A 129,643-nucleotide genomic window follows, 5' to 3' on the forward strand; every position below is an offset into this window, starting at 1 on the left:
CTCTGATTCACCCAGCGTGAAAAAGCACAACCGTGTAAAATCAGAGCTGAAGTGGGGGGAGGACCCCATCGGCAGTGTGCCTTTTTCAGTGCCGCGACCTGAAGGAGAGCCATTGTTCCCAACACCCACAGGAGGGTCTGGCCATTATTCAAACTGAAGCAGGGAAAGGTATGTGCAACAACACATATAGAGGAAAGTAAACGTTCCATAGAAAACAATAGAGGATTTTTTCCATGTGAGCCTCCCTCGCAATCTGGCTTGCCTTCAGGTTGGTGTCCTTGTAATGATCTTGTAACAAAACCACCCTCTTCTGCAACATGCCTCAGTTAACCAGTCACTATGACTATATGGGTGACTGGATAGGATTTCAGGGAATGTGTAAACAACATAACAGGGACACCAAAAACAACAAACTGATTTCAACAAATCGGTTTCTATATAAAAAAACAACTTAAATCGTCAGGAAACTTGATTTTTGACTTTGCTCACACCGCCAGCTAGCTGTGTATTCTTTCACCCAGTACAGATCCCAGAGGTCATCTCCATACCCACCAAGATCTTTCCATGTTTACACCCTGTCACCCACTGTTTACTATATAGACTAGATTCCACTCCCCACACTGACAATATGGAAATAGTGACGAGCAATGTTGTCTGATGTGTCATGTGTGGGTTACTCTAGCTGACATGTACAAGAGGACAAGCCTGTCTATTCCTGACAAGAGACAGCAAAACTTTTCTCTAATCTGTTCAGGCCAGAGCCAAACATAGCAGAGACAAGGGAGATGTTGATGTTTCCTGTCTCTCTGAGAAAGGGAACGAGTTGGAAGGTATGAGTAGTGTCCCTGTGCTCCAGAGATAACATACTAACCCTACCCCAGGGACGCAGGTCAGGAAGAGGAAACATGGAGGATGGGCAGAAACTGAAAACTGACCTCCATGGAGAGTTTATACGTCCTGTTCCCTATTTCCTGTACCAAGTTAGGGACTTGAATATTGGTCATAGTTTGAAGTTGTTAAATAGTATTGACATGTATGAACCTCCATACTTTGGGCATCCATCATGGTACCATTCATATAAGATACTCTTGTCTGCTAAGTTCTATTCTCTGGGAGGGAGGGGAAAGGAGGTCAACAGTGATACAGAAGACTCCTCTGTGCCAGTGTTTGTGTTCCTCACTCAGGGGAACACTGAATATTGTATCCAGTTTCTGGTTTCTGGGTGAGATTTGCCAGTAGGCTGTGCAGGATATGCTTGTCTGCAGTCAAGATCAGATTTTCTTCCGCCCTGTGTTAGCCATTCATATGTTTTCATACAACATGTTTTGAGTCAAATGTTTAGCTAAACAATCTGTTTGTAATATTCTCATTGTAGTGGTGTTGACACATCACAAGATTGCCGCAGGTATCAATAGCATAGCAATGCTGCCTCACCACACACTATGGCCCATGATTGCTTTGGCACTCAGGGATAGTTATGGAAGCTGGAGCTCATAGCCAAAGCACTGTTAATAATTCCATGAAATGCAAATGCATGGTTTTACAGTGATCATATCAAGTTTATTGTGGGCCTGTTCCCATAGCCATGCAAATTAAACGTGCCAACTCTTAATGGCGCTACATTTACTTTGCATGGTACACTTGGCCTCAGTCACATCTAATCTGTATCTGTGCCTAACTTTAATTTATGGTTTGTTTACAAGTGACACTTTCTCATTAATTGTACCTTTCAATAAAATATAGTGAGTGAGCTCAAGGTCCTTACCATGTCTCCATGGGTGTCCTTGCAGCAGTGAGGTTCTTTCCGATATATGGACAGCAGCACCACGATCACCACAAAGAACACCAGACCTGAAACTAGTAAAGGAGAGGAGAAGAGAAAACTCATCACCCGCTGTTAACAATGCATCAAAATGACAATGGACATGCACTTGTACAAAAGGTACATTATGTAATGCCTCAGTCTAATTAATGTAAAGTAATATTTACTATAGTGTTCAGAACACTGTAATATGCTGTTGCTAGGGGACAGAGCTTTTCCTGCTCAGGTCACAGGTAATTAAGTTGAAACGCTGTGTGGACATACTGTGTAGACTATTTAATGGAACGCTGTTCACAATATGTTTCTCAATCTGTGGACAGGGATAATTGGCAATCATAATGTTAGTCGCAGTCGATTTTCCACACTTAAAATTAATTTACTGTCAAAAATAAATGTGAAGTCAACCATGTAATTCATCTTCGGATACAAAACAAATCCAAGAGGAACACAGATAGGTTCTCGAAATAGAAAGCTTCATATCTAACGTGGTCGGCAAATAGGCTGCCATCTACAGTGATAGCAGCTGGCAAACAGTGTATTCAACATATTCCTTATCACACCACCACAGCAGTGATTTGATGAAGGTAAAGGATCCATCACTGGTGTGAACAACCTGCTGAGGCAACAGACTCCCCATCCAGATCTATAGCATAGGTCAGTGGTCCACATAGGCTACACTGTTGCAGTTTTCTACAACTTTACAATAGTTGTGTTTTGTCCAAAGAAAACGAATGAACACATACAACTGCTATTAATGTAACAGGCAAAAGTGACATGACAATACGCCTGTTTATCATAACAGATGGGTTAATTACAAAAACATGCCTAAGATTAGATCTGATTCTGATCTATGCTCAAATGCCACCATCAGTTTCATGGAAAATGTGACATTTTGAGAGATTAAAATGTTACTTACATGCTGCCACAATGACCGTGAGTTGATCCGATGTTAACTGAGAGGGGGTGGTTGGAGTTGCAGCGGTGGACATCTCTGGCGAATAGACTATCTACACCCAATTGAATCATGAAGTCAGAGGGTAAAATGGGACTGTTTTCATCAAAGGGCCCGAGATCATAGATTCGGATTATTTTCCTTATCCCTTGTACTATTCCAATGCAAGAGAGACGAGCTCCAAACAAGAGTCGGATCAGGAAAACTCACGTCGGTAAACATGCCACAGTATTTGAGTCCTAGGGCGCACTGTCGCGCTCCCAAATTCCGTGACGTTGCGGGGCACCCGACAACAAACATTCCTTGTACGATGTTGATAGACACGCGCGCGCAGTCACCAAGGAGGCAACTTGGCTGACACTGGTTATTAAGTAGCCACTGAACTCATAGCGGCACACCTTTTTTCATCATGTTGAGACAATGAAATAAAGGTTTTTCTGTTACATTTTCTTGACAGATCATAGGCTAAATCCAACTTTACTCGATCAATCATTCAGAAATGCACTAGTTTGTATTCTTAATGATAGACTAGATAGGCTTAACCATCAACCAGACTATATAACACACTAATGCAAATTGTTTATTTATTTGATTAAATGTAACTTATTGACTACATTTACAACATCCCGCTTTATAATATCGTAAAGTGTACAAAGTAAGAAGCCTAAATAGTTATCTTGGTTGGGAATCCCAATATTAGGGTCCAAATCAGCCAGGAGGACATCACATTCCAGCGTTGTAGTCACAGTTTACCTTGGAGATGCCTGTGATGGGATAGTGTGCAATGAGAGGGAACAGCCTGTTGGTGGAGTCCAAAACTGCATCTCTGCTACATGTACAGTTCCTTCGGGAAGTATTCAGACCCCTTTGACTTTCCACATTTTGTTACGTTACAGCATTATTCTAAAATGTATTCAATATTTTTTCCCCCTCATCAATCTACACACAATACCCCAAAATGACAAAGCAAAAACAGGTTATTAGACATTTTTGCTAATTTATAAAAAAAATTAAAAAACGAAATATTACATTCACGTTCCTCCTCTCTGGCTGCCTATCATTTTGTTTAATACTTTGTTTAATATTTAAAAATAAAAAAATTTACCCCTTTTTCATGGTATCCAATTGGTAGTTGGGCAACTCCCATATGGACTTGGGAGAGGCAAAGGTTGAGAAACATGACCCAACCAAGTCGCACTGCTTCTTGAAACAATGCCCACTTAACCCGGAAGCCAGCCACACCAATGTGTAGGAAGAAACACTGTACACCTGGCGACCATGTCAGCGTGCATGCGCCCGGCCCTCCACGCTAGAGCGTGATGGGACAAAGACATCCCTGCCGACCAAGCCCTCCCCTAACCCGGTCGCTGCTACAGAGCCTGGACTCGAACCAGGATCTCTAGTGCCACAGCTAACAACTGTGATGCAGTGCCTTAGACCACTGTGCCACTCGGGAGGCCCAGGCTCCCCATCATTATCACACATTTTGCACCATCATTATGCACATCAGCACTCATTGGACTCCATTGCCTTGTTGATTGCCCCTCCTATCTGTTTGTTCCTCGGTTAAATCCCTGTGTCAGCATTGATGTCTTTATTTCCCCCCTGTCCAGACGCTGTTCCTGTTCTGTTTCATGTCTGTTGTTTATTAAATGTTCACCCCCTGTACCTGCTTCTCGTCTCCTGGGTTGATCCTCACAGAATGCTGACACCAATATCAGGGAGTTCTTGTTTTTGTTGGCAACGTCTGGTCCGGGTGCCGTCGCCGATGCAACCGGTGGTGCCTCAGCTGGCTTTTCGGGTTTCCACGCCTTAGCTGGCTCGAGAGGTTCTCTTGCCTTGGCTTGGCAGGCGCCCATCCCACGTCATGCCTCAGCCGGGTCATCGGGCTCCCACGCCTAAGCCGGTCCATCGGGCTCACCCAGGTGGGACCCCGGGTGGCGCCCCTGGGGGTGTAAGGTCACTCCTGCTCCCACTTCTCCTCTCTGGAGCTAGAGGGCGCCAGGCTGCCCATCGTTACACACACCTGTCACCATCATGTGCATCAGCGCTCATTGGACTCACCTGGACTCCATTACCTTGTTGATTGCCCCTCCTATATCTGTTTGTTCCTCGTCAGATCCCTGTGTCAGCATTGATGTCGTTATTTTTCCCCTGTCCGGACGCTGTTCCATGTCCATTGTTTATTCGTCAATCCTCACATAAGTATTCAGACCCTTTACTCAGTTCTTTGTTGAAGCACCTTTGGCAGCGATTACAGCATCAAGTATTCTTGGGTATGACGCTACAAGCTTGGCACACCTGTATTTGGGGAATTTCTCCTATTCTTCTCTGCAGATCCTCTCAAGCTCTGTCAGGTTGGATGGGGAGTGTTGCTGCACAGCTATTTTCAGGTCTCTCCAGAGATGTTCAATCAGGTTCAAGTCCGGGCTCTGGCTGGGCCACTCAAAGACATTGAGAGACTTGTCCCGAAGCCACTCCTGTGTTGTCTTGGCTGTGTGCTTAGGATTGTTGTCCCGTTGGAAGGTGAACCTTTGCCCACAGTCTGAGGTCCTGAGCTCTCTGGAGTAGGTTTTCATCAAGGATCTCTCTGTACTTTGCTCTGTTCATCTTTGCCTCAAACCTGTCTAGTCCCCCAGTCCATGCCGCTGAAAAACATCCCCACAGCATAATGATGCCACCACCATGCTTCACCGTAGGGATGGTGCCAGGCTTCTTCCAGATGTGACGCTTGGCATTTAGGCCAAAGAGTTCAATCTTGGTTTCATCAGATCATGGAATCTTGTTTCTCATGGTCTGACAGGCTTTAGGTGCCTTTTGGCAAACTCCAAGGGGGCTGTCATGTGCCTTTTACTGAGGAGTGGCTTCCGTCTGGCCACTCTACCATAAAGGCCTGATTGGTGGAGTGCTGCAGAGATGGTTGTCCTTCTGGAAGGTTCTCCCATCTCCACAGAGGAACTCTAGAGCTCTGTCAGAGTGACCAGCGGTTTCTTGGTCACTCCCCTGACCAAGGCCCTTCACCCCCGATTGCTCAGTTTGGGCGGCCAGCTCTAGGAAGAGTCTTAGTGGTTCCAAACTTCTTCCATTTAAGAATGATGGAGGCCACTGTGTTTTTGGGGACCTTCAATGCTGCATCATTTTTTGGTACCCTTCCCCAGAGCTGTGCCTTGACAAAATCCTGTCTCTGAGGTCTACGGACAATTCCTTCGACCTCATGTCTTGGTTTTTGCTCTGACATGCACTGTCAACTATGGGACCTTTATATAGACAGGTGAGTGCCTTTCCAAATCATGTCCAATCAATTACATTTACCACAAGTGGACTCCAATCAAGTTGTAGAAACATCTCAAGGATGATCAATGGAAACAGGATGCACTGAGCTCAATTTCGAGTCTCATAGCAAAGTCTCATACTTACGTAAATAAGATATTTTTTAAATATTTTTTTTATACATTTGCAAAAATGTCTAAACCTGTTTTCGCTTCGTCATTATGGGGTATTGTGTGTAGTTTGCTGAGGAACATGTTTATTTAATCAATTTTAGAATAAGGCTGAAATGTAACAAAATGTGGAAAAAGTCAAGGTTTCTGAATACTTTCCGAAGGCACTGTAGCTAAAGATATGGCACTGAGCTGCTACAAGCTATAGCAAAATTATAGAATCTGATTATCATTATAATTTTAAAAGGATCCATAATTATCATACTAGCTCATAATCAAATACACCATAAGCGGATTGACAAAACGTTTGTAGAAAGGGCCGCACTTTTCATCCTTATATGTAATTAGGAACACGCAAATAGCATTTTGTATTAACATTTAAATACATTCAATGCAATGTTATTACTAATGATGATAGGCTTTAATTGTATTTGTTCTTTTTCACACAGGGTCTCCGATTATATTCATCATATAAATGACACATGTTCTATAGAACTATATAGCTGTAAACCTATAACATTCTTGAAAAAAAAAAGATTTTAAACCATAATCAAACGTATTGTATAAGACTTAAACTCAGAATTAAACCAAAACTGTGCAATCAGTAGCCTGCCTACAACTTCTAACCTGAGGAAATGCAAATCTATGACGTTACGTGCGCGTTGCTCAGATTTGCTTCTCTCCTCCCCTAGCAAACCCTCATGTAAACTAGAATTGGAAAAATGGTGGCCAGCGTCAGAGTGCAGAAGCTCCTCCGACGATACAAACTAGCGATTGCCGCCGCGTTAACGATTCTTCTGATTCAAGGGCTAGTAGTATGGAGTCTGAGAAGTCTCGAAGAGGGCGAGGCGGAGGTAAGAAAGCTTAATTTGACTTTGTTTAGCTGGTTAAAATAATGTTTGGTCTCTGTAAAGCGGGTAGCGGTAGTTAGCAAGCTAGCGTACAGTACTCTGCTAACGTAAACGTTAGCTAGCTTTTTCTAGTACTCTGTAGCTATCTACAGTAAAGATGCTGTAGTTAACCAATGCTAGTTCATAGTAAGCTTATTCCGCTTATTATAGCTAGAATTGCACATTTAAACCAATTCGCTAGATAAACCACACCAGACTAGTGAACCACTTCTTTGGCCAACCTGTCTCCAGAATTCAGGTTAGACGTTTCCTGAGTGTAGTCATAAGAACTTGTGTATGAGGTCATTGTGTTGTAAACTGTAATCTGCCAACCAGCTAGCAAGCAAATATTTAAAAAACCGGTCGCATTGTTTAGGCTCTCATTTCATTCTGTTGTGACTTGGCATGTCCTTGGATGAATGTTGATTGGTTCTGCGACTGTCACTTCAATTAGTATTGTGTGACTGTGTCTTGTAGTGATGAAGAGAACGGAAATACATGGCGAAGTTGATTATCGGGCTTGCCAACTGGGTTAATAGATTCGGTGATTATTCAAAGTAGGTGTCAAGACTAGCCAGTATAATGTAAATTTATGACATGCAAGGAGGAGTTGGAGCGAGCGTATGGAATGTGCGGTCAGGCTTCGCTTCATCTTTACTTATCATCCTTGGACCAAGTTATGAGTTGGCTCGTGGGTCCATTGCATACCATAGTCATCTTAGTCATTTACTCTCATAGTTTGATTCACAACTTATTGGTCTTGATATAAGCATAGTAATTGACTTGTACTTTTTCCAAGTATAAAACTACACCTGAACTATTTTTAGGTAAACAACACATTTAGCCAATTTGGTCTATATTTTCTAAAGCACATTGAAGTAGAGCATCTGAACCGACCTGTAGCATACGTATCCTTGGGAATCTTGTCTCTCCAATCTCACATGCACACCTGGAACACTACCCTATAGGCAGTGGCCTGGAACCTCCCATTTCTTCTTCAAATAAAGTCATTGTGAGCTGTCAACAGATTTAGCCCCGGGGGCTTGCATTTAGTTATCATTTAAGGTATTGATACAGATTCTGCTTCAGGAATGTGTGCTGAAAGAGTCTAATGTCCCGCTCTGCCTTTCATGATGTGACTTGTGTTACGTGTGTGCGTAACCCTCCAGACTGATCAAATCAAATGTTATTGGTCACATAAACATATTCAGCAGATGTTATTGCGGGTGTGCTGAAATGCTTGTGTTCCTAGCTCCAACAGTGTAGTAGTATCTAACAATATACACATCTAAAAGTAAAATAATGGAATTAAGAAATAAATAAATATTAGGACGAGCAATGTCGGAATGGCATTGACACAGTATAAACAGGAAATGTGACATGACATGAGATCCCTCTGAGAGCAGGATGTTCCCATTGTGACCTCTAGTAGATTGCTTTAAATCATGTTACTCTCCATGTTCATTCCATGAGGATGCATCCTGCTCTTGCTATCACTTCAGTCCTGAGTCAGCCAGCCTAAACAAAGGCACATGTATACGCCCCCACCGCCCAATGGTTTAACATCATATTGAACCTTATACCTACTGCTGACATACTTTTTTGTTAGGTAAATCATGTGATAAATGAGGTAATTGGGAGGCAGGAGGAGGCATTTTTACAGTTCCCATGTGGCTCAGTTGGTAGAGCATGGCGCTTGAAACGTGGGGGAACAGTATGAAAAATGTATGCACCCACTACTGTAAGTCCCCCTGGATAAGAGTGTTTGCTAAATGACTGAAATGGGAAAACAATTATTTAACACAATGGCAGTGGCCCTCCCTTTTTTGAGTGAGTGGGTATAGAGTTGGGGCCTATGTAGGGCTGAGTGATTGGACTGAATCCCTCTCTGCTCAGTGGCCTTGATGTAACTCACATCTGCTCTAATCAGAAGCTGGCTGTTTGCTCTGCATGTTTGAACACAACCACATGCATCCTATTATAGCCCCAACAGAAAAGGACTTGAGAAGAAGTGAAGAAAACCACACAATCAGTTCAGTCGTCCCCAGTCAGTGACTTCATAAAGAGCTGCTGGGGCGTGCTGGTCCGCTCTCCTCACATGGTGATGGCAGTGATATGGCTTCAACTAATTAGAACGAAAAAAAGAAAAGAAAACCCGCCTTTGGGTCGAAGTATTTCTGACGTGAGGGCGTTAATTAAAAAGTATGAAAAATAGGGAAAAGTTTAATTGAAATCGCTGTGGCTTTCTTCAATATGATAACACAACATTTCCCAGATAAGTCCACTTACAATTTGGTAGCAGTTTTGAACCAGTGAATCACCAGTAGAGTAACAGTCTTTTAAAATAACTCTCTTTTTTTTTGGCCCAATGTGATGGTTTTCATTAGACTCCATGACGCAAAACACATTCAATGGATCTGGGCTGTAATATCATTGTTGACAAATGCTTTAAAAAAAACTGGAACACCATTTGTGGTCCACTGAGTGATCAGTAGCTGTGTTGTTTGGATTGGCTGCTGACTGGCACTGGTCTAGCTCCCTGTGCTGTCAGTCCCAGGCCATAGCCTCTGTTCCCACAGTCTGCTCTGGTCTGTGTCTGTGCCAGCAGCGTGTGGCGAGGGCCCTGGGCCATGCCGTCTGACAGGGACAGGAAACGCACGGCCCACTCCCTGTTTTTCTATCCCCTCTCCGGGTGCATATTTTGGGGGCCTTTCTGTACAATTCCAATAAGCTGTGATCTTTTCCTGCCAGAAGTGAAAATATGATTCTTTCGACGCATCCATTTGTGGAGGCCCCATTTTTTTTGCATTCCAATAAGAGTCTGGTGAGCAGTCGTCTCCCCCCCCTGTTTATCTCCACTAACCACCAGAAACACCCTTAAAGCAAGAAGAGTCATGATGTTTTTTTGTGTTGTGATTTGCTAGAGTTGCTCCGAATGAATGTCCCTGCCCACCCCCCAAAACACACACACACATCTCCACATACATACATCCCCTCCTCCCCAGGTAGCCCTGGTCTTAGTGATGGTGGAGGGCCATTGCTGTGCACTGTACAGTTGAAGTGGCAGGGGCTCAGGGCTGGGTGCCGAAGTGGGCAACGCTGAGCGCTCCTGGGGCTGCAGGGGTGGCTGCTGATAAGGCCACTTGGCCCCTGGCCGACAGTGATCTTATTGGGCAGCTCAGAGCGTGGCAGCTCCCCTGCCTGCCTGTCGTTGCCCATTTACAAGTCTCACCAATTACACATCAGAGAACTTCTTTGTCTGACACACACACACACACACACACTCCCCTTAGTGGTCTGATAAGGACTCTCATTGTAGATGTGAGCATATGTCCAATTTCATGTGGTGTGACAATGTGTACAGTCCATGCATGTGCTCTGTACTGTGCCCATGGTCTGACTGAGTGTTTTTTGAGATCACTGCGGTTATTACCCATCTGTATGTTGTGCATTTTCTGAACTCTGTCTTTCCCTGATTACTTCAACAAAAGGCAGAGGCTAAAAATAACCCAGAGCAGAAACAACACGCACTCTAAACACATCTCGCCTCTGGTGCTCCTGCTCTGATCTCGACTTGTTGTTTTGTTCGTTCTTAGATGGTGAATCATCTCCTCATTTCACAAACACTATTCCTAATAATTTGATTGGTCCCAGTATGTTGTGTAGTGTTGTGTAGTATCGACAGGAAAGAAGGAGTATGAGAATCTTCTCTGTGATAACTCTTCCCCCCCCCCCCCCCCCCCAGAGGAAAACGCGGCGGTCCAAGCTACCTGACCACAACAGCCAGGACCCCAAAAGGGAGGCAGTGGCCTGGGAGAGACAGAACGCATTGTCTGGGAGGAGCGGGGCCCGATGGAACAGCAGGCTGGAGAGGACGGGGGCCACGGCTGCCAGCGCCCTCCAGAGGGGCACCAAGCGCCGGGGGAAGCACACCATCAGGGTGAAGATGCCCCTGGGCCAGGGTGTAGCAGTTGATGGCGTTCCCCCCCATGACCCCTCCAGCAGCCGTAACTTCACTGATACCCGGGGCGGAGGGGAGGGGGCGGCCAGACTACCCCCTCCAGCCATGCCAGGGGAACCGGGCAGCGTGGAGGGGGCGCCCCAAGCCCCCAGCAGCGACTTTGTGCCCAAGTGTGACATCATGGGCAAGGACGCCCTGTCGGCCCTGCACCGCGCAGGCTCGCGGCAGTGCCGGCAGGAGATCGCCAACATTGTGTGCCAGCATCAGGCCGAGCAGCTCATGCCAAGGGCACTGCCTCAGTTCTGCCCGCTGCACGGTGAGACACACCCCTACCTAGCCACCATTCCTCTAGAGATCAGAGACTAACAGCACATCTAAACAGACCACACACTGCAGACTCTTAATGATCTATGGGATATTTTTTTCTCCCTGGTACATTTTTTTATTTGCGTCTTGAAGTGCCCCCCAAGACTAAATTTGTGCATGAATATTTCATTTGCAGTTCCATTTCTTGTTTTAATGTAAAAAGATGTCCTCAAACCCCCCCATCCACCTATAACGCAGGGGTTTGAGGACTATATATTTTCCATTATTGGACAGTTAATCAGTCCCATGTGTATCATCCAAAGAATCTTTATCCAGAGACTCATTCCCATGATCCTCTCTCTCATCCTGTGTTGTGGCTGTATCCAGGCTATATCACAACCGGCCATGATTGGGTGTCCCATAGGGTGGCGCACAATTGGCTCAGCGTTGTCCGGGTTTGGCCGGTGGAGGCAGTCATTGTAAATAATAATTTGTTCTTAACTGACCTAGTTAAATAAAGGTTACATTTAAAAAATGGTGTCCTCCTGCCAGGTTTTTCCAGCCCGGTCCAGACAGCTGATGAGCTGGACAATGACCTGTCCAAGGTGGAGAACCCGGTCAGGGTGGCCTTCGTCCTGGTGGTCCACGGCCGGGCCATCAGGCAGCTCAAACGCCTCATCAAAGCCATATACCACCGAGACCACTTCTACTACATCCACGTGGACAAGGTAACTGCTGGCAGACGTACACACTACTGTGATGGCTTCAAGAAGGATTTCATCTTGAATAACAACATCCAATAAAAAACGTTCACAGAAAAGCATTACTTAGTTTGAACTTCTCTAGATGCACCATAAAGTCTCTTATGGCTGGAAATGGTATTTTGTCATTGGGATGATCTGGTTTGGCTGGCTCAGTTGAGGGTTGAATTCAAGCAACTTTCACACAAAGGAGATACAGAGGAGGTAAGATTAAGCTTATGTTTTATCGTACTCCGCACGTTCCTTGTTAGCTTATGAGGACGCCATGATATGTGGAATTGCTTCTCTGGTTCTCATATGCTGGCAGGGGCTCTAACCTGGAGGTTGTCGCTGACTCGTGCATGCTTGATAAGGTCACTGTTTTTCGTGTGTAGTAGAGTCTAAAATAACCCTCAAGTAAGGAAGTGTTTGGAGGATTTGACAGGATAGATGGGTTTGTCTGGTTACTGTGGGAGCTTTAAGAGGTGGCTGTCTACACAGCTGCAGAGCCATAGAGCAACAGTTTAACACTGCAGTAGGGAAGGGAAAGCACTGATAAATGAGGAGTCAATGGGCTCCCACTGTCGACTACGCTAGACGCTAAAGGCCCACCACCTTATCGCTCCTCTCACTGGGACGGGTAGGCAGGCGCCTTGAGGGATGGGACAGGATGGAAAGCAGGTCAGGCTGTTCTAGAGTCCTTCCACCAGGCAGCCCTCCTCTCGCTCTCTGTCTCTCTCGCTCTGCCTCTCTGTCTCTGTACCAGCAGAGCAGGCCACTCTCTCCCTGTATTAGCCTGGAGCTGGGCCCTGTCACAGTACTTTCTACCTGCTCCTCTTCTCAATGGCAGGCAGTTAACCCACTGTTCCTAGGCTGTCATTGAAAATAAGAATTTGTTCTTAACTGACTTGCCTGGTTAAATAAAGGTAAAATAAATTTAAAAATGCAAGAATCTGATCTCAGGCCTGTTTGTCACCAACCCTGCTGCAGTCGTCCCCCCCCCAATCCATTGTTCCCCCTGAGTGATTAATCCTCTTCTTTACAGTTTGGAAGTAGCCTCTAAGCTGAGTTCTTCTTATTCTTTCTTCATGTCCTGATGCCAGAAGAACCTACAGCTATTTCATACCAGGAGATTTCTATGCACGTGCATGTTTTTGATTTAATGAGTATGTTTACATGTACACTAATATTTCAATATGAAACTGATTATGGCAGTAGGCAGATTCTTACCTTAAGGTGTTTACATGTACACTAATATTTCAATATGAAACTGATTATGGCAGTAGGCAGATTGTTACCTTAAGGTGTTTACTTGTCCTAATAATTTGAAAGATTGATCAGAAAACCAGGTGTTCTAATCGGCGTATGCTTACTTTGATTTTGACCTTATGCCAATAAGTAAGGTGTTTACGTGACTAATGCATAATCGGCCAACTGCCATAATCAATTTAATATCAGATTATTACTGTGCATGTAAACGTTCTGTCTCCTAACCCCCCCCCAGCGTTCCGACTACCTGCATCGGGAGGTGCAGCAGATCGCCCAGCAGTACCCCAATGTGCGTGCCACGCCCTGGCGCATGGTGACCATCTGGGGCGGTGCCAGCCTGCTGAAGGCCTACCTGCGCAGCATGCAGGACCTGCTCTCCATGCTGGACTGGAATTGGGACTTCTTCATCAACCTCAGTGCCACTGACTTCCCCACCAGGTCAGTGACCACAACACCACTGTCATATGATGGGCTTTGAAACTATTGTTTAATGTTTATGATGGTTAATTGATATATGTGTGATGAAGACTGTATTCCTCCTACCACACAACTCAGTCTGTTTAGAAGAAACATGCTATGGATTTGTAGTTTTTAATCTGTGCTGGAGCTTTTTGGTTTCACGTCACTCTGCGATTTAAAAAAAATAATAAATTATTCCGTTGACCTGCAGTGACTGACTCTTATACTCTTATAGGAGAGCCACGGTTCCTTCTAGATGAAAGCCTATGCTGTCATGGACTGTTTTGGTCACTGATGCACAGAGACAGACTGCTAAATCGCCTCTTTCTTGTCAATCAGTTCTGGGTGGATTTCTGAGGCCCTTCTGAGCTGCTTCCAGAGCAGTGACCAATCCTCCTGAACCATCCCAGGGTTTAAAGGGGGGAATAAATGCACACAGAGGAGCCGCCACTGCCTCCCAAATCCTGCCGGCAGTGGCTAATTCCACCCATGGAAAGTCATCGTCCCCCCTTCTCTGCTCCTCGCGCCACGCTCCAGTCAGTGTTTTATTCCCAACCTAATCCTCTCTTCTTTCCTTCACTCCTTTCTGTCTTCTCCCCGGCCTATTGCCTTCCGGCAGGACCAACGATGAACTGGTGGCTTTTCTGTCACAGCACAGAGACCAGAACTTCCTCAAGTCACATGGGCGGGAGAACGCGAGGTAGGGAGGTTAGTTAGGAAACCTCTGACTCACAGCCTCGTCAGTCTGTCTGACACACTTGGCTCTCATTGTTAGTGTCTGACACGGCTCACATCGGATGAGATTTTCCTCCACTGCTCTTCTCATCGAGCTTAGCTTCACTCAGGATGATGTAATGGTTAAGCTTTCATATTGGAGGACAGGACTAAGATGTTGGAAGGGGAAAGGAATGATTATTTTGTAAAGCTTCTGTTTGATGTTTACTTCCCATATAGTCAAGGACAGCTCTCTGACAAACTATTTAAGATCAGTTATTATTGCGGAAGTTAGGAAAGAAGGCAACAGGTTGTCAATGAACTTGCCTTGTAAAATAGTGGTTAGATAAATGAATAACTCTTAATCACTGTCCTTCCCTTTTGGCAGCTATTTTAGATTTAGTCTTTTGACTAAAATAGCTTTAACTATTACTAAAATGACCAATTTGAGTAATTTCATTCTTCCTAATTTTAGTTATCAGTTTAAAACTCTAGACTGAAGTGGCCACCTGGTAGATGTGTGTGTGGGAGAGCCAGGCTGATCAGCTTAATCAGAATGCGCAACTGAAAGACCAATGAGAAGATTGTATTATATTATGTAAAGGCATGCATATTTATGATTGGACAAAACAGATAAGAAGGCAAAATAGGTTGTTAATGAATATCTTCTGTCATAGTTGTTGAAACAAACACTGCCTATGACCTCCAGGTTCATAAAGAAGCAGGGTCTGGACCGGCTGTTCCATGAGTGTGACAACCACATGTGGCGGCTGGGTGAGCGGACCATCCCAGAGGGCCTGGAGGTGTCTGGGGGCTCTGACTGGTTCTCCCTAACCAGGCGCTTCGTAGAGTATGTCATCAACTCCCAGGATGAGCTGGTGGTGGGCCTGAAACAGTTCTACACCTACGCCCTGCTCCCCGCTGAGGTAATGGACAGGGAAAATGACGATGGTGAATATGACACTGTGACTGCTTAAGTCACAGCCTCTCTGGGCAGTAGAGGTGCTAGACTGAAGAGGGGGTCACAGAGAGTTTAGCTGCCAGTTAAAGTGGGTTGGTTGAGGTCATATCTTAATATTGAATGTTGTACACTAGAGTCAAAAGTATTGATTTTATGTTTTGAAACATGTCTGGATTGTCTTCATTGTTCAGGAATCCCTGTGGAGATGATGAAATGTTGCAATTCTATTTCCAGTAATGTCACATCCCGGTGTTTGAAATAGGAATATAATCCCTCTTTGTTCCAGTCCTTCTTCCACACAGTACTGGGGAACAGTCACATGTGTGACTCTCTGGTGGACAACAACCTGCGTGTTACCAACTGGAACAGGAAGCTGGGCTGTAAGTGCCAGTACAAACACATAGTGGACTGGTGCGGCTGCTCTCCCAACGACTTCAAACCACAGGACCTCGTCAGGATACAGGTCAGCCAGCCAGCAGAGGGCACTGTTGTACCTATCATGAGACTTCAAATTGAGTGTCCTTAACTGCTGCACTCCTCCTCAGTCAACAAGTGTAATATTTAACCTTGATTCTCATGTGTTCATTCCCAAACAGCAACTGACCCGGCCCACGTTCTTTGCCCGAAAGTTTGAGTCCACGGTGAACCAAGAGGCCATAGACATCCTGGACACCCACCTGTATGGACACTACGCCCCAGGGACAGTGGCCATCAAGGCCTATTGGGAGAGCCTGTTTGAGCGGGCGGACGGGGTTGGCTCCCTCAGTGACGTGGCCCTCACAGCCTACTCTTCCTTCTTCCGCCTGGGCCTCAAGAGCCTGGATAGCAGCCAGACCAGCCTGGAGACCTGCAGGTGAGGCCCTGCCCTGAATACTACAATTCTTCCAAATGGTAGATTCAGAGTGGAAGATTTCACTATTACTTCGACTAGTTGAGACTCAATAGATTGATTTCTTCAAAAGAAGGGACAACTTAAGTCTGGGTTTAATTATTGATGTACACACTAAAAAGATATCTCAATTTATTTGACCATCTCATATTGTCTATTCAAATATCTCTTTCTCCTTTTGTGCAGGTATGAGCCAATAGGCTACCCGGTGTCGGTGCACCTCTATTTCTACGACGAGCGTTTCCAGGGCTACTTGGTCCGTCAGGAGGTGCAGAAGGTGGGGTCTAGGGTCAGGGAAACGGTGGAGGTGTGGGCCGTGCCTCAGGCCACCATGCAGCTGGAGAACAACCTCAGGGAGTTTGAGAGGCTCAAGAACCTGGAGGTGGGTGGGACCTGAGATACATATGTCTATCTATCTGTATTTATATGGGTATTGTGTACAGTCAAGGCTGTTGCAGTTTAGATAATGGTGTATGACAAGGGCTGAGATTACGGGTGAACAAGTTTGTGGAGCTAGTTTGATGATGAAATACCAGTACATACTGTAGACTAGATGTTGGTTACAAAGGAGCAGGTTAGAATACCAATAGGACAACAAGGATACAAGACTGCCCTACCACATTGATGTGAAATGTCTGTGCTTATGTTTCCCCCTCAGGTGGGCACAGAGTGGGACCCCAAGGAGAGAATCTTCCGGAACTTCGGCGGTGTGATCGGGCCGCTGGACGAGCCGGTGGCGGTACAGAAGTGGGTTCGGGGGCCCAACCTCACTGCCACCATTGTGTGGATCGACCCCGCCCAGACGGTGGCGGCGTCTTATGACATCAGTGTGGATGTGGACGCAGAGTACACACAGTACAAGCCCCCACTGCAGCGGCCGCTCCGCCCCGGGGCCTGGACAGTCAGGGTGCTGAGGCTGTGGGAGCGCGTGGCCGAGGCTCGCTTCCTCGTCATGCCCCTGGCCTTCAAAGGACGAGAACCACTACGCCAAGGTGAGCCTGGTGGTTTGAGGGTCTGGTAGTTCATTACTTTTTTACCAGAAAGTGAAGTGGTTCCTAGGGGAGTGTAGTTCAGGGTAGTTTGCCTCTTTGGTGTTCTGTTTGATTCAGTGTGGCCATCCAGCCTCTGTATTCAAGTCACTGGAAGAATCTCAGTATGTATCAGATGAGGATGTTGCAAACTGATCCCTAACAGTCCTCTCTCCTTCCCTTTCCTCCTCTCTCTGCCACCCTACCTGATCCAGAGGAGGACAGCTGGCTGCACGCGGGGCCACCAGGCAACCTGTACCTGGAGCAGGGCTTCCAGCAGCTGAGATCTGTTCTGAAGCTGCCCCCACAGGAGCCCGCCCTGCAAGAGGCCCAGCAGAGGGCCCACCTGGTGGGCAAACCCCTGGAAGCCTGGGTGGACCGCACCGTGGGGGCCTTCTGGGTGACCGGGGACCTGTGCTCCACCCTGCCTTCCCCGGGCCCCTGCCCTTCCCTGGGCCCCTGTACCAAGTCCACCTGGAGCTCCCTCGCCCCAGACCCTAAGTCAGAACTTGGCCCTGTCAAAGGTGATGGCCGGATCAGGTAGCCCCCCGACAGGAGGCATGCTGGACTACAGTAGAGGGAGAGGGGAGGATGTGTGAGCCCCGAGAAGAGGGGAGGATGTGTGAGCCCCGAGAAGAGGGGAGGATGTGTGAGCCCCGAGAAGAGGGGAGGATGTGTGAGCCCCGAGAAGAGGGGAGGATGTGTGAGCCCCGAGAAGAGGGGAGGATGTGTGAGCCCCGAGAAGAGGGGAGGATGTGTGAGCCCCGAGAAGAGGGGAGGATGTGTGAGCCCCGAGAAGAGGGGAGGATGTGTGAGCCCCGAGAAGAGGGGAGGATGTGTGAGCCCCGAGAAGAGGGGAGGATGTGTGAGCCCCGAGAAGAGGGGAGGATGTGTGAGCCCCGAGAAGAGGGGAGGATGTGTGAGCCCCGAGAAGAGGGGAGAGGGTTCTGGTCTCTAAGGCTAACTCATAAGGCACATAAATAGACACGGCTTCTCTCTACATAAGCTGAGGAGTGGCTATGCTCCCAGTTTAGAGGCTACATGCCCTTTTCAGAGGAGATGCGTGCTGGAAATTTGCACATGAAGACTGCAAGACAAAGTTTTTTTTGTGTTTGAACGTCATTTCTCGTTACATGGACAATTTCTGTTATCTGTCTGCATATGTCTTCATTCAGGATCTGGCTGGGTAGAACTTTGGAAAGAGGAGAACCCCACCCGCATATGTTTGAACTCTGTTCAATGCACAGTTTTCTTCTGCTTTAAGGAATTTAAAGCAGTGGCCAACATTTTGACAGTGGCTAAATGCTGTGTTGTATTGTTGTCAAAGGGCAGTGGGTCCTCTGGACTAGTATCTTCATGCTTATTTTCAAGCATTATTATCAGAACAGCAGCAGCAGATTGGGGAATTGCACTTTACTGTAAGACTAAGGTTACACAGGACAGGGTCGATCAGTAGTTGGAGAATGACAACGAGGAGGATTAGGAGCTTAAAAGGTCAAGGTGGAGGTCGTCACAATGGTGACGTGGCATCCTCTTCACTTACTTACATGTATTTTGTATAAAAATGCTGCTAGAACTTTGCGGCGTCACTATCACATATCTGACCCAGCTAGCTCACGTGGAGGAGGAAGAATAATAATGTTCTGAGTTACCAGCTGGGAGACAAGTTCAAGTTGGGAGAGAGTCCTCTTCTCTCATTAGTTCTGTTTACTGTGACATTATCATGTTTTAAATTTTTGTTTGTTTCTTGAACATTGAGATGTGAAATGTCTTTGTTGTCCATGATCACTGCAAAGCAAAGCCACCGGGGGTTTTGTGTGTCAGAGGAAGTGCCTAACTGATGTGGGTAATATTCTAGGCTACGGTGGCCTGGCTCTCCAGTGTGGCATCATCATTTTCACAGTGGACTACATCGCTTCTCAATGGGTCTAGTCACAGTTATGCTATATAGGCCTAGTAGTTCATTACTAGACAGTCATGCAAATACAATATAATGCAGAAACCTCGTTGGCCCAACTCTAAGTACATGGCTCTGGGCTAGCTGCCTCGTCTGTATCAGTGAATATGCAGTGCAGTACTGTCCATGCTCTGTATGCCAACAAAGTGAAGAGTCTTCTGTCATCTACCTACCACTTTAATGTTACTGGTTGTCCATAAGCATTTCTACAACAATGAAACTCCTGTCCAAAGAGGGGTCAACATGACTATTTCATGGTCTGGTTAAGAAATCAAAGCTGCCTTTACTTTGTTAATATGAACTGTTTATAATGGGAGAATAGCTTCAAGACGTGCACTTATTTCCTTTTTAGAAAATTCTGAAACCCTACCCCTTTTTTGTTTTTAATTGTAATGTTTTAAAACTAAACTTGTTTTTTCAGTTTCTTCTGAGTTTACAAGTGACCTTGTTTCCCTTGCACACTTGCTTCAGTGAAGCTTCCATTTAACAGAAAGAATTGCAGAGCACCGTTTAGTGTAAAGGGAATAGGTTATTCATATTTTAGTCTTTGAGAAATATATATTTGTCCATCCATTCAATATCAACTCCTCTGTCAAACTATTGAGAACCACTTGTATTATTATTTTTTGTCACTTCCGTGCCTCTGGTAAAACATGGCAACAGGTTGACTGGTGGCACAATAAAAAAATATCTGATCTTGTCCAGTCTTGCTTTTTTGGGGTATTTCGTTTTTGACTAGTTTATTGAATTAAAATAGCTGAATGAAATGTATTTTGCTAGTGAGTAATATCAGTGCTTTATGGGATTATTTTAACAGGTTCCCATTGCTCTCAGAGGCTGGATAGTATCAATAATCATTAAGGGGTCGTATGTGTTCACGTGTGAAATTAGTTATTGATATACAATATTTCGGCCACAATTACTAGTTTAAAAGCAGTTTTAGGATAGGACTCAATATGCCTCATCCATCCCTCAAAAGTATATAGCTAATTCGCAGTAATCCCAAAGAGAAGCCACGTGATGATTTGCGTTTGAAGAAAGGCGCTCACCATGGTGCTGAACACTGCACGTCCTCCACTTCAACGCACACAGTTGACATGGTTTCATAAATACTATAGTACATCTCCGTGTCCGCTTCCAGTAGGAGCGCTTTGCTTTAAATTTTTATTCGACTCTGCGGAAATGATCCCCCTAGGTGGCTATAGTTCTTGCAAGGAGCATCAGTATCAAACCTGCAAGTGCAAGGGATTTAGACAAGGAGGGGGCGGTGAGTGTAGAGAAGAGCGACAGCAAACGAGAGAGAGCGGGGAAGGGAGATAAAGTTATTGCAGCGACGTGTCTAAAAGCTCTGCTTATTAAAAAAATAAAGCTTCTCAACTCGTGCCTTGACAAAAGGATTCTATAGGAACAAAAAAAGAAGATGGATATCATTATGGAGAATACCTCTGAAATGGAATGTGTTGACCAGGGCGAGGCGCTTCACTCGGACAGTGCCTATGGGTCATCTGCGGTGGACACGGATACAGAGGACTGCCTGACTCCCCTCGAGATCACTTTCCCCTATAACGAGGACCTAATGCACAAGGTGATTAGGCTACTTTTTCACAACTTCACTTAACTTAGGCTAACTTAAAATCACCAAAGAGGCTGAACTCGCATAAGATATGCTAAATTTGCCAATTCTACTGGGGAAGCCTATCTCTATATACAGAATCTACCTTTTAAATTGTACTCTTTTATAAATATATATTTTAATATTTAAGTGTGTCTCTAATAGTATACAAGTAAACTTTTCTGTCTGCGTGAACAATGCCTTCATTATGTGACATGGGAGGTCCTACAACAGTCAGCATTCTAGTTGAGTGTATATTTCAGTTGTATGTGTAATATAGAGGTAATAATATCAAAGTTGGACTATGTAGGTAAGCAATTTGGAATGGTTGCGCATTGCAGGGACATCTCAGTGTGGGTTGACTGCTTGTGGAGAACCCATTCCCTTTGCCAGCTTCCATTCATCTCTCTCACCTGAATCAGCACCTGCCAGGTTTCAGGGGCCCTGGACAGCCAGGCTGACAGCTGTACATGTCCAATGGCAATGGGATTAAAAAAAAGATAGAACTTTGTCCTCCAGGTTGCATCATGAAAATGTAACCTGACTATCACTTTCTAACGTGGAATGTATGGTTGAACTGCTCCCCCTTTGTTTTTGTGAGCCACAGCAACACGCATACACCAGCAAGTGCCTACTCATAGGATGTATACTTTGACATAATTGACTGCATTTTTATTTGTACTTCATGTGAGGACACTTGGAAATTGAAGGGATATGTATCATGGTTGGGGTCAATTCCATTTAAATTCCAGTCAATTCAGGAAGTACACATAAATACAAATTCCAATTCTCTTCAATGCTTTTCAACGAGAAAAATGTGGTATTAGAATTGGAATATGGTTTACTTTCTGAATGGACTGGAATTAAAATGAAATTGACCCCAACCCTGATATGTATGCTTCCTGTATGTTCTCTGTTCCTTCCTATGTGTAATCGCATAGCCTTGATAGAACATCTTCCTGTTAAAGACCAAGGTTGCTTTTTAGGACATTAGCACTGATGCCAACGTTAAGTTATTCTAGAGAAATTTGCATCTTTAATGACTTTTTTTTACCTCAGGAAATATGTGGGTGTGTGGTGGAAGTAGATGGGCGGAAATGTCATGAAAGAAAGATGAGACTTGGGGCATGTTATTCGTTTACAGTTGGAGACCAAATTCACTTTAATGCCACATCATTTTTTTCACAATACACCCACTTATACTCATCAACATTGTTGGGGTAAATTGCTTTAGTAAGCAGCATCTAATATTAACTTCATACTTTTTCATATCACTTTATTTTTAGGGCAAGTATTTAAATTCATAGAAAGTATATATTATTTATCCATAGGCATCAAGTGTTATGCTAATAATTTGATCATTCTATAACAACTCCATTCCCCAAAGCAGCTAGATAAATCCAGCCCGCACGCCAACTGACTGAGAATACTCCAGTGTAGGAACAGAAAGTGCTTATGTTGAATGTTTCCATTTACCCTCTGTGTTACTTTTACAAACGATGCAGCGTAATGACTCAGTGGGGGTATGAGGACATCCCCAGAGGTAGATTCTCATTAACTGAAGGAAAACAACAACCTTTTGCTATATTAGAAAGAGAGAGATGTGCAGGGAGATGAGTGTTTCCTCTAGGTTGACAGAATCACATACCCTTCTAGTTTGTTTTTGACTTAGTTAATTGTGAGACATCTGTGGGGGGGTTATTCGTCTGGGTACCAGTCTGTTTATCTATCATTCCACTCCTTGCCACTCCTATCAGTTAAATAAAGGTTACATAAAAAATAAAGTTTTGCCAGAGACTGGCCTGTCACCAATCTCTACCTTCAATATGCAGCTGGAATTACGGCTGAGTTGCTCATTGGTTGTTGGAAGAAACGGAGTACACAGACAGGTACCCGGGTTAGGGGGTCATGCCTGATTAACTAAAACAACTCAGGGGGGAGTTGGTACTCTCTTACTACGAGAGCTTGTGTGTTGCTATGGTAAAAACATTGCTCCCCTGCCCCCTGTGGTATGCTACACCCCCACTTCCTCTACATTTTCCCAAACTCTCCCCACCCCCTGTTGCCCCCCCACATACAGACATTAAAGTTGGATGAGAATGACAAGAAATAGTAATGTAGTTATAGGTTGACAGTGGCTTCTGGTTGCTCAGGCCTTCACACAGGGTACACCCACGGTGTGTGTTTGTGCTTCGTGCGTCATCAGACGAAGCCGCAAGTCTGCGTCAGACTGTTGTTGGTGTTGTGACCGTGTATCCATGAATCCTATCCTTTCCTAAGCATCCACCCCACAATTAACCTTTGATAAAATATAAATAAAACTTGAAAATAATACAAAGAAATGTTATGGCACGTTATTCCAAAGCTTTCTATAAGTGAATTTTAAAGTCGCTTCAAAAGGTCTATTGGATGATTTGAGATTTTAAATCGATCTGATATTTTCAATCCCAGATTTGAAAAGGTCAACACTAATGTCAGCACGTATATCTAGTCCAGTCTCCAGACAGTATTCTGTAGGAAGAGAAAGAGTTCATCTGGGTGAAGACTAGAAATAATCTATTTTAGCTAAATCTACCATATCTGGTGAGACAGTAATGAAGAAATGAACATTTTCTTTGAGGCCTAAAAAATGAGAAAGTTGAGAAAGGGATGTGAGTGATTAGAGTGTTGGGGAGCTGAGTGGGCTGTGAGGCAGTGGGACCGCCTGCTGGGAGGTGATAAATGTCAACAAAAGAGGCGAAGAGCGTCTGCTGACTGCTGCCACGGAGCCCCAGGCTAGCCACACAACGCCAGCCACCAACCTGATAACCATAGCAACAGGGCCTTATTGATGCCCACGTGCAACGCTCCCCTCTCAAATCAACAGCAGATCCCCGTTGGGATGACGCATGACCCACAGCAATGGGAAATCATTCCTATCGTATAAGAGGACCCTCTCTCTCTCCATGTGTGTGTGTGCAGAGGTGCCTGGAGAAGTGGGTATACTCTAATTTTGCCAAACATTTCCCAAACGGCCTGGCCGGCGAAGGAAAGGCACCCTGTGTGAAAAATTCTATGAGAAACAGTGACATACACTCTGACTGACATAAAATGATCAATCCCATATTGATCTTTCACAGTCAGGTACCCAATCTGTACTGTGCAAGTAGGCTAATAGTAGGCCTACTATTGAAAGATAAATGAGGATGTCAACCGAGTAAGACATTTAGATTTGTTTGTGTAGATACCCTTTAATTCAAGTGTGCAGGCACCTAGCACTGTTGTTTGGTTAGTGGTGTTTCTGTAGCACATATAGCACACGATGGAGATCGCAAAACAAATGGCAATAATTGATGGAAATAATCATGATATCATTCTGATATCACTTTATGTTACGAGGCACGTCTTACCTTGCTTCAAAGTAGCCTATATAGCCAAAATCCCACCATAGAAACCTGGAGGTAATTCTGTTCTAAAGACTTCCTCTTATGCGTACTCCTGTTCTATTGGTTTTCTTTAAGCTTTCTTTCATTGTCTAGCAGCCAAAGGTATTATCCTAGTCATATTAGCAACCCATGATAGTTGTTACATCTTTAGATCTCCCCTCTTTCTAAATATAGGCCTACCGCTGTGTGCACATTGCTGCGCCTAAAATGTAAAGAAATAATAGTTGATCAACATTTTAAGCAAAACATTCAGATCTGTTCCATCAGACTTATTTATTGATACAGCATATACCTCCACTACACTACTTTGATATGCATCATGGGGATTAAGAAGGGAGTATACACAAGGCCCACTAAAAAATAAGTGGGTATACACCGTATACCTGCGTATACTCTCTACTACACCACTGTGTGTGTGTGTGTGTGTATAGCCTGCTGATGCGTGTTTGTCTGTGCTGTGTGTCATTGTGCAAGAGGTTTTTCAGTTGAGTGGGCAAGGAGAGATCTCTTAATGCTCCCTTTGGGGCACAAAGAGCATCGTCTTGAATCCAAGTAGCCATGGCTGACATGATGCTCAGGCTGCAGCTGCCTTATATCCCTGGTACATTCAGACTCATCCACTGCCATTTCCCTCCTCCCGCCAGGTATTTACCCAACTGACCTTAATAGCATCACATTATATTACACACATTATATGGCATCAGGCAAGAGCATGTTCCGCACTGTAAGCAACAGATGCACATATACAGTAGGGTACGCTACACCCACTCATGGTACAGGCCTATAGATGAGCAGTGTGCTGTGCTGTTCTGTACTGTGCTAAAAAAAAGGCGCTATCTAGAAAGTAAAATGGTTTTTCGGCTGTCCCCATAGGAGAACCATTTGAAGAACCCTTTTTGGTTCCAGGTAGAACCCTTTTGGGTTCCACATAGGACCCTTTCCATGGAGGGTTCTACAAAAAATAGTTCCAAAATGGTTCTTCGTGGAACCAAAAAGGGTTATGCTATGGGGGCAGCCTGAGAACCCTTTTTATAAGAGTGCACTATGCTGTTCTGTGTAGTGCTGTGCTGTGTAGTGCTGTGCTGTGGCTAACCTGCTCTCTGTTCTTCCTGCTATCAACAGACCATCATGGTGGGAGACAGCGGCGTGGGGAAGACCTCTCTGCTGGTCCAGTATGACCAAGGCAAGTTCATACCCGGCTCCTTCTCTGCCACTGTGGGCATCGGCTTCACGGTGAGTCACTGCGTTATTGTCTGCCATGAAACATAGGGGACAAGTGACCACGAAGGACCACATCACTTTGTTACTGGGATTGATGGGACAACAAATGTCTTCCCTTCCAGGGTCCCTAAATGCTGTTGTCTGAGGTGCCAATCATCTTCCTCTTTCTGCAATCATAATGATCTTTAGCACACAGTTGGGTGTTGCTAGAAAGCGGGTGTATGATTACAGTTAATGTTGCACCAGTTGGTCTGTTCCCTGATGGATAGCTGTGTTTCACAGATGTATCACCCACTGTTGTGAATGTGAACTGGAGTGATTGATTGTCTGCATATACAGTCTACATTATCACTGTGGTGATGTATGGTGAGCTTCCATTCACAGAGAAAATTAAAGAAAGAAAGAAAGAAAGAAAGAAAGAAAGAAAGAAAGAAAGAAAGAAAGAAAGAAAGAAAGAAAGAAAGAGACTGTAAAAGATATAAAACTCAGGGTGATGCTATTTTCAGAAATAGACCTGACTGTTTTGTGCTGTGACAGACAGTGATGACGAAGGCTTTGTTTGTCTGAAGGCATATAAGCCACACAAAAGTAATGCAGAAAACGGACACACAAAGCTGCTTACCTTGGAGATACGAAAAATGCTTTGTCATACAGTAAGAGGTTGTGACGAAAATGCAGTGGGAATAAAAAGGTTTGGTTGCACTTGCAGAAACCTTTATTGTACTAGGTGGATAGAACATTAACCAAGGTTCTCCAGTCTTTCTGTCTGCCTGTTTGTCTGTCTGTCTGTCTGAGCCCACAACTGTCTGTAATGTGAAGTGATGGAGCTAGAGAGAGAGACACCCACAAACATCTCTTTTTCTCGTCTCTCTCTTTTGAACACTGGGGGGAGACAAACTCTTAGTCCAAGATTTAGCTGGTATCCATCCACATGATCATACATGGCTTGGCAATTAGGAGAACATTTTTGACATTATGTCATGTCAATTAAGTGAAATCAAATGAGATTCTCATATGAACACGGTCTGTTTATAGTGTATTTTCTCAAGGCTACAAACATCCTTTGAAAAGTAGACATTGGTGAGGAAAGCCCACCTACCTGACATGTTGTGGATTCAATTGTAGGAATTTTTCAGAATTCTGAAATCACTGGAATAGCATTAATTTAAGATTGAAACCGAAAAGTGTATTTTTCAGTAGCAACATGTTGACAGACGTTTTTTGTCGTTCGCTGAACTCCTCCTCTTTCATGATCAACGAGTTCAGTACCACCTGTGACTAATAACTCGTGCCATCACTGCCTGTTGCGTCCGTGGCTCGTTTGAAGACCTAGTTGTTTTCATTTATGAAAATGACAAAAAACGGCCTCATTTCATAGGCCTAAATAACATTATCTTCATTGGACAAATGACAATAGCAACGTCGTTTAATCTGCCAACGCGTAAAGAATGATGCGGATCCGTTCCAACGTTCTGCATAAATGAGAAATGTTTCCGCATATCGATCATATTTTCTTCACGAATGTAGCCGCGTCCTCAAGAGAATCCCCCTTTAAGTTTTAAACAAGACTCTATGATTGGCATTAGTTGATTCAGCGTCAATAAATTGTTCTTAGAAAGCGCTGGGTGGTTTTGGACAACGCTAAATGACTGCCGATGGACTCATTGCTCGTGTTAACTGGTTTTGAGTCACTGGCATCTCGGGAGGAACGTCGCGCTGACAGATCTCCGTGATACTGTGGTCATAGTCATTGCGATGTCCACAAAGAAGGCATCGTTGAAGGAGAAAGAGACTAAAAACGGAACATCAAAATATGTGTTGGAGAGATGCGCCTCGGTTTGCGAGTATTTTGATATTGCCTTCAAGGTCTGTATTAGGCTATTCTTATTATTGGGATATATATTATTAGGCTATGTTATGTGCTTAACAATATTATGCTTATGATCATGTTATGGCGCTGCCTGCTGGTATTAATATTGACTGTAGCCTAATTGCGATGCTTCACTGGTGGTACAGGTGTCCATCTCTCAAACAAATTAAGGAAAATCTATTAAAATACAGTAGCCTGTCTACTCTGCACACCAGTACACTCTTATTAAAAAGGCTGTCCTCATAGAAGAACCCCTTTTGTTCCAGGTGAAACCGTTTTTTGTTCCATGTAGAACCCTCTGTGGAAAAGGTTCTAAACTCAGCAAAAAAAGAAACGTCTCTCACTGTCAACTGCATTTATTTTCAGCAAACTTAACATGTGTAAATATTTGTTTGAATATAAGAATAAACAACTGAGACATAAACTGAACAAGTTCCACTGACCTGTGACTAACAGAAATGGAATTATGTGTCCCTGAACAAAGTGGGGGTCAAAATCAAAAGTAACAGAAAAAAAGTGACATTGCAATTTATTGCCCTGGCCACATCTGCAGTCCTCATGCCTCCTTGCAGCATGCCTAAGGCACGTTCACGCAGATGAGCAGGGACCCTGAGCATCTTTCTTTTGGTGTTTTTCAGAGTCAGTAGGAAGGCCTCTTTAGTGTCCTAAGTTTTCATAACTGTGACCTTAATTGCTCGCCGTCTGTAAGCTGTTAGTGTCTTAACGACCGTTCCACAGGTGCATGGTCATTAATTGAACAAGCATGGGAAACAGTGTTTAAACCCTTTACAACGAAGATCTGCGAAGTTATTTGGATTTTTACTAATTATTTTTGAAAGACAGGGTCCTGAAAAAGGAACTTTTCATTTTTTGCTGAGTTTACATGGAACCCAAAACGGGTATACCTGGAACCAACAAGGTTTCTTCATAGGATTCTCCAATCAGGACAGCCAAAGAACCCTTTTAGGTTCTAGATAGCACCTTTTTTTTAAGAGGGTAGCCCTTGCTTTTGTGAAGTTTCCCCTTTAATGTAGCACAATATACCACTATGGAATAAGAACAGCTGTTATCATTGTGGCAAGCTTCTATTCTGTTTACATTACTCTTAATTACCACACCAGTATCAATTATGTGCCTTAACACACACCAGTGCCCCCCTATTTCACCCCTCCCTTATGGATAATGTCAGTGGTGGAAAAAGTACTCAACAGTCATACTTGAGTAAAAGTAAAGATACCTTAATAGAAAATGACTCAAGTAAAAGTGAAAGTCACTCGGTAAAATACTTCTGAAGTAAAAGTCTAAAAGTATTTGGTTTTAAATATACTTAAGTACATTTGAGCAATTCCATTTACTTTTGATTCTTAAGTATCAAAAGTAAAAGTATAAACCAGAGGGAGGACACAATTAAATGTTTTTAGTTTTTATTGACGGATAGCCAGGGGCGCACTCCAACACTCAGATATAATTTACAAATGAAGCATTTGTGTTTAGTGAGTCCTACAGATCAGAGGCAGTTTGGATGACCAGTGATGTTCTCTTGATAAGTGTGTGAATTGGACCATTTACCTATCAAAATGTAACGAGTACTTTTGGGTGTCGGAAAATGTATCGAGTAAAAAGTACATTATTTTCTTTAGGAATGTAGTGAAGTAAAAATTGGCAAAAATATAAATAGTAAAGTACAGATACCCAAAAAACTACTTGAGTACTTTACACAACTGGATAATGTATCCAATGTGACACAGGTTAATTTGATATGAATCACTCTATTCAGTCCTCCCATTCTTAGTGATATCTAAATATTGTCTCAAGGAAGAATGTAGCACTTGGTAATACAGGTTAACTGCATACCACGTAATAGTACATTTCTCTGCAAATCTTAGGGGGAAAAGTCCATGTTATTGTATTTAAAATGTAATTACAGTAAAGGTGCATATTGTTACATTGTACTTTTAATCATGAGCGTTTGGGGATTGATCAGAATCAGGAGTGGTTAATAGACCAAGCAGAAGTACAACAGGTCATTCACATAGTCAAGTAGTTTCACATCAGTCCCATGATGGTTTGTGCAAATATGATCTCTCATACATATCCACTCAGCTGTTTTACTGCAGAACACTACTCATGTTTAAATTAATAAGGGTAAGTCCCACACATCAACCACATCATTTAGTCTACAACCTTATAAAGATGAACTCAACGGATGGATAAAATATCCAAACTAAACCAGGCGCCCAATAAATAACCAGGAAGTGCAGATGAGGCTAAAACAACAAGAACATTTTGCAGTAGGATCATGAGTCAGTGCTTTGACACTTAACACTAGTCATCATGATGTCGTGAAATTCTAGTTCTATAATTTTCACTTCTCATGGATGCACAGCATCATGAAATAATCAACAGATGACTTTCAGAAAGTAATTTGCATATGAACCAGTTGAACTCTACGATCCATCTCTTAACACCAAACATTGTTCAGTGAAAGCTTGTTTGGAGTTATTACCATTCTTCTGGTCATGTGAGGGTTGATGTCAGTGTGTTGGGCCCAGGTATGACCCCTAATCCCTCTCTCTGACCTCTGGCTGTGACGCCTCTCTAGGTGATGCTGCTGGGAGACTCTGCAGTGGGGAAGACGTGTGTGCTGGTGCGCTTTAAAGACGGGGCCTTTTTGGGAGGCAACTTCATAGCCACCGTGGGAATAGACTTTAGGGTGAGAGAGATGTCAGTAGAGTGGGGTCAACTCAGGATGGAAGGTTCTTTGTGTCTATACATTCATCATGTAGACATTGTCTGCTGTTTTTCTGTTCTTTCTCATTTCTAAATGGTCTATTTACAAGATAAACGCTAGAATGTTGAAGAATCCATACATCAAATATTTTCCCATCCTATTTAAGTTAAATCTGTAAATCCAATAACCACTTTAAAGTGTTTTCATGCAGTGATGGCTCAAAATGTACTAACCCTTTCACAAATCAGTCAAGTCCATAGAGCACTTCTGCTACTGTGCCACATATGGCTCCAGAATCATTGTTTTCAGCCTGGAGGAGCTGTACTTTATGTTACCCCCACAAACGATGCTCTGTCACAAGCAGCTCTCATGTGGAGGACAGATTTCCATAGCTACCAACCAGCTGCTGGAGAGACAGAGAGAAAAAGATAGAGAAAATGAGTTAGAGATGGGGAAAAAGAGAGAATATGGACAGAAAGAAAGACTCTTGCACCAGTGGATTTGGTCCCGCTCCCCCTCCAAAGAAAACAATCTAATGGCTGGTAAAAAGGCGGTTTTGGAGGAAATGATGTTGCATTAAGGCAGAGTACTGTATTACCACTCAGTGTTGATGGTGTAGACATTAGGACTGCCTGGGATGGGAGTACAACATGGATAGGGATGTGTGGAGCTTTTATGTAGACAAATGGAGATAATTTTATCCATGCTTGTGCAACAGGTAATAACTATTCATGAGATTCATAAATAAGTGCATTATAACCATGAGTTGTGTGTAGTGACCACCCACGGCTACTTGCATTGCATCTGTATTGAACAGAAGATCATAAAGCGAGATGATTTTGAGACTGATACATGATCAGTCAATATGTTCCTTGCTGAGCCTCCAGCTATACCAGTCAATACTCTGTGTGGATGGGAAGACTGCTCTGACTAGCTCTAACGTGGCAGGGCTATTTTGGCCCTGCTTCCTTGTAGCAGTTACTCAGCATGCAGGCTTGTCAATCTGCGTAATAATTGGAGGGAAAAATGGAAACCCATGGCAACTAATTCAGGGGTTGGACCATGTCCGTTCGGCCAAGGTGGAAGTCTCAATGGGTGGTGACTCCCATTGAGAGGGCCCATTTTAGAAGATTGGACTCACTTCAGAGAGAGTGTGTGTCTGTCACAGTGTGCTCACAGGAAAGGCAGGGGCTTGACAGTACCCGGGCACTGATAGTGGAGTAATGAGGTTAGCTTAGAGGAAGTGATTTGTAGCATTCACTTCCTTCATTTCAACATTGTTGCTTGTGTCATGTTTTCACTTAGTGACTTTCCTCCTGTTTTCCCCTGAAATACAAACAGGAAGTTTAAAAGGCCAGGTTGAGGTTAACTGGTTCAGTTACCTGCATAATAATGACACCTACACAGCCGACTGACCTTACAACAAGCTGTTATTGGTTGACCTTTAGAATGTGTATCATTGGGTTTGTTCGTGAGTGTATGTGTGGGTGGGTGGGTGGGTGTATGTACGTATTTGGGACTTAGTTTAGAAGGGACACATCATTTCACATGACTTAGGCATCTTATTCCTTCTCAATCTTCCATATTCTTTCTATACTCCCTCGAAGAGCATTTTTCACAATATATGTTTTTCACTTGGAAGCATCTTATTCCTCCTCAATCTTCCATATTCCTTCTATATTGTCTTGAAGAGCACCTTTCACAAGATATGTTTTTCACTAATCCATATCCGTAGCTAATATTCTTTTTTTCACTCATGACTATTTTAGAATCCTGCCTATACAGGAAATCACATGGCGTCCCTGACAGCCACAGGAAATTAGCGGGGGAGTGAGTTGTTATTTTGCCAGTCTTCTTTCTCACTATCGCGCAATTAAGTCTAATTCCAGGACCTCTGTAGTGTGGGTGTAGCAATTGGCTTTCTTTGCCTGCCTCTGAAGCTTCTCTTAGTTTTCATGTTGTCTGCATGAGTCTATATAGCAGTGGCGATTTTAGCATGTAAATCTTGGTACCCCCCCCTCCAAAAAAAGTGGGATGCATGCCATCAAAGCCATAACACAACACTAAACACTACATGAATTGCACTATAACGGTGACAAACGGTGCCCACAAACTGTTAGGGCCTACATCTTACCACTGCTACACCTGGCTTTCAGCGGAGCCTTGTCTGGCAGCGAAACAGTTTATTCAGCCTCATTTACTGCCTTTTAAAAAGACATGGCTGACTTGCTTAAACAAATGTGGTTTCTACTGACAAATGAGATGTACAAACTATGGCATAAGGGGCAATCCGTAATTCCGATTAAGATGTTAATGAGCAAGTGATGACAGACGTAGTCAATATAACTATTTGTTCAGTTCTTTTGAAATGTACAGCGACAGAATTCAGAACATGGGCCATTCTTACAGTGTTCTCCCTGTACACGTCAGAACCGTAGGATTTAAAAAAGGGGGGCATATAAACAGACAATGAAAGCTTTTACAACATTCGATGATTACAGTTCTCTAAAACAGGTTATAGGCTATATGTGCACCACCAAGTTAGAACAGTAGGCGAAATTAAGAGGTGAAAGTAGACCAAATTATTAGGGTGAGGCACATTGAACACCATTTGGGTGAAAGCTGTACAAAACAGTAGCCAAACAAGCACACACCGGGCCATGAATGATGTGTTTACAATACCACGTTGGTGAAAATACACCAAATGATTATGGTGAGGCACATGGGTTACTAACAGGTTACTACACATAAAACACTTAGTATTACTTTCTTAGCTACAGTCTGCCAAAATAACATGCAAAACAGGCAAGCCCCCCCCAAAAACAGAAATATATATATATATATATATATATATATATATATATATATATATATGTTTTGCAAAAAAGGTGGGGCTCACAGGCCCACCTGCACTGAATGACGCCACCGCTATACAGAATGCTGTGCCATTTCCGGTCTGTTTGTTCTTTAGAATATTCTTGCTTTCTGAAGCTTCTTAATATTTAAATACTTGTGATTGTTTTGTTTGAGTCTCTATTATGCAAAAATATCCCCATAGACAGTCCTGTGGTTAACTGTTTCCTCTCCTCAGAATAAAGTTGTGACGGTGGACAACGCTAAGGTCAAACTCCAGGTGAGAGAGCAGGGACCTCTACACCCAACATTGATACCACTATTCCTGTGATCTTATCCCTACCAGTCTAATTCATTAAACCACAGTATCATAATATTACACAGTGGGCAGTGGCGTATGTGGTCAACACGCAAGTGTCCCTATGTAGCTTATCTATTGCAAATACGTTATCATATCCTGTTTTATTGACAATGCTGGCTGAGAGGTGCCAAACATTTAAATTCCTTCGGTGGGTTTTGTCTGAGCAGCACACCACCCTGCATTGCAATGCTGGCTTGCCTCTGAAGCTAAGCAGGGTTGGTCCCTGAATGGGAGACCAGATGCTGCTGGAAGTGGTGTTGGAGGGCCAGTAGGAGGCACTCTTTCCTCTGGTCTAAAACAAAAAGATTCCAGGGCAGTGATTGGGGACATTTCCCTGTGTAGGGTGCTGTCTTTTGGATGGGATATAAAACGGGTGTCATCCGATTCTCTGTGGTCACTAAAGATCACATGCCACTTATCGTAAGATTAGGGGTATTAACCTCAGTGTCCTGGCTAAATTCCCAATCTGGCCGTCATACCATCATGGCTACCTAATCATCCCCATCTTCCAATTGGCTCATTCATCCCCCTCCTCTTCCATGTAACTATTCCCCAGGTAATTTCTGTAAATGAGAATGTGTTCTCAATCAACTTACCTGGTAAAATAAATAAGCCACTTGACTATTCTAATGTATTACACTGTAAAATATATTGATAATTAATTTCACGTATTTCCCATTATGACTTGCATGCTCATTGCTTCCTGTGGTTGGGATATTGTCCCGTTTTCCAGATTTATTACATTGTTATAATTCATTTGTTTCACCTCTTTCTCCCAGATCTGGGATACTGCAGGACAGGAGAGATTCCGCAGTGTCACGCACGCCTACTACAGAGACGCACAGGGTAATCTCTGCTCTATTAAAACACTTCCTGGTTGTGTGTGTTGTAGAATGCTAAGAACATGTGGCTGTGTGAGACTCTGCCTTTCTCTCCTCAGCCCTCCTCCTGCTCTATGACATCACCAGCAAGTCATCCTTTGACAACATCAGGGTGAGAAACCTATCATGTCACTCTTCCTTCTTATCTCCTCATGTCTTCTCATAAGCCCCCTTTTAGAGGAAGAACCCAGAATTAATTTGACATGCCAAGTAATATATGACCTCCACATTACATTACTGAAGTGACCTCCACAATGACATTTCATGACATTTCCAAGAAGCCATTTTTTAAGTTTTTCGAAGGTTTGGGGATAAGAGGAAGTGCAGCTCAGAATGGCAGAATGGAGAATTGTTACCAAAGCAGCAGAGCAGAGAAATGTATTACGTTTTTGTAGAGAGGGTCTCCTTTAGCACTGACATTTTTACTGACTAATCTCCGTTTTAAATTTCTCTCTCCCCCCCCTCCCATATAGGCCTGGCTGACTGAAATTCACGAGTATGCTCAGAAGGATGTGGTCATCATGTTGCTCGGCAACAAGGTGTGAGCTATACATCCTTTTGGTTTTGTAGAGTGTACCAAGAGAAGTCATCATACCAAAAGTAACAATAAGATCACAACACACACAGAAACATATTTGTCTCTGCTATTGACTTTGTAGCCTAATTACACATGTACGCACACAGAGTCTCAGCCTCTGAGTTTATATTGAAGCTGAATTAGAACGTTACTAGTGAATACATGTGTTGTGATGATTTCAAATAGAACTGGTGGCATCTCCAGTTCAACAGCACCCATAGATCATGTGCCCCCTCTGGCGGTGCTACTACAGAGACACTGGGTCATTGCTGTCACGTTCCCCCAGACATACAGTGCCTTGCGAAAGTATTCGCCCCCCTTGAACTTTGCGACCTTTTGCCACATTTCAGGCTTCAAACATAAATATATAAAACTGTATTTTTTGTGAATAATCAACAACAAGTGGGACACAATCATGAAGTGGAACGACATTTATTGGATATTTCAAACTTTTTTAACAAATCAAAAACTGAAAAATTGGGCGTGCAAAATTATTCAGCCCCTTTACTTTCAGTGCAGCAAACTCTCTCCAGAAGTTCAGTGAGGATCTCTGAATGATCCAATGTTGACCTAAATGACTAATGATGATAAATACAATCCACCTGTGTGTAATCAAGTCTCCGTATAAATGCACCTGCACTGTGATAGTCTCAGAGGTCCGTTAAAAGCGCAGAGAGCATCATGATGAACAAGGAACACACCAGGCAGGTCCGAGATACTGTTGTGAAGAAGTTTAAAGCCGGATTTGGATACAAAAAGATTTCCCAAGCTTTAAACATCCCAAGGAGCACTGTGCAAGCGATAATATTGAAATGGAAGAAGTATCAGACCACTGCAAATCTACCAAGACCTGGCCGTCCCTCTAAACTTTCAGCTCATACAAGGAGAAGACTGATCAGAGATGCAGCCAAGAGGCCCATGATCACTCTGGATGAACTGCAGAGATCTACAGCTGAGGTGGGAGACTCTGTCCATAGGACAACAATCAGTCATATATTGCACAAATCTGGCCTTTATGGAAGAGTGGCAAGAAGAAAGCCATTTCTTAAAGATTTCCATAAAAAGTGTCGTTTAAAGTTTGCCACAAGCCACCTGGGAGACACACCAAACATGTGGAAGAAGGTGCTCTGTTCAGATGAAGCCAAAATTGAACTTTTTGGCAACAATGCAAAACGTTATGTTTGGCGTAAAAGCAACACAGCTCATCACCCTGAACACACCATCCCCACTGTCAAACATGGTGGTGGCAGCATCATGGTTTGGGCCTACTTTTCTTCAGCAGGGACAGGGAAGATGGTTAAAATTGATGGGAAGATGGATGGAGCCAAATACAGGACCATTCTGGAAGAAAACCTGATGGAGTCTGCAAAAGACCTGAGACTGGGACGGAGATTTGTCTTCCAAAACATAAAGCAAAATCTACAATGGAATGGTTCAAAAATAAACATATCCAGGTGTTAGAATGGCCAAGTCAAAGTCCAGACCTGAATCCAATCGAGAATCTGTGGAAAGAACTGAAAACTGCTGTTCACAAATGCTCTCCATCCAACCTCACTGAGCTCGAGCTGTTTTGCAAGGAGGAATGGGAAAAAAATCCAGTCTCTCGATGTGCAAAACTGATAGAGACATACCCCAAGCGACTTACAGCTGTAATCACAGCAAAAGGTGGCGCTACAAAGGATTAACTTAAGGGGGCTGAATAATTTTGCACGCCCAATTTTTCAGTTTTTGATTTGTTTAAAAAGTTTGAAATATCCAATAAATGTCGTTCCACTTCATGATTGTGTCCCACTTGTTGTTGATTCTTCACAAAAAAATACAGTTTTATATCTTTATGTTTGAAGCCTGAAATGTGGCAAAAGGTCGCAAAGTTCAAGGGGGCCGAATACTTTCGCAAGGCACTGTAATTTATTCCCAGAGCTGGGGAGAGCAACAAGACAGGGAACATTTCTCTCTCTGAGCAATGTTTGTCCTGTGGTCAGAGACTCAGAGGCAGCCTGGAGACTGCCCTGGGAACTGCTGTGGCTTGTGTGGGCTGATGTAGTGGTGCCTCTCTGGATCTAATGGACTAAGTGTGTCCATGACTCTCCTCTGCTCTGTCCAAACAGACGGACATGGCCGGAGAGAGGGTCATCAAGCGTGAGGAGGGAGAGAAGCTGGCCAAGGTAAGAGACAAGGCCCACTTAAGGGTTTGCTCCACTCTCCTACCGCAAAACACCAAGTAGCCTCTTCAAAAGCAACTGTACAGCACTGTGAAATGAAAACAGGCTTGAAATGTTGATTTTACATACTGTACTTGTGAACTGATGTTCCCTCAAGTGATTGAGAGATGTATCACTGAGTGTTTGGTAGTGAGTTCATTCATACGATGAATGTGGTGTACTTGAGTAGTGCCATTAAAAGCCCTGGATGCTTTTCAGGAATATGGAGTCCCTTTCATGGAGACCAGTGCCAAGACTGGAGTCAACGTAGAGCTGGCCTTCCTGGCTGTAGCAAAGTAAGTCACGACTCATGTTATTTCTAAATGAAAGTTGCACTGTAAGTGAAAGGGCAAAGACCTATTGCCCAATTATGTTCCTCATCTCTCCTTCTCTTTCCCTTATGTTTTCAATTTCTCTGCTCTGCACTGCTCCATCTCACTCTCTCGCTCTCTCTCTCTCTCGCGCGCTCTCGCTCGCTCTGCCAGGGAGTTGAAGCACAGAGCTGCCCAGCAGCCCAACGAGCCCAAGTTCCAGATCCATGAATACATTGCGTCTGAGAAGCAGAAGTCTGGCTGCTGTGGTGGCTACATGTAGCTGAACCTCTCACCAACTGTTACACCACACCAGGCCACAGTGGGAGAGGAGCGAGAGAGATACAAACATCTACGGAGGGAGGGAGGGAAATAAAGAGAGAGACATAGCAGTAGAGAGACAGTCCCCCTAAAATAACATCATCCGATAGCGAGTAGTCAAAAAGAGCAGAGCAACCACATTATGAAAAAGAGGGCACCTGGTCTGCTCACCACCTACTTGGAAAGCCTATAGCAACTAGACAACCCTCATTCTACCCCGATCAGGAGAAAAACCATGTCAGTGTTTTCAGTTGGATAGAAATCCTTTAGCAGTGTATTTAAAATGTGAATTTATATTTGAAACATGCTCAGATCATTGAGTTCATGTGTATCACATGCTGCAGCCTGTCAGCCTTACTCATTATTGTCATAAGGAAGGATTGGAAATCCAAATGGAATTTCTTGCCCCAATATCGCCATATTTACAAAGAAATTAAGAAATGATCTGATCACTTTAAGTAAAGATGTTAGCTGGAATAAAATAAAGATTTTTTTGGGGGCTCACGGCTTCATATGTTTCACCACATTCTATTCAGGACTAAATGCCATTATACATGTTGTACGAGGAGTACCCTCTACTACTGCGGTGTCATACACAGCGTGTCCCAGATGCGGCCTCTTCCAGTTAAAATATGTCTAATGACAGTCATTTTGTAATTATACTCCAAATTAAAATTATTTTCTGAAATGTTGTGGTCAAATGTTAATTGAGGTGGTGGTCAGAAGTTCCAGCATGAGTTTTTTGATTTGCTTTTAAACGTGCCATCCACCAATGAGAGAGCTCCCTCAGACACTGTTGTTGTGGAGCCTCTATCAGTCATCATTAATGGATGTTATTGTTGTGTCTCTACTGTACATGGGTTGTTCATGGGTTGCATTGTGTAAAATGTTCCTTTGTATTTGGTTCATTATGAATGTTTGCTTATTGAATTTGCTTGATGTCACAATTATTGTCACTCTCTGTGGAGGTGTCACATTGATCACAAAGTGCCATGGAAAAGTGCTTTGTTATCGTACAGTATATAAAAACTATTTTTTGTAATGAAGATGGTGGTGTTTTAGCAGTGTGTGTTTGTTCTTTGAGTCTCTGGGGAGGGGGAAATAGGTCAGGGTTTCCCCACTGGTGGTTTTATTTGACCCCCCCCCCCCCCCCCCCCCAAGTTTTCTGAGCAAAAAAAAATATATATATACAGTACAAGTCAAATGTTTGAAAAAGTAAATGACTGACAGTGTCACCAGCAAAGCACCCCCACACCATCACACCTCCTCCATGCTTCATGGTGGGAACCATACATGCGGAGATCATCTGTTCACCTAATCTGCGTCTCACAGAGATACAGTGGTTGGAAACAAAAATCGCAAATTTGGACTCATCAGACCAAAGGACAGATTTCCACCGGTCTAATGTCCATTGCTCATGTTTCTTGGCCCAAGCAAGTCTCTTCTTCTTATTGGTGTCCTTTAGTAGGGGTTTCTTTGCAGCAATTTGACCATGAAGGCCTGTTTCACGCAGTCTCTGAACAGTTTATGTTGAGATGTGTCTGTTACTTGAACTCTATGAAGCATTTATTTGGGCTGCAATTTATGAGGCTGGTAACTCTGAACTTATACTCTGCAGCAGAGGTAACTGAGTCTTCCTTTCCTGTGGTGGTCCTCATGAGAGCCAGTTTCCTTACAGCGCTTGATCGGTTTAGCGACTGCACTTGAAGAAACTTTCAAAGTTCTTGAAATTTTCTGCATTGACTGACCTTTATGTTTTAAATAATGATGCACTGTCATTTCTCCATGCTTATTTTAGCTGTTCTTGCCATAATATAACCTTGGTCTTTTAACAAATAGGGCTATCTTCTGTATACCACTCCTACCTTGTCACAATGCAACTGATTGGCTCAAATGCATTAAGAGGTAAAGAAATTCAACAAATTAACTTTTAATAAGGCACACCTGTTAATTGAAATGCATTCCAGGAGATACCTCATGAAGGTGGTTGAGATTCTTCCGTTGGCATTTAGGAGTACACCACATCAGTCCCTGGCTTCATCAATAAGTGCATCGATGACGTCGTCCCCACAGTGACTGTACGTACATACCCCAACCAGAAGTAATTGATTACAGGCAACATCCGCACTGAACTAAAGGGTAGAGCTGCCACTTTGAAGGAGTGGGACTCTAACCCAGACACTTATAAGAAACTCTGGTATGCCCTCCGATGAACCATCAAACAGGCAAAGCGTCAATACAGGACTAAGATTGAATCATACTACACTGGCTCCTATGCTCGTCGGATGTGGCAGGGCTTGCAAATTATTACAGACTACAAAGGGAAGCACAGCCGCGAGCTGCCCAGTGACACAAGCCTACCAGATGAGCTAAATTATTTCTATGCTCGCTTCGAGGCTAGCAACACTGAAGCATGCATGAGAGCATCAGCTGTTCCGGACTACTGTGTGATCACGCTCTCCGTAGCTAATGTGAGTAAGACCTTTAAACCGTTCAACATTCACAAGGCCACAGGGCCAGACGGATTACCGGAACGTGTACTCCGAGCATTTGCTGACCAACTGGCAAGTGTTTTCACTGGCATTTTCAACCTGTCCCTGACTGCATTTGTAATACCAACATGTTTGAAGCAGACCACCATAGTGCAGGTGCTCAAGAACACTAAGGTAACTTGCCTAAATGACTACCGACCCGTTGCACTCACATCTGTAGCCATGAAGTGCTTTGAAAGGCTGGTTATGGCTTACATCAACAGCATTATCCCAGAAACCCTAGACCCACTCCAATTTGCATACCGCCCCAAAGGATCCACAGATGATTCAATCTCTATTGCACTCCACACTGCCCTTTCCCACCTGGACAAAAGGAACACCTATATGAGAATGCTGTTCATTGACTACAGCCCAGTGTTCAACACCATAGTACCCTCAAAGCTCATCACTAAGCTAAGGAGCCTGGGACTAAACACCTCCCTCTGCAACTGGATCCTGGACTTCCTGACTGGCTGCCCCCCAGGTGGTAAGGGTAGATAACAACACATCCGATACTCTGATCCTCAACATGGGGACCCCTCAGGTGTGCATGCTCAGTCCCCTCCTGTACTCCCTGTTCATCCTTGACTGCATGGCCAGGCACGACTCCAACACCATCAACAGTGGTAGGCCTGATCATTGACAATGATGAGACAGCCTATAGGGAGGAGGTCAGAGACCTGTCCGTGTGGTGCCAGGACAACAACCTCTCCCTCACAGTGATCAAGACAAAGGAGATGATTGTGGACTAAAGGAAAAGGAGGACCAAGCATGCTCCATTCTCATCGACGGGGCTGTAGTGGAGCAGGTTGAGAGCTTCAAGTTCCTTGGTGTCCACATCACCAACAAACTATCTTTTAACAGTTTCTATCCCCAAACCATAAGACTCATGAACAGCTAATCAAATGCCCCTACTCTCTGTTTCTGATTCATTCATAGTCACTTTAACTCTACCTACATGTACATATGACTTCAATTAACTTGACTAACCTGTGCCCCCGCATATTGACTCTGTACCGGTACCCCCTGTATATAGCCTCACTACTGTTATTTTACTGCTGCTCTTTAATTATTTATTTTTATTTTTTATTTGTTACTCATCTATTTTTTGCTTAACACTTGTTTTTCTTAAAACTGCATTGTTGGTTAAGTAAGTAAGCATTTCATAAACTTTTGACTGGTACTGTATATATTTTTTTGGGGGGTAGAATTTTCATTGTTGGACATAAAAGACTAAAAATACCAGGAAACCAGCTTCAAGTGATTTTAATTGAAGAAATCTGTAATTAAGTATTCCCACGCATAATAGAGACACATGATCGTATACAAATGAAAGTAAGGTTTGAAAGTACTATGTTTTAGTCAAACATTGTGTATGTTTGGGCTTTTTGCAGTCTACAAATTATTTGTAATCATGTGCCAGCCCCCAAACAAACCGCTCCAGAAGAAATCGGCCAGCGGCTGAATCTAGTTGATGATCCCTGCTGTAGGTGGATGGGATGTGATGTACTGAAGTTGCCTCCCGCCAGGTGACAGCATTGCTTTTCAATTAATAATAGGGCGTTACGCTATTTACCACTGCTGGCTCAGTTTGACTTGTTAAAGAGCCACTGAACACGCTGATTGGCAGGTGTGTTTTTCTGTAGAAAAACAAGATTTCAGTCTTGGGGTGTTTCCTGACCGATTCCGCGTTTGGTTAATGATGTTTGTCCGCCATCAGAAACCGATTTCACTTCCTCAAAATCCCCATAATGAATCTAATATTACTCAAGAAATCTGTAATTCATTTTGACGTTTTGCCTAGGATGTTTTAGTTGCGTGATTTGACATCTAACTGAAGTGTGTGGTTCAATATTTCTCAAGTGAAGAAATGCAACACACGTTGTCTTATGTAAACAAAGTCGGAGCTGCTGGGCAGGTCTGTCTCACTGTCTCTGCTATTGGATAGAGAGCAATCACTGCAGCTGTTCACCCCATGTTAGTAGGCAAATGAAACTCGTCAAATCAAAACCCAACCTTCATTACCAGTTGTGACGCACGGATGTTCCACACTCAGTTTTAGACAAGACTGACTTTATGACCAAAATGATACTATTTACACTTTTTAGTCAATTTTGATACACTGTTTCTGATTCATATCAATGCCACATAGGCCGTTTTCAAATGGATTCGTTTATTTTTAAAGGCAGTCGCTCCGTAATATCATCACTCGTTATTTGTTTCACACAAATAGCTCCAAACACACACAAAGTCACAAAGGGACTGGATGGATTGTGTTGTGAAATACATCCTACTGAATCATTAAAAAAATAAAAAAATAAGCCAGTAATACATCCACTTATTGAGACAGACGGTACATGTTCATTTCAAACCACCACATATAGAGATGAATGTGAGATTATGGGAATCCTCACAGCCTTGTAATATGAAAAGGGTTATTTACCGGTACTGAACGAAAGAGGTTCAGTTTGAGCTGAGTTGCAGGGCTATATCAACCTGGATGGTGGAGTCTGTAGTGGAGATGGTGGTGCCAGGCAGAACACCCATTACTCATTGTACCTGGCTCAGCATTGTACCTGGAATCTAGCTCTCCCTCCCCATCCAGTCTATCAATCCCATAGACCATAAACCTCCATGGAACTCGTCCTCTTCCACACAGTTGTACAGCTGTACCAACGATTAAATCAAACACAAACAAGAATCATTAATTCCTCAGAAACATCACATAGCACCTGACCATCAGCCTTTCTGTATACATAGTTTGAGATGATAGGCCTATGAGTGAGTCATCAATACATTATAGTGAGTCATCAATATATTATATTAAGGACCTTACCATGCATTGATAAGTGTACCTGGTAAATGTAAGTAGAAGTAACAACTCTGCTGTGGTTTTGGGTCAGTGAGGTCCTTGCCGTTTAATAGAGCATTTCTCAAGGAGGGTCTAGGTCCCTTCCTTCCACATAAAGGTTTGCATTTCTTCAGAATTGCAAGGTGGTGAGGTAGGCCTTTTCAGAAGAGGTTCTGTCTGTCAGTGAGTGTGTGTTCTCAAAGAGATAGACATACATAGAGAGGGGGAGGGAGAGAGAAGGAGCACATGTGGCAAATGCAGATGTCTTCTCCTGAGCATAATATTTGTAATCTATAAATAGGGGAGGGTGGCTCATAATAATGTCTGGAACTGAGCGAATAGAATGGCATCAAACACCTGGAAACCATATGTTTGATGTTGTTGATACCGTACCACCAACCTCCTGTGATACAGTACCATATGTTTGATGTTGTTGATACCGTACCACCAACCTCCTGTGATACAGTACCATATGTTTGATGTTGTTGATACCGTACCACCAACCTCCTGTGATACAGTGCCATATGTTTGATGTTGTTGATACCGTACCACCAACCCCTGTGATACAGTACCATATGTTTGATGTTGTTGATACCGTACCACCAACCTCCTGTGATACAGTACCATATGTTTGATGTTGTTGATACCGTACCACCAACCTCCTGTGATACAGTACCATATGTTTGATGTTGTTGATACCGTACCACCAACCTCCTGTGATACAGTACAGTACCATATGTTTGATGTTGTTGATACCGTACCACCAACCTCCTGTGATACAGTACCATGTGTTTGATGTTGTTGATACCGTACCACCAACCTCCTGTGATACAGTACCATATGTTTGATGTTGTTGATACCGTACCACCAACCTCCTGTGATACAGTACCATATGTTTGATGTTGTTGACACCGTACCACCAACCTCCTGTGATACAGTACCATATGTTTGATGTTGTTGATACCGTACCACCAACCTCCTGTGATACAGTACCATATGTTTGATGTTGTTGATACCGTACCACCAACCTCCTGTGATACAGTACCATGTGTTTGATGTTGTTGATACCGTACCACCAACCTCCTGTGATACAGTACCATATGTTTGATGTTGTTGATACCGTACCACCAACCTCCTGTGATACAGTACCATGTGTTTGATGTTGTTGACACCGTACCACCAACCTCCTGTGATACAGTACCATATGTTTGATGTTGTTGACACCGTACCACCAACCTCCTGTGATACAGTACCATATGTTTGATGTTGTTGATACCGTACCACCAACCTCCTGTGATACAGTGCCATATGTTTGATGTTGTTGACACCGTACCACCAACCTCCTGTGATACAGTACCATATGTTTGATGTTGTTGATACCGTACCACCAACCTCCTGTGATACAGTGCCATATGTTTGATGTTGTTGATGCCGTACCACCAACCTCCTGTGATACAGTACCATATGTTTGATGTTGTTGATACCGTACCACCAACCTCCTGTGATACAGTACCATATGTTTGATGTTGTTGATACCGTACCACCAACCTCCTGTGATACAGTACCATATGTTTGATGTTGTTGATACCGTACCACCAACCCCTGTGATACAGTGCCATATGTTTGATGTTGTTGATACCGTACCACCAACCTCCTGTGATACAGTACCATATGTTTGATGTTGTTGATACCGTACCACCAACCCCTGTGATACAGTGCCATATGTTTGATGTTTTTGATACCGTACCACCAACCTCCTGTGATACAGTACCATATGTTTGATGTTGTTGATACCGTACCACCAACCTCCTGTGATACAGTATCATATGTTTGATGTTGTTGATACCGTACCACCAACCTCCTGTGATACAGTACCATATGTTTGATGTTGTTGATACCGTACCACCAACCTCCTGTGATACAGTACCATATGTTTGATGTTGTTGATACCGTACCACCAACCTCCTGTGATACAGTACCATATGTTTGATGTTGTTGATACCGTACCACCAACCTCCTGTGATACAGTACCATATGTTTGATGTTGTTGATACCGTACCACCAACCTCCTGTGATACAGTACCATATGTTTGATGTTGTTGATACCGTACCACCAACCTCCTGTGATACAGTACCATATGTTTGATGTTGTTGATACCGTACCACCAACCTCCTGTGATACAGTACCATATGTTTGATGTTGTTGATACCGTACCACCAACGCCTGTGATACAGTACCATATGTTTGATGTTGTTGATACCGTACCACCAACCTCCTGTGATACAGTACCATATGTTTGAAGTTGTTGATACCGTACCACCAACCTCCTGTGATACAGTACCATATGTTTGCAGAAGGACCACATGCATTTGTCACAACATGGCAGCAACAGCAGCAGCAGCAATACTTTTTGCTCATGCACTTGTCGATCATTAGGGCCAATAGCATGCATGCACCATTACTTTATGCGCCTCCCTCCTCCTGGAGTAGTTGAGTAGTGATTGGTGTTACTATCTGTCTTCTCCACCTACGTCACTGACCTTTATAAAGTAGTCTGCTGAGTTTAATTCAGTGTCAGATTAGAGAATAGAGTTTTGGAGAAAAGTCAACGCATACATATAGTTAGTAGAACTTCAGGTTTGGGCGACACATCTCGGGTTGGCATACATCCCCTGTATGCACAAAGTTTAGGAGTTGCTTTTGAAAGTGAGTTGCGACTGCGGGTGACATCCAGTCACCACGGACGGCGCCTTATAAACAGACCGGTTGGATGCCAGACGCTCTTCCTTGAGAACGGTAGAGATATTCCGGTTGACGGGTACCACTCGTGCTCAGCATCCCAAACTGAGTTTTCTTGGCAACTTCCAGCTAGTGAACGATCATTCTCACAAACAACGGGTTGAATTGGTGAAATAAATAGCAGAAACTATGCCCAGCAAAAGCGAAGATAATCGGCCAAGACTCTGCCTGCTGGAGAAAGGGGACAATGGTTATGGGTTCCATCTCCACGGTGAGAAGGGTAAGACCGGGCAGTTCATACGGCTTGTGGAGCCCGACAGTCCGTCTGAAACTTCTGGGATTCGCGCGGGGGACCGACTGGTGTTCGTGAACGGGGAGAACGTGGAGAGTGAGAGCCATCAACAGGTTGTGTCCCGGATAAGAGCCACCGTGGGCCAGCTCGAGCTCATTGTTGTCGACCAGGACACTGAGCAACTGTTGAAAAAACACAAGATGAAGTGTCTCAAAGAATATGTCACGGAGCGCATTCCTTTACCCAGCGACGACGAGTCAGAAAGCGAAGACGTTAAGGAGAACGGGACACCATGCGGGACACCGAGAGAATCCACACCCATCCCGGAAAATAACGGAGAGCTCCATGGCCACGTAGAGCTCCATAGCCATGTTGAGAAAAAGCTGAGCATCAACTCTGAGAAGGTGAGTGTGCAAAACCTGAATAATCAATGGAATTCTTATTTTGGGTCATTGATGTAGCCTGGTGGTCACAGTAAGCTACATTCTGCAAATATACACCCGAGATTCAGTTACAGTTTGCGTAATAGTACCACTGACACTGTCCTAGGGATTTCAATTAAACGAATGAGATGTTTTTTGTAATTCATCCATTTATTCACCAGCAATGTAATTAGATTATTTTAACTTTTCAGTCTCCTTTTGTATAAGTGCACTGTGAGAATAACAAATGATATGGTCAGCTGCAAAGCCCAATATTCCCACTCTCTTCATTGTAGCAGTTTTGGCAGAGATAGCAGGTTGTAGGCGAGTCAGTTGGCTGCACATTTGTTGTGGGTGGTGGTGAGAGGTATTGGGAGGGGGGTTTAAGAGAGGTAGGACAAACAGCCTGTTTCAGCCTCGAGTTCAAGTTAATTTGACAGTGAAGCTACTGCACACCACACACATTTGTGGGAAAGGGCAACAACATTTTTTGTGTTGTTGTTCTGAGGTTTGAAAAAGAACTGACACTTGACATTGGGGTTGAAGAGAAAGAATTTGAGGTTTACTGAAGCAGATATCTTTGAACACACCATATCCAACATATTTCTGGCCTCTTCATGTTTTCATGACTCACAATGTAATGCACCCACAGTGGAACACAAGAAACAAATCAAAATACACATATTAGTCCTTGATTATGACCTCCCGCTGTCTATGAAAACAAATGAAGAGTTTCATTCCAAAATGCTATATATCCATGTTCAGAAATGTTGGTAAAGTAGCTTTTATTGTTTAAATAACTTATGAAAGAGATTGTTGTGTTTTTTCACTATCTCATAGTCATGAGGTTGTTCATTGACAGACATGTATTTTTAAGAAATCTATAACTTAATGGTTTCATTTCAGTCACTCAGAGAAATAAGTAGTACTGCTAGGTTTTACACAGTCACATTTAACAAATAACATTTTAGTTTATTAAAGAACTGAACAAATTATACATTGGTGACATCAATATTTAATTGAGTTATTTTTATTATGTGAGATCTGTATGTAAAACATTTAGAATTAACATTGTATTCATCTTGTCCAGAGCAACATACAGTTCGTGCAGCCACATACAGCGCCTTCAGAAATGATTCACACCCCTTGACTTATTACACATTTGGTTGTTTTACAGCCTGAATTTAAAATGGTTTTAGTTTAGATTTGTTGTCACTGGCTTATACACTTTACCCCATAATGTCAAAGTGGAATTATGTTTTGAGACATTTTTTTACAAATGAATAAAAAATGTAAAGCTGACATTTCTTGAGTCAGTAATTATTCTACACCTTTGTTATGGCAAGTAGTTACTCTACAATACTAACCTAACTGAGTCAAAAGAAGAAACCCTGTACAGAATAACAATTTTCCAAAACATACATCCGGTTTGCAACAAGGCACTAAAGTAATACTGCAAAAAATATGACAAAGCAACTTTTTGTCCTGAATACAAACTATTATGTTTGGAGAAAATCCAATACAACACATTACTGTGTACCACTTTCCATATTTTCAAGCATAGTTGTGGCTGCATCATGTTATGGGTATGCTTGTAATCGTTAAGGACTGGGTAGTTTTTCAGGAAAAAAAAGAAAGGGAATGGAGATAAGCACAGGCAAAATCCTGGAGGAAATGTAGTTCAGTCTGCTTTCCACCAGACACTTGGAGTTTAATTCACATTTCAGCAGGACGATAACCTTATATATAGCACAAGGTCAAATCTACACTGGAATTGTTTACCAAGAAGACAGTGAATATTCCTGAGTGGCTTAAATCCTGAGTTACTTAAATCTGCTTGAAAATCTATGGCAGGACCTGACAATGGTTGTTTAGCAATGATCACCAATCATTGATCTTGAAGAATTTTGAAAATAATGGGCCAATGTTGCACAATCCAGGTGTGGAAAGCTATTAGAGAATTACCCAGAAAGAATGACAGCTGTAATCACTGCCAAAGGTGATTCTAAAATGTATTGACTCAGTGGTTTGAATACTTATCTGATGAAGATATATTCTTGTATTCTTTTTCATATTTTCTTTGTACAAATGTTAGGATTTTTCTTCCACTTTGACATTAGAGTATTTTGTGCAGATCATTGACACAAAACAAAAACAACTCAATCAATTTTAATACCATTTTGTAACACAACAAAATGTGGAAAAAGGTCAAGGGGTGTGAATTCTTTCAGAAGGCACTATATCACAGTCAAATACACAGTTTACAAACATTCCAACTAAACAATGGATATATAGTCGTGGCCAAAGGTTTTGAGAATTACACAAATATTATTTTTTTAAGTCTGCTGCCTCAGTTTGGATGATGGAAATTTGCATATACTCCAGAATGTTATGAAGAGTGATCAGATGAATTGCAATTAATTGCGAAGTCCCTCATTGCCATGCAAATGAACTGAATCCCCTAAAAACATTTCCACTGCATTTCAGCCCTGCCACAAAAGGACCAGCTGACATCATGTCAGTGATTCTCTCGTTAACACAGGTGTGAGTGTTGACGAGGACAAGAATGGAGATCACTCTGTCATGCTGATTGAGTTCAAATAACAGACTGGAAGCTTCAAAAGGAGGGTGGTGCTTGGAATCATTGTTCTTCCTCTGTCAAACATGGTTACCTGCAAGGAAACACGTGCCGTCATCATTGCTTTGCACAAAAAGGGCTTCACAGGCAAGGATATTGCTACCAGTGAGATTGCACCTAAATCAACCATTTATCGGATCATCAAGAACTTCAAGGAGAGCGGTTCAATTGTTGTGAAGAAGGCTTCACGGTGCCCAAGAAAGTCCAGCAAGCGCCAGGACCGTCTCCTAAAGTTGATTCAGCTGTGGGTTCGGTGCACCACCAGTACAGAGTTTGCTCAGGAATGGCAGCAGGCAGGTGTGAGTGCATCTGCACGCACAGTGAAGACTTTTGGAGGATGGCCTGGTGTCAAGAAGGGCAGCAAAGAAGTCACTTCTCTCCAGGAAAAACATCAGGGACAGACTGATATTCTGCAAAAGGTACAGGGATTGGACTGCTGAGGACTGGGGTAAGGTCATTTTCTCTGATGAATCCCCTTTCCGATTGGTTGGGGCATTCGGAAAAAAGCTTGTCCGGAGAAGACAAGGTGAGCGCTACCATCAGTCCTGTGTCATGCCAACAGTAAAGCATCCTGAGACCATTCATGTGTGGGGTTGCTTCTCAGCCAAGGGAGTGGACTCACTCACAATTTTGCCTATGAACACAGCCATGAATATAGAATGGTACCAACACATCCTCCGAGAGCAACTTCTACCAACCATCCAGGAACAGTTTGGTGACGAACAATTCCTTTTCCAGCATGATGGAGCACCTTGCCATAAGGCAAAAGTGATAACTAAGTGGCTCGGGGACAAAACATCGATATTTTGGGTCCATGGCCAGGAAACTCCCCAGACCTTAATCCCATTGAGAACTTGTGGTCAATCCTCAAGAGGCGGGTGGACAAACAAAAACCCACAAATTCTGAAAAACTCCAAGCATTGATTATGCAAGAATGGGCTGCCATCGGTCAGGATGTGGCCCAGAAGTTAATTGACAGCATGCCAGGGCGGATTGCAGAGGTCTGGAAAAAGAGGAGTCAAAACTGCAAATACTGACTCTTTGCATCAACTTCATGTAATTGTCAATAAAAGCCTTTGACACTTATGAAATGCTTGTAATTATACTTCAGTATTCCATAGTAACATCTGACAAAACTATCTAAAGCAGCAAGATATCTGGAAATTAATATTTATGTAATTCTCAAAACTTTTGTCCATGACTGTATAGCGTTTTCTAAATAACACATTTCAATATTATATATATATATTTTAAAATCTGAGAACAGTAATATTTTACACATACATTAAGGTACCAATAAGCAATCATTTCTAGCGAACCCCCCCCCCAAAAAAAACAATATTGTGGATAAATCAACTCTTCAAATGCTCCTCACATTGTTCAGTAGTCGTTTCTCACTTTATTTATTATTTAAAGGGACGACATTTAGTCTTCACGTCCTCTTAATACCTTCTAGCTAACAGCATGCACATGACGTGGGTTCATTCAAACATTGAAGAAAAGAGGGGCACTCCAGAACATCTGTACCCCCCGCCGTGTCCCGGATGTTTACCCCTGGGGCTCTCCCAGCCCCACTCTGGTTCCTCTATTGCTGTGACGTAATAACCCAGACTTCTTCACTGACACTGCACTGTCTGTTTGGGTCTTTGTGTTCCAATGTGGCTCCGAGTGAATCTCACTGCTGAGTGATTTGCTACCATAACAGTCTAAACAACAGTCTCACTACCATACCCTGCAGTGCCCAGCCATGACCAGCCCACTCATGTGTTGGACAGGATGCAGCCAGCCAGACACATGTGCAGCATCTTATGGGCTGCTCGAGGGGCTCCTATACATCCTGCATATCCTGTGTAAACTATGTGTACTGGATACAGTTGACATGTTTGTGACTTAAACTCCTCCACCATTACACTTCCAATAAAGCAGTAACCCACTCTGCTCTCATTACATTAATCAATATTAAGAGCAGGATTTCTAACACGGTTTAATCTCTGAACTTGCAGGGAAGATAATGGGGGGTCATCTAAGAAACCTTATGAGAACCCTGTTTCCCTCACCCTTAACTTCCATGTTTCGTCCCAATATCCGAAAACACAGCACCTATAGGCCCTGCTGTGACTCTGAGTCTGCAGGGTAGTTACATGCTGCTTCAGCCTCATCTCTTATCAGTGCTGTGTGTTAACACTACAAGGCAGAGGCCTAGTCAAGGGCCCGGTGACAGACATGACTGTGGAAGGTAGAGGACTTGTGGCACAGAAATACTGTTGTGCAATGTTGAACAATCTATCAGATCCCCTCAACAGATGAACATGTTACAGTACATCAGACCACAATATCACATTAGTTAACTCTATAGACTAGAGCAATTGAAGCTCATGGAAAAAATGTACTGTGTATTAATGTACATGTAAATGTATTACTGTAAATACTGCTTTAATGTTTGAAGGTTGAGAAGATCATAAATGGTAAGCCTATATATTGGAACACTGGCAGTGACACAACTCAGGCTTAGACGATATTACTATGTTTCAGGAATTTTCTGCTTGCATCCTGTCCGGCATTCCTCTACCCTGGCCCATGCAGTCAGTGTGACGTTACACACACACACACACACACACACACACACACACACGGCCTGGGTGGTGAATACACAGCATGTTGGTTTAGCAGTCTCACTGACGTCTTTAGCAACTGCATGTCCCTGTCTTTGAAGAAAAACAAAAGAGGGGACCAAGAGGAACGCCCTCTCTGGAAACCAAGGAGGAGTTGCCTTGGTTACACTGATGTGGTGTGTGCTATCCATGTTGAGTGTTGGTCTGTGTGTGTGAGAGGAAAAGTGAGAAACGGGTGTGAAGCAATGGAGAGGAGGAAAGTAGAGATGGAACATTTTGAATGCAATCAGGAATTGCAGTCTTCTCTCTTGTTAGAAACCAAGGACAGAGATAATTTTTCCAGCACTCCTGAGTTTGATTGTCTATTCCTTCTCTGATAGCCATTTACGTGGCCACTGCACACACAACAAGCCATTGGATTCAAAGGGCTTTCTCTGTTTTCCCTGCAGTAAAATGTAACCCCCATTGTAAAATGCAGTGGAGTGGGGAGGGATGCAGTAAACCAGCACACAAGTCACAACAGGTTATATTTTGGCTGCCCTTATTACACTGTTAATAGATTTAGGTGCGTCTTGTCATACTGGCTGGATCCTATGGGATCTGTCATTAAAGCCACTCTAAACATCTGATAAAATATGAAAATAAGGGTGTGATGCATGCCTTGAGTTGAGCCTCTAAGTGTATTTTCTATCCACAGTATCTATCTTATCTTATCTGTTGTGTTGTTATTGTTTTGTGTGCGTGAGGCGCCTAATTCCCTCCATTTGCTTTTGAGGAAATCCCACATCAACCGAGAGGCTTTGGTCTATTGAGATTCCACTGGGAGACCGAGGAGGATGCCAGCCAGCCAGTCAGCTTGGTGCTTCTGGAGTCCTCATGAATGACTGCCTGGTTACATAAGCCTGTTTTTAAAGGCAAATTACAGGAGAGAAAGAGTCCTCCTTGTGTCAGATGAAATCAACTGTGACTAGTAGGCTGAGAGTTGTGCTGTTCAGGGAGGGGCTGTTGTGTGTGTTCCATGCCTTGGAGGAAGTCTGTAGAGAATAGTAGCATAGAGACTTTGCCTGGAGAACAGCAACATGCAGACAGGCCTGTTGTCACGTCCTGACCTTAGTTCCTTTTTTATGTCTCTGTTTTTAGTTTGGTCAGGGCAGGAGTTGGGGTGGGCATCCTATGTTTTGTAGTCTAGGTTTTGTATTTCTATGTGTTTGGCCTTGTATGATTCCCAATCAGAGGCAGCTGGCAATTGTTGTCTCTCATTGAGAACCATACTTAGGCAGCCTGTTTTCCCACTATGGGTGTGGGTAGTTGTTTTCTGTCTTTGTGTGTCTGCACCAGACAGAACTGTTTCGTTTGTTCCACTTTGTTGTTTTTTTGTTCTAGTGTTCAGTTTCTTTATTAAATCTACCATGAACATGGCTTCCAGTTGAAGCTCGCATCCGCTACAAGACCATGGTGCTTGCCTACGGAGCTGTGAGGGGAACGGCACCTCAGTACCTCCAGGCTCTGATCAGGCCCTACACCCAAACAAGGGCACTGCGTTCATCCACCTCTGGCCTGCTCGCCTCCCTACCACTGAGGAAGTACAGTTCCCGCGCAGCCCAGTCAAAACTGTTCGCTGCTCTGGCCCCCCAATGGTGGAACAAACTCCCTCACGACGCCAGGACAGCGGAGTCAATCACCACCTTCCGGAGACACCTGAAACCCCACCTCTTTCAGGAATACCTAGGATAGGATAAAGTAATCCTTCTCACCCCCTCCCCCCTTAAAAGATTTAGATGCACTATTGTAAAGTGGCTGTTCCACTGGATGTCTTAAGGTGAACGCACCAATTTGTAAGTCGCTCTGGATAAGAGCGTCTGCTAAATGACTTAAATGTAAATGTAATGTAAATGTAAACACGTACGACGCTGCACCTTGGTCCTCTTCACCTTCTTCCACCTACGACAACCGTTAGAGAACTACCCACCAAAAAAGGACCAAGCAGCGAGGTCACCAGGAGCAGCGTGGAATGGACGCATGGACATGGGAGGACATTCTGGATGGGAAGGGTTCCTACACATGGGAGGAGATCCTGGATCGCCTCCCATGGGAACAGGTGGAGGCAGCCAGGAGAGCGGAGGCAGCAGGTAAAGGGAGCCAGCGCTTTGAGGGAACACGGCTGGCAAGGAAGCCCGAGAGGCAGCCCCAAAAAATGTATTGGGGGGGACAGACGGGGAGTGTGGTAGGAGACCTGAGTCACGTAGAAGACCTGAGCCAACTCCCTGTGCTTACCGTGGCGGGAGGTGGACCGGGCAGGCACCGTGTTGCGCCGTTATGCCGTGAGGCGCATGGTGTCCCCAGTGCGCAGGCATAGCCCGGTGCGCTTACATCGCAGCTCCTCGTAGAGTGGGCATCGAGCCAGGAGCAATGATGCCGGCTCAGTGCATCTGGTCTCCAATGCGTCTCCTCGGCCTGGGTTATATGGCACCAGCCCTATGCACAGTGTCCCAGGTTCACCAGCACAGCCCAGTGCGGTCTGTTCCACCCCGCCGCACTTGCCGGACTACGGGGAGTATCCAGCCAGGACAGGTTGTGCAGGCTCTGTGCTCGAGACCTCCAGTGCACCTCTACGGTTCGGTCCATCCGGTGCCTCCTCCACGCACCAGGCCTCCTGTGGCAGCCCCACGCACCAGGCTGTCTCACCGTCTCCTCCCTTCAGGTGCTTCCTCCTGTCTAGCACTTCCAGAGTCTCCCCCCTGTCCGGAGCTGCCAGAGTCTCCCCCCTGTCCGGAGCTGCCAGAGTGTCCCCCCTGTCCGGAGCTGCCAGAGTGTCCCCCCTGTCCGGAGCTGCCAGAGTGTCCCCCCTGTCCGGAGCTGCCAGAGTGTCCCCCCTGTCCGGAGCTGCCAGAGTGTCCCCCCTGTCCGGAGCTGCCAGAGTGTCCCCCCTGTCCGGAGCTGCCAGAGTGTCCCCCCTGTCCGGAGCTGCCAGAGTCTCCCCCCTGTCCGGAACTGCCAGAGTCTCCCCCCTGTCCGGAGCTGCCAGAGCCTCCCGTCAAATCAAAATCAAATTTATTTATGTAGCCCTTTGTACATCAGCTGATATCTCAAAGTGCTGTACAGAAACCCAGCCTAAAACCCCAAACAGCAAGCAATGCAGGTGTAGAAGCACGGTGGCTAGGAAAAACTCCCTAGAAAGGCCAAAACCTAGGAAGAAACCTAGAGAGGAACCAGACTTTGTGGGGTGGCCAGTCCTCTTCTGGCTGTGCCGGGTGGAGATTATAACAGAACATGGCCAAGATGTTCAAATGTTCATAAATGACCAGCATGGTCCAATAATAATAATCACAGGCAGAACAGTTGAAACGGGAGCAGCAGCACGGCCAGGTGGACTGGGGACAGCAAGGAGTCATCATGCTAGGTAGTCCTGAGGCATGGTCCTAGGGCTCAGGTCCTCCGAGAGAGAGAAAGAAAGAGAGAAAGAGAGAATTAGAGAGAGCATACTTAAATTCACACAGGACACCGGATAAGACAGGAGAAGTACTCTAGATATAACAAACTGACCCTAGCCCCCGACACAAACTACTGCAGCATAAATACTGGAGGCTGAGACAGGAGGGGTCAGGAGACACTGTGGCCCCATCCGATAATACCCCCGGACAGGGACAAACAGGAAGGATATAACCCCACCCACTTTGCCAAAGCACAGCCCCCACACCACTAGAGGGATATCTTCAACCACCAACTTACCATCCTGAGACAAGGCTGAGTATAGCCCACAAAGATCTCCGCCACGGCACAACCCAAGGGGGGGGCGCCAACCCAGACAGGAAGATCACATCAGTGACTCAACCCACTGAAGTGACGCATCCCTCTTAGGGACGGCATGGAAGAGCACCAGTAAGCCAGTGACTCAGCCCCTCTAATAGGGTTAGAGTCAGAGAATCCCAGTGGAAAGAGGGGAATCGGCTAGGCAGAGACCGCACGGGCGGTTCGTTGCTCCAGAGCCTTTCCGTTCATCTCCACACTCCTGGGCCAGACTACACTCAATCATATGACCCACTGAAGAGATGAGTCTTCAGTAAAGACTTAAAGGTTGAGACCGAGTTTGCGTCTCTCACATGGGTAGGCAGACCATTCCATAAAAATGGAGCTCTATAGGAGAAAGCCCTGCCTCCAGCTGTTTGCTTAGAAATTCTAGGGACAATTAGGAGGCCTGCGTCTTGTGACCGTAGCGTACGTTGAGGTATGTACGGCAGGACCAAATCAGAGAGATAGGTAGGAGCAAGCCCATGTAATGCTTTGTAGGTTAGCAGTAAAACCTTGAAATCAGCCCTTGCCTTGACAGGAAGCCATTTTTTTGGTTCTAGTCAGGATTCTAGCAGCCGTATTTAGCACTAACTAAAGTTTATTTAGTGCTTCTGTCAGTCAGGAGCTGCCAGAGCCTCCCGTCAGCCAGGAGCTACCAGAGCCGCCCGTCAGTCAGGAGCTTTCAGAGCCACCCGTCAGTCAGGAGCTGCCAGAGCCTCCCGTCAGTCAGGAGCTTTCAGAGCCACCCGTCAGTCAGGAGCTACCAGAGCCGCCCGTCAGTCAGGAGCTTTCAGAGCCACCCGTCAGTCAGGAGCTACCAGAGCCTCCCGTCAGCCAGGAGCTACCAGAGCCGCCCGTCAGTCAGGAGCTTTCAGAGCCACCCGTCAGTCAGGAGCTACCAGAGCCGCCCGTCAGTCAGGAGCTTTCAGAGCCGCCCGTCAGTCAGGAGCTACCAGAGCCTCCCGTCAGTCAGGAGCTACCAGAGCCGCCCGTCAGTCAGGAGCTTTCAGAGCCACCCGCCAGCCAGGAGCTACCAGAGCCTCCCGTCAGCCAGGAGCTACCAGAGCCGCCCGTCAGTCAGGAGCTTTCAGAGCCACCCGTCAGCCAGGAGCTACCAGAGCCTCCCGTCAGTCAGGAGCTACCAGAGCCTCCCGTCAGCCAGGAGCTACCAGAGCCGCCCGTCAGTCAGGAGCTTTCAGAGCCACCCGTCAGTCAGGAGCTGCCAGAGCCGCCCGTCAGTCCTGCGCTGCCAGAGCCGCCCGTCAGTCCTGCGCTGCCAGAGTCCCCCTTTAGTCCTGCGCTGCCAGAGTCCCCCTTTAGTCCTGCGCTGCCAGAGTCCCCCTTCAATAGTCTCCCGTCTATTCGGGGCACGCTGGAAGGGTCCCCAGTCCGGGGTCGGCGGCGAGGGTCGCCGCTCCAAAGGCACCACCGAAGTGGGCCCAGACTAAGGTGGAGTGGGGTCCACGTCCCGCGCCAGAGCCGCCACCGTGGACAGATGCCCAGGCCCTCCCCTATGGGTTTAGGTTTTGCGGCCGGAGTCCGCACCTTTGGGGGGGGGGGGTACTGTCACGTCCCGACCTTAGTTCCTTTTTTATATCTTGTAGTCTTATGTTTTGTAGTCTAGGTTTTGTATTTCTATGTGTTTGGCCTGGTATGGTTCCCAATCAGAGGCAGCTGGCAATCGTTGTCTCTGATTGAGAACCATACTTAGGCAGCCTGTTTTCCCACTATGGGTGTGGGTAGTTGTTTTCTGTCTTTGTGTGTCTGCACCAGACAGAACTGTTTTGTTTGTTCCGCTTTGTTATTTTTTTGTTCTAGTGTTCAGTTTCTTTATTAAATCTACCATGAACACGTACCACGCTGCACCTTGGTCCTCTTCACCTTCTTCCACCTATGACAACCGTTACACCTGTAGGCATATGCCAGTTGTCTGTCTGTCTGTTTCCACCAGGTTTCTACCAGATACTAAGCCTGTAATCTACTCATTCATATAAAAGATGCTTATTAAAGGATGGATCATGGATCAACCACTGACACACCCACTGCCTCTAGGCTTTTTGGCCCTTGTGGTGTGCCATAGTGGGGAGAGGCTTTTGTTATAGCAAAACATGGTTCCTCAGGCATAGGAATATCCCACGTTAGTGACTGTTTAGGAGGATTCTCTCTATATTGTTTTATCTCCCACAGAATGGAGTGCGTGGGTTGACAATGGCTTTAATTCAATGGTTTCATCTGGTGACCGAGGAGCGAGCAACTCGTAAAAGATATTTGAAACCAGGGCTTTTCTTTAAGCATTCCTGGTGGATTATTTAGTGGGTTTGACCTATAGTGGGTAATATTTTATTTACTGGGTTATAGTTATGTATTCCAGACCAAGTCTCTGGGTGTACCTCACCATGTTCAAGTTACGACACAAAGCCTGACATTATTTATGTTAGCTTTACCAACTATTCAACCAGACGCTGATGCCATACAATCAACAATGGCTGTTCAATAACATTGTCCTATTCCATTTAAAGAAAATATGTCAACTCTTTATGAACTTCTCTTATGACGGTAGGCCGTCATTGTAAAATAAGAATTTGTTCTCAACTGACTTGCCTGATTTGCTTAGGCTACTGTAGCCTAGTGGTTAGAGCATTGGACTAGTAACCAAAAGGTTGCAAGATCGTTCTGCCCCTGAACAAGGCAGTTAACCCACTGTTCCTAGGCTGCCATTGAAAATAAGAATTTGTTCTTAACTGACTTGCCTAGGTAAAATAAAAATACATATTTTAGGAAACGGGCAGCCACACCTTAGTTTGTGACTCGCTCTTTCAATCTCATTAGCGTAGCTTGCTTCTGTGGGAATCTTTTCCTGGGGCCTTGGCCAACACATAGACTCCAGAAAGCTTAGACTGGTTTCCTGTCATTGTTGTTGTTGGAGGTAGAGAGAGTCAGGCAGACCCCCTCCCCCTCATCCCTCTCATCCCCCTCACCACTCTCATCCTCATCCCCCTCCCCTCTCATCCCCCTCACCACTCTCATCCTCATCCCTCTCACCACTCTCATCCTCATCCCTCTCATCCCCCTCTTCTGCTCTTTCCACAATGAGTTGCCTCTACAGGTCACAATGAAAACTCCTAGTCTTTATTACTGTAATTTCTCAACAATTACTACAGTCTACAGCCCTCAAACTCAACTCTGGACCTTGAGCATGTTCCACTGATTTTTTTTCAATAGTTCTAATCAGGGACTGATTGAGACCTGGGACACCAGGTGTGTGCAAATGATGATCAGGTAGAACAGAAAAGCAGCAGGTTCCGGACCTCATAGGGTAAGAGTTGAGTACCCCTGGTCTACAGTATACACACAGTAAAGTGTTGTTCATGCTAGTGGATAACATGCTAACTAACGTGGTCTGTTTAAGTCAAAGTCAAACCTCTTACTGTAGTTGATGGCATTCCTTGTAACTTTGGTCAAATCTGGTAGACTAGAGCAGTGTTTCCCAACTCCAGGCCTCCATTATCTCTAACAGTACACTTTTTTATTGTAGCCCAGACAAGCACACTTGATTCAACTTGTCAACTAATCATCAAGCTTTCAATGAGCTAAATCAGGTGAGTTTGTCTGGTGCTACAACAAAAATGTGTGCTGTTGGGGGTACTGGAGGACTACAGTATATTGAGGGCCCGATTACCCCATTGTTTTTGATGTGTGGTCGTGTGTAGTGCATCTGTCTTCATGTGTATTTGCTCAATCACGTGTGTGTGTTTGTGTGTGTGTGTGTGTGAGAGAGAATGTTTGGGAGTCACCCTTTCCTTCCCTCCTCTTTGTTGAGCAGTGTGTTCCAGAGGAAACGGTCAACATGACAAGAGAGACAGGGTGGAGGTCTATAAACACAGGTCACAGGATTCATTGTGTTTCAATAGACTGATCCATTTATTTGTATACTGTGCAGTGTGTGTGTGTGTGTGTGTGTGTGTGTGTGTGTGTGTGTGTGAGAGTAGGTTGTGCCAACTTGTGTGTGGTGTCAACTTGTGTAAATGTGTGTGTATTTGTTTGTAGAGGGTAAGAGTTCAGGAGCTTGTGAGTGTATTATGTAACTAACTCTGTCTTACACACCCCCTCTAGGCTCTACGGTCAGTCCCGTACATCTGCTTCTCTAATAAGGGTTTAGTTGTATTATACAGACTGTGATTTTGGCCTTAGATCTACTGCACACAATAGTAGCCTTTAATTGTAGGCATCACATGGACAGAGAGGTGTATTGGAAGTCCCTCACTGTAGGTCACTGGGCTTCCTGCTCTGCTCAGTGTGTTCTGTCTCCAGTCTTGTCTGGGGCCCAGGGTGGAGCTCTGGCCATACATTCACACCCACCATGGCCCTCTTCCTGAGACCCAGTGGCTTTGTCTGAGGAGTGGTTTGTGTGCGTGCGTGCGTGTGTGTGCGCGTGCGCGCGTGTGTGTGTGTGTGTGTGTGGATGGTAGAGGGTTTGTAGTGAAGTGAACGAGTGACTCTGGCCCAAAACAGCAGCATCACCGTCTCTCCTACAGTTAGGGCCACGACACAGGGCCAGGTCAGGGTGGGGTGGAAGTGGACCTCACAAGGGGAGCCCCCTGGGATGCAAGAGGAGAGAATGCTACAACATTCCATTTCTCATTCCATACCCCTCAGGGTTCATAACCCCTCCTTGACAATGAGAGAAATGGCCACACCCTCCGTCACCCGCGCCCAGCGATGACACCACAGAGTAGGACCAGGACAGACTATACAACACATACAGGCATAGTGTTTATACTGTGTGTGTTCTGTCTGAAAGGGATTCTATGGAGGTATGAAAGGCCAGGGGTATAATATATTCTACCATGGTGGGTGTATGATGTTGGTTTCTGCAGTGTTGGTGAGCTTGGTTATGTTATCAAAGCTGACTACAGTCTGACAGCAAAGTGTGAGCAAATGTTTGTCACATGTTGACCATCCATAGCCTGAATGACGCCACACAGGATGTCACAACGTTCTCTTTCACTTATTCATCCCTCTCATCCTTTCCTAGCCCTTTCTCTCTCCCCTCTGAGCTAGCAGTATGATCTAATCTTCATCATTGTCTCTGCCAATCTGTGCAGTGACAGGTTCTCTGGGGCTGGGCTCAGTTGGATGTGGGAGACATTTTGTGTGCCTGCAACTCGTTGGGTGGAGGTCAGAGACAGGAAGCATGGCCTCACAGATAAACCATGTTGACTCCTCAGGCCTGGTACCTGATAGGGTAGGACTAACACACTGATACTAACACACTGATACTAACACACTGATAGAGAGCCATAGGGATGGAGGAGGGACAGCTGCTTTGGAAATGTGTGTCCTGAGAAGAGACAGAACTAGAGATTTGACTGAAAAGGATGTCTGGGGATGCTGGGCACTTCAGTACCTAATCAGGCCACACCCACCCATTAGTGTTAAATACTAAAGTAATACTGTAAAGTATTTTTACTTAAGTACTTTACACCACTGGATATTAGGGTGCATTGTTCACCCCTTCCACACTGACTGAAAAACCAGGTTTACAACAGTGAGTTTGTCAGTCAGAAACATATTAACTCTCGCCCCTATAGGGGTTTGAAAGGGTCACTAAACTAAGCTCTTGTCAAAATTACACATGACAATCACGAGGCTAAGGATTTGTCCTATTCCACTGAGTAACCATGGAGCTTTTGACTTTGTCATCTCTGAGGTTATTCTTTCACCTGATCAAGGGGTGTTGCTCAGCTTTCTACCACTTATTAAAAGCCCAGGAGTTAGAGGCCCTGTTTAAAAGTTGCTGTGGTAGCAGGCGGTAGCAGTGGGCTGACTGCATGACAGATCTATTGTATATAGAGGACTGCTGAGTGCGTGCGGAATGCCTGGGTTGATGATTTGCGGGGCGCGTGGCAGAGGAGGGTGCCTAGACTTGGGACATTATCGATGGCACAAAATGCAGCCATGTGCAGCATGGAAAACTCTGCGAGAGCCAATGCCTTTCAGGCAGAGCAAGACACATTCTCTGTCCATTACAGCTGCAGTAGAATATCTCTTGTATGGCGTTATCATGAATTATAAAGTGGGTGGTTCAATGCATCGGACCGTATACCAAGGGTATGACAAAAAATTGCAATAATTACGTTGGTAACCAGTTTTATAATAGCAATAAGGCACCTCAGGTTTTTGTGATATATTGCCTACATGCCACGACTAATGGCTGTATCCAGGCACTCCACGTTGCGTCGTGCTTAAGAACAGCCCTTAGCCATGGTATATTGGCCATATACCACACCCCTTCGGGCCTTACTGCTTAAGAATAACATGATTTAACATGAGTCTTTTTCCTGGATGTTGCCCTGTAGTTGAGTCACTCAGAGACCCTGGCATTCTGCAGTAATAATGACACACGTTACCCGGCTACAATATGATGATGTCCTGGTGAATACACAGTAGTTACACTTCAGTCCTCCACTGGCTTCACATGGGGAAAATATGAACCAGGCATCTGGCAGAGTGGCAGCCGCTGGCATGGTGTATGAAGCTGTTTTCAAGCTGGTGAGGTGGTGACTTTGACAGCTGCCTTAGTGTTCCATTAGAAAGGCCCTCTGTGTTAAATATGGTCAGGGGAAGAGAATGAGAGGATGGACAATGCAAATTGCCTGAGATCATTAACCTTTGAGATATTTTACTGGAGCTCATCATGGTGTTTTACAGCTCTCCACATCAGATCAGGTTTTTATGGGATGACATCTCTGCTGTCAATCATTGACTCAGGTGCTGAAGAGACAGTGAAGCGCTCTTGACAGGGGTTTAGGTAAATAGTAAATATGGGTTAATATCAGGTAAGTATGAACTGAAAACAGCTACAAAAGAGTGAAATAAGTGTTATTATTTTTTGACAGGTGTGATTTTGGTTGGTTTGTGCCTCCCAGGTATAAACAAGGTCAGTCAGTTTTAGTGACCGTTCTTTGTCAGGAGTATGTTTGAGGTGTTGCAGCTGTGTGGTGCCAGTTAAACAGAAGCTGTGGTGATACTGTACCTTATCTGGCACATACTGCTTCCTGAGGGGGTCGTGTGTTATGGTGAACTGGGTTATATCATGCTCTGTGTGGGGGCTGTCAAATCTTTCAGAAGAGATAGATTAAGAAAGAAGCATCTCCAGCAGCTGCAGATAGTTGAGTATATCAGGCTTAATGATGCGGGTTAACAGTTGTGTGTAGATAAACTGTACTCTTAGAAAAAAGGGTTCCAAAAGGGTTCTTCAGTTGTCCCCATAGGATAACCCTTTTGGGTTCCATGTAGAACCCCCTGTGGAAAGGGTTCTATGTGGAACCCAAAATGGTTCTACCTGGAACTAAAAGGGTATACCTTGTACCAAAAAGAGTTATACAATGGTTCTCCAATGGGGACAGCCGAAGAACCCTTTTAGGTTATAGATAGCACCTTTTTACAGGTTTGCTTGTTGGCGTGTGTGTTGGTTTGTTAGCATGTTCAGGCTGGTTAGTTAGTGTGTGCAGTAGGCCTACAGTGGTTTTCTGGCCCTCAGTAGAGTCATGTCTTTATTGTAAATCTAACAGTGACTCAATAATCCATGCCTTCTGAAAATGCTTTAAATCTGGAAGTTATGGGCGGAGTTCATAAGTATTACCATGTAAATCTACTTTTAATCCATCTGTCTCCATATTTCAAGACATGGCGTATGGGGGTGTAGTGAGATATTCAATGGGTTGGACAATTCTCTTCTTGAAAAAACGTATATACTTAAAAACTGGAAATCAACCAATCCTCCATCGTTAAAACAATGGAAAGGTCAATTGCTTTATTATCTAAATGTTGACGGTGCGTGGGCGACGAAGAGAAACAGGATGGTGCAGTTTGAGGCCATGAGAGGGATGCAGATGCTGGAGAGGGGAGTGTGAGCAGGTGGGTCTGGGTAGGTGTGATGTCGTTGATGTTTGTGTATGTTTCGTATTGTTAAAACATTTATATAATAGGCATACACATTTTTTTGAGTGTAGGCAAACAGAGAGAAGAAGTGTGTCTGTCTCGGCTTGAGGTTAGATGCAATTGAAAGCCCGGTACGTAGCAGGAAGGAGGAAATGGGCTGAACCAGAGGATGCTAAGTCTCATTCTCTCCAATGACCTACCTGCTCCAAAGGTCCCCTTCCTAGACTTGGACTGGATGACGATGACATGATGGCTGTTCTATTTTTGCATCAGGCCATAGTAAAACATCTGGCACAATTGGCAGTCAGGGAAAGCCTGGTTTTGAATTATGACTCAAATGCTTTTAGTCAGTTTCAAGTAAGACCCCAAGGTTTGTTAATGTGTTCGTTCGTACTGAAAGTGTTCCACTTGTTCATATGAAACTAGGGCTTCTGGTTGAGCCCACGTGTCCACAGTCGTAGGCCATAGATGATGGTGATCACAATATATTTTTTTCCCTAAAAAGAAGATAGAGATGGTTCTTGGTAAGGTACTGCTTCTCCGCCCTCCTGTCACCTCCATATAGAGGGTGTTAGTGAGTCCCTCCATGAGAATGACAGAGGACATTTCCCATTATGGCGTCTGTTAGCGCACTGGCAGCGCCATTGACGCCATCTCCATTTTGAAGTAGTCAGTTTTCTTCTTCTACTACTTCAATGAGTTGGTAAACAAACTGAAAGGGTGCATACTGCCACCTGGAGTGTGTTGTCTGAACAGGTATAAAGTCAAGGTTGGTGATTTACTGTCACCTGCAGTTATGGAATGTTTGCTCAGGTGATGACCTTGATGGAATTATGTGATCCTTCCTTAACTTCAAAATGGTGAAAGTCCTCAATGGCGCTGCCCTTGCGAAAAGGGACTTTCCGGGCACTAGAGTCCTCTATCATTCTCTCTGGTGACAGCCAATGATCTGTCAGAACAGCTCCGAACACTGACTTACTGTAAGTCACAGCTTTAGAAAGGGATGAGCCTCTCTAAATCCTCGTAGCTGTAAAACAGTGTGGTCACATTTGCTGGATGGTTTCGGTAACCAGCATGTAGAAATACCCATTAGACACCGTCGCTAATTTACACTGGAAGCGTAGTCAAACCAACTCATTATTGTCAGTCAAGGGGTGGGCAGGATGGAAAATGGCTGTTTGTTCTTTCTACGTCTTCTGTGTGGTAGATGTGAGTGCTGTAACCAGTGGGACTGCAGGTGTAGGGGTGTGTATCTGTATTGTGTATTTATTTATCTTGCATGTGAGGAAGTTGACTACAGAGGGAAGAGTAGGCTTCAGGAAGAAGTAGCAGTTCCTGTGCGGCGTACTTCCCCTCACGATGGAAAAGGTTGTCATCTTCATCTCACTGCATGTCAAATCTATGCCTAAGCATTTAAAATAGTCCACAAAGCACAATACTTTTCCTTGCTTTGAAAATGCTTACTAGTATGGTTATTTCTGATGATTCAGGATATGCAAAACCTTGTCATTTATTCACATAAATGTTAATACTAACTGTGTTGTAACTGTTGTCTCAGTTTCTCTCCCTGTATTAACTGTTATTCATGAGGTGTTGCTTCTCAGTTGACCGGAGATATGTGGGACCACAGACCCCAGACATTATGACTGTTAGAAACCTCCTCATATAGAAGTCAACACAAGGTGATGTAGGTGTGGGGGATAGAGATGAGAGCGTGGATATTCCTTAGAGGTCATTGAACTCAATGTGATTGGAGCACAAAGTGCCCATATGTGAGGTCTCTGGGAGCTTTAAAGGAACATGATGTTTAAGGTTTAGGCTTAGAAACAACTATTCAGGAGTTGTAGCACACAGTGTTCCTATTTACAGTATATAATTACCACAGGAATTTTTCATTTCTTAAAACAAGATAAAGCTTAATATGATGTAATGAATTGAATTGAATGTTAACTATGTAATAGTTGGTCACCGTAATCTTCCCCCACCTGAGTGGTTACCATGACCAAACCCTTCCCTTTTAGAATTTGGAACCAGTAACTGCCTTTCCCGAGTTGGACTTACTTTCCAGCGTTCCTCTCCCACATTCTCCAAATATTATGCCTTGATAGAGAGAACTAGGTTCTGGGAACCATTCAAAACAAAATAAAGAGTGAAAAGATTAGACAAATATTTCTGTCCTGAGACTGAACTCAGGTCACGGCTAAGCTTATCTAAAACAAATATTGGTTTCATGTGGGAGACTTTTATAATACAGAGGCAGACAGACAGTCACCCTATTTTTTCCAAAAGCACACCATGGCATTTTCTATGGGTATTCCCTATATTCTGCCAAAGCTGGGTTGTGTTTTCTCCCGTTTAGTGCCCAATGAATGTGACGCAGGTTATTGCGCAGGGGGGGTGACTGTAAAACTGTCTGTTTGGGCTGTTGTTCTTATGGTATCTTCCATCCATTACTCCCTTCCTGCAGTGGAGAGGTTGAATGTGCACGCACACACACACACACACACACACACACACACACACACACACACACACAGGACATGCAGTAGGAGTGAAGCACGGTTTCCTCCCCAGGAGAAGGCCCTGGTTTGTGTGTGTGCAGCAGATTCCACAGATTCCGTGCCCTCCCGGAGATTCTTCCCTGCTCCCGACACAAACTGTCTTCTGTTATCTCAGCCACCCTGCCATGGTCCCTTTCTGTTGGTTGGCAGGGACGCTCAACGTTGGCCAGTTGACCTCATCCTTCCTGGCTGTGTTCCGCTGTGAATGTCTGTTATTAAAGCTGCAATATGTAATTTTGCATAGAAATGATAGTTATAGATCTGTCATTCTCATTGAAAGCAAGTCTAAGAGGCAGTAGATTCTGTTCTATGTGCGCTATTTCTATGCTTCCTGTTCTTACATTTTATTTTTGGGTCTTTTACTTTCAGTTTTGTACACCAGCTTCAAATAGTTCAAATACTATATTTTTGGTTATGGAAAATATATTTCACAGCGGTTTCGATGGTACAATGATTTTCTACACTATACTTGCTTGTTTTGTTATATTAACTGACATTAAGGACTAGCTATTTGAATTTTAGCAACCAGGAAATGACGGAGCAATTTCTGCAAAGTCCACCTTAAGAGGAATAGGACTCCAATTGGACTGAAACAGATCTGTCCTTGTCAGACACTGGGCTTAGTGCTCCTGTAAAATGTGTGTAAGACTTGTGCAGTGGACAGTCAATGGGATCTACATACCAGAAGGACATCCTCAAGCCATGCTGTATTTTTCTTATCTACCATGACTTCCATGACCAAGGGGTTTCTAGCCTTCAGTTTGTAGGACGCAGGTGCACCCTCAGTCTCTCTTCTTCATTTTGAAGGGAAAATCCTTTGTGGCGTACAGTTTGCAGTTTGCATTTAATTATGTAGCAAAACAGAGATTTCACACCAAAAACAGGAAGCAGAGAAACCACTGTAACCAGCTTTTTCAGTTTAACCAGGACTTTGGCCTTCGGGTAGAGAGGGACCACACCAAGAATTACTCAGTTCAATTAATGTGCTTTTCCTGCATACTTTCCAAATTTATATTATTTCCTCTACTTTCCCTCTAAATATGCTTGTTTGATCCTTATTAAAGTATTTATGATTTATTATCTTAATTTATTGTATAAATATGTTGTGACAGTTGATTTTGATTTACTCAGTTTGGAATGTATATTTTATATGGAGGTCTGGAATGAAAACATGGAGGAGAATCAGACCAGATTAACATGTACGATGGTTGTCAGTTTCATCAGATGCATCAGGTACTCAACTTAAGTCTGATTGGCAGGATCAGTGTTTGGCACACTCCTGTTGCTCCCTATCCTCCCAGCCATGTTCAACTCTGTTCCTCCGACTAGAACCTCCTACAGAGACATGTAATGAATTCAGGGGGCAGTTGAGCCTCATTGAAGCTCTGGCCAGCCCCAGCGTTATTGATGTTGTCTCAGAGAGGATCAGTATTTGTCTTTGACAGCGAGAATGGTCTACTGAACAGTCTAGTCTCTTCATGATAGACTCGTTCGCTCTCAAGCTGTTGCCTCTTGACATGGCTGAGGGACCGTATGTGTTGTGGGGGAGGGGCTTTGCCTGGGCCATTCCTGAAAGCAGGAAGCAGGTGGAGTCTTCAGGAAGCCTGTCTTTTCCTGGACCTCTACTCCACAGAAGGAGAGGCTGCGGCTCGTTGGAAGGGGGAAGGCTTTGTGTGCCATTCCTTAAACAAAAGGCTTCTTCCGTTCTGAGTCTCAGTGACGACAGCACTCCACCCAGCAGCCTGTCCCCTTTTTTTACTCACTGGTTGGACTGGCTAATACAGCACTCTACTCCTCCTTAAGACTGCAATCAACTTACATAAGACAAAGGCTATTGGTCATTCATGACTGCTCCGCTTTGATGTAGTGTGTGTGTGTGTGTGTGTGTGTGTGATTGGCTGATGGATTCTAGAATCTCTATTATACAGTTGAATTCGGAAGTTTACATACACTTAGGTTGGAGTCATTAAAACTTGTTTTTCAAACACTCCACAAATGTCTGGTTAACACACTATAGTTTTGGCAAGTCAGTTAGGACATCTACTTTGTGCGGGACACAAGTCATTTTTCCAACAACTGTTTACAGACAGATTATATCTCTTATAATTCACTGTATCACAATTCCAGTGGGTCAGAAGTTTACATACACTAAGTTGACTGTGCTTTTAAATAGCTTGGAAAATAACTGAAAATGATGCCATGGCATTAGAAGCTTCTGATAGGTTAATTGACATAATTTGAGTCAATTCGAGGTGTACCTGTAGATGTATTTCAAAGATTACCTTCAAACTCAGTGCCTCTTTGCTTGACATCATGGGAAAATCTAAAGAAATCTGCCAAGACCTCAGAAAATTGTAGACCTCCACAAGTCTGGTTCATCCTTGGGAGCAATTTCCAAATGCCTGAAGGTACCACGTTCATCTGTACAAACAATAGGACGCAAGTATAAACACCATGGGACTACGGAGCCGTCATACCGCTCAGGAAGGAGACACGTTCTGTCTCCTAGAGATGAAAGTACTTTGGTGCGAAAAGTGCAAATCAATCCCAGAATAACAGCAAAGGACCTTGTGTAGATGCTGGAGGAAACAGGTACAAAATTATCTATATCCACAGTAAAACAAGTCCTATATTGGCATAACCTGAAAGGCAGCTCAGCAAGGAAGAAGCCACTGCTCTAAAACCGCCATAATAAAGCCAGACTACAGTTTGCCACTGCACATGGGGACAAAGATCATACTTTTTGGAGAAATGTCCTCTGGTCTGATGAAACAAAAAGAGTACTGTTTGGCCATAATGACCATCGTTATGTTTGGAGGTTAAAAGGGGGAGGCTTGCAAGCCGAAGAACACCATCCCAACCATGAAGCACGGGGGTGGCAGCATCATGTTGTGGGGGTACTTTGCTAAAGGAGAACCTGGTGCACTTCACAAAATAGATGGCATCATGAGGAGGTAAAATTATGTGGACATTGAAGCAACATCTCAAGTCATCAGTCAGGAAGTTAAAGCTTGGTCGCAAATGGGTCTCCCAAATGGACAATGACCCCAAACATACTTCCAAAGTTGTGGCAAAATGACTTAGGGACAACAAAGTCAAAGTATTGGAGTGGCCATCACAAAGCCCTGACCTCACACCTATAGAAAATTTGTGGGCAGAACTGAAAAAGCGTGTGCAAGCAAGAAGCCCTACAAACCTGACTCAGTTACACCAGCTCTGTCAGGAGGAATGGGCCAAAATTCACCCAATTTATTGTGGGAAGAAAGTTAAACAATTTAAAGGCAATGCTACCAAATACTAATTGAGTGTATGTACACTTCTGACCCACTCGGAATGTGATGAAATAAATAAAAGCTGAAATAAATCATTCTCTCTACTATTATTCTGACATTTCACATTCTTAAAATAAAGTGGTGGTCCTAACTGACATAAGACAGGGAATGTTTACTCTGAATAAATGTCAGGAATTGTGAAAAACTGAGTTTAAATGTAGTTGGCTAAGGTGTATGTAAAACTTCCGACTTCAACTGTCGGTGTCAAAAGTCAAAAGTGTATTTGGAAAAAGTGATTTGATCAATAATTATATTGGCCAATAGGGGGAGTATGGGGTTGTTGGGTCAGAGAGACATTGATTATGATTGTGCCATTTGTTTGGCTCCTGTTCTATATCGGTGCTGTATTTAACTCTGCACCTACATTTGAACATTCCCTGAGGCTTTGTAAAACTCTGTAAACAGTCCCCGTACTAAAAAAAGACATTACTTATGTTCTCCTACCGACGGATGGGAGTAGCTGGACTTGGTCGAGTTTTTTCCTGGATGACAATACAGTGCTATGTCTTCCTGTCATCTCAGAGAGGCATGAGGACAGGGGTCACCTCCCAGCCTGCTATTGTCCTGCCCTGGGCTCACTGGGCTGACTGGGCTCACACAACACAGGGGCCTGGCCCTCAGGAACTGGCCCTTCCTCAGGCCGGGGTAGTGGCTCCATGCCTCCTGGCTCCTGCCCTGCCCCTCCCAGTCCTCCCTACACCAACACAGCTCCAGTCACATGCTCTGTACACCCTCCTATTCTGACCGGACTCCTTTCCTTACTCTGGTGTAATTTTAGTCTGATTTGATCATCAATGTCAGAGTCATGGTCTTAAATGTAGCCTATTACTGCATTTCATACCATATCAGCATACTGGACATATGGGAAGGGGAAGGAAGGGAAAGGGAAGGGGATATCTAGTTAATTGGCACAACTGAATCCATTCAACTGAAATGTGTCTTCCGCATTTAACCCAGCCCCTTGTCGTCCACGTCATCGACGCCTGGGGAGCAGTTGTAGTTGGGGGTTAACTGTCTTGATCAATGGCTTGGAGATTTAAACCAGCGATCTTTCGGTTACTGGCCCAATACCTCTAGGCTACCTGCCGCTTGATATTGGGATGTATTAGGTATTAATGGTAAAGGAAAAACATATTTTTGTGAATGTGAATCATTTCATGTAAGTTCTGTGAATGTGATTCATTGTCTTAGCACAGGAAACCAGGAGAGCGGAAGGAGAAAGTAGATTCTCCAACAGGAGAATTCGACTAACTGTGTTTCATCTCTTCATCAGGACGTGCAGAGTGAGCTGAGGCCGCGTCTGTGTGTGATCAAGAAGGGGCCTCATGGCTACGGCTTCAACCTGCACAGTGAGAAGGCCAGACCAGGTCAGTACATCAGAGCAGTGGATGAGGACTCACCTGCACAGAGGTCAGGCCTGCTGGCCAAGGACATGATAGTACAGGTAACTATCTAGCTCACCTTTGACCTCTGGCATCATACTGTATTATTATTATTATTATTATTATTATTATTCCATGTATAGTAATAGTACATTACTATTGTTAGTAGTATTCAATGCACAGTACTATTATTACTGTATAGTAGTAAATTGAATAATATTGTATTAATGAAAACAATTATGTTTGTCATGCAAGCTTCTCTAAAATTACGGGACTTCTTGATGCACCTATCCCGTTAGCGGGATAATTTTCGTCAACATTCGCTGAATTGCAGAGTGCCAAATTCAAATTAAATTACTAATTTTTTTAAATTTTCATGAAATCACAAGTGCAATATAGCAAAACATAGCTTAGCTTGTTGTTAATCCACCTGGCGTGTCAGATTTCAAAAAAGCTTTTTGGTGAAAGCATACCAAGCGTTTATGTAAGGACATCTCTCTCAGTAGACAAAACATTACAAACAGCTAGCAGCCAAGTAGATTGGTCACGAAAGTCAGAAAAGCAATAAAATGAATCGCTTACCTTTGATGATCTTCGGATGTTTGCACTCACGAGACTCCTAGTTACACAATAAATGTTCCTTTTGTTCCATAAAGATTATTTTTATATCCAAAATACCTCCATTTGGTTGGCACGTTATGTTCAGAAATCCACAGGCTCAAGCGGTCACGACATCGCAGACGAAAATTCCAAAGAGTATCCGTAAAGTTTGTAGAAACATGTCAAACGTTTTTTATAATCAATCCTCAGGTTGTTTTTACAATATATAATCGATAATATTTCAACCGGGACTGTAGCCTCTTCAATAGGAGAGAGAAAGAAAATGTATTCTCCAAGCTGTTACGCATGCAAAAAGCTGCAGGCACCCAGCCATACAATGACACAATGTGATCTTTCTTGCTTATTTTTCTAAATAAAAGCCTGAAACTATGTCTAAAGATTGTTCACACCATGGAGAAAGCAGCACGTCCAGGTTGGATTTTCCTCAGGTTTTCACCTGCAATATCAGTTCTGTTATACTCACAGACAATTTTGACAGTTTTGGAAACTTTAGAGTGTTTTCTATCCTAATTATATGCATATTCTAGATTATGGGCCTGAGAAATAGGCAGTTTCATTTGGGTACTTTTTTCATCCAAACATCAAAATACTGCCCCCTAGTCTCAAGAGGTGTTAATGGCCTTGGCACAATTCAGTCATGTTGAAGTTGAAGTGTGGAGTGAGGAGGACTGTGAGTGGTAGTAACCGTCTCTGTGTGGGGTCCTAATCTCATAGGAGGGGAGAGGTGGACACTGTCACTGGGAGTTAGCTCAGACTGGGATAATCCAGCTCTGTCACTGGTGACGTGTCTGCACTCCACCACCCCCGTCTATCCTACTCATTACTCACTACTGTAGAGCAGGGTGGGTGGGTGTGTATTGTCAGAGGTGTGTATGGCTGCCTGGCTGCCCTCATTCTACTCTAGCCACGTTTGTAAATGAGGTTCTGCTATTCCCCAGCAGCCATGTGAGACTGCCATAGGAAAGGAGAGAGGGAAGAGAGGAGAGTTGAATGCTTGAGACAGAGAGGGGGTTCCATCCCCTAGCAGGCCCCACAATCCCACCACCCACTGAGGACTGTATTCTTTCTGTTAAATGGACAGCTATTGTTACTGCCCAAGCACGTATTGTTTGGTCTCCTTCCTGGGACTGTGGTAGACAGGCAGGCCCACCCTATGACGGACACAGATACACACACATGCACGCATTACACTCATGTGCATACACACGTACACACCCACAGACACGTAATAATTAGGATTTTTTTTTAAATGTAACCTTTATTTAATTAGGCAAGTCACGTACACACACATGCACACACACGAAGATACGCACGCATGCACACACACACACACACACACACACACACACACACACACACACACACACACACACACACACACACGCGTGCACAAAATACACACTTAGAGCTCACAGAACCCACACAAACAATGTACACACATGCTATCTCAGCAGTGGTTCCTCAGAATGTTCAGCTGTCTGGGGAACAGATGACACTATGACATATGCTGGGCCAATGGCCTGATGGCTGAGATGGTGTTGCTAAGCACTCTCTGGCTACTAGCAGTTGTTGCTATCCAAGAACCTACTGTATGAAGAGAAAGGAAAGTAGAATGTTTTTGCACCCCTTTATGTTTCCTCTGAATTGTACACTGTTCTCTTCAGCAATGTTTCGTTTGTATTCAGACTGCGTACTACGGATTCTTATGCAACAGTGAAGAGTTTTAACACTAATTTCTCAAGCCCCAGGGAGAGCTTCACTTCCTCTCTGTGTGTGTGCAGCAGCATATTCTGTGTTTGTGTGGAGAGACAGGATTTCCTGCTGGACAACAGACTGATAGTATTGAAAACTGAGTCCTAGCTTTGATAAACAGGTTATCGTCCTCGTTGTGAGAACAATGGAAATATGCAAGAAATAGTTTCCCATAAATAGTTAGTTTACTTGAACAAACTATGGTGCTGATGTGAAAGGGAAACCTGTAGTTTTAGGCTGTTGGACTAGCCTTCACTGTTTTGACTTGGTAAACTATAGTTACACTACTTATACAACTATGGAGTTAATGCTTCATGCGCTGATTTGTGCAGACATGTGTCTGTGTGTGTTTTGACGTTCCTTACACACTCTCTGTCTCTCTCCCTCTCTCCCCTCTGGCTCTCTCTCTCCCTCTCTCCCCATCTCTCTCTGTCTCTCCCCATCTCTCTCTGTCTCCCCCCCATCTCTCTCTGTCTCCCCCCTCTCTCCCCCTCTCTGTCTTCGTCTCTCCCCCTCTCTCTGTCTCTCCCCCTCTCTATGTCTCCCTCTCTCCCCATCTCTCTCTTTCCCTCTCTCCCCCCCTCTCTGTCTCTCTCCCCATCTATCTCTCCATCTCTCCCCCTCTCTATCTCTCCGTCTCTCCCCCTCTCTCTCCAGGTGAATGGTATGACAGTGAAGGGGAAGCAGCACTCGGAGGTGGTGGCAGCCATCAAGTCTGGTGGTGAGGAGACCTCTCTACTTGTTGTGGACACAGACACAGATGCCTTCTTCAGGAGGTGCAAAGTCGCTCCCACCCCAGAACACCTCACAGGTGAGACCAGAGATCTACAAGAAAGGGCCAGAACTTGGTTGATGCAGTTTGGCTGGATTAGTGATCCTTTCTGTAGACATACAGTGCCTTGCGAAAGTATTCGGCCCCCTTGAACTTTGCAACCTTTTGCCACATTTCAGGCTTCAAACAAAGATATAAAACTGTATTTTTTTGTGAAGATTCAACAACAAGTGGGACACAATCATGAAGTGGAACGACATTTATTGGATATTTCAAACTTTTTTAACAAATCAAAAACTGAAAAATTGGGCGTGCAAAATTATTCAGCCCCCTTAAGTTAATACGTAATACGTGTGTTCCTTGTTCTTCATGATGCTCTCTGCGCTTTTAACGGACCTCTGAGACTATCACAGTGCAGGTGCATTTATACGGAGACTTGATTACACACAGGTGGATTGTATTTATCATCATTAGTCATTTAGGTCAACATTGGATCATTCAGAGATCCTCACTGAACTTCTGGAGAGAGTTTGCTGCACTGAAAGTAAAGGGGCTGAATAATTTTGCACGCCCAATTTTACAGTTTTTGATTTGTTAAAAAAGTTTGAAATATCCAATAAATGTCGTTCCACTTCATGATTGTGTCCCACCTGTTGTTGATTCTTCACAAAAAAAATACAGTTTTATATCTTTATGTTTGAAGCCTGAAATGTGGCAAAAGGTCGCAAAGTTCAAGGGGGCCGAATACTTTCGCAAGGCACTGTACATGTCCAAGTATTCGCACACAATGGACGTTATCAGCTTGCACTGTGTGAAGGACAGACCTCTGAAGCCCCTCACTCACACGACAGCCTCACAGTGTAGCGAGCGTTTTGCCTCTCATATGTTTTTTTTTAGGTAGGTAATGATTAAACCACTACTTCTCCTTTAACAGCCTCATTCAAGGTCTATAGTCCCCAGAGTTTTCTCTCTCAGGCCTGATCTCGTACCCCTCTGTCCCCCTGTCCTTGGTAAACACTAGCAGAATAAGGGTCTATCTGACTGCTTGGCAAGGCTCCTCTGCTCCTCTCTCTCTGCCAAGGAACACAGACACAGAGACACACAGATACTGAGCTCATCTCATTTCCTGTCCCCTCACGTTGTTTGCTCGAGGTACAAAATCCAAACTCTTAGGTACGGATCTAGAATCAGCTTAAACTCTCTGAATGTCAACCACTATTAGGGGCTAAATGCAAACTTCCCCCAACTTTCTAGGGGAAACTTCCCCCAACAGCTACTGAGCTCTTCACAAAGAGAAGGCTGTTGTACCTCAGAAAGCCCCTAGAGGGAGCCTCAGCCTGTAAATTGATTCCAGTGCTGGAGAGTCTGGCTGCAGGTTGGCATTTATTGTCATGAATTTTGCCCTGGAGGCAGCTCTGCGGAGTAGTCACTAGCTGGCACAGCCACAAAGTCTTAAAATCAGATTTTACACCTAACCATAACCTTAACCACACTTCTAACCCTAACCTTAAAATAAGACCAAAAAGCATATTTTTGCTTTCATACATTTTTACAATATAGTCATTAATTACTTTGTAGCTAGCCCATCTAGCAGAAATCGCTTGGTTCTGCCTCCAAGGCAAGATTCATGACAATAAACGTCAAGCTGCATTTGGCTTGGGAGGCCAACTGTGCCCAAGTAACACTTGTTGAAACAGGGCGGTGGCCCATGACAACACTTGGCTGGCTACTCTGAGTGCCATTCTGATACCAACGGCCTCATAGCACGATGATGGCAGCCCAGCCGACGGTATGACAACCATATGGGTGTGGAGGAAATTGGTTCCCTCTGTGTCTGGGACATGCATATTAGTCAGTGTGTGTCCTCCTCCCACACACACCGCCCTGCACCAGGCTGCCTTTATATTTCCTCTGCTTGAAGCTCTGCCCTAAACAACAGTGAAGCGCTGCTGCCTGATCAGGCCAAATATACTGTTTATTAAAAAGGTTAGCTGTCTGTGCCTCTTAGTGAACCGTATAAATAAGAAGGTGGGTAGAAGTAGACAATATTTATTTTTCATTTAACTAGGTAAGTCGGTTAATTAAGAACAAATTCTTATTTCCATGACAGCCTAGGAACAGTGGGCTAACTGCTTTGTTCAGGGGCAGAAGGACAGCTTTTTACCTTGTCAGCTCTGGGATTTGATCTAGCAACCTTTCGGTTATTGGCCCAACGCTCTAAACACGAGCCTACCTGCCGCCCCTGTCAGTTAGTGTCTTTCATGCTATTTGACCTAACTGGGAGTTTTCTGCTTCTTTAGTGCACCAATAAAAATACAGTAGCTGCTTTGCTGTGATAAGAATGTCCTCTGTTTTACATGGAGGAATGTTGTTGTGTTCTGAGTCCACACTGGTTGTTTAGACAAGCATTTCACCTGCAATAACATCTGCTAAATATGTGTATGTGACCAATAACATTTGATTTGACAGCTATCCATTGGCACGGTTACACCTCCAAGTTGACTGATGATTGACATTCTGTGTCCTCTGAATGAGTATAGTGAAGCAGTAAAAGGAGATATAACTCCTGTTCTACCCAGGGGGACATATGGTCAGGTCTTAGTCCTATCTAACTTCCTTTGGTTTCTGCTATCGGCTTCTAAACCTGACTGAAAAATGCCCAACAGGAGCAAAATTCCATTGAGGCGTTGCCCAGGTAACTGCTCTCTCGTGTTGCCCACTCAGAGGGCTCCTGATCACCGTGACTTTGGTACACACACACACACACGAATGGACACACACTCCACACTCCCCTCTGGCCAGCACTTGTGTTTGGTTTCCAAGGCGCTGGCTCCAAGTGGCCTCTCAGCCAGTAGTGTTAGCTGTATTGGGACTGAAGAGCCTCTTGTCCATGTGCAAACAGTGAGGAGGGACCCAAGGAGCACAGAGGTACATAGAGGCAGCTTCAACAGGTTTCAGAACAGCCCAGGGGGACGCAGACCAGGGTCAGGCTATCTTTAGATGATAACAGGTTACAATCTTAGTTCTCACCGTTTATCTGTCTGTGTGAGAGGAGTTGAAGCATGGAAGGTAAGGGTCCGTCTTAGTAGTCCACCAGCTCCGACCAGGGGTCAGTTGTTCATCAGTCAACTCTATCTGTTTTAGATAGACACACAGGTTTAGATATAGTGTATTGTCTTTCTGTGGTAGAGTTAGCCAAGTGAAAACCATTCCTTAATATCCCTGTGACAGGGTTAGAGGACAGTTTCTTACCAGGGCTATTTGATATAGGTAGGTCACTAGGGTACTGGGTTTCATATGCAGCAGCTTGTTTGGACGTGATGATGCGTGGCAGGTAACCAGGGTCAGAAAACATCTCTGTGAAGATGAACCCTGTTTGAATAATGGATGACCTACACATACCTGCGCTATGTAACAGAGTAGGTGTCGCTGGGATGAAACCTGAACTGGATAGGAGCCGTTCTCTGGAGCAGGGATATGAGTCACTCTGGAATTCTGTTCTGGTGTTTGACGGAGGTGGGACAGTTTCAGGATATTTAGGACTGACTATAAGATTGGAGAATTGCCATGATTAGATGTTGTTGAATGGTTGTGAACAGCTGGTATGGAGGAGGGAGTGTGAGTTTGTGTGGAGTCCATGACTGAGCAGTGTTCTCTTCTGCTTTCAGGATCTTTGCCTGAGCCTGTCGTCAACGGAGACATGGAAAAGACGGTAAGACTTGGATGCCAAATACTTTATTGACCTAATATCATACAAAAGTAACATTTGAGAGAGAGGGAAAGAGACAGACCGAGAGAGAGAAAGAGTTGCGCTCCCACAGAGTGGACTTCCCAAAACACTAGTCTTTTTTCCTGGCACTGTGGCGGTCACTGACAGGTCAGCCCCTAGAAATAATACACTGTGGATTAACTGCTTCTGCTTTGGCACTGACAGGCACCCTATCAGCTGGTCATTCATAGGGAGTGGACAAGTATTATTTTATAGGACTGTAGAGTGTGTGTATTGCTTCATATAATTTACTTTGTGTTGGTTGGTTCTCAATCTCCTTCCAGCTCGCTCATTAATGAGTAAAACAGACTGTTTCCAGCAGGCAGGCTGGCCCAGGCAGGGGAGGGTATCTTACTCTCAGTGTTGATATTATGTAAATCCTGTGTAATCTGAATACCAGGAGAGCAGTCTACCCTGACAGAACAGAACCAGGTTCAGGTGTCTGTAAGATATACAGTACCAGAACTAGTGTAGCCCTCAATAGTGTGCTCAGAGCCTGGTAGACGGGTATAGAGGGTTCACATGGTAATGCTGGATAACAAGAAGCTGAAAGCAATACACTGTTGTTTAGGCATGGAGAATTCATCAGCACCATGTTAATCCTTCTGAGGTATTTGTACATAATCCCTTAGTACGGGGACAGACCAGCCCACACCTACCCCCTACTGTACTGTAGACTCAGGAACAGAGAGAGAGATCTGGCATATGATAGGAGATGGTATTATCTGGGGATTCTCTATTGTGTTTTTGTGATATTATCAAACAGGCAGGTAAACCCAGAGTTAGGCCACTGGCCACTGCCACAAACCGAAGAAGATTTCATTAGGTTAACTCCACTACATTATTACGATGCTAATAGACTTCATATGTAAAGAAGACAGACGCAGATCAGTAGTGGACCCTAGTCCTCAGTGATTGACCATCATTTTAACCCCCAAATCTAACAATCAAAACATTGGATTAAGTGAGAGCGGAGGCAGGGTAGAGGTGAGGGAAAGGCAGAGAGAGAGAGAGAGGAGTTGAGAGGTTGTAGAGAGGTTAGGGTGGGGTCACTCTCCATGGGGTCAGTAGAAAGCGGATGTTTCCGGTTTTCAGTATTTTCAACCTAACTTCCGTTTCCCCTGAAAAACAAAAGTTTTTTTACACCTGCTATTTTAGATTAGGGTGAGGTAGGCACTGACATGGCAGAACAGGGTGATTGGGTCTTCTCTAATGCTCTGACCCCAGTAGGCTCTAGTAAACTGCTGCTGCTGCCTCTACTGGCCTAGGGAGACATATCATACAACTTCCCAACCAGCATGGTCAGACAGTGTGTGTGTATGGGGCACAGGCAAGTCTGCCTCCCTGTGGGCAAACATAACATTGCAGCCAGACTGAGAGTTGTATGAGAGTTCTCTCAAACTTGACCCCCACTTTGGCTACTTGTATTTGATCTGATTTGTTGCTTGCTGTCTGTGTGTCCACTGCAGGTGAATGGAAATGGAAAACTGGTAAAAGAGGTGGAGCAGGACTCTAAGCTGTCAATCAGCCCGTCTCCAAGCAACACCTCCTCCAACGCCTCACTCACAACCCCGCCCACAGAGGTAAGTCCCGCCCTGAAAACACATGTGAAGCAGCACACAATAGACAGATAAGAGATGTAGATGCAACGGCAGCGGAAGTCTCATGATCTGAATGTGTATCCATAATGACACAGTAATGTATAACATCTATTATTTGAGCAGTCCTGTAAAATAGGCTTTACTACAATATCAAAATATAAATTTCTTCTCTCTCTAGCCTCGTTTATACTTGGTGCGAACATGTGTCCTTTGTCGTAATCTTATCCACATTCTTATTGGGCCCACATTGTAACCGTTGCATCTACATCTCTTATCTGTCTATTATGTCCACATTGTGACCAGATATCCTGGTCCCTCACTGTATGAAAATGATTTGACAGATATTCTTTCAAAATAATATGTATTTATTTTAAGGTACATCGAAGCCATAAATCAATGGCATCACCTGTCAATTATTTTAGGGCGGGATAATGATTTAAATGGTTTACTATCCAAATCTGTCTGTGATGCAAGATCAGATCACGTGTCTTTTAGTCATCTACACATATCTAAATATGCTGGCAAAATCAGAATGCGGACAAGATCAGTACAAAGTACTCATTTAGAACCAGGCTTGTGTCTCTTGTGCTTTCTCTCTCTACTTCTACTCCTCTCTCACACTCTCTTTTAACCCCTCTCTCTCCTCCCTGATTGGTCAGTTGTCTGAGCCAGTGATCATGGGCGCCATCCCGGGTCTGAACCTGTCCCTGCAGCAGGTCAAGGAGCGTGCTCATCAGAAACGCTCCAACAAGAGGGCCCCGCCTATGGATTGGAGCAAGAAAAATGAACTGTTCAGCAACCTGTAGATAGAGCACCTCGCCCTGCACACACCCACATACAGTAGATACTCACAGAGAGGTCAGTGAAGGAGAGAGAGAGGGGTTGTTCTAAGCCCCATGTTTTCTATAACTCATTAAAACCAGCAGTTTAACTATTGGTGAGGGAGAATACAGGTATATGTATGTAAAATATATACACACACATTTGTATTATATTCCAGATGCTATAAATGATGTGCTAACAATATCTAGATGAATATGCCAATGTTGGAAAGGAAACAGCTACATCAGATAAGAATCTTTGTATTGTGATTTGAAAATAATTTTGAATTATTCAATTTCACGTGTCGAGGTGGTTGTGTGTGTGTTTTGTACCTGGGTGTATATGCCCAGAAGACCCTGGAAGTCCCTGCTGGTCATAGCCTGGTGCCTGTCGGTATAGTGGAGAAGGTCTCTCTTATGGCCATTCGTCTACATGTTAATCAGTCATTGAAACACAAACAATATTTTTCACGCCTTAAACGAGAATGGGACCAGCCACTTACATACCCATCCAGTCTATCACCTTTCAGGGACCAAATAGCAAGCCTCTTCACACTTCCAGTCAGATGCAATTGTCTTTCATGTAGCTGAGCTTTGGGTCAGTCGAGCTTCAGAATAAATTGGCTTCTGACTGGAAGTGTGCAGAGACTTGTTCATGTTTCTCCAGTTTTTGCCTTCAGCACCTTCATTAATCAGCTCTGGGTGTGTGGTAGATTCTATTATCTGCAAACCTTTTAGGGACCAAAACACCTGAAGAACGACAACCACTGACAGTCAGTCAGTCATTGGGGAACGACACGTTGGTGCAGTGTCCATCCATACCAGTCTTACTTCAGTAAATGTGAAGGCTGAAAACCTTCCGTCCATACCAGTCTTACTTCAGTAAATGTGAAGGCTGAAAACCTTCCGTCCATACCATCTTACTTCAGTAAATGTGAAGGCTGAAAACCTTCCATCCATACCATCTTACTTCAGTAAATGTGAAGGCTGAAAACCTTCCATCCATACCATCTTACTTCAGTAAATGTGAAGGCTGAAAACCTTCCATCCATACCATCTTACTTCAGTAAATGTGAAGGCTGAAAACCTTCCGTCCATACCAGTCTTACTTCAGTAAATGTGAAGGCTGAAAACCTTCCGTCCATACCATCTTACTTCAGTAAATATGAAGGCTGAAAACCTTCCATCCATACCATCTTACTTCAGTAAATGTGAAGGCTGAAAACCTTCCATCCATACCATCTTACTTCAGTAAATGTGAAGGCTGAAAACCTTCTGTCCATACCAGTCTTACTTCAGTAAATGTGAAGGCTGAAAACCTTCCGTCCATACCATCTTACTTCAGTAAATGTGAAGGCTGAAAACCTTCCGTCCATACCAGTCTTACTTCAGTAAATGTGAAGGCTGAAAACCTTCCGTCCATACCATCTTACTTCAGTAAATGTGAAGGCTGAAAACCTTCCGTCCATACCAGTCTTACTTCAGTAAATGTGAAGGCTGAAAACCTTCCGTCCATACCATCTTACTTCAGTAAATATGAAGGCTGAAAACCTTCCGTCCATAGCATTGCCATTACCACTGTATATTGCGATACCTTTCATTTCAGAGTTTTTCTTTATGGCCATTGTCAAAATGCTTTGAGGTTTTTACGTTTACGTAGATGTACTTAAACATAATTTCTTTCTTTAATAAGAATATAAATGTCTGCGCTTCACTAGATTTTGTGTATGTTCAGTATGGAGAATGACAGTGAGATTCACTATTTTGACTATTGAATTGTATGGGGGTGTTATCATGCTCTTTAACTGTTCATGTTATTTCTATACTGTATTAAATTGTAGATCTCATCATTGTTGTCCCATGATTCTCCATTTAAATTAAGACTACAGTAACATAAATGTTAGGAATCCATGTCTGTGCTATGAAGGTGTAGATGAAATGCACCCACTCTTAAAAGGCTTCTGGATATTTAAATCCATGAATGAACGAGAGAAATCAACAGGATCAGACATGAATATTTAATGGTTAACTGTAACCAGATGAAGACCCAGCTGGATGAAAAAGGACAGATGTTGATAACTCAAGACAGTATAATATATATCCACAGAGCCATCTTAAATAAGGTGCCTCTAGCAGGTCTCAGTTCCGTCTGAGACACAGACCTCTTTCACATTCACGCAAGGCTCTCCTTCACCTCACCTCTTCAAAACCACTGTTCCTCCTTCCATAACACAGAGCCAGGTGTGCGTGTTTAATGTGACAGCAGCTTGAACTGAATAGGTGGGACATTCCTGAGAAGGACAGAGATGAAACCCAGGTTACAGCCAGGGATCACATTCACACTGAAACAACACAAACATTTACAGTACAGAGGACAATACACAATCATACAAGTCAGGGTTAATGATTTGAAAGTTCATGAGGAAGACAGAAACACATCATAGAGTTCGTTCCCCCTGCTAGAAGTACTGTAGCATGCCCAAATATGGAACATAGCCATATAATGCTGGGTGGACAGGGGAAAAAAAACAGACCATTTTTGATAACCATGTAGATAATTAATTTCATTCATGTTAAGGAAGACCAGAACCCCTTAACAATGGTTCTGCATTTTATGGAAATATTGAAGGAAAATCTGTACAAAGAACTTTGGTTGAATATGATTCTGCTCCCAGATATACCTATAAGTATACAATATACATATTTAGATACTCTCATTTAAATACTAGTTGGACTAATCTACATTAAAATGTAGTGTACATTATTAATATCTTGCATGTCATCCCTCGGCTGTACAAATCACGTATAACTCCTTATACTGACAGTGTGGACAGTGACGAAAGCTAAATATGCTTTGAAAAGCAAAGGTCTTCTTCCCTTTTGTATAAACAATATCATCCAGCACTTCCAAATGTTTTACATAAAACCAGAAACTATATAGCATCTAGTCATTCTGTATTACTAAAGAATGATTACTAAAGATTTTAACAGCACAAACGTACTGGCACCTTGCCTTGAGGAAGACAAACACTTTCATTGTGGTCAACTTGGTAGAAAATGGATCAAATACAAGAGTATTGAAAATATCAACAAGGTCCAATTGAAATGGTCAGACATGGTGAAACACAAAGGTCAAATGACTGAGACAGTGTCTAATACAAATGGTATTGTATGGTAATATTGTGTCTAGGAATGGTTCCTCTATAGGCCAGGATAAAAACCCTTCTCCCCATTGTCTCTCTCTCTCCCTCTACGGCCAAACAATGACTTTACACAGAGGTGGAGACTGTGAGAAAGGAGGGGAAGAAAGGCACACCAACATGACGAAGAAATGGAGGACGTTGGGTAGAATAAAAAGGACAACACGGTTTAACTCGTGTTGTATGAAACAACCCAATACAACAGTGTACTGGTACAGTATGTGGTCCACCCCTCATGTATCTACAGTCAGTCAGGCCCTGTGTTGAAACCAACAGGGTTGTTGTCAGGCCCTGTGTTGAAACCAACAGGGTTGTTGTGACTGATGGCAAAGCACTGTAGAGCAGAGTTAAGTGCTGGTGTTGAAAGGAGAGGAAGTGGCAACATGGAGGCAGGGAGGAGGGAGATGGATCCACACTGTTCATTAAAAGCATCCCACTCCATGGCACATCCTACAATGTAGTCCCATATGTTTTCTGTTAGTCTGGTGGTGGGGGTTGGTCTGTAGTTTGAAGGGCGTCGGGGTCGGAGATAACACTTAGGTGGATTGACCTGCTCCATTCTCCCTCTCATGGTCATTAGTACTTCCTGAGGTGAAGGGTCATGGGTCAGTGGGCTGGTCAGTGGAGTGGATAGAGGGCTTAGTCCAGCATGGCATCTAGCTGGTCAGCAAGGTCATCAAACATGTTGCCAATGTCATCCAGAATGTTGCCCGCTGACTTCACTGTGTTCGACCCACTGTCAGGAGGTGGGAAAAGAAGCAGGGTTTAGTCATGGAGATAGAGAGAGGACTCTAGTGCTCAAAAACACGTTTTATCAAGGGCAGCGCCATTGAGGACTTTCACCATTTTGAAGTTAAGGAAGGATCACATAATTCCATCCAGGTCATCTGACCTGAGAAAACATTCCATAACTGCAGGTGACAGTAAATAACCAACCATGGCTTTATACCTGTTTAGACAACACACTCCAGGTGGCAGTATGCACCCTTTCAGTTTGTTTACCAACTCTGAAGTAGTAGAAGAAGAAAACGGACTACTTCAAAATGGAGATGGCCTCAATGGCGCTGCCCATGCTCTCATAGACACCATAATGGGACATATACAATGTTGCACAAATGCTACTTCAGTTCACATAAACAGTAGAGTGTATATGGCCTGTAAATGCAGGAAATGGGGAGGTGTTGATCGTGTTCTCTTACCCGTCAGTGCTGTCCTCCTGGGTGAGTTTTCTCTCCACAGCCTGCAGTGCTGCCTCCAGAGAGGTGCTGGTCTGCTCCAGCCTCTGTTGCTGCACCACCTCTAACCCCGGGCCAGACTCTACCCCTGGGCCTGGGCCGACCACACAGACCTGGGGCTTGCCTGTCTGGGCTGCCTGGCACTGAAGCCCTGGGGCTGGGGGACACCGGCTGGGTGTGGGTGATGGTGGGGCTGAGAAGGCAAGACTTTGTACCACGTTGACAGTCATAGTGGGCGGCACTATGGCTGTTGGACAGGAAGCAAAAGCAGAAACTCAGAATTGATGATAAAAACAGAAAGACATAATAATGAGCTTCCACGTGTAATAAGTTACCTGTAGCAGCAGCCAGACTGTGTCGGGACGGTTTTGGGGCTGTGACGGGGGGTCCGTGGGAGCTGTGAGGCTTGGGGGAGACGGGGGGTTTGAGGGGTGTGCCTGTCACTGCTAGGTTCTCCAGCCCCTCCAGACTGGCCTCACTGATCCTCAGACTGACCAGACTCACCTCCTCACAGCTTTGGGACTGGGGCCTGCTGCCTGGACTGGAGTCTGACCCTATCTGGCCCTCACTGTCACTGGTGGGAGAGCTGCCAGCATGGTCTTTAGGCTTGTATCTCCGCTTCACAGTGTCTGACTCCTTCAGGTTAAACTCAGGCACCTCCAGGGCTGTCTTGGTAGGCCGGTTCTTGTCTGCCGGGATCTCCACAGTGCTCTCGGCCCTGGGCGGCCCTCCCACCTTGGGCCTCTGCTTGATGGTGAGGTTGCCCTCCTCGGCGAAGGGGATACACTCGCTGGAGCTATTGTGAGGGGATGAGGAGCCATCCAAACCCGGTGCCTTAGGTTCCTCCTCCTCAGAGTCTGACTTCACCCCTCGCTCTGGGTCTGGGTAATGGTCTGGGATGTCGGTTTGGGCTGGAGCACATTCGCTCTGCACCCTCCTCCTCATCCCTGCAGAGGCCTCTCTGGGCTCCAGTCCTGAGGGGTTGAGGCTGGGGAGGGGAGGCTCTGGTTGGAGGAGGTCCAGCCTGGGCCTGGACAGGCTCTTCCCCTCAGTGGAGGCCTCCAGACAGGCTGCGATGCTCCTCACGCTCCCTGGACTGTCTGTCTCCACCCCCCCAGGAGAGGGCGCCATATTCTCAGTGGACCCAACGCTGGGGCTGCTGCTCACCGAGCTCAGTCTCTTGGGCGGGGCTGGAGGGGGACCCTTTTTACGAGCGCGCACGGCAAAGGACTGGCTACGTCCCACAGTGCCGTACTTTACGGGTGTGATCTGCATGCCTGCCAGCTGGCTGCGTCCGGGCCGGCGGGTCAGGGTGGCGTAGGACTCTAGGGTGCTAGAGGGCGGAGCCAAGTCGTCATCCTCTTCGTCTGGTTCGCCGTCTGACAGGGCATAGCGTGTCAGGCTCTGGCTGCGCTTCTTAGGCGGGGCCAGGGTCATGGCGTGGTAGGTGTGTGCCAAGGGCTTGGTGGGCGAGCCGTGGCCCACGTCGGTGCTGCCACAGTGGGAGTGGAGGTAGCTGAAGCCCCTCTGGGCCGGGGAGCCCTGGGGAGAGGAGCCTAGGGAGTGAGACCCAGGGCCTTTAGGCTTGGCTGGGATGGCTGGGTACTGGAACACGGTGGCTGCCCCCAGGGGGACCTGCTTGGGAAGCTGCTGCTGCTGTAGTATGGACCTCTGGTCCCAGCCTTCTGGAATGTTCCTCTCCTTGGCAGGGCTGCTGTCAGCACTGAGGCTGGTGGAGGTACTGCTGCCCCCTAGGCTCTCCTGTGAGCGGCTGTGGGGAGTGATGGAGGCCGTGGGGGGGTCCTGGGAGCGCCCTGAGCCCCTGGACCGGGCGTCGATGCTCTCTTGGCTCCGAGACATGCCCACGGCACTCTTGATGGCCGGGCCCTCCTGGTAGTGGCTGGACATGGCTGTCTGCAGCTCAGCGCTCAGCTCGCTGTCCTGGAAGGTCAGCATCTTGGGGGTGTGGGGCGAGGGGCAGTCGGAGGCGCTGTCAGGGGGCTCAATGGTGACCAGGTGAAGGGCTCCAGGGGGCTTGCGGCGCAACGTGCCCTGGACAGATTCTGCAGCCAGGATGGCCCTCTGGATGTCACACAGCTTCTTCACGGCCAGCATCATCTTCTTCTGGTGGCCCAGCTTGGTGATGCCTATCTCCTGCAGGTCCTCCCAGGTCAGGTCCCGTACGATGCTGATGGAGTCATAGCCGTTCTCTGACAGCTTCCTTTGGTACTGAGGCAGGCCTATGGTACTCAGCCACTCCCCCAGGCCTGCCTGGAGTAGGAGAAGAGTCACAGTCAGACAGTTGAAACCTTTATGAAACTAATGTAAAACCTGACTTGCAGACAGACAGACACAGGCATCAGTAAGACCTTACCGGGATGTATTCAGGCAGCCACTCGGGGATGCTGAGGTTTCCTATCTCGATTGAGATCTTCTTGCGGTGGCCTGGCTTGGTGACGCCGATGGCCGTCAGGTCCTCTGGGGTCATCCTGCTGATGGTGGGGACGTCGTAGCCGGCCGTGATGAAGTTCCCAGTGTACTGCTCCAACTGGAAGTCACTCAGCCACTGGTAGATGGCCTCTGCATCCTACACCAGAGGGGAGGGGTTGAGTTTCACATTAACATCAACTACTGGCCTATTCACTGTCCTCCTGTCTTTTAATAGATACATGTATTTCACTGTGGTATACAGAGTACACAGAAAAATACATTCATGAGTTGTAATGTGTGGCAAACATGGACAATATTTCCTGTCCTGTCCTGTGTCTGTCCTGTGTCTGTCCTGTCCTGTGTCTGTCCTGTGCCTGGCCTGTGTCTGTCCTGTCCTGTGTCTGTCCTGTCCTGTGTCTGTCCTGTGTCTGTCCTGTGTCTGGCCTGTGTCTGTCCTGTGTCTGTCCTGTCCTGTGTCTGTCCTGTCCTGTCCTGTGTCTGTCCTGTCCTGTGTCTGTCCTGTACTATCCTGTGTCTGGCCTGTGTCTGTCCTGTCCTGTACCTGGCTAGTGCCTGGCCTGTGTCTGAGTCTCACCTTGCCCTCCAGTAGCTGCTGAGGACGTACAAACTGCGGGGAGACAAACTGCTGTTCCCCTGGTCTCAGTATGTTCACCATCGGTCTCCGAGGAGCACCCAGAACCACTAGACAAGAAAACACACACTGGAGAGTTAAATTAATGGTGCTCAGGATGTTTTCTACCAATAAGCACAAATCAAACTAGAAAGGTGAAGTTTCAGGAGAAATGTTGTGGTACGTAACAGTAATGAGAGAAATGGCTGGTTTTCCTACCTGCAGTCAGGTCAGGCTGTTTATTGGGGACTGGTTGCCCTGAGTCACCAGCAGAGGGCGCTGGCTGCACATCAAAACAGAGCACAAGACAAGTTACAGAGAGCACAGGAATAAATAATCTGTTGACTGGCACTACATACAAAGACAGTAAATTACAATATCACATTTCCTCGGTTCATAGCTGTGAGTAAGGTTTTCAATTATTTTAGCATTGTTATCTATCTCAATAAGACTAGCCAGGATAAATAAAGCTGAAATAACAATTGGTCTAGTACTTTGGCTGTGTCTGGGAGTGCGGTGGTCTGGTGGTGTTGTCCGTTGAGAGCAGTGTTACTCTCTGTGCTCTGTCCACTCCCAGCACTACGGGTGCTGCCCACACTGCCCGTACTCCCTACACTGTTCCTGTCACCTGCTAGATAGGACCACAGGAGAGGAGGATGGAGAGAAAGAGAGAGATAGAAGTGAGGGACGTTAAAGACAACCGTGGTGGCTGGACAGCGAGAGGGAGAGCAAAATGAGGTACCTCCCCTCTGTGTCCTTCCAGAGCTCACATCAACACAGTCACACACACATCCACATGATTCTAACTGAAGCTGGCAGAGGATGGCAGAGGTTGGGGCTGTGGACCCTGTCACTGAGCCAGCCAAGTCATCACAGATCAGGGGGGGTGGCACAGGCCAGGACAGGATGTCATTTGCTGCCATACGAAGCCAAGGGAGATGGTTGCATGGTGGAGCGGAGCTGCAGGCATAGAGCAACAGCAGCCAAGGGTACAGAACTACAGAGCTAAACTACAACTACAGTCCTGCATTAGGACAGATGAAAGGTCATCCACAATGGAAAATTCCTACAGCAGAGTACACAGGGCACCCATTAAGCTTGCAGTGTCCTGTAGACTGTCGAAATTGTCACTTTTTTTTGGTCACTGGAACAGAGGTTTCCTGGTGGTCCCATCTTGTGGCAGCAGGGAGAACAGCAGGAGCTATGGGAAGCTCAGTTTGAAGCTGGCACATGACAAAGGTAGAGCATGGGAACAGAGCATGGGGACAGCTATTGTCATGGGGGGACAGTGGAGGGACTCTTACCCGCGGTGTGTGAGTTCCTGAGCACCCAGATGTCCTCCAGGGGACAACCAGGCTGAGAGAGGCTGCTGGGAGGCCGACCTATCAGACATAACAACACTGTTGGGCCATGGGGGTACCATGGTCCACGGAGCAGAACTGGGGATTGGCTGGGCCTGAGCATGAGAGGGGTTTAGAGGGGGCGAACATAGGTGTCCTTGTGGCCTCACCACGGTTCACAGTGGTGGGGGAGTTGTCTGGCTGGTTAGGGGGCTGAGTACCGTATACAGGTTTCAATGTGCGTCTGTCCTCTGAGTGCATGTATAAGGGTGTGTGTGTATATACCTGGGTTGGCGCTGAGGCCGATGGCGTGGGGGAGGGCCATGTGGGGATTGTTGGGGGTGTACAGTGTGTAGGAGTCGTCGGTCTGAGGGGCTGAGCTCAGGCTGGAGGAGAGGGGGGCTCTGGAGAGGAGCTGGTGGCGCTGGGTGGGCAGAGAGGCATGCCGGGACAGGGTGCCCCCTACAGGGTCAAACAGGTAGGACACAGACAGAGAGGAGGTTAACGCAAGCTGATGGTTAGAGGTGGAAATGACATGGTATGGATGGAGAGATGCTGAGAGAAGAGGAGGAAGAGAGAAAAATAGAAGCAAGGGATGGATTGGAAGCATGAGGGATTAGTCCAACCAAGGCAGTCTGGGAAATGGGGTGTTCTCTGGAGGGGCCAACCTGTAATGAAGAGGGGCCACCACTGCCTTGGGGGCTACCACAACCTATCAGTGTGTGTGTGGGGAGCCAAGGGAGAAACAGTTCCTTCAGGAAGTATTCATACCCCTTGACTTATTACACATTTTGTTACATCACAGCCTAAATTCAAAATTGATTCAATAGATTTTTTTTATTTTTTATCTCACCCATCTATATACAATACCACATAACGACATACAGAAATATATCATTTACATAAATATTCACACCCCTGAGTCAATACATGTTAGAATCACCTTTGGCAGTGATAACAGCTGTGAGTCTTTCTGGGTAAGTCTCTAAGAGCTTTGCACACCTGGATTGTGCTCTGTCAAGTTGGTTGTTGATCATTGCTAGACAGCCATTGTCATACCTTGCCATAGATTGTCAAGACAATTTAAATCACAACTGTAACTAGGTCACTCAATGTCTTCTTTTATTTTTAACACCCAACTACCAATAGGTTCTCTTCTTTGCGAGGCACAGGAAAACCTCCCTGGTCTTTGTGGTTGGATCTGTGCTTGATATTCACTACTTGGCTGAGGGACCTTACAGATAATAAAAGTCATGTTAAACACTATTATTGAACACAGAGTGAGTCCATGCAACTTATTATGTGCGACTTGTTAAGCATAGTTTACATCTGTACGTATTCAGGCTTGCCATTACAAAAAGGGTTGAATACATTTCAACTTTTCATTTGTAAAGACTTCTAAAAACAAAAATTCCACTTTGACATTATGGGGTATTGTGTGTAGATCAGTGACACAACATTTCAATGTAATATTTTTTAAATTCAGGCTGTAACAACAAAATGTGGAAAAAGTAACGGGGTGTGAGTACTTTCTGAAGGTACAGTAGGTGCAGAGGGACAATTTAAGATGGGTCTCCCGTTCCCCTGATCTTTTGTTGTGGTGACAGACTTGCAGAGAAGACAGAAACCTGTCATTTTTCACTGACTGCAGTGCTGAGCTGCTCCCTGTTCTGTCAAAGCTGCTCCGTGAGTGTCACCACGCCAACCTATTCACTCAGGGATTTCTCCCTCTAGTGCACATCAAAGAGGTGGTGTGGGGCGGATTATCTTCTTCTGTGGTGTTAGGTAGGTAACTGACACCTTCTGTTAATCTAACCGGTATTAGAGGTAGACTGCGTGGGTAAGGGTGGGAGTTTTTACAAAATGTACAATAGCAGATGACTCCTGCAGTTCCAAGCCATTTCCCTTTCCATTTCTGACTTAATCCTGCATTGTGAGTGTGCTGACATGTCTGGGAGATGAGTGAGTTAGTGAGTGTGTGAGTGAGTGTGTGTGTTGATGTTACGACATGCCGGCAGCTGACTCAACAAGCTACGAATCCTCCGTTTGCTGCGGGTGCCACGGTTACGCAATGAAAGAGGCAAATGTCAGAGGGCTCTCTCTCTTTGCCCATTGCTTTCCGATGGGAGTGGGGAATGGCTAATGATTGCACTGAACTTACAGGGTGTGTGTTGGTGTGACTGACCTGAGCGTCTGCTGATGACCTCCACAATGTTCGGCGGGAAGTAGCCCACCCGGTCGGTGCCCCTCTGGCTGTCGTGGATGTGCCCCTTCCAGCGCCCGTCCATGTGCTGCTCTAGGACCTGCCAGGCAGCCAATCAAAACAAACATTAAGACGGGTCTAAACCAATCAGAATCTGTGAGATTCTATAACAATGTGGTGTTATTTCCACTGTTTATGTACGTGTGTGTAGGAGTGTACCTGACCTGAAGTGTGCAGTTCTGGGACAATGACAGAAAGTACATGTTCCAACTTGAAACACATTCTACGTGTTAACAACTTCATCTGTGTATCTATGTCTCTGTATGGTTTGTTTTCATAATGTCAAAGATGTTTTACATAAGTTGGGAGGGTGGTACAAAAGCAGCGCCACAGCCCTGAGATCAACTGTAGTACAATAACATACTGAGAGAGAGAACCAAAAGGTCAAGCACATAAACAGATGATGATAGTAGTCATGTGTTTCTGATCATGTTCCATTTGTCCACGTGAGCTACTAAAACCCAGGCCATTGTCTCTGCTCCCTAATTTATCAGCCTTAGTCAGAGGACACAAGCCAAGGGACAGGGTTAGGGGGCTGAAGGTATGGGGGAGAAGAGGGGTGTTGGGTTGTGTGTCTGGTAGATGTGGGTAGAGGGGGAAATAGCATGTACTGAATGGGCAGGTTGGCAGCTAAAGGAAAATACGTTTAAATTAATTGACCCGTCCAAGTTGGCAAAACATATTTTTCTAAAGGCCAAAACTAGCTAAAGGCACAAGTACAATGCATTGTTTTCAATGATAAAAACCCTGCAGGTTCCGACGCCTCGCTCAATTAGAACGTCTCTATTTTTGCTTTTTATCGCTGGTGCTGTAGGTCACACAAAATGAAATATTTTTGTGTAATTATTCACTTTTTTCCCAAGCTGATTTGAAATGGAAGATGTAGCTAAGATTTGAGGCTTTACCCTACATGCTAAATTAGACCAATTCATCCACTTACGGAAACACAACATCGCTATCAGCCTGTCCAATCCTCTTCACCCGCCTTGCTCTGCCTCACCACTTTTTGCGCTTTGGTTCGGCACCGGTCCCCACTAAGAAGTCAGCTAACCTTTTGCCCAGTATCTAACATGTACATGTGTGTGTGTGAGGTGTGGAAAGGCTAGTTGATGGGAGAGGTGGATGGCCTGAGGGCAAGGTTAATGAATTGTTTTTCTCTGGTATTGAAGCAACCCCCACAGCAGCAGAATAGGCCGACACACTCCCAAGAAGTAAAACAGGCCAGGGTTCATGAGACGATGTGTGTGTGTGTGTGTGTGTGTGTGTGTGTGTGTGTGTGTGTGTGTGTGTGAGACAGTAGTAGTAGTAGTAGTGGAGTCATTTCTGAGTGGGAGTGATGGATGAATACCAGAGCCTGTCCCTACCCGTCTCTCTCTCTCTCTGGCCTCAAAGAGAGCCATCCTTCAGATATATACTCTCTCCCTATAAACTAGTTCCCCCTCAGGAATATGGATAGTGAAGTTCACCTGTTGTGCACTTTACCCCTAAGGACCTACTGGACCTTGAACTGATAGATGACATGTACATCAGGTTCAGTACAGTGAACTGATAGATGACATGTACATCAGGTTCAGTACTGTGCGTAGTGATGGTCTCTACACCCTGTCACAGTCTACACATTTTGCTGCCTTACAATTAACTCTGGGGCGTAAAGACACACAATCAAGACATCTTTTAAATGAGATTTTTTAAGTTTTTAATTGAATCATTTGTATTTAACTTTATTTAACGGTTTCCAAACCGTCCAGTGGTTTCCAAACCGTCCTACAGTCCAGTGGTTTTCAAACCGTCCTACAGTCCAGTGGTTTCCAAACCGTCCTACAGTCCAGTGGTTTCCAAACCGTCCTATAGTCCAGTGGTTTCCAAACCGTCCAGTAGTTTCCAAACCGTCCTACAGTCCAGTGGTTTCCAAACCGTCCTGGTTTCAAACCGTCCACAGTCCAGTGGTTTTTCAAACCGTCCAGTGGTTTCCAAACCGTCCAGTGGTTTCCAAACCGTCCAGTGGTTTCCAAACCGTCCTACAGTCCTGTGGTTTTCAAACCGTCCTACAGTCCAGTGGTTTCCAAACCGTCTAGTGGTTTCCAAACCGTCCAGTGGTTTCCAAACCGTCCAGTGGTTTCCAAACCGTCCTACAGTCCTGTGGTTTTCAAACCGTCCTACAGTCCAGTGGTTTCCAAACCGTCTAGTGGTTTCCAAACCGTCCTACAGTCCAGTGGTTTCCAAACCGTCTAGTGGTTTCCAAACCGTCCTACAGTCCAGTGGTTTCCAAACCGTCCAGTGGTTTTCAAACCGTCCTACAGTCCAGTGGTTTTCAAACCGTCCTACAGTCCAGTGGTTTTCAAACCGTCCTACAGTCCAGTGGTTTTCAAACCGTCCTACAGTCCAGTGGTTTCCAAACCGTCCTACAGTCCAGTGGTTTCCAAACCGTCCTACAGTCCAGTGGTTTCCAAACCGTCCAGTGGTTTCCAAACCGTCCAGTGGTTTTCAAACCGTCCTACAGTCCAGTGGTTTTCAAACCGTCCTACAGTCCAGTGGTTTTCAAACCGTCCTACAGTCCAGTGGTTTCCAAACCGTCCTACAGTCCAGTGGTTTCCAAACCGTCCTACAGTCCAGTGGTTTCAACAAACCGTCCAGTGGTTTTGAGGTGGTGATCCAAACCGACATGCCAGTGGTTTCCAAACCGTTATGACCTACAGTCCAGTGGTTTCCAAACCGTCAGGTAGGACCCAGTGGTTTGGAGAGGGAGGATCTGATGGTTCAAACCGGCCCAGTGGTTTTCAAACCGTCCTACAGTCCAGTGGTTTTCAAACCGTCCTACAGTCCAGTGGTTTCCAAACCGTCCTCACAGTCCAGTGGTTTCCAAACCGTCCTGGACAGTCCAGTGGTTTTCAAACCGTCCTACAGTCCAGTGGTTTCCAAACAGATGCGTTTAGAGTGGTAGAAAGTGGCCAGCAGAGAGAGAAGAGGAAAATGTACAGTCCAGTGGTTTCCAAACCGTCCTACAGTCCAGTGGTTTTCAAACCGTCCTACAGTCCAGTGGTTTTCAAACCGTCCTACAGTCCAGTGCTTTTCAAACCTATCCTCTGGGACTAGCAGACTTTTCACAATTCAGTTGTAGCCCTGAACTAGTTTACCAGAGTCACCTATTCAAGGGCTTGATGATTAGTTGACATGTTGAATCAGGTGTGCTAGCGGTGGTGTAGTTCAACTACATGGAACAGCTGAAAACCACACATATCTACATACTGTGTCTACTGAATACTCATGAAGCCACCCGCACATAAACACTGCCAGCCTGTCTCCCTGCTTGCCACCAAAACACCTGTTAGAGAGGATGAGCCTGACAGTTCACAGGGAAAACACACCTGTCCTAACAGACAACATGGGGGCACGGTTGGGCACAGTGAGTGTGGGAACGACACTGCAATGCCAGCTGAGGCACATCTGAGGAGTTACAGACAGCAAATAGAGAGGGTTGTGTGTGTGTGTGTGTTCCTGCAGCCTACCATGATGACATCCCCGGCCTGGATGTTGAGAGCAGTGGGGTCGTGGATGTTCCAGTAGTCTTTCAGAGCTCTCACCTGCAGGACACCTGTAGCATCTGTGTGTGAGAAAGACAGAGAGGGAGAAAGAGATATGTGGAGAGAGGAGGGGGGCAGAGAGGGGAAAAGAGAGATGTAGAGAGGGGGGGGGGCACAGAGGGGAGAAAGAGAGATGTAGAGAGGGGGGCAGAGAGGGGAGAAAGAGAGATGTAGAGAGAGGGGGGCAGAGAGGGGAGAAAGAGATATGTAGAGAGAGGGGGGGCAGAGAGGGGAGAAAGAGAGATGTAGAGAGAGAGAGGGGGGGGACACAGAGAGGGGAGAAAGAGAGATGTAGAGAGAGAGAGGGGGACACAGAGAGGGGAGAAAGAGATATGTAGAGAGAGGGGGGGGGCAGAGAGGGGAGAGAAAGAGAGAGAGGGGGACAGAGAGAGGAGAGAAAGAGAGAGGAGAAAGAGAGACACACACAAAGTTAGTTCAGGGAATTGGTATGAACGAAGGCAGGAAGAAAATACAGCCCAATGATTGATACATACTGACATGTACACCACTTTCAAATCACCTTAAGGGGATATACCCAGACGCCGCTACAATCCCAATGCCTGTTGTTTTTTAATTAGTCACATCCGGCACTGGTATGGAATGTAGTGACATCAGAGAGCAGAGTCAGTCAGTGCTGTATTCAGCTTCTGACTGGTTGGTACACATCAATAATTAATCCATGACGAGGAGGTGTGGTGGCTGATTGTGTTCTATTCACTCTGCTTTAAACACAGAGAGAACTTGATCATAACAGGAAGTCTCTCTCCACAGCCTCCATGTTTGAAGCAGCAGTCTGCTGACTGAGGAAAACAAGTGCTCATTATGGCCTGAGTTCCCAGGCTGCGAGAACCAGATCAAAGACCCAGGCCTGCTGGATTACAGAGGAGATAGCACAAACAGCAGAGGTCCAAAACACAGTCTCATGCATGCGCACGTACACAGGGGTGGCACGCAACAATCACACACAAGCAAACAAATGCATAGGTCGCACACACACACGTAGTCTTTTGGTTGTGTGTGTGCGCGCGCGTGTGTGTGTGTGAGCTGATAGGGTTATGTAACCTGTACTCCATGAGGTTAAACACAGCTGCTTGGTGAATTACAGCTTAGAGCATTTCATATCCCTCAGTCTCTCCTCTGGGCCTCTCTCGCTATAGGAACGTCTGCACTGGCTCTGTCTCAGTAGGTCTCTTAATCCCAACACACACACACACACACACCTCTGAACACTCTGTCCTGCAGAACTCAAACTGCAAAAGAATGCAAGAGTCGCTTCACTACACAAAAGCACAAAGAAAGAAATCCGCTAGCAGGAATCTATGCTGACATTTTTTCAATTTTTGCGGCTAAATAGATTTTTTAACACGCAAATACATTTAGGAACACAATAAAAGTATTTGAGAAATAGCGTTTTTATGATAAGAAATTACTAAAAGTGAAAGAATAAAATGTTTTTGTGGTGTTCCATGCTCAAGCAAGTACAATGTCCTGTCAAATATTTTAGCCACTTAGGGGAGACAAAAATGTTCAGCTGCCCCTTTAAGGGTAACAGTGAGACTGGCATGTCTGTCTGGGAGAGATGAGATTCTCCCATGTCTCTTCACTAGCAGTTGAGCGAGCTCAAACAAGCTAACATCAAAAACAACCTAGCATGTGAACAAAATTATATCCATGGCCAAGAAACACAAGGACAAAGTCACTCAAGTAGACTCTATGGCTACACACTTCTAAAACAGCCAACATACTTAGAAAATAACTACAGCAGCAATTTATACGCTATAAATCAAAACTCATACTTGACTTTTTCAGTTTGTGAGTAAAAAGGTGGCACTGTAGAGCCCTGGTTGAAGGACAATAAAGCAGGCGGAAAACAGAACGAGAGATAAAGACTGCCAAAGAATGATACTTCATGGAATAATGTCTTCATCTCCTGTCCCAGTGTATTCCAGTGATGACTGGTGCTGTTCACCTCGTAGGAGCTGCTTAATGTCCTTGCTGGCGTGGGAGGTGGTGAACTGGTTCACCATGTCCAGGGCTGTCTGGTTGTACGTGTTACGGATGTTCACGTCTATACCAGCCTGGCAAAACCACACACAACGTTAATGTCAATCAGATGTGCACTGAAACACAGCAGCACATTCAACACAATGTTCTCAAGTCTAATGCAGTCAATGGCAAAGTATTGTACAGCCTATTCAATAAAACACTTCACTTACATTGGATAACATGTTACCAACTGTTAGTTGAATGTGGTAGAATAGTGATTGAATCAGACTAGTTAAAGACTAAGTTAGGTTGATGTCCCTCCAGGTGTCTTACCTCTAGCAGCTGTCTGACCACCTCCGTCTTGCCGTAGAGGGCAGCCTCGTGCAGGGCAGTGCCAGCCTTAGTGGCCCTGTTGATGTCGATGCCCGCTTTCAGCAGCAACCTGAACCAGAGGAACAACACAGTACTACTTTAGTACAGATTCAAGTTTACAAAGGCTGTTAACTCCAGGGTGAATTGTAAAGTTTTCTGCGAGGCAGAGCCATGGATGGAGCCAGCAGGACCAGATGCCAGGACAGTATATTATGTCAATGGCAGTGTAACAGTGATCCACCGTAGCTAGTCTGCTCAACATCCCACATCACATGAACTCACTGAGGTGCCAGGGGGAAATTTGGAGAATTCACACTCGATTCCAGCTGCACAGACACACACACTCAAATATCCTGGTAGTGAACAAGGCAGTTAACCCACTGTTCCTAGGCCGTCATTGAAAACAAGAATTTGTTCTTAACTGACTTGCCTAGTTAAATAAAGGTTAAAATAAATACATCAGTAGATAAGTTCAACTTTAGGAATATTAGTGGGAATTTCAGAGCTCTCCTGGGAATGTACAGCATGGAAAGTTCACACACACACACACACACACACACACACACACACACACACACACACTAGGCAAGGGGAAGTGGGCATCCACACGCCCATATGCAAAACGGTTTGGTAACTAACTACCGCAAACCCATAACCCCTGTCTTTCCATGGCATTCCTGCTCATCAGCCAAACCAGAACCATACCACAACATCTCACAATGACCCTCTGTCACAATCACACCACTTATCTATAAGTGGTAACCCAAAATAACAATACAAGACTGATTCAGACAGTGACAGTGATTTGCATCATCAGTTTGCCTCACCACTCACTTTAGTAAATAAGGCACGCATCTAACAAGAAGTCACTTAGAGCGAGAGAGGGAGACAGAGAGAAAGAGAGAGGGTTTTTTGGGGCTCAGTTGCCAAGCACAGAGCGATGACTCAGAAGACTGAGCCCTGGATTTTTAATTAATTTATTTGCAAATTATGATGGAAAATAAGTATTTGGTCAATAACAAAAGTTTATCTCAATACTTTGTTATATACCCTTTGTTGGCAATGACAGAGGTCAAACGTTTTCTGTAAGTCTTCACAAGGTTTTCACACACTGTTGCTGGTATTTTGACCCATTCCTCCATGCAGATCTCCTCTAGAGCAGTGATGTTTTGGGGCTGTTGCTGGGCAACATGGACTTTCAACTCCCTCCAAAGACTTTCTATGGGGTTGAAGAGACTGGCTAGGCCACTCCAGGACCTTGAAATGCTTCTTACGAAGCCACTCCTTCATTGCCCGGGCGGTGTGTTTGGGATCATTGTCATGCTGAAAGACCCAGCCACGTTTCATCTTCAATGCCCTTGCTGATGGAAGGAGGTTTTCACTCAAAATCTCACGATACATGGCCCCATTCATTCTTTCCTTTACACTGATCAGTCGTCCTGGTCCCTTTGCAGAAAAACAGCCCCAAAGCATGATGTTTCCACCCGCATGCTTCACAGTAGGTATCGTGTTCTTTGGATGCAACTCAGCATTCTTTGTCCTCCAAACACGACGAGTTGAGTTTTTACCAAAACGTTATATTTTGGTTTCATCTGACCATATGACATTCTCCCAATCTTCTTCTGGATCATCCAAATGCTCTCTAGCAAACTTCAGACGGGCCTGGACATGTACTGGCTTAAGCAGGGGGACACGTCTGGCACTGCAGGATTTGAGTCCCTGGCGGCGTAGTGTGTTACTGATGGTAGGCTTTGTTACTTTGGTCCCAGCTCTCTGCAGGTCATTCACTAGGTCCCCCCGTGTGGTTCTGGGATTTTTGCTCACCGTTCTTGTGATCATTTTGACCCCACGGGGTGAGATCTTGGGTGGAGCCCCAGATCAAGGGAAATTATCAGTGGTCTTGTATGTCTTCCATTTCCTAATAATTGCTCCCACAGTTGATTTCTTCAAACCAAGCTGCTTACCTATTGCAGATTCAGTCTTCCCAGCCTGGTACAGGTCTACAATTTTGTTTCTGGTGTCCTTTGACAGCTCTTTGGTCTTGGCCATAGTGGAGTTTGGAGTGTGACTGTTTGAGGTTGTGGACAGGTGTCTTTTATACTGATAACAAGTTCAAACAGGTGCCATTAACACAGGTAACGAGTGGAGAACAGAGGAGCCTCTTAAAGAAGAAGTTACAGGTCTGTGAGAGCCAGAAATCTTGCTTGTTTGTAGGTGACCAAATACTTATTTTCCACCATAATTTGCAAATAAATTCACTAAAAATCCTACAATGTGATTTTCTGGATTTTTCCCCCTAATTTTGTCTGGCATAGTTGAAGTGTACCTATGATGAAAATTACAGGCCTCTCTCATCTTTTTAAGTGGGAGAACTTGCACAATTGGTGGCTGACTAAATACTTTTTTGCCCCACTGTATAGAGACAGGGAGAGGAAGAATACCTCTCCCTTACTTGAACTTCATTATTCTCATCCTATTACAGATACTGTGCTTCAGCATTTCTCAATATCTCTTCCCATCTCCCCCCCTCTCTCTGCCCTGTGGCTTCTAAGCCCCGGGTCAGTGTGCTCGTTTCATTTCTCCTTAGAAACACAAAGGGGGGCAGGCTCATCAAAGTCTCTCTGTCCCTCTGGTTTGGCTGGATGCTGAAAGAGAGAGCCCTATCCTGTTCTCCTCTCCTCCTTTGGGGCCGCACTAACTCAATAACCCACTGTTCATATCCCCCCTTTAATATCTCTACTACATGGATGTCTATGTGGGGCCAAAGGGGTGGAACCATGGGACCGGTTACAGCATGTATTGTGGTGACATAACCGTGTGATTGGACCACAGGGCATTGTTATGGAGTCATATGGCCACTGGATCCCAGAAATCCTTGTGCCATGGTTGAATACACAGTTTCTCGCTTTCATTATCAATTGAAACCAATGAAAGCCTTGACTGTTTCTTTGGTAAGGTGGTTTGGACCAACTCCTTCTCCCGACAGCGGGGCCTGCCCAACTCCTTCTCCCGACAGCGGGGCCTGCTCCACTCCTTCTCCCGACAGCGGGGCCTGCCCAACTCCTTCTCCCGACAGCGGGCCTGCCCAACTCCTTCTCCCGACAGCGGGGCCTGCCCAACTCCTTCTCCCGACAGCGGGGCCTGCTCCACTCCTTCTCCCGACAGCGGGGCCTGCCCAACTCCTTCTCCCGACAGCGGGGCCTGCCCAACTCCTTCTCCCGACAGCGGGGCCTGCCCAACTCCTTCTCCCGACAGCGGGGCCTGCCCAACTCCTTCTCCCGACAGCGGGGCCTGCCCAATTCCTTCTCCCGACAGCGGGGCCTGCCCAACTCCTTCTCCCGACAGCGGGGCCTGCCCAACTCCTTCTCCCCAACTCCTTCTCCCGACAGCGGGGCCTGCTCCACTCCTTCTCCCGACAGCGGGGCCTGCCCAACTCCTTCTCCCGACAGCGGGGCCTGCCCAACTCCTTCTCCCGACAGCGGGGCCTGCTCCACTCCTTCTCCCGACAGCGGGGCCTGCTCCACTCCTTCTCCCGACAGCGGGGCCTGCTCCACTCCTTCTCCCGACAGCAGGGCCTGCTCCACTCCTTCTCCCGACAGCTGGGCCTGCCCCACCCCTCCTCCCGACAGCGGGGCCTGCTCCACTCCTTCTCCCGACAGCGGGGCCTGCCCAACTCCTTCTCCCGACAGCGGGGCCTGCTCCACTCCTTCTCCCGACAGCGGGGTCTGCTCCACTCCTTCTCCCGACAGCGGAGCCTGCTCCACTCCTTCTCCCGACAGCGGGGCCTGCCCAACTCCTTCTCCCGACAGCGGGGCCTGCTCCACTACTTCTTCCGACAGCGGGGCCTGCTTCACTCCTTCTCCCGACAGAGGGGCCTGCTCCACTCCTTCTCTCGACAGCGGGGCCTGCTCCACTCCTTCTCCCGACAGCGGGGCCTGCTCCACTCCTTCTCCCAACAGCGGGGCCTGCTCCACTCCTTCTCCCGACAGCAGGGCCTGCTCCACTCCTTCTCCCGACAGCTGGGCCTGCCCCACCCTGCTCCTCCTCCTCCCGACAGAGGGCCTGCTCCGACAGCGGGGCCTGCTCCACAGAGGGCCTGTTCCGCCTTCTCCCGACAGCGGGGCCTGCCCAACTCCTTCTCCCGACAGAGGGGCCTGCTCCACTCCTTCTCCCGACAGCGGGGCCTGCTCCACTCCTTCTCCCGACAGAGGGGCCTGCTCCACTCCTTCTCCCGACAGAGGGGCCTGCCCAACTCCTTCTCCCGACAGCGGGGCCTGCTCCACTCCTTCTTCCGACAGCGGGGCCTGCTTCACTCCTTCTCCCGACAGCGGGGCCTGCCCAACTCCTTCTCCCGACAGCGGGGCCTGCTCAACTCCTTCTCCCGACAGCGGGGCCTGCTCCACTCCTTCTCCCGACAGTTGAAGGCGCTGTCTGTTGATAATCGCCTCAATAACTGCCTTGAAACTGAACCTAAACTATACTGAAACTAATTTGACACATAACAACAGAAACAATAAATGAAGTAAAGTATGATGGGGAAAATTGGGGAGGGAAAGCGAACGATGCATAATTATGTCATCACCAATTGTGAATGAAGAACAGGCCATTCAATTGTATTGATCTATTCTAATTAGAATCTTAAATGATATGTACTAAACCATTCCACTGAATCACAGCAGTCTCATCAGTCTCTTCTGGGCTACTTGGAGCAGGCTACAACGTGAGAGAGTGCGTAATGAACATGTTGAACGGCTTTCAATATCTGGGAAACTATCTATATTGTGCAAAGGTCAGTGTTGGAGACCTTACAGTGGCAAGGGGAGAAATGTCTCCATGGACAATTTCTTAACTTCACTGTCATTGGCGAACAATTTGCTTGTAAAGAAAACAAGTCTGGCTGGCACCATGAACAAAGTGAGACGGGAGCTCCCTACCTCTGCACAAAATAAGGCACCTGCACAGCTGTTGTACTCCTCAACAGTGCTGAAGAATGACAAGACAACGGAACACAAAGAGAAAACTGGAGACTATTACGCACTACAACCAAACAAAGGTGTCAAAGTGTGTTAAGGCAAGTGACATTTATGAAGATTTAAGTCATGTCACGCCCTGGTCTTAGTATTTTGTGTTTTCTTTATTATTTTGGTCAGGCCAGGGTGTGACATGGGTTATTTATGTGGTGTGTTTTGTCTAGGTTTTTTTTGTAGGTTATGGGATTGTGGTTTAGTGAAGTAGTCTAGGTAAGTCTATGGTTGCCTAGAGTGGTTCTCAGAGGCAGGTGTTTATCGTTGTCTCTGATTGGGAACCATATTTAGGCAGCCATGTTCTTTGAGTGTTTCGTGGGTGATTGTTCCTGTCTCTGTGTTTGTTTGCACAAGATAGGGCTGTTTTGGTTTTTCACGTTATGTTTAGTGGTTTGTATTGTTTGTTATTATCTTTATTAAAGATGTATCGAAATAACCACGCTGCAGTTTGGTCCTCCTCTCCTCTCCTTTACCGGAAGAAAACCTTAACAAGTCAACTGTTAGAACAAGGGATAACAGCTAAATGAAATCAAACTGATGCCATTGAAGATGCACTCAATATACGCTCGAGCTGACAATAACTGACGATTTTTGACTGCTGTCATATCAACACTTACAGTTGAAGTCGGAAGTTTACATAACCCGAGTTTAAATGTATTTGGCTAAGGTGTTTCACAATTCCTGACATTTAATCAAAGTAAAAATTCCCTGTCTTAGGTCATTTTATTTGAGCTTTTATTCCTTCATCACATTCCTAGTGGGTAAGAAGTTTACATACACTCAATTAGTATTTGGTAGCATTTGCTTTAAATTGTTTAACTTGGGTCAAATGTTTTGGGTAGCCTTCCACAAGCTACCCACAATAAGTTGTGTGAATTTTGGCCCATTCCTGACAGAGCTGGTGTAACTGAGTCAGGTTTGTAGGCCTCCTTGCTCGCACACACTTTTTCAGTTCTGCCCACAACATTTCTATAGGATTGAGGTCAGGGCTTTGTGATGGCCACTCCAATACCTTGACTTTGTTGTCCTTCAGCCATTTTGCCACAACTTTGGAAGTATGTTTGGGGACATTGTCCATTTGGAAGACCCATTTGTGACCAAGCTTTAACTTCCTGACTGATGTCTTGAGATGTTGCTTCAATATATCCACATAATTTCCCCTCATGATGCCATCTATTTTGTGAAAGGCACCAGGCCCTCCTGCAGCAAAGCACCCCCACAACAAGATGCTGCCACCCCCGTGCTTCATGGTTGGGACGGTGTTCTTCGGCTTGCAAGCCTCCCCCTTTTCCCTCCAAACATAACGATGGTCATTATGGCCAAACAGTTCTATTTTTGTTTCATCAGACCAGAGGACATTTCTCCAAATGTGCAGTTGCAAACCTTGGGACAGCTTTTTTTATGGGGGTTTGGAGCAGTGGCTTCTTCCTTGCTGAGCGGACTTTCAGGTATGTCAATATAGGACTCGTTTTACTGTGGACAAGCATCTTCACAAGGTCCTTTGCTGTTGTTCTGGGATTGATTTGCACTTTTCGCACCAAAGTACGTTCATCTCTAGGAGACAGAATGCGTCTTCTTCCTGAGCAGTATGACGGCTGTGTGGTCCCATGGTGTTTATACTTGCGTACTATTGTTTATACAGATGAACGTGGTACCTTCAGGCGTTTGGAAATTGCTCCCAAGGATGAACCAGACTTGTGGAGGTCTACAATTTATTTTCTGAGGTCTTGGCTGATTTCTTTAGATTTTCCAATGATGTCAAGAAAAGAGGCATGGAGTTTGAGGTAGGTCTTGAAATACATCCACAGGGACACCTACAATTGACTCAAATGATGTCAACTAGCTTATCAAAAGCTTCTAAAGCCATGACATCATTTTCTGGAATTTTCCAAGCTGTTTAAAGGCACAGTCAACTTAGTGTATGTAAACTTCTGACCCACTGGAATTGTGATACAGTGAATAATAAGTTGAATAATCTGTCTGTAAACAATTGCTGGGAAACTGATTTGTGTCATGCACAAAGTAGATGTCCTAACCGACTTGCCAAAACTATAGTTTGTTAACAAGAAACTTGTTGAGTGGTTGAAAAACGGGTTTTAATGACTCCAACCTAAGTGTATGTAAACTTCCGACTTCAACTGTATATTGATTATAATGCCACTGTTGCTTTTCCCTCGAGTTTCACTATTCATCAGGTCCACCTCACGCTTATAATGATGTTTAGGTTACTGATGTTTCCATCATTTCACCGTGCATCATTTGACTGTGCATATTGGTGGTTGGGGTATGTTTTGTGTACTTATAAAAAGAAGCTGTTACCGCGTCCAACACATATACTTTCTGTTTCATAGTTGTAACAAAGGAACTCCACTAAGAACATTTCTTGAACACTTGAATTTATTTAAAAATAAATGTGAGTATAGTGTACAGTAACATATACTAATGAAAATGCTATTGAGTTCTTTGAAATAAAATAAAAATGGTATTCTAATGTTACCCAAGGCCGTCATAAACACAACCAAATTATTATGTTTGCGGCAGCATATATAAAAAGTATGAATTACACTGTTCGAGTGTTGCAGTCAGAATGACTGCTCATTAGCTTGAAGGCGGGGTCCATCGAGGCCCAGCAGTTTGAGTGTTAACAGTCTGGTCCCAGCTACTACTGATAAATCAGCAGCCACATCTCACTGGCAGATCTGGGTCACATTGGCAGCACTGCAGCCTCACACCAGAGAGCCTCCCTCTCCGTCTCTCTCCAATGTCTTTCTGCATATTCATCTCTCTCGCTCTCTCAGCCTGGTGACAGACTGCTGCAGCTGTCAGTGAAACATGGGAACAGGGCTGCAGAGTAGACCCCCTCCTCCTCACCTTCTCTATGGCAGGGCTCAGGGTGACCTGGGTGTCTGGTACTGGACTGTACCAGACAGACTCTGATGTAGGTCTCCATAGAGGTACTAGGGGATTGGGACTGTGGCCCCTGGTGGATTAGACATTGGACAGGCTGTTTTATAGCCTACCAGCTAGTCAGAGTAGAGATTGGGGTACTAAATATATGGCTAGATCCACTTGGGAGAGAGAATAAACACATACACCCACCACAGTGTTCCAGAGCGAGGGTGTGGAGGCAGAGCCATGTCTGATGGTTCTTGTCTTGTCCATAGTACCGTGGAGAGGAAGAGGAGGAGGGAAGGCGAGAGGGGCAGAGGGTAGACCCATGGGAACCATTTACTGTCCTGTTGAGTCCCCCAGCACACCAGTTCCAGATCAATGACTGTGTTAACCCTGTCAGACCCCTGTCTACCTCAGAGTAGGTGTTCAATCACACAGAAAATGTACTGACCAACCATGATCAATCATAGCCTTTCATTTAGTATGGGACAATTAGAAAAATTGTCTAATTTGAAAATTAGAGGAATGACAGGCAGAGGATTAAGACCCACAAGAAAATATCAATCTATCAATGGGCACTGTACACACAAATCATTATGGTCTGAATCGCAGCCTGACAAACGTGTACACAATATCTGCATTAAAACTTGACATCATTGACATCAATGCATGATATATACAACACGTATTACACAATACGAGTTGTGCGTACGTTTCACAAGTTCAGATTGTGAAAAACAACAGGAAGTCTCTTACCGGATGATGTCCTTGTGTCCGTTGCGTGCGGCGAGGTGCAGCGGAGTGTTAAAGCCTGAGTCTGCAGGTTCCTTACTATTACCCTCTAACAGAGCCACCACCATGTTACTGCTCAACAACAGCTGAGCAACCTGACAGGAGGGAGGTCATAAAGCCATGGAGACAGAAGAGAGGAGAAGGGGAAATTGAAGGAGAGAAAGCGAGAGGGGGGAGAAGGTGATAAAGAAAAGACAGGGTGATGAGTGCAGGCTTCAACTGTTACCAACACATGTACATTTCATGCACTGTTAGGACAAGGGATAACGAACACACACAAGTCTGAAACATTTAGGAGTCCTGTGATTTGACATGGGAGGACCCACAGGTGAGTGTGAGGTAAAACAGGAGTGACCCAGGGGCATACACAACCCCACACATCTGGCCCACACACTGGATGACACCTCAACACTCACTGACTGACTGCTGCTGCTGGGAGACTGGTCTGGGACAGAGGACAGGAGGAAACACAAAGGGACAGAGAGGGAAAAGGAGAGGGAGAAATAGAAATAGGGAGGGCCTCGTCACACCCTGGCACCCCAACACAGCAGCTGATGCCCATAAACACACACACACACACACACACACACACACACACACACACACACACACACACACACACACACACACACACACACACACACACACACACACAGTGGAGCCAGTGTCAGCATTCTAAAGATATCCCATTCTAAATCAATCCTGGGGGACAATAGTTACAGGCTAACTCTCTCAAGTCTCATTTAACAAACACACAAGCACAAACAAAGCTGCCCAGCAAACCTTCCAGTAATAGAAGTTACAGACGGACTTGCCAATACTTCCTCTCCAGCCCACATCCAGATAAATAAGAATGAAAGACAAGGGGACTTTCCAGCCCAGTAGGAGAGGAGAGCAGCGTTCCCAGTGAGTGTGTGTGTGTACTATTACTTCACCCTGGCTTGGTTCGGCTTCACACTGTCCTATCCAAACTAAACGCTGCTGCAGCACTATTTGGGACCAGGGACCTTGATTGAGGCAGCGCACAGAGTTTGAAATACACTCACATTGGCTTGGTGGTGTTTGAATGGCTATAGGAACTGACAAATTCATATACAAAGCTATTGTGCACTCAGGGAGAGAGAGATGTTAGTGAAATTGTCAAACTGGTTTAATGATGCAGGCTTAAACTGCCCAATTCACCATTAAGTCATAGTAACCAAATGTAAATTTGAGATGGAGAGAGTGTGAATAACTGTGCTCAAGAGAGCGAGAAATGGAGATTAGAGAGGGAGAGAGAGAAATGGAGAGTAGAGGGAGAGAGAGAAATGGAGAGTAGAGAGGGAGAGAGAGAAATGGAGAGTAGAGGGAGAGAGAGAAATGGAGAGTAGAGAGGGAGAGAGAGAAATGGAGAGTAGAGGGAGAAATGGAGAGTAGAGGGAGAGAGAGAAATGGAGAGTAGAGGGAGAGAGAGAAATGGAGAGTAGAGGGAGAGAGAGAAATGGAGAGTAGAGAGGGAGAGAGAGAAATGGAGAGTAGAGAGGGAGAGAGAGAAATGGAGAGTAGAGGGAGAAAGAAAGAGAGAGAAATGGAGAGTAGAGAGGGAGAGAGAGAAATGGAGAGTAGAGTGGGAGAAAGAAAGAGAGAGAAATGGAAAGAGGGAGAGAGAGAAATGGAGAGTAGGGGAGAGAGAGAAATGGAGAGTAGAGGGAGAGAGAGAAATGGAGAGTAGAGGGAGAGAGAAAAATGGAGAGTAGAGGGAGAGAGAGAAATGGAGAGTAGAGGGAGAGAGAGAAATGGAGAGTAGAGAGGGAGAGAGAGAAATGGAGAGTAGAAAGGGAGAGAGAGAAATGGAGAGAGAGAAATGGAGAGTAGAGAGGGAGAGAGATAAATGGAGAGTAGAGAGGGAGAGAAAGAAATGGAGAGTAGAGAGGGAGAAAGAAAGAGAGAGAAATGGAGAGTAGAGGGAGATAAAGAAATGGAGAGTAGAGATGGAGAGAGAAAGAGAGAGAAATGGAGAATAGAGGGAGAGAAAGAGAGAGAAATGGAGAGTACAGAGGGAGAGAGAAAATAAGAGATAAATGGAGAGGAGAGAGGGAGAGAAAGAGAGAGAAATGGAGAGTAGAGAGGGAGAGAGAAAGAGAGAGAAATGGAGAGTAGAGAGGGAGAGAGAAAGAGAGAGACATGGAGAGTAGAGAGAGAGGGATAGAAAGAGAGAGAAATGGAGAGGAGAGAGGGAGAGAAAGAGAGATAAATGGAGAGTTGAGAGGGAGAATTCGAAAACAAATCCAATTTTGATAAACTCCCATATCTACTGGGTGAAATTCCACAGTGTGCCATCACAGCAGCAAGATTTGTGACCTGTTGCCACGAGAAAAGGGCAACCAGTGAAGAACACACACCATTGTAAATACAACCCATATTTATGCTTATTTATTTTATCTTGTGTCCTTTAACCATTTGTGCATTGTTAAAACACTGTATATATATAATATAACATTTGTAATGTCTTTATTGTTTTGAAACTTCTGTATGTGTAATGTTTACTGTTAATTTTTATTGTTTATTTCACTTTATATATTAACTTTATATATTATCTACCTCACTTGCTTTGGCAATGTTAACACATGTTTCCCATGCCAATAAAGCCCTTGAATTGAATTGAATTGAGAGAAAGAGAGAGAAATGGAGAGTAGAGAGGGAGAGAGAGAAAGAGAGATAAATGGAGAGTAGAGAGGGAGAGAGAGAGAGGGAGAGAAAGAGAGAGAAATGGAGAGTAGAGGGAGAGAAAGAAATGGAGAGTAGAGAGGGAGAGAGAAAGAAAGATAAATGGAGAGGAGAGAGGGAGAGAAAGAGAGGAGAGAAATGTTGAGAGAAGTAAATGTGCTCCAGTAAGAAAACCAGCATGCTCAAGGATGAGAGAGACTGAAAGAAAGACAAAGTTAAGAGTGCAGAAGTGAGATGTACTTGATGGAAGAGGAGCAGTTGTGACAACGCAGCCCATCCCAGATCCAGAGGGGTTGTATCTGTCCAGCTGTGACCTCTGTCTAGACTAACACAGGCCAAGAGTTGCATCACTGCAGCCCTCCTGTCTGTCTCTGTGAGCCTGGGCCAGTGGTGGGGGAGGAGAAACACACACAGTCTTACCTTGACTCTACCGAACTCACAGGCCAGGTCTAGGGGGGTCTTCTTGGTTTTGTTGATCAGACAGGGGTTGGACTGATGCTGCAGCAGCATCTCAGACTGAGAGAAACAGACAGACAGGGAATCAACACATACACACACACAGACAAGATCAAATACCATATACACACTGTCACCGGGGCCATTAGGGGAGTAGGTTATGCTATGTGGATGTGGTCATGCAGATAACATTACAACACACATAGCCAGGGAGATGATGTCAGATGTTTCTATCAGCACCTGGTGCTGCCTGCCGTATCCAAGGACACAGAGTATTTGATGAAAACAGACAGTCCATTAGCCCTGGTCATTCTGCTCTGGGAATACATAGTAGACTACAGGACCGGAGGCTGTTACTATCAAATGGGACTTCATGGTCTGTGCAGATAAATGCTTTTCACACAAACTGTGGTCCTAAAAGGCTTACAAATCAATTAATGTGGCGTAACCTGAACACATCCTGATACTGCTTGTAGGATAGTTCCTGATCTATTTCCCAATTATTTGAATTCCATTTAGTTTTTTTTTCTCCTTTGCACTCAATGTGCAGTTTCTCTAGAGATAAATCAGATCGAAGCCGAACTGTGCGATGTAGTGATGTAGTAGGGAGTTGTGGTTGCCAATATTCTACATAGTTCAGCGCAGGAAATGTGGGTAGTTAACGACAATGACCATAATTCATTGCATGCCTACTTGTCCCGTCTGTGTGGGGCATACACAGAGGGGGCGCGCGATTTAGAGCAGTTGCGCGAGGTATCTCTACCTGAAAACGCACCATCTACCACCATGTGACTTTTATTAATTGTTTTATTCTGTGTTGTTAAAGCGAAAACCATGAATTTGAAATAAATCGGACCTAAACCGAACCAACTTATCACTCAGCACTACAGGGGGTGAGACTGGGACGGACGTTAGTAGCAAACACAAGGTCCCTAATCGCCCCTAAACCTGATCACCCCGGATCACCTGACCCCCCTTCATTACCCCTCAATCCCTACAAATCCAATACCCTTCACCCTGCCTCGTTCTTCTCTCTCCCTCTCCAATCCAATCACACCAACATGCCTCTCCTCTCCCAGCTTGCTACGTATCCCCTGACCCCTCAATCCCTTAAATGACTGTACCACCAACCACCACTCATCCTACTCTATCCCCTGCCATGTCACATCTGTTTTGGGGCTATGGCTGTGATTTGTTGACAGTTTGTTTACTGTTTAAGACTTAAGTGGACTGACCAAACATGACCACACACATCTAAATCTCAGATAAGTGACCCACAGTAAACCAGCATCAGCTTTGTGGACAGAACAGCACATTCCACCCAATCCAGCAAAATGGGGATATCTGTTGACAGTGCTTAACGATGTCTGTCTGTCTGTCTGTCTGTCTGTCTGTCTGTCTGTCTGTCTGTCTGTCTGTCTGTCTGTGGGTGTGTGTCTGTGTACTGACCACGTCATAGTGTCCGTACTGTGCGGCCAGGTGCAGGGGGATGTGTCCATCCTGTGAGACCCCATTGACTCCAGCTCCGGCCCGCAGCAGCATAAGGACAGAGTCAGCCTTGCCCTGCCATGCTGCATAGTGGAGCGGACGCATACCTGCAGGAGGCAGCACATCTATGATCACATACAGTGGCTTGCGAACGTATTCACCCCCCTTGGCATTTTTCCTACTTTGTTGCCTGCCTTACAACCTGGAATTAAAATGGATTTTTGGCAGGTTTGTATTATTTGATTTACACAACATGTCTACCACTTTGAAGATGCAAAATATTTTTTATTGTGAAACAAACAAGAAGTGAGACCAAAATAACTGAAAACTTGAGCGTGCATAACTATTCACCCCCCCCCCCCCCCAAAAGTCAATACTTTGTAGAGCCACCTTTTGCAGCAAATACAGCTGCAAGTCTCTTGGGGTATGTCTCTATAAGCTTGGCACATCTAGCCACTGGGATTTTTGCCCATTCTTCAAGGCAAAACTGCTCCAGCTCCATGGATGGGTTCCGCTGCTGTACAGCAATCTTTAAGTCATACCACAGATTCTCAATTGGATTGAGGTCTGGGATTTGTCTAGGCCATTCCAAGACATTTAAATGTTTCCCCGTTAACCACTCGAGTGTTGCTTTAGCAGTGTGCTTAGGATCATTGTCCTGCTGGAAGGTGAACCTCCGTCCCAGTCTCAAATCTCTGGAAGACAAACAGGTTTCCTTCAAGAATTTCCCTGTATTTAGCGCCATCCATCATTCCTTCAATTCTGACCAGTTTCCCAGTCCCTGCCGATGAAAAACATCCCCACAGCATGATGCTGCCACCACCATGCTTCACTGTGGGGATGGTGTCTCCAGGTGATGAGAGGTGTTGGGCTTGCGCCCGACATAGCATTTTCCTTGATGGCCAAAATGCTCAATTTTAGTCTCATCTGACCAGAGTACCTTCTTCCATATATTTGGGAAGTGTCCTACATGTCTTTTGGCAAACACCAAACATGTTTGCTTATTGTTTTTTCTTCAAGCAATGGCTTTTTTCTGGCCACTCTTCCGTAAAGCCCAGCTCTGTGGAGTGTACTGCTTAAAGTGATCCTATGGACAGATACTCCAATCTCTGCTGTGGAGATGTGCAGCTCCAGGTTTGTTGTGGTGCCATATTCTTTCCATTATTTAATAACGGATTTAATGGTGCCCGTGGGATGTTCAAAGTTTCTGATATTTTTTTATAACCCAACCCTGATCTGTACTTCCACAACTTTGTCCCTGACCTGTTTGGAGAGCTCCTTGGTCTTCATAGTGTCGCTTGGTTGGTGGTGCCCCTTGCTTAGTGGTGTTGACTCTGGGGCCTTTCAGAACAGGTGTATAAATACTGGGGCCTTTCAGAACAGGTGTATATATACTGGGGCCTTTCAGAACAGGTGTATATATACTGGGGCCTTTCAGAACAGGTGTATAAATACTGGGGCCTTTCAGAACAGGTGTATAAATACTGGGGCCTTTCAGAACAGGTGTATATATACTGGGGCCTTTCAGAACAGGTGTATATATACTGGGGCCTTTCAGAACAGGTGTATATATACTGGGGCCTTTCAGAACAGGTGTATATATACTGGGGCCTTTCAGAACAGGTGTATATATACTGTGGCCTTTCAGAACAGGTGTATATATACTGAGATCATGTGACAGATCATTTGACACTTAGATTGCACACAGGTGGACTTTATTTAACTAATTATGTGACTTCTGAAGGTAATTGGTTGCACCAGATCTTATTTAGGGGCTTAATAGCATAGGGGGTGAATACATATGCACGCACCACTTTTACGTACTTTAAAAATATATATTTTGTGAAACAAGTTCTTTTTTAAAATTTCACTTCACCAATTTGGACCATTTTGCGTGTCCATTACATGAAATTCAAATAAAAATCCATTTAAATTACAGGTTGTAATGCAACAAAATAGGAAAAACGCCAAAGGGGTGAATACTGTTGCAAGGCACTTTACAATACACATATAAACAAACACAAGACAGACAGACAGTGAGTGAGGGACAGAAGTACAGTAGACATTTTTGGGTTATCCATATGAAAACTGATATTAAAATCACATCTGTTCCACAGATGGAACTAATAGAATGTACGAGCTGATATACAGTAGAATCACAAGACAATGTGTGCGTCACTAATAAAAACATCACAGATAATATGAATTAAAGGCGAGTCTGTTTGTACTGAGGCACATGTTGCTAACTGGTCAGATCTGGAAGTACCGGCTAACATGAAATCTCAAGACAATGTGTGCCACTGATAGAAAACATCAGAGATAATGTCTGTGCTGACAGAGATGATCTCACTGAGATCTGTGTTAGCTGTTTTGCTAGCTGATCTGAGAGCAGGTGATAAATAGTGCTGTGTCTCACCGTTCCTGTCCTTGATGTCAACGGTGGCCTGGGCCTCCAGCAGCACAGACAGCAGGTCTGTAGTTCCGGTCAGAGCAGCATGGTGGAGAGCTGAGAACCTGAGGACAACAACACACAGAAAGATAACAGATATAGCACAGAGGCACAAAGACAACAGAGAAGAGGACATGGGAAGATAACAGAGGGATATAGCACAGAGGCACAAAGACAACAGAGAAGAGGAGATGGGAAGATAACAGAGGGATATGGCACAGAGGCACAAAGACAACAGAGAAGAGGAGATGGGAAGATAACAGAGGGATATAGCACAGAGGCACAAAGACAACGGAGAAGAGGACATGGGAAGATAACAGAGGGATATAGCACAGAGGCACAAAGACAACAGAGAAGAGGAGATGGGAAGATAACAGAGGGATATAGCACAGAGGCACAAAGACAACAGAGAAGAGGAGATGGGAAGATAACAGAGGGATATGGCACAGAGGCACGAAGACAACGGAGAAGAGGACATGGGAAGATAACAGAGGGATATAGCACAGAGGCACAAAGACAACGGAGAAGAGGAGATGGGAAGATAACAGAGGGATATAGCACAGAGGCACAAAGACAACAGAGAAGAGGAGATGGGAAGATAACAGAGGGATATAGCACAGAGGCACGAAGACAACGGAGAAGAGGACATGGGAAGATAACAGAGGGATATAGCACAGAGGCACGAAGACAACGGAGAAGAGGACATGGGAAGATAACAGAGGGATATAGCACAGAGGCACAAAGACAACGGAGAAGAGGAGATGGGAAGATAACAGAGGGATATAGCACAGAGGCACAAAGACAACAGAGAAGAGGACATGGGAAGATAACAGAGGGATATAGCACAGAGGCACAAAGACAACGGAGAAGAGGACATGGGAAGATAACAGAGGGATATAGCACAGAGGCACAAAGACAACAGAGAAGAGGACATGGGAAGATAACAGAGGGATATAGCACAGAGGCACAAAGACAACAGAGAAGAGGACATGGGAAGATAACAGAGGGATATAGCACAGAGGCACAAAGACAACAGAGAAGAGGACATGGGAAGATAACAGAGGGATATAGCACAGAGGCACAAAGACAACAGAGAAGAGGAGATGGGAAGATAACAGAGGGATATAGCACAGAGGCACGAAGACAACGGAGAAGAGGAGATGGGAAGATAACAGAGGGATATAGCACAGAGGCACGAAGACAACGGAGAAGAGGAGATGGGAAGATAACAGAGGGATATAGCACAGAGGCACAAAGACAACGGAGAAGAGGACATGGGAAGATAACAGAGGGATATAGCACAGAGGCACAAAGACAACAGAGAAGAGGAGATGGGAAGATAACAGAGGGATATAGCACAGAGGCACGAAGACAACGGAGAAGAGGACATGGGAAGATAACAGAGGGATATAGCACAGAGGCACGAAGACAACGGAGAAGAGGACATGGGAAGATAACAGAGGGATATAGCACAGAGGCACAAAGACAACGGAGAAGAGGAGATGGGAAGATAACAGAGGGATATAGCACAGAGGCACAAAGACAACGGAGAAGAGGACATGGGAAGATAACAGAGGGATATAGCACAGAGGCACGAAGACAACGGAGAAGAGGAGATGGGAAGATAACAGAGGGATATAGCACAGAGGCACGAAGACAACGGAGAAGAGGACATGGGAAGATAACAGAGGGATATAGCACAGAGGCACGAAGACAACGGAGAAGAGGACATGGGAAGATAACAGAGGGATATAGCACAGAGGCACAAAGACAACGGAGAAGAGGAGATGGGAAGATAACAGAGGGATATAGCACAGAGGCACAAAGACAACGGAGAAGAGGACATGGGAAGATAACAGAGGGATATAGCACAGAGGCACGGGAAGATAACAGAGGGATATAGCGAGAGAAGAGGAGATGGGAAGATAACAGAGGGATATAGCACAGAGGCAACGGAGAAGAGGACATGGGAAGATAACAAGACAACGGAGAAGAGGAGGATGGGAAGATAACAGAGGGATATAGCACAGAGGCACAAAGACAACGGAGAAGAGGAGATGGGAAGATAACAGAGGGATATAGCACAGAGGCACAAAGACAACGGAGAAGAGGAGATGGGAAGATAACAGAGGGATATAGCACAGAGGCACAAAGACAACGGAGAAGAGGACATGGGAAGATAACAGAGGGATATAGCACAGAGGCACAAAGACAACGGAGAAGAGGAGATGGGAAGATAACAGAGGGATATAGCACAGAGGCACAAAGACAACGGAGAAGAGGAGATGGGAAGATAACAGAGGGATATAGCACAGAGGCACAAAGACAACGGAGAAGAGGAGATGGGAAGATAACAGAGGGATATAGCACAGAGGCACAAAGACAACGGAGAAGAGGAGATGGGAAGATAACAGAGGGATATAGCACAGAGGCACAAAGACAACGGAGAAGAGGAGATGGGAAGATAACAGAGGGATATAGCACAGAGGCACGAAGACAACGGAGAAGAGGAGATGGGAAGATAACAGAGGGATATAGCACAGAGGCACAAAGACAACGGAGAAGAGGACATGGGAAGATAACAGAGGGATATAGCACAGAGGCACAAAGACAACGGAGAAGAGGACATGGGAAGATAACAGAGGGATATAGCACAGAGGCACAAAGACAACGGAGAAGAGGACATGGGAAGATAACAGAGGGATATAGCACAGAGGCACGAAGACAACGGAGAAGAGGAGATGGGAAGATAACAGAGGGATATAGCACAGAGGCACAAAGACAACGGAGAAGAGGAAGATGGGAAGATAACAGATAACAGAGGATATAGCACAGAGGCACAAAGACAACGGAGAAGAGGAGATGGGAAGATAACAGAGGGATATAGCACAGAGGCACAAAGACAACGGAGAAGAGGACATGGGAAGATAACAGAGGGATATAGCACAGAGGCACAAAGACAACGGAGAAGAGGAGATGGGAAGATAACAGAGGGATATAGCACAGAGGCACAAAGACAACGGAGAAGAGGAGATGGGAAGATAACAGAGGGATATAGCACAGAGGCACAAAGACAACGGAGAAGAGGAGATGGGAAGATAACAGAGGGATATAGCACAGAGGCACAAAGACAACGGAGAAGAGGACATGGGAAGATAACAGAGGGATATAGCACAGAGGCACAAAGACAACGGAGAAGAGGACATGGGAAGATAACAGAGGGATATAGCACAGAGGCACAAAGACAACGGAGAAGAGGACATGGGAAGATAACAGAGGGATATAGCACAGAGGCACAAAGACAACGGAGAAGAGGACATGGGAAGATAACAGAGGGATATAGCACAGAGGCACAAAGACAACGGAGAAGAGAAGAGGACATGGGAAGATAACAGAGGGATATAGCACAGAGGCACAAAGACAACGGAGAAGAGGAAATGGGAAGATAACAGAGGGATATAGCACAGAGGCACAAAGACAACAGAAGGAAATGGGAAGATAACAGAGGGATATAGCAAGAGGACAAAGACAACGGAGAAGAGGAAATGGGAAGATAACAGAGGGATATAGCACAGAGGCACAAAGACAACGGAGAAGAGGAGATGGGAAGATAACAGAGGGATATAGCACAGAGGCACAAAGACAACGGAGAAGAGGACATGGGAAGATAACAGAGGGATATAGCACAGAGGCACAAAGACAACGGAGAAGAGGAGATGGGAAGATAACAGAGGGATATAGCACAGAGGCACAAAGACAACGGAGAAGAGGACATGGGAAGATAACAGAGGGATATAGCACAGAGGCACAAAGACAACGGAGAAGAGGACATGGGAAGATAACAGAGGGATATAGCACAGAGGCACAAAGACAACGGAGAAGAGGACATGGGAAGATAACACAGAGGCACAAAGACAACGGAGAAGAGGACATGGGAAGATAACAGAGGGATATAGCACAGAGGCACAAAGACAACGGAGAAGAGGACATGGGAAGATAACAGAGGGATATAGCACAGAGGCACAAAGACAACGGAGAAGAGGACATGGGAAGATAACAGAGGGATATAGCACAGAGGCACAAAGACAACGGAGAAGAGGACATGGGAAGATAACAGAGGGATATAGCACAGAGGCACAAAGACAACGGAGAAGAGGACATGGGAAGATAACAGAGGGATATAGCACAGAGGCACAAAGACAACGGAGAAGAGGGAAGATGGGAAGATAACAGAGGATATAGCACAGAGGCACAAAGACAACGGAGAAGAGGAAATGGGAAGATAACAGAGGGATATAGCACAGAGGCACAAAGACAACGGAGAAGAGGAGATGGGAAGATAACAGAGGGATATAGCACAGAGGCACAAAGACAACGGAGAAGAGGACATGGGAAGATAAGAGGGATATAGCACAGAGGCACAAAGACAACAGAGAAGAGGACATGGGAAGATAACAGAGGGATATAGCACAGAGGCACAAAGACACAGAGGCACAAAGACAACGGAGAAGAGGACATGGGAGACAACGGAGAAGAGGAGATGGGAAGATAACAGAGGGATATAGCACAGAGGCACAAAGACAACGGAGAAGAGGACATGGGAAGATAACAGAGGGATATAGCACAGAGGCACAAAGACAACGGAGAAGAGGAGATGGGAAGATAACAGAGGGATATAGCACAGAGGCACAAAGACAAAGACGGAGAAGAGGAGATGGGAAGATAACAGAGGGATATAGCACAGAGGCACAAAGACAACGGAGAAGAGGACATGGGAAGATAACAGAGGGATATAGCACAGAGGCACAAAGACAACGGAGAAGAGGAGATGGGAAGATAACAGAGGGATATAGCACAGAGGCACAAAGACAACGGAGAAGAGGACATGGGAAGATAACAGAGGGATATGGGAAGATAACACAGAGGCACAAAGACAACGGAGAAGAGGACATGGGAAGATAACAGAGGGATATAGCACAGAGGCACAAAGACAACGGAGAAGAGGAGATGGGAAGATAACAGAGGGATATAGCACAGAGGCACAAAGACAACGGAGAAGAGGACATGGGAAGATAACAGAGGGATATAGCACAGAGGCACAAAGACAACGGAGAAGAAGATAACAGAGATGGGAAGATACAAAGACAGAGGAGGATATAGCACAGAGGCACAAAGACAACGGAGAAGAGGACATGGGAAGATAACAGAGGGATATAGCACAGAGGCACAAAGACAACGGAGAAGAGGACATGGGAAGATAACAGAGGGATATAGCACAGAGGCACAAAGACAACGGAGAAGAGGACATGGGAAGATAACAGAGGGATATAGCACAGAGGCACAAAGACAACGGAGAAGAGGACATGGGAAGATAACAGAGGGATATAGCACAGAGGCACAAAGACAACGGAGAAGAGGAAATGGGAAGATAACAGAGGGATATAGCACAGAGGCACAAAGACAACGGAGAAGAAGATGGAAGATAACAGAGGATATAGCACAGAGGCACAAAGACAACGGAGAAGAGGACATGGGAAGATAAGAGGGATATAGCACAGAGGCACAAAGACAACGGAGAAGAGGACATGGGAAGATAAGAGGGATATAGCACAGAGGCACAAAGACAACGGAGAAGAGGAGATGGGAAGATGACGTTTGGAGAGAGAGTTCAGTACAGACATAGTATAGTTGAGTGAAAGACACAATTGAGAGGGCATTGGGATTGTTTGGCAATGGGGAGGCTTATAGGTCAATGGGATTGCTTGTGTGAGAGAGAGAGACAGAGAGAGAGACAGAGAGGGAGAGAGAGACAGACAGACAGACAGACAGACAGACAGACAGACAGACAGACAGACAGACAGACAGACAGACAGACAGACAGACAGACAGATATTGAGAGAGAGAAAGACAGAGAGAGACATTGAGAGAGACAGAGAGGCATTGAGAGAGACAGAGACATTGAGACACAGAGAGACAGAGACATTGAGAGAGAGACAGAGAGAAATTGAGAGAGACAGAGACATTGAGACATTGAGAGAGAGATACATTGAGAGAGAGACAGACATTGAGAGAGAGACAGAGAGAGACATTGAGAGAGACAGAGAGAGACAGACAGAGACATTGAGAGAGAGACAGAGAGAGAGAGAGAGACAGAGAGACAGTACTCTTCCATTAGCCCAATAACACACCACAGCCCTGGGCTGTTAGTCACACACTCATCCTCTCACTGGTGACGATTCAATTAACGTCTGCATGTGATCTGATGGTAAAGTGAATGTAAAACAACCTCTTCAAAATGCAGAAAGAGGCCACAATATAAAGCAAAGCCAGGCTCATCCAGAACCCTGCTCTGGGCTGTGGGCTGTGTTATTGGGTAGTACTATAGTGTAGAAGCCAGCCAGCCAGTAGTCTAGGATTCACTAGACACCAGGAGACATGAATAACAGGAAAGATAATGGAGCTGGAGGCTTTGGCTCAATCAAGACCAGACTCCCCCCATCCTCATCCAGACAGTCTCTCCCCCCTCCTCGCCTTTTCTCTCTTTGTTGTTCAGCTTTATCTGTTTTGGGGAGAAAGGGAAGGGGGGTATGGGGGTAGTAAATAAAAAATGAAAGCCCCCAAACTGTGGGAGGGAGGATTTTGCACCCCCACCATCATGTTTTATGAGTGCCATGATGTGTGTGTGTTGTCGGGACATGCCAACACAAAGTGTGGCCTCTAGAGGTGACTCAGCTCAGAGGGGAAGAAGGACTCAACTCATCAGGCTGGTGAGTAACAGTGCTGCCTCCAGCACCACCGTCAAGTCCAAACACCACAGATATAAATCTCCCCTCTCACACACACACGCAGGTCCAGGTCGCAGCCACAGCCTGCAGTCACCACCATCCACATGGAGAGGAGAGAGGGAGGAAGCTGCCAGAACATAATATACCGTACAGCACCTAACCATAAATAACCAGACCAGAGACACGAGAGACGGCCTGCACTCTAGAGGACAGCTAGTACTAGAGAGAGACGGTCGGTACTAGAGAGAGACGGTCGGTACTAGAGAGTCGGTCGGTACTAGAGAGACAGTCGGTACTAGAGAGAGAGAGAGAGACGGTCGGTACTAGAGAGAAGCAGTCAGTACTAGAGAGAAGCAGTCGGTACTAGAGAGAGAGAGACAGTCGGTACTAGAGAGAGAGAGAGAGAGACAGTCGGTACTAGAGAGAAGCAGTCGGTACTAGAGAGAGACAGTCGGTACTAGAGAGAGACAGTCGGTACTAGAGAGAAGCAGTTGGTACTAGAGAGAGGCAGTCGGTACTAGAGAGAGGCAGTCTGTACTAGAGAGAGAGAGACGGTCGGTACTAGAGAGAGAGAGACGGTCGGTACTAGAGAGAGGCAGTCTGTACTAGAGAGAGGCAGTCGATACTAGAGAGGTCTCTCTCTAGTCGGGACTAGAGAGAGACAGTCGGTACTAGAGAGACAGTCGGTACTAGAGAGAAGCAGTCGGTACTAGAGAGAAGCAGTCGGTACTAGAGAGAGACAGTCGGTACTAGAGAGAGACAGTCGGTACTAGAGAGAGACAGTCGGTACTAGAGAGAAGCAGTTGGTACTAGAGAGAGGCAGTCGGTACTAGAGAGAGGCAGTCTGTACTAGAGAGAGAGAGACGGTCGGTACTAGAGAGAGAGAGACGGTCGGTACTAGAGAGAGGCAGTCTGTACTAGAGAGAGGCAGTCGATACTAGAGAGAGACAGTCGGGACTAGAGAGAGACAGTCGGTACTAGAGAGACAGTCGGTACTAGAGAGAGGCAGTCGGTACTAGAGAGAGGCAGTCTGTACTAGAGAGAGGCAGTCTGTACTAGAGAGAGAGACAGTCGGTACTAGAGAGAGACAGTCGGTACTAGAGAGAAGCAGTCGGTACTAGAGAGAGACAGTCGGTACTAGAGAGAGACAGTCGGTACTAGAGAGAGACAGTCGGTAATAGAGAGAAGCAGTCGGTACTAGAGACAGGCAGTCGGTACTAGAGAGAGAGACGGTCGGTACTAGAGAGAGAGAGACGGTCGGTACTAGAGAGAGAGAGGCGGTCGGTACTAGAGAGAGACAGTCGGTACTAGAGAGAGACAGTCGGTACTAGAGAGAGACAGTCGGTACTAGAGAGAAGCAGTCGGTACTAGAGAGAAGCAGTCGGTACTAGAGAGAAGCAGTCGGTACTAGAGCGAGGCAGCCGGTACTAGAGAGAGGCAGTCTGTACTAGAGGAAGGCAGTCTGTACTAGAGAGAGACAGTCGGTACTAGAGAGAGACAGTCGGTACTAGAGAGAAGCAGTCGGTACTAGAGAGAGACAGTCGGTACTAGAGAGAGACAGTCGGTACTAGAGAGAGACAGTCGGTACTAGAGAGAAGCAGTCGGTACTAGAGACAGGCAGTCGGTACTAGAGAGAGAGACAGTCGGTACTAGAGAGAGAGAGACGGTCGGTACTAGAGAGAGAGAGGCGGTCGGTACTAGAGAGAGACAGTCGGTACTAGAGAGAAGCAGTCGGTACTAGAGAGAAGCAGTCGGTACTAGAGAGAAGCAGTCGGTACTAGAGCGAGGCAGCCGGTACTAGAGAGAGGCAGTCTGTACTAGAGAGAGAGAGACGGTCGGTACTAGAGAGAGACAGTCGGTACTAGAGAGACCGTCTGTACTAAAGAGAGAGAGAGACAGTCAGTACTAGAGAGAGACAGTCGGTACTAGAGAGAGGCCGTCTGTACTAGAGAGGCAGTCGGTACTAGAGAGACGGTCGGTACTAGAGAGAAGCAGTCGGTACTAGAGCGAGGCAGCCGGTACTAGAGAGAGGCAGTCTGTACTAGAGAGAGAGAGACGGTCGGTACTAGAGAGAGACAGTCGGTACTAGAGAGACAGTCTGTACTAAAGAGAGAGAGACAGTCAGTACTAGAGAGAGACAGTCGGTACTAGAGAGAGGCAGTCTGTACTAGAGAGGCAGTCGGTACTAGAGAGAGACGGTCGGTACTAGATAGAGACAGTGGGTACTAGAGAGAGACAGTGGGTACTGGAGAGAGACGGTGGGTACTAGAGAGAGGCAGTCTGTACTAGAGAGAGACAGTCGGGACTATAGCTCTACAGGGTGTTTTGGAATAAGTGGTGTCTCAGTGGGCATGTAGCACTTCCTGTCTCTTTACCAGAGGGAGTTGTGTACTGTGAAGGGAGGAAGGGGGGTTCTGCTGTGTCTGACTACAGTAACCGACAGGGCCAGGATCATCTCTAAGAGTAATGGAATAGAATGAAAGAGAGAAGGAAAGAGAAGGTGTCACGCCCTGGCCTTAGTATTTTGTGTTTTCTTTATTATTTTGGGTCAGGCCAGGGTGTGACATGGGTATTTATGTGGTGTGTTTTGTCTAGGTTTTTTTGTAGGTTATGGGATTGTGGTTTAGTGAAGTAGTCTAGGTAAGTCTATGGTTGCCTAGAGTGGTTCTCAATCAGAGGCAGGTGTTTATCGTTGTCTCTGATTGGGAACCATATTTAGGCAGCCATATTCTTTGAGTGTTTTGTGGGTGATTGTTCCTGTCTCTGTGTTTGTTGCACCAGATAGGGCTGTTTCAGTTTTTCACGTTTCTTGTTTTTGTATATTGTTCGTATTTTTCATCTTTATTAAAGATGTTTATAAATAACCACTCTGCGTTTTGGTCCGCCTCTCCTTCGATGGAAGAAAACCGTAACAGAATCACCCACGCAACAGGACCAAGCGGCGTGGTGACAGGCAGCGGCAGCAGGAGAAGCGAAATCAAGATTTCTGGACTTGGGAGGAAATCGTGGACGGAAAAGGACCCTGGGCACAGCCAGGAGAATATCGCCGCCCCAAAGAAGAGCTGGAGGTGGCGAAGGCGGAGAGGCGCTGTTATGAGGAGGCAGCACGGCGGCGTGGATGGAAGCCCGAGAGTCAGCCCCAAATTTTTTATTGGGGGGGGAAACGGGGAGAGTGTGGCAGAGTCAGGAGTCAGACCTGAGCCAACTCCCCCTGTTTATCGTAAGGAGCCAAGGAGGAAACCAGAACCAGAGCCGGTGTTGGAGGTGAGCGAAGCAGAGACTGTGAAGGAGTTAATGGGGAAATTGGAGGAGAGAGTTATGAGGGAGTTGCTGTGTTGGTGCATGAGGCACGGAATTCGCCCGACGGAGCATGTCGGGGATTTGATGGCACCTGGGTCAGCTCTCCATACTCGTCCTGAGGTGCGTGCTAGTCGGCTGGTGAAGATTGTGCCAGCCTCACGCACCAGGCCTCCTGTGCACCTCCCTAGCCTTGCACGTCCTGTGCCAGCTCAGCGCTACAGTGCGCCTAGCAGTGCTAACCGTGGCGGGCGTGGTACTGGTCAGGCATCGTGTTATGCGGTGGAACGCACGGTGTCCCCAGTACCCGTGCTTAGCCCGGTACGCTACATCTCAGCTCCTCACATCTGCCGGGCTAGGGTGAAGATCCAGCCAGGGCGGTTGGTGCCAGCCCTGCTCTCAAGATCTCCAGTACGCCTTCACGGTCCGGTCCATCCAGTGCCACCTCCACACACCAGCCCTGGCAGCTCCCCGCACCAGTCTTCCTGTGCGTGTCCTCGGCCCAGTACCACCAGTGCCAGCACCACGCACCAGGCCTACAGTGCGCTTCGCCTGTCCAGCGCTGCCAAAGCCTTCCTCCTCGCCAGCGCTGCCGGAGTCTCCCGTCTGTCTAGCGCTGCCAGACTCTTCCGCCTGTCCAGCGCTGCCAGAGCTTTTCTCCTGTCCAGCGCCGCCGGAGTCTCCCGCCTGTCCAGCGCCGCCAGAGTCTCCCGTCTGTCTAGCGCCGCCAGAGTCTCCCGTCTGTCTAGTGCCGCCAGAGTCTCCCGTCTGCTTAGCGCCGCCAGAGTCTCCCGTCTGTCTAGCGCCGCCAGAGTCTCCCGTATGTCTAGCGCCGCCAGAGTCTCCCGTCTGTCATGAGCCGCCAGAGTCTCCCGTCTGTCATGAGCCGCCAGTCTCCCGTCTGTCATGAGCCGCCAGAGTCTCCCGTCTGTCATGAGCCGCCAGAGTCTCCCGTCTGTCATGAGCCGCCAGTCTCCCGTCTGTCATGAGCCGCCAGAGTCTCCCGTCTGTCATGAGCCGCCAGAGTCTCCCGTCTGTCATGAGCCGCCAGAGTCTCCCGTCTGTCATGAGCCGCCAGAGTCTCCCGTCTGTCATGAGCCGCCAGCGTCTCCCGTCTGTCATGAGCCGCCAGCGTCTCCCGTCTGTCATGAGCCGCCAGCGTCTCCCGTCTGTCATGAGCCGCCAGCGTCTCCCGTCTGTCATGAGCCGCCAGCGTCTCCCGTCTGTCATGAGCCGCCAGAGTCTCCCGTCTGTCAGCCAGAGCCGCCAGTTAGCATGGAGCAGCCAGAGCCGCCAGTCAGCATGGAGCAGCCAAAGCCGCCAGTCAGCATGGAGCAGCCAGAGCCGCCAGTCAGCATGGATCCGCCAGAGCCGCCAGTCAGCCAGGATCCGCCAGTCAACCAGGATCCGCCAGTCAGCCTAGATCTGCCAGATCCGCCAGGACCCGCCAGTCGGCCAGGATCCGCCATTCAGCCAGGATCCGCCATTCAGCCAGGATCCGATAGTCAGCCAGGATCTGCCAGAACCGCCATTCAGCCAGGATCTGCCAGAGCCGTCAACCTGCCTGAGCTTCCTCTCAGTCCCGAGCTACCCCTCAGTCCCGAGCTACCCCTCAGTCCCGAGCTACCCCTCAGTCCCGAGCTACACCTCAGTCCCGAGCTACCCCTCAGTCCCGAGCTACCCCTCAGTCCCGAGCTACCTCAGTCCCGAGCTGTCCCTCAGTCAGGAGCTGCCCCTCAGTCCAGTGGGGCCCTTAGTATTTTGTGTTTTCTTTATTATTTTGGTCAGGCCAGGGTGTGACATGGGTATTTATGTGGTGTGTTTTGTCTAGGTGTTTTTTGTAGGTTATGGGATTGTGGTTTAGTGAAGTAGTCTAGGTAAGTCTATGGTTGCCTAGAGTGGTTCTCAATCAGAGGCAGGTGTTTATCGTTGTCTCTGATTGGGAACCATATTTAGGCAGCCATATTCTTTGAGTGTTTCGTGGGTGATTGTTCCTGTCTCTGTGTTTGTTGCACCAGATAGGGCTGTTTCGGTTTTTCACGTTTCTTGTTTTTGTATATTGTTCGTATTTTTAATCTTTATTAAAGATGTTTATAAATAACCACTCTGCGTTTTGGTCCGCCTCTCCTTTGATGGAAGAAAACCGTAACAGAAGGAGAGAGATAGAGGGGGAGGAAGAGAGAGTCTAATCCCTCTGTTCAATCTAGCCTGATTGAGAGGTGATAAAATAATCTGACATAAAAAATGCATGTGTGAGTAGCATCTCTGCAAACAGCCTAGTTATCAGGACAGCTTCTAAAATATAAATAAACAATGTCTGTCTATTGGTGGATAGGAAACATGTTTGCTCCAGTCCAAAGCCTATGGAGGGACCTCAGAGTAAGGCCTACTGTAAAGACAAAGGCCTACTGTGAAGACTGAGGTATCTTACACATATCACAACGCAAATAGAAAGATATCAAGTTTGATAATGCGATACTAAATACGGCTTACCTGGAGGCTTCTTAATTCATTTAATAGAGTATCACAGACTGATCTTACCATTATGTCAGCATATTATAGTGGAGTTACCGTGAGCTGCACTCCAGGGCTTCCTCACACAAAGAGAGTCTGAAGAAAGAGCACAAGTAGGAGAGACTAGACATGCAGGGAAAGAAACTGATATTTTGTGTGAATAAAACCAGCTGCTGAGGCTCAGACTAGGGATGAACACAAGTGCTGTCACGATACAAGAATTTTGACTTGGATGCTGATACCAGGTTTAGTATCACGAGTGGTGCAGCGGTCTAAGGCACTGCATCTCAGTGGTTCGATTCCAGGCTGTACCACATCCGGCCGTGATTGGGAGTCCCATAAGGCGGCGCATAATTTGCCCAGCATCGTCCGGGTTTGGCCGTCATTGTAAATAAGAATATGTTTTTAACTGACTTGCCTAGTTAAATAAAGGTTACATTTAAAAAACACTCTATACCTAAACGATAACACGGCAAAAAAAGCAGAGAATGTAATTTTCCCCCGTTTGTTCAGCTTTTTATTTTATTTTATTTATTTATTTATTTTTTGAATTTTACCCCTTTTTCTCCCCAATTTCGTGGTATCCAATTGTTGTAGTAGCTACTATCTTATCTCATCGCTACAACTCCCGTACGGGCTCGGGAGAGACGAAGGTTGAAAGTCATGCGTCCTCTGATACACAACCCAACCAAGCCGCACTGCTTCTTAACACAGTGCGCATCCAACCCGGAAGCCAGCCGCACCAATGCGCCGGAGGAAACACCGTGCACCTGGCCACCTTGGCTAGCGCACACTGCGCCCAGCCCGCCACAGGAGTCGCTGGTGCGCGATGAGACAAGGACACCCCTACCGACCAAGCCCTCCCTAAGCCGGGCAACGCTAGGCCAATTGTGCGTCGCCCCACGGACCTCCCGGTCGCGGCCGGTTACGACAGAGCCTGGGCACGAACCCAGGGACTCTGATGGCACAGCTGGCGCTGCAGTACAGCGCCCTTAACCACTGCGCCACCCGGGAGGCCCCTGTTCAGCTTTTTAAAAGATAAAAAACTACATTGGATGTTCTAAATCCACAACAATGACTAAACCACATCAGAGGATTACTTTTGAAGTCTGTGAAAAATGGAAGTTGTTAATATGTTATAGTGTATATACCCTTTAATTCAAGTGCAGACGCTCAGCGCTGTTGTTTGGTTAGCAGTGTTTCTGTAGCGCATGTGTGATGGGAGTTTGCAAAACTATTGGCCACTGAATTGATGCAAATAATCATGATTTTGCCAGGTAGGCTACTGGGAATAGCTTTCCATCGACCAGACGGTTATCATTAGCATCCATAATGGTTACACAAAGTGATAGACATACGAGCACCGCACACAGACAGGGGAATACGAATGCCTGATGCATTCCGGTCATGTGTTATGTGTTGTGTTATGATAACTTGGGCAAATTAATAAATGATCTATTAAGTTCAATACATTTAGTTCATTTCCAAACGTGAGACACATTTGATAGAACCAAAAGTAACAACATTTGAGTACCGAACCATTTTTCATGTTGTAATATTGAGTACAGAAGTGTTGGTGAACCGCGTCCCAAATCACTTGATTTCCTAAGTGCTTCTGCAAGCACTTTACACCTTTATGAGAGTCACACACAAAGCAGAGTATATACACACACACACCCCCTCTCTTTCGTGAACCTTCAGTTGAGATCTCTCTAAACCTAGATGAAACCTGTGTGACGTTGGTCTCATTAGGCCTGCCTTTGGGCCACTTAACCCAGTGAATCCTGCCTCTATCCTCTGAGGTAGAGCTTGGTTTCCTACCCTAATGCAGCAGGGTTTATATGGGCCATGGGGTGGGGATGTATTAAGTCACTTGGGCCAGGGGCTTTACACAGGGCCCAGCCATGAAAGAGGGACGTCAGGAGAGGGAGAGAGGGAGGTGAGAGGCCAGAGGTACACAATCCCTCCTCTGTCCTTCCCTTCAATTCTCTCTCCTGTTCTCCCCCTGGCAGGACGTGAGAGTCCAGAAGAGAGAAAGGTCCTTGAAAAGGCTCTGTGTTCAAAGCACGCAGGTCTCTCCTCCTGTCAACCCCAACGTCTCTCCCTCTCCCCCTCTCTAGAAGAGAACAGGGACACCTCTTACCATATCACTCTAGCACACCACTCCAATGAAAGAAAGAGAGAGAGGGAGAGACAGAAAGAGGATGAGAGAGAGGAGGGAGATATTTATGGAGGGAGATGGAGAGGGTCTGACCTGTCTCCAATCAGGCCCCTTAGTACCAGGTTGGAGTGCTGTCATCCTTGCAGACTGGAATGCACTGGGGTAGTATATCACCCACCTCAAACAAACACACTCACGCATGCACACACACACACATACACAGAGACAGACAGACCTGCTCACACACAAGCAAGCAAACACACACAGGCTCACACACAGACAAGCAAGCAAACACACATGCTCACACGCATGCACATGCACGCACACACACACCTCCCCAGCCAGACCAGGGACAGTGAGAGAGTTACAGCCTCTCAGAGCCAAGGCACCATCCTGTCAAATTACATTCCTGCTGCTAGTGTCACATTCCCCAAGGTGACCTGGCCAGTCTAGTATCGCTCTGTCTATCTGACTGACTGGCTGACTGGGAGGTCAGAGGCTAATAACTTCCTTCCAATCTGGGCTGTGTGCTAATCGTTTCAGCAAACAGAGTGGCCTGGCCTTGGTCATCTAGGCACGGCATCAATGCAGGTGGGCCCTATAGCTCTGTGTAGTATAGTAGTAGAGCCAATGAAATGGCTCGGAAACACGGGAACTAAGACATCACTTTTAGATACATTTCAATGGTGAGGTCTTTTTTGGAAGCCTTTGGTATCTTTCCTATGTTCCTTTATAAGTCAATGGATTTTATATGACAGTACAAGCCGTCTGAATGAAAACACTTACAGGGAGTTTTTACGAGCGCAGGTTCAGACACGCGGTTTCATTCTCTTAAATACACAGTCTTTCTCTCTCTCTCTCTCACACACACACACACACACACACACACACACACACACACACACACACACACACACACACACACACACAGCTCCCTGTGGGAGGAAGGTGTGACATGCACTTCAAACATGGCATGGATGTCAGCTTCTATGGTAGTTTGGAAACAGAGCAGGCTTTCTGTCCAGCTCTCAGAGGGAGAGTTAGTAGTGTATAGTCCTCTCGTGCCAGGGTTGGTTCTTTCCCTCCATTGCTTCAGATGACAGGGGTGTGTTGACGGGTCCTGGCAGTACTGCCCTCTGTGGACACACAGGCCAGGGATCCAACCAGTCCCCCACAGACAGGCACAGCCATTCAGCCCAGGCCATTCCAGTGCTGCTCTCCATGGAAACTGCGCCCCAAACACAGACCAAAAGCTGGAAAAGTTCATGGAGACTCAAATACTAATTTGTCTCACAGGGTTGCAGAAAAGAGACCCTTTTATATATTACAGCACCAGTGTTTGTTCAGCATGCCTTTCTCTGACACACACACACACACACACATTCTCTCATGCATGCTAGCACATACACATAAACGGAGAGAGGGCAAATAAAGTCTACGGAAATGGGATGAATGGGCGCCAAGCACACTCTCACAGCCTCACACACACATCTTAATAACAGTTGCGTGACCTGACCAGTTGGTCAGTTTATTAGGTACACCACCCCGCTCACAAAAATCTCCTCCAGACAGTGAGTCACGTGGCCGTGGATGACTTTATAAAGCAGGCAGACAGGCACCAAGGAATTGAGTTACTGCTCGATTAAACGTTAGAATGGGCAAAAGGGACCTGAGCCAGAGTGTGGTGTGATCGGTGGTACCAGGCAAGCCGGTTCCAGTACCTCAGAAATGGCGACCCTCCTGGGCTTTTCACGCACATTCAGTGTCTAGGGTTTACAGAGAATGGTGAGACAAACAAAAAACATCCCGTCAGCAGTAGTGGGCGAATATGGAAAGAATTGTGCCAACAGGCTTATAGC

General features: G+C 45.6%; 5 protein-coding genes across 12 annotated transcripts; 4 read left to right on the forward strand and 1 right to left on the reverse strand.

Annotated features, from left to right (window-relative positions):
• Nucleotides 1–6,910: 6,910 nt before the first annotated feature.
• LOC115110671 (xylosyltransferase 2-like) lies at nucleotides 6,911–20,088 on the forward strand. The gene is made up of 11 exons (XM_029636501.2): nucleotides 6,911–7,068; nucleotides 10,850–11,381; nucleotides 11,924–12,099; nucleotides 13,616–13,818; nucleotides 14,459–14,539; nucleotides 15,263–15,479; nucleotides 15,801–15,977; nucleotides 16,111–16,367; nucleotides 16,590–16,785; nucleotides 17,062–17,395; nucleotides 17,647–20,088. Exons 1-11 carry the CDS (start codon nucleotides 6,937–6,939, stop codon nucleotides 17,973–17,975), a joined length of 2,634 nt encoding a protein of 877 aa, XP_029492361.1. The 5' UTR covers nucleotides 6,911–6,936; the 3' UTR covers nucleotides 17,976–20,088.
• Nucleotides 20,089–20,508: 420 nt separating this feature from the next.
• Nucleotides 20,509–26,029, forward strand: LOC135564670 (uncharacterized). Its single transcript, XM_065010224.1, has 2 exons — nucleotides 20,509–20,973; nucleotides 25,548–26,029. Exons 1-2 carry the CDS (start codon nucleotides 20,809–20,811, stop codon nucleotides 25,692–25,694), a joined length of 312 nt encoding a protein of 103 aa, XP_064866296.1. The 5' UTR covers nucleotides 20,509–20,808; the 3' UTR covers nucleotides 25,695–26,029.
• An 891-nt stretch (nucleotides 26,030–26,920) lies between these two features.
• On the forward strand, nucleotides 26,921–38,798 carry LOC115110689 (ras-related protein Rab-37-like). The gene is made up of 9 exons (XM_029636544.2): nucleotides 26,921–27,512; nucleotides 30,119–30,229; nucleotides 33,339–33,380; nucleotides 34,241–34,307; nucleotides 34,402–34,454; nucleotides 34,816–34,881; nucleotides 37,028–37,084; nucleotides 37,340–37,416; nucleotides 37,606–38,798. The coding sequence occupies exons 1-9, from the start codon at nucleotides 27,402–27,404 to the stop codon at nucleotides 37,712–37,714; spliced, it is 693 nt and encodes a 230-aa protein (XP_029492404.1). The 5' UTR covers nucleotides 26,921–27,401; the 3' UTR covers nucleotides 37,715–38,798.
• A 6,898-nt stretch (nucleotides 38,799–45,696) lies between these two features.
• LOC115110683 (Na(+)/H(+) exchange regulatory cofactor NHE-RF1-like) lies at nucleotides 45,697–82,029 on the forward strand. The gene is made up of 6 exons (XM_029636524.2): nucleotides 45,697–46,570; nucleotides 70,738–70,908; nucleotides 73,877–74,030; nucleotides 77,660–77,703; nucleotides 79,230–79,343; nucleotides 80,021–82,029. Exons 1-6 carry the CDS (start codon nucleotides 46,064–46,066, stop codon nucleotides 80,165–80,167), a joined length of 1,137 nt encoding a protein of 378 aa, XP_029492384.1. The 5' UTR covers nucleotides 45,697–46,063; the 3' UTR covers nucleotides 80,168–82,029.
• A 157-nt stretch (nucleotides 82,030–82,186) lies between these two features.
• On the reverse strand, nucleotides 82,187–113,141 carry LOC135559588 (caskin-2-like). Of its 8 annotated transcripts, none has more exons than XM_065010230.1 (17): nucleotides 112,995–113,141; nucleotides 110,540–110,685; nucleotides 109,055–109,150; nucleotides 105,893–106,023; nucleotides 97,182–97,290; nucleotides 96,832–96,940; nucleotides 94,788–94,882; nucleotides 91,204–91,321; nucleotides 89,304–89,480; nucleotides 88,983–89,060; nucleotides 88,173–88,306; nucleotides 87,898–87,961; nucleotides 87,643–87,749; nucleotides 86,992–87,204; nucleotides 84,953–86,888; nucleotides 84,582–84,864; nucleotides 82,187–84,118 (listed from the first exon to the last, which is right to left on the reverse strand). In XM_065010230.1, exons 2-17 carry the CDS (start codon nucleotides 110,681–110,683, stop codon nucleotides 84,022–84,024), a joined length of 3,891 nt encoding a protein of 1,296 aa, XP_064866302.1. In that variant the 5' UTR covers nucleotides 110,684–110,685; nucleotides 112,995–113,141; the 3' UTR covers nucleotides 82,187–84,021. The 8 variants fall into 8 exon arrangements, with proteins under 8 accessions (XP_064866302.1, XP_064866301.1, XP_064866303.1 ...); XM_065010229.1 differs by having other exon boundaries at nucleotides 88,173–88,309; XM_065010231.1 differs by lacking the exon at nucleotides 88,983–89,060 and having other exon boundaries at nucleotides 88,173–88,309.
• Nucleotides 113,142–129,643: the final 16,502 nt, after the last annotated feature.

This window comes from Oncorhynchus nerka, linkage group LG26, assembly GCF_034236695.1.
Source record: "Oncorhynchus nerka isolate Pitt River linkage group LG26, Oner_Uvic_2.0, whole genome shotgun sequence".
NCBI lineage: Eukaryota > Metazoa > Chordata > Actinopteri > Salmoniformes > Salmonidae > Oncorhynchus > Oncorhynchus nerka.

Excerpts from the sequence above, each read along its gene's own strand:
- LOC115110671 (XM_029636501.2), top strand. The coding sequence starts at position 6,937 with ATGGTGGCCAGCGTCAGAGTGCAGAAGCTCCTCCGACGATACAAACTA. Across the intron at positions 7,069-10,849 it reads TCGAAGAGGGCGAGGCGGAG|AGGAAAACGCGGCGGTCCAA; the intron begins GTAAGAAAGCTT and ends CCCCCCCCCCAG. Across the intron at positions 12,100-13,615 it reads ACTACATCCACGTGGACAAG|CGTTCCGACTACCTGCATCG; the intron begins GTAACTGCTGGC and ends ACCCCCCCCCAG.
- LOC115110683 (XM_029636524.2), top strand. The coding sequence starts at position 46,064 with ATGCCCAGCAAAAGCGAAGATAATCGGCCAAGACTCTGCCTGCTGGAG. Across the intron at positions 46,571-70,737 it reads TGAGCATCAACTCTGAGAAG|GACGTGCAGAGTGAGCTGAG; the intron begins GTGAGTGTGCAA and ends TCTCTTCATCAG. Across the intron at positions 77,704-79,229 it reads ACGGAGACATGGAAAAGACG|GTGAATGGAAATGGAAAACT; the intron begins GTAAGACTTGGA and ends TGTCCACTGCAG.
- LOC135564670 (XM_065010224.1), top strand. The coding sequence starts at position 20,809 with ATGGATATCATTATGGAGAATACCTCTGAAATGGAATGTGTTGACCAG. Across the intron at positions 20,974-25,547 it reads ACGAGGACCTAATGCACAAG|ACCATCATGGTGGGAGACAG; the intron begins GTGATTAGGCTA and ends TGCTATCAACAG.
- LOC115110689 (XM_029636544.2), top strand. The coding sequence starts at position 27,402 with ATGTCCACAAAGAAGGCATCGTTGAAGGAGAAAGAGACTAAAAACGGA. Across the intron at positions 34,308-34,401 it reads CTACTACAGAGACGCACAGG|CCCTCCTCCTGCTCTATGAC; the intron begins GTAATCTCTGCT and ends TTCTCTCCTCAG. Across the intron at positions 37,085-37,339 it reads AGGGAGAGAAGCTGGCCAAG|GAATATGGAGTCCCTTTCAT; the intron begins GTAAGAGACAAG and ends GATGCTTTTCAG.
- LOC135559588 (XM_065010229.1), bottom strand. The coding sequence starts at position 110,683 with ATGCGTCCGCTCCACTATGCAGCATGGCAGGGCAAGGCTGACTCTGTC. Across the intron at positions 97,291-105,892 it reads GGACACAAGGACATCATCCG|GTTGCTGCTGAAAGCGGGCA; the intron begins GTAAGAGACTTC and ends CCTCTGGTTCAG. Across the intron at positions 84,119-84,581 it reads CAGGAGGACAGCACTGACGG|TGGGTCGAACACAGTGAAGT; the intron begins GTAAGAGAACAC and ends ACCTCCTGACAG.